Source organism: Fistularia commersonii, chromosome 6, assembly GCF_037954325.1.
Source record: "Fistularia commersonii isolate RoL2024-O1a breed Wild chromosome 6, RoL_Fcom_v1.0, whole genome shotgun sequence".
Classification (NCBI taxonomy): Eukaryota; Metazoa; Chordata; class Actinopteri; order Syngnathiformes; family Fistulariidae; genus Fistularia; species Fistularia commersonii.
This window is the reverse complement of record NC_141289.1, coordinates 9,735,418-9,879,596: the sequence shown is the minus strand read 5'-3', so window position 1 is coordinate 9,879,596 and position 144,179 is coordinate 9,735,418. Positions and strand designations below refer to the sequence as shown.

Sequence of the window (144,179 nt, the reverse complement as noted above, 5' to 3'; positions counted from 1 at the left end):
ATGCCATGAGCAAAAGCAAAGAGAGAAATGGTCTCAACTTATATATACACCATTCACCCATTCAAACACACTCACACATCGATGGCAGCAGGGCTGTCATGCAAGGCACTTACCAGGCCATCGAGAGCAACATGGGGCTCAGTGAGCCTGAGGTCACTTCAGCTTGTAGACAGGAGGATCTGGGAATCAAACTACCAATCTTACCATTGGAGAGTCATCCTCTCCACCAACTGAACCACAGCCGCCCCAATGACAGAAAGCAGGATAAAGCAGCAGCAATGAATGACTAAAATCAATTGGTTGTTTGGTTGTTTTTTTCAAAAACTGCACATCAGAACAAAATTCTGTCGCTTTGGCTCAGTGCAGTGATGAATATGAATATGAAAATTAAATAAAGAGTAATCAGGCAAGGACTGCTACATAAACTGTATCTGATAATGTACAAAAATGTACAGTTTAGCTACGTGGTATATAAAGGCAAGATATTTAAATATATTGCACATATTTTCTATTGCAGAGCAAGTGAACAGTATTATATTTCACAATCCAATATTTTGAGTTAGATAGTGTTACTCATGGTGAGTAGCCTTCCCATCTCACAGCAAGGAGGACCCTGGTTCCATATCTGCACTTCTCCGCATGCTTATGTGGGTTTCCTCCGGGTTCTCCAGTTTCCTCCCGCAATCCAAAAATGTACATGTAGGTTCATTGGAGCTCCAAAATTGCATGGACGTGTGACTAAAATGTTGATTGCTTGCATGTCTCGAAATGACATAAAAATTAGAGTGAATAGATTTATGTCTCTTTTTTTTGATTTGTGAATGGATGAATGTCTCTAAATGATGTGTGAAAGTGAATGGATGAATGTCTCTATATGATGTAAATAAGAGAGTAACTGGATGAATACCTCTGTATGACCTGAGAATGTGAGTGGTTGTATGTCTATACGTGGCCATGCAATTGACTGGGAACCGATTCAAGGTGAGCCCTGCCCCTTGCCCAGTGACGGCTGTGATAGGCCCCACAATCCCTGTGATTCTAAGTACAAGATAAGCTGTACAGACATGAATAAAGGAACGAAGCGTAATTTTTTTTTTTTTTTTTTTTTTTTTTTAATCTAATTTCCATGGAACATAGCATAATATAGCAGCGTCCCCGGAATAGAAGCTATAGGTTGTGTTGGCCTGTCACTCTCTGGCCCTTGGCTAATCAGTTATTTGTCAAGCAGGATGCGGACCAGTGATTGGTGGGAGACAGTGTGTGTCTGTGTGTGTGTGTGTGTGTGTGTGTGTGTGTTGAGGGGGGATCCGAGGATGAAGAATTAGTGAAGCACGGAGTCTAGCATGGTTGTATCGAGAGAAGTTGTTGGAAATGGAGTGAAAGTGTTGTTGCAGGCATCTTCTTTGAAATGTTAAATGCAGCCTCCTGTGTCTTACTGAGCTGGTCCCAAGCCCAGATAAATGCAGTGGGTTGCATCAGGAAGGGCAAGGGCCAAAACCAAAATATGAGAATCAAACCTTAACAATCTCATACCAGATCGATAGAGGCCTGGGTTGACCGCCACTGGTGCAGATGACCTAAAGGGTACAAATGAAAATTGGGCTACTGTGGGTCAAAGGAGGAGGAAGGCGTGTTCTGAAGCTGAGACAAGAGAGTTGGTTGACATGATATAGAGAAGGAAGGTGGATTCACTGTGTGTCCAGGAGACCAGGTTGAAAGTTAGTAAGGCCAGAAGCTTAGGAGCAGGTTGTACTATTTTGGTACTGGGAAATGGAGTAGGAGTTATCTTGAAGGAGGAGTTTGTTAGGAATGTTCTGGAGGTGAAAAGAATGTCTGAAACTGTAAATTGAAGGTGTCATGCTCAATGTCGTTAGTGACTATGCCCCGCAGGTGGGATGTGATTTAGAGGAGAAGGAGAAGTTCTGGAATGACATAGATGAAGTGATGCAGAATTTGATTTAAGAGAGTGGTAATTGGTGCAGACCTATGGACATGTTGGTCCAGGCAATAGAGGTGATGAAGAAGTGATGGGATTTGGTATCCAGGATAGGAACGCAGTGGGACTGATGGTGGTAGATTTTTGCAAGAAGGCTGGAAATGGCTGTAAGTTTGTCTAGAAAAGACAGGAACATAGGGTCAATTATAAGAGCGGAGGTGGGAACATGCAGGTAGCTAACATCTTACAAACAAGGTAACCTAAAAGAGATCGGTAATTGCAAAGTAGTGGTAAGGGAGAGTGTAGTGACTGTGGTGACAAGGAAGATCAAGAGGACAAAGGCAGAGCAAAGGACAAAGTGGTGGAAGCTGAAAAGGGAGGAGTGGTTGTCAGAGAGGAGTTGAGAAAGGCTCTGGGTGGTCAAGGAGAGCTTCCAGATGATTGGACAACAGCTAATGTTATCAGGTAGACAGGTAGGAGAGTACGTGGTGTGCCATATGGAAGGAAAGTAAATAAGGAGACTTGGTGGTGGAGGAAGTGCAGGAGTATATACAGAGAAAGCGGTTAGCAAAGAAGAAATGGGACACTGAGAGGACTGAAGAGAACAGACAGGAGTACAGGGGGATACAACGTAAGGTAAAGATACATGAAACAATACATGGAGGCAAAACAAAGGGCGCGCAGTGACTTGTATGCTTGGTTGGAGCATAAAGAGGAGTAAGGTGTAAAGAGGGAGAGAATGATTTATACAGGTTGGCAAAACAGAGATAGAGGATGTACAGCAGGTCTGGGTGATTAAGGATAATGGTGGAAATGTATATACAGATTTGAGAAGAATGATGGGAGGATGGAAAGAGTACTTTGAAGTGCTAATGAATGAGGAAAATAAAAGAGAGGGAAGGGTACAAGAAGTGACTTTTGTTGACCAAAAAAATAGCAGAGGTTAGTAAAAGTGAGGTGAGGAAAGCACTGAAGAGGATGAAGAGTGGAAAGGCAGTTGGTCATGATGATATACCTGTGGACGTGTGTCTAGGAGAACCAGAGGTAGAGTTTCTGGCTAGATTATTCAACAGGATCTTAGAATGAGAAAATGCCTGAAGAATGGAGACGAAGTGTGATGGTTCCCATTTTTAAGAATAAGGGGGTGGGCAGAATCGGGGTAACTAAAAAGGTATAAAGTTGATGAGCCATACAATGAAGTTATGAGAGAGCGGAAACTAGACTGAGAGCAGAAGTCAGCATTTGTGAGCAGCAGTATGGCTTCATGCTTAGGAAGAGTACTCCAAATGCAGTATTTGCTTTGAGAATAGTAATAGAGAAGACCAAAGAAGGCCAGAGGGAGCTCCATTGTGTTTTTGTAGACCTCAAAAAAGCATATGACCATAAGAGAGGAACTCCGATATTGTATGAGGAAATCTGGAGTGGCAGGGAAGTATGTTAGACTGGTGCAGGACATGTATGCTAGCTGTGAGACAGTGGTGCGGTGTGCTGTAGGGGTAATATAGAAGTTCAAGGTGGAGGTGGGAATCCATCAGGGATCAGCTCTGAGCCCCTTCTTGTTTGCAGTGGTGATGGTAAGGCTGACAGATGACGTTAGACAGGAATCTCCATGGACCATGATGTTTGCAGATGACATCGTGATCTGTAGTGAAAGCAGAGAACAGGTTGAGGAAAAGCTAGAGAGGTGGAGGTATGAGCTGAAATGGAGAGGAATGAAGATTAGTCGCAGGACGACAGAGTACATGTGTGTGAGGAACACGGATGGAATGGTTAGGCTACATGGAATGGGGATCAAGAAGTTGGAGGATTTCAGGTACTTTGTGTCAACAGTCCAGAGCAGTGAAGAGTGTGGAAAAGAGGTGAAGAGTCAGGTTCAAGCAGGTTGGATGGAGAAAAGTGTCTGGGGTACAATGCGATAGAAGACTATCAGCCATAATGAAAGGAAAGGTGTACAAGACAGTGGTGAGACCAGCAATGTTGTATGAACTAGAAACAGTTACAATGACGAAAGGACAGGAAGCAGAGCTAGAGGTCGCACAGAAGAAGATGCTAAGGTTTTTTTTGGGATAGACCAGGATGGATAGGATCAGGAATGAGTCTATCAGAGGAACAGCACATGTTAGATGTGTGGGAGAGAAGATCAGAGAAGCCAGGCTGAGCTGGTTCCGTCATGTACAGAGGGATAGTGAATATATTGGTAGATGCTGGAATTGGAGGAATTGGAGCTGGAATTAGAGCTGCCAGGCAGGAGGTCTAGAGGAAGACCAAAGAGAAGATTTATAGACGTAGTGAGAGAGAATATGAAGGTAGTTTGTGTGAGAGAGTAGGATACAGAGAATATATATACATACATACATACATACATACATACATACATACATACATACATACATATATATATGTATATATACATATATATATATATGCAACCGTGAGCAGCCCCAAAAGCGGGCGCAAGAAAAAGTGCAACCAAGACTTTGTCTCCACCGGCTGTGTATTTGGTTCCGGCCTGGATGTGAATGGCCGCTCACAGGCAGCCAATGGCAGAGCACCGGATGCGAGATATCCGCTGCAACAACAAGCGCTCTGTTCGCCCCCCCAACCCCTCCCTCCCCCTCCTCCTCAGTTTGACGCCATTTACAGCCCCAAATGCAGACCTCCTCTCCGGAAAGAGGAGAAAAAACAGAAAAGTACCTTCACAACCTAGTGTGGATACACAAGCCGACTCAAAGCTTCTCCTGGGCTGGACTTTTGTCGCCCCTTTCTTTTTTTCCCTCTTTTTTTTGTTGACACAATAAAGTGGAGGGAAGTTAGTTTCCCCCCTTTTAGCCGCATAGATACTGAAGTGCCCTCAACTCACGCCTCGTGTTTTCCTTCTTTTTTGCGCAAACAAACGGGGATATACGTCCGTCGGAGAGTCGCACTGAACCCGAAGAAATGCCCGCCTACTGGAAACTTTCCCGATGGATTTAAACGACGTCTGGAGTTCTCCGCGAAAACTCTCGGATTGGATTTATTTCACCTAAACTGGGGGCTAAAGGGTCGGAAGGACGGTAAGTAGCGTCTCCCTCCCGTTTAGCACCAACTAGCGAAGTGTTCCAAAACCTTTTGCTAGCTGACTCTCAGGGCTACGCCGTGTCAATAAACTTTTTCCCCTTCTTTCCCTGAGTTTTACTCAGTTTTTAGAACTTCCCAAAGCCTCTATTTGTTTGTACGAGGGGACTCACCCGTATCCAGACTCTACCCCCTCTCCTTTTAGCCGCTGGTTCTCCCCCGGTTCTCCTCTGTTGGGACAGGTGTTTTAAATTAGCAACTTAGATCCACTCAGGTCGTTCATGCTGTTGCTAATGTTCTATATGTGCTGTTCGAAAGCACTCTTATTCCCGTTTATCATATACTTTAATGCGGTTTTAGTGGTGGCCCAAGCTACTTTCAAAGTGCGTGGTAAGGTCAGCTGCTATCGTGATATGCACATCGAGAAAGAAAAAGAAAGAAGGCCCATTTATTTTGTGACATTCTGTTATACATGTGGCACAACATTGGTTTAACCCATCATGGGTGAACTGTGAGCATCAAGGGGTTTAGTGTCTTGCTCAATGACACTTCTTCAGGGGAGGGAATTGAACAGACAATGTTTGGTTAACCTACTTTGAGGGCACCAGGTTTGTTCCAGCCTCTCTTCTGTCAGTCCCTGCACTTAAACCACCCATCTTGGCCCTGCTCATGGGCCCGATGAAAAATTGATGTGTGGCTGCCCCCTCAACCCTGCTCCCCCAGTATAAAATTTGAGTGTGCCTGTAATCCCATCGGTTGGAGTGAAGGAGCTCGTAAATCCTATAGGAGCCCCTTATGTATGGTCGCTGACGGAGTGGTCTCACTCCCTCCCTTTCCCCTGAACGCATCACTCACACCTTACATGGGTTCTTTCATACTTTAAACTTTTATCTTGTCACTCATCTTCTTTTCAAGAGTGTCACAAGGGGGCTAGAATGGGAAAGGTTGCTGCTTGCCATTTGTCTTGCAACAAACAAAAGCCCTTCCTGTATTGTCATTGAAAGAGGGCAAACTGCACCCCCCATCCAAAACATGGCATTTGAAAGCTAATTAGCGCAAGGAAGGAGAATTAAGGCCACTTCTGTCAGTTTCTTTGCTTTCATGTGAAATGTTGATGAAAACAAGGTTGTGCGTTTGAATACATCGGATTAATGCAGAGTGACAGCGCAATATGCAAATGCCCATGTCTTGCAACGAATCAAGATTTTAACAGCTCTGATTACTCATAGATCAGAATTAATAGTCAATGATGTTTAAGAAAAAAGCCAATTCGAAGAACTCATCAGGAGAATATCCTGAAGCGATATGAAGTAAAGTATGTTTGTTTCTCTTAATACTTTCCCACCAAATTCACTTTGTATGCCTATGTTATCAGTGTGCACTACGTCTCAGTCTCAGATACCCTCATTCCTCAATAAACCCCCAGAAGAAAACCTGGACTTTAATCATCTGCACACAAAGCCTCTGAATAGTGAAATATTGATTCCCTGTAGGGAAACCTGTTAGGTTTCCTGCATTTTCCAAAATGTAGTTACACATTTAGTGCAAAGAGGGAATGTGAATCCAATAACTTTACTTTTGAAGTGATGCCCGGTCTTCTATTTCCATTAAGTGTGAGACTAAAATAAATAAGATATGCTCAAATACATTTTCCAACTATTTAACATTTTAGAATATACTAGAAAATAATAAGATGTTTGTTAGTTATCCACTCAAAATCATTCAAGAGCAGAGAATTAAGAATGTATTTGAAAGAGACAGTAGAAGAAACAGAAGCCAAATACTCTTTATGTATATTCACAACTCAATAAAAACAAAATGAAACATCAATTAAAGGTCAGTCTCAGCAAGCAGGTCTTGAACAAATGAAGTGTCCACAATGCCTGTGTCCAGAGGGGGACAGTTTCAAAGGAAAATCAATAATTGCCTCCGAGCCAGAGTTGCAGCAGATTCATTTTTCTTAAGTTTCTCTTTTTTTTTTTTTGTTTGTTTCTGTGGCTGCAAAGGAAGCAATATTTAAGCAGCGAGCAAGGTGGCATCAGGATTGAATTCAGTCTAGAAGATTAAGAATATAAAGATGTTACAGGCGAAAAGACAAATGACAAACAGTGCAACTTAGTTGACTGGGCAAAAAGTACAAAAATATGAATGCATATAGTGTGATTCCAGGTATCAGTATGACTGAGTACTCATTTTTAAATTTGGTCATATTTGCATGAAATCGATGTCAACCAGTCAGCACTGCTTGCTCCTTACTTTCCGTTGTCAATACAATCAACTCCAGTTTTGACCTGACTGTTTATCGCCATATTTGTATCCATCAGAAAATTTGGTATAATTTGCACTTGCATCATTTGCATGCCTTATCACACCTCACAGTCATAAACGGTATCTGTTGGTCCCACAGGACTTCAGATGTGTCCCATGCTAGCCAGAGTGGCCCTTCAGTCCCAAGATGGATTCCAGACGACAGAGCGACAGCGATGGGGGAGGAGGACACCATGGGTCGTCACTGCCATCCACTGGCCTTCCCGGCACACAGCATGACGAAGGGAGACCACAATCCCGGCTTTTGCTTAACCATAACAGTCCATCAGATCCTTGGTTTTCTCTGCAAGTGCTGGCATTGGATCAGATCAGGATAACTGGGAGTAGTAATGAGTATACAGAGGGGCCAACAGTTGCCCCAGCCTTACAGCATAGGCAACAGAAAAATGACTTGGTTTTGTCAAGTCCCAGGACCAGCATTCAGCAGGGAACATGGGAGGAAAGTTCAAATAATTTCCACAACATGCTTGGAAACACAAATACTTCCAACTCTTCCACTGAGGGCATGTTACACTCCCCCAGCGTAGAGGACTCACAGAGCAGCACCAGGACCTGTGTGGGGAGTACTTTGTCGGGCCCAAGGCTCCTCGGCACCCCTTTAAGTGCTGACCAGATAATCAGAATGCAGCCAAAACGGGCCAAGCTCAATTCAGAAGAGCTCAAACCACTTACTGAAGAACCAAGGGTGGTGGCGGCTATCCCTGGCAGTGGAAGTTGTAGGAATGGCGACATACACTCAAAGTGTGAGGACTGTGGCCGATGCCGGTGCTCAGAGTGTAATCGCACACGGGTGCTTCCCTCCTGTTGGATGTGTGGTCGGCGGTGTGTGTGCTCAGTGCAAAATACAGTAGAGTATGGCACGTGTGTGTGCTGTGTCAAGGGGCTTTTCTACCATTGCTCCAGTGACGACGAAGACACGTGCACCGACAAACCTTTCTCATGCACGCAAGCATACTGCTGCATGCGCTGGACCACTGTCTCTCTCCTCTCCATGCTCTTGCCCTGTCTCCTCTGCTACCTCCCCGCTAAAGGATGTGTTGCTGTGTGCCAGAGCTGCTATGACCGAGTCTCGCGACCCGGCTGTCGGTGCAAGAACACAAACCCAATCCACTGTGAGGCTGTTGGCAAGCCAACTTAGGCAAAACTGTTGTGAGAGTTTGTGTGAGTGTCTGTTAAAATGTAAAAAGACAGAAGGACTCCATCATGACTGAAAGTGTCTTGTGTTTGTAGAAAGCTGGAGTTTTTGTGTTTTTTAACTTCATGTCTGCCAGAGCTCAGCAAAGATGCCTTAACTTGTCTTCTTTTAAAAAGAGCTGATATTTGAATCTACTAAAGGCACTGGAGTTGCATTCTCTCACCATAGCATTATGAGTTTTACTTGAAAGGTAAACCAAAATAAGTGCTCCACATTTGTTCAAGGTATGAAGATACATTCTACTACTGTTTTTATCCAGGAAAATTATATATATAGTTCTGTTTTTTGTTCCCACGCAAGTGCCCTGCTTTTGTGTTAATGCTACAAGAATCCAAACGGAAACCCTTTTGTCTAACATTTAATACAACTTATATGCTAAGAACAGGCTCCTATTACTAACTGTAAAGTAGTAAATACAAAGGTTATGTAGTTTTGTTTGTACATATAATACTTCAACTGTGAAAAACATTTCTGCCATTCCTGAGACATTGATAGATCAACATTTTGATGAATCAGTAACCTTCATTTGTACAATGTTTTTACATTCACACGAATGTATATCAATCATTTTATGTAATTTACAAAGGAAAGATCTTACCCTTCTACTTGTAAATTGTACAGTGACATTATATAAAAAATATTTTCTAATTCCAACATTGCTTAGTGTAAAGTTAAAATATATATTTATTTGAAGGTTTTATTATTTTATAATGAAAAATATTTATTTTGTGAAAATATTGTTACAATGTCACCATTCCAAGATTATGTAGTCACTGCAGATCAGATGAGTGGTGACCTGTAGGAGTGTCAAAGCTGGATGAATAGATTACTATGAATAGAAGACAAATATATTAACGTTTGAAATTAAACAACCTTGAAGTTCAACAGAGTATGTTTGTTTTTGTGTCTTAACACGTTTCCATCAGCTGTAAAGTGTATCAGAAACCTATAACTTTTTTTTATTTTGGGGTTGGCAGCTTTTATCAACATCAAAACATACCAAATCAAGTTTGATATGTATGAATTCTCCAGTAACCTTCAGTTACACGTTAGACAAGCAAAGAGCAGGTAATTGTCCGTTTGTGTGATTGAAGTCCTGAAAGGGCGAACATTTAGCCAGTGGAAATTATCCTTTTTTCCAGCCAGTCCAAGGTGAAAGGTACTACACTGTAGTCACAGGGCTCCTGATTACTCACTTGCTAGCATGTTCTCTGTCACATACTGATGATATTCTACACTGATATTTGTTGTCTTGTCCCCACTCTCTAATGGTTTAATGTGTAATACAATCAGGGCAGATTGGTATTGTGTTTGCCGTGACAGTTAGCTTCAGCATAAAAAAATGGATGCCAATATCACCATCGCAGTAGAGGTTTTTTGAGGAGGTCACGGTCATTATTTGTATAAAATGTTTCCTTAGAGATAAATAATTAGAAATCGGTATGATAATGTTTTGTTTTCTGCAAAAATCTGTTTTATCTCTAGGCTGCTCAACATGTAAACATGCGAACACGTTTTTTTAAATAAGCATTAGTGTTATGATATGATTACTCTCAGGTGTGGCTTCAAGTTGAATTCATACATTCTCCTTTGGATCCTGCAGGTACCGGTCCCTGTTTTTCCATGCTTTTCTTTGTTTTTAATCAAAGGTTTGTTCGGGAATTCCTGGGTTTCAAATGTCCCTGCAGGCGAAACATAAGCCCCAGACACTTGTTGACAGCATACGGACGTGTTTGCGGCACGGTATGCATTCAGTGCTGTGATTGACAAGCTGGGGCCGGCCTGCGCTCACTTGTTTGTTATTCATCCCTGGTCTTTTGATTGACGGGGGTTTGCTTTACATAATTATCAACTTTCACCTATTTTACATTGGTGTAGGAGATGGAAACGTAACAGGCAGAATCCCATTAAGGGGAGAAAGGGGGAGAGTTGTTCTTGTGTTTAGTCTTTATCTTTGTGGTCGCAGGCCTCCTCTCTCTCGCCATTGTCTCAGCTGTGAATGAAGAGGGGAAGGCTGGTGTGGAGGAGGGGGGTGGGTTGTTAGGAAGAGGGACCGCAAAGGGTTAAAAGCATCAGTTTGAATGACAAAGACCTAACAGTTTACCCCTGTATTCAACTCGGCATGCATTCATCCTGTTTTCAATAGTCGGGAGGGTTATTTTGGCTCCCCAACGCTCCTCTCAGCTACCTGCTCCTACTTGGTATTCCCATAGGGAGGTGGTTGTCTTGTTGGGGTGTGGGAAGGGCAGTCACATGGATCGGCCCAAGACTTGTATGGCTATATGTAATACAGAAAATAGTATGGTCTGTCACAAGGTGAGTGCTGATGATAGAGGTCCAATCCCCTCTCATATCAGCATTTTCTCTGTCAATTGATAATATTCCATCTATTCAGCATAAATAAACTGATCTATGTCTTCATCTTGGATAAGACCAAATCTTGCCCAACATATCCAAGAACTTGTTTGGTCAGTTTAATTTTTCTGTGAACCTAAATATTTAATTGGAGAACTTCAAATTGATATTGAAACATGACATTTGGGAAGACTTCAATGTTCTTTTTAATCTTCAGCATTTCAGTGTTTTATCAACAGGTACATTTAAATCCCTGCTGTTAGATCCTTTTCAGGCACTTCCACATTTTAAAATGCATCGCTCAGATTTATTTGGCCAAAAATGAGATTTGGGGAAGGAATGGCATGAAAACAAGAAACACAAGAGCGGAGAAAGAGTGGGTGTTTATCCGGCTGTCCCAGTTATTTGGCAGCGGAGAGTATCAGAAGAAGGAGGAGGGGTGTGAATTGGGGGGAAAAAAGGCCCCAGAACAGCTCTCTTTGTTGGTTTTAGCCACAGTGGCCCCTGCGGTTCATGGCGGCTGTGGGGCAGAGCGGCCTATTCACCCTGCTCACCAAGGCAGAACGCAGCACAGGAAGACAGGAAGGAAGCAAGGCTATTCTTCATGGACGCATTGTCTGTCTGTCTGACGGCCAGGCTTAAGCAATCAAACAGCACTGTGAGAGAAAGAGGAAAGACGGGAATTGCTTGGCGGTGAGGGCAATGTGCGCTGCTCTGTGAAAGCACCGTTCTTACAAATAAATATAAAAAACTTTTCACGCATCCAATAGAGAGCCTTTATTTGCAACCTTATTTTTCAAGGTGTGCTCTGCTCTAATAGGCAGAAGTTAATGCAAAAGAAATATTTGTAAAGGGACATAAAACATATAACCTAAAGTTTTCCACTATGTGGTCTTGAAAACCTTGTTTATGGTATACACAAATTGAAGTTCTCTGACTGGAATGGCAGCACTGTGGATGGCAGATTTTAAAGTAGAGCTGAAACTGACAAATGCAGTATTACTATGTATGAACATATATTCTTGGTAATAATTTATTTAGATTTCTAATTTCTGGAGAGCATGCAATCTGTTATTAGCACAGAATGTATAGAACATTACTGATTTGTTTCAAAATCTGTGTTAACAAGGATTTAAAATGCGCCTTGATGCGTCACCTCAATTGCAACTTTAACGGACATTTGAATATTTTAGCTGCCAGTAACTGGTAGTAACCGGCAAATGAAAAATAAAGAATGTATCTCTGCTTGACGTGTGAGCATGTATGCCAGAGTAAATATACAATCTACCCATGCAAACACCATCAGAATTAAAATTTCAATTTGGCTCTCCAGTCAATTAATCAACTTATGCATAGCATGATGTGAAATATAGTGGAAAAAATGTGTGATGCCGAATAATAACTAAAACATTGATATTCAGTTGTAAACATTGCTGACTTCACATCACCTTTTAAGTGCATACTTTTTATTTCTTTTAAATGTTTGTGTATTTTTATGCACAAAAAAGCAAATTCACATTTCATTGATTTCTTTGATGCCATTGAAGAGTTTGTGTGCATGTGTGTGTGTGAGAGAGAGGATGAGGGGATGAATGGGGATTGGGAGGCTGTGATTACATAAAATAAGATAGTACTTTATTGATCCCACTAGGGGAAATTCATTTGTCATACCAGCACAACAATAACAATATAATTAAATATGGATATAGATATAAATAGAAGAGACATATAAGTAGAAGAGACAAGTAACAACAGCTAGGATAGAAACAGAAAACAGAATGACAACAAGGATAACAATTATCCTGAATGTATGAGTCTAACTGCCTGGAGGCATAATTGTCCTTACCTAACTGAGACAATTCATTTGTGCTCTGAGAGAAAAGTATGGGTTAAAGTACATTTACAGCATCTGTATAGCGATCGATCAATCATGCAAGCCAAAATGGCATATTGGTCCTGGCTTATTGATGTCTGTATCAAGAGGAAACAGTGCTTGAAACAACAGGTTGTTGAGTGTGCGTGCACTTTGTAGCTTTCGTTTCTATCAGCAAGAGATTTTTCTCAGAAGTGTCTCCTAATTTTCCGATGTGGGCAACAGAGACACACATATCTAGAGATCAGAGTGCAACCGCATATCTGATGTTGGTTTTGTCAGTTCCGTTGTTTTCATTGTGTCGCACTCTATCGAGAGCTGGGGCACGAAAAATAGATTCAAAGCAAAGTATGTTTTGACCATTTTAAATCTCATTTTGCACAAGTCATGTTTTTTTCACATACATTCTTGACTGTTGCAACTTTCATAACGGAACATGTCTAATACATGTTCACTTCTGTCAAATTGAGTGAGCATTCTAGCAAGGTCAATTATGAGGCACACCTGCAGGTAAGAGAGAAAAAAAAATCTTATGCAATCCCGTTTTATGCTGGTGACAGCTGAATTACTGTCATGCCGAGAGGAGGAAGATTACAGGAAAGCAGAGAGTAAATAATGGAAGAAAGAAACACTGGAGAAAATATTTCTGTCACAAAAGTTTAGTGTTTGCAGTGAACATAATGTGTGTGTGAGTATGCAAAAGCAGATACAGTGCAGGCGCTGAAAGCTGCAGATAAGTAGTCACACATGTTGAAAAAAGTGGACCTGAGCGCCAGTGTCTGTGTATGTGTGTGTATTTCTTGTACACGTGTGTGTGTGAGTGTATCTGTCGGCATGATCTAGTCTTTTCCCCCCAGACAATGAAGCCCGACTGGAGGCCTAAGTCTAATAGCAGCAGTTAACTTCTATCAACCACAGGAAGTTGGCTCATCTGCACGTGTACACACACACACACACAAACACACACACACAGAGTCAGTTCGTTGCTGACAGCCAGTGGATATTTGTTGGCGACACCATGGCTGTAAGGCTCTTGACAGCTTAGCAGACAATTGTTGTTCAGATACTCGCATGCACTCACACATCCACACACACACACATCGAGAGCTTAGAGCCTCAGTTGTTATCCTGAAAGGCGAACCTGATCCCTCTGCGACACAGTAGGACAGACACACATAAAAAGAGGAATTAGTGCGGTCTGACAGCTCACTATACCACATTGCCATTACTGTGTATGCATGCAATGATGACAATTATGTGTGTGTGCTTTAGGAGGGTGCATGCACATGTGGATGCTTGTGTATAATCACTAACAGACCAGGTCGTACAGTAAGGATTTTTATATATAAAATAATAGATGTTCACTCTATATGCAAACCATAACACTATATGCAGTCATAAAAGAAGAAAAATAGCTCACATTAAAGTGAGTGCAAAGATTCCCTTAGTAGGACACAATGTAAATTATTAGAAAAAATGGTTGGAAACATCTTAAGAAATGTTATGACTTCATTTTTTTCAGGATTTTTTTTTTATTTTAATTCATCGTTAAAACATGATTAACTTCTACTCCCAATGCAAGGTTAAGGGATACAAATTACATAATATAATGTATTTATCTGAAGAGGATTTTGCAGAAAAGATGTCAGTTTTAGTTTCTTATTCCCTCTCATAAGAAAGGCAATGGAATATATAAATATTTATTTTTATTTTCTACTTTTTAAGAGTAAGTGCTTCATTTGTAGAAGTAGAACATGTACAGAATTGTATAGGAGTTTAACATCATCCTGTCAAATAAGCATGACCTCAATATCATAATTTTTCACCGAGTGATGGACCAATGCATAATATGAGTGTTATATGCCATAAAATGAACTTGGCTTTATGGCTTTATTCCATCCTGACTTTGGGGGCACAAGGGGCATTTTACATTGACATTTCTGATCCATTTGACAGTTTTTTATAAAGGATCAAATTATTATTGGTTTCATAGGCACATTTCTGACAGTTAAATGTGTTTTGCACATATATAGGACTGCAGGCATCAAGGAAAGTTAGTTTTTTTTTCTTTCTTCCTCTCTTTTATCCCAGCTCTTCCACACAGTTCAATGCAGAAGTGCTATGACATGCTTAAATTGTAGGAGTGGATTTAGAAAACCAGGCATGTATTAACTAAGACTTAATACACCACAACCACCTCCCTTATCCTAAGCCAGGATTTAGTACCATGTAAACAACTTCAAAACTGTTAAATCCTTCTCAAAACAATTGTCTCACATGCGATGTACTTCAACATTAACTATTCTCCTGTGGAAGTTCATGACCAGCTTTGGCTCTACGGAATCCAAGCATATTCTGCTAGTCAGGAGGTCAGAAACAATTTGATGTATTATTCCTCCCGTACCATTGCATGCAAAAATAAATGCTTTTGCGGTATTTATAGCTGTTCAGTAAATGTTTTAAATGGTTATATAACCCCAAGTTATGAGCTGTTGGAGAGAAAAGGGTCCCATCTTCAGAAGTAATAAGTGATCCAATCAGACTGGTTGGTAGTGTTTGGCTACAAGTTCCCACAGGACATAAATGTCACAAGAACGTCATCAAAGAACATCTTCAGTCAGTAATACTGAATTCAGTGCAACCTCACAGCTTTGTGTAATTATGGCATATTTGATCAGTCGCAGGTGTTTTGTCAGTCGTAACATTTCTCCACATGAGTAACTGAGCCATCTTCAGCACTGAATTACACAAACATACCTGAGCCACAAGGAATTGAGTGACTCTTCATGTGATTATACTGATGTGTTGTTGTTTTTCTCCGTTTCGCCTCAGTCATACAGACAAACAAATCCAAAAGGTAGTATTTGTAGTCAGAATTTGCAATCATTTTTGTGGGCAAGATTTTTGTAAATGTGTTCAGCAAAATTAGTTTGAGTGTCTGCAGCAATTCCAGTAAAAGCAAGCTAAAAAAAATTATAGATGAATTAAAATCCCCTTTCATAATTTCTTTCCTCATGCTCAAACGATTCCCTTCCTGTGGTTCCAGCTGACTTGCTTTGGTTTTCCATCCGTATGTTCCCGTTTCCGTGCATGTCTTGAAACAAGAGCTTCAATGGGAAATGTCTTTCCTTGAAAATGCTTGTTTTTTCAGGATTTTTTAGATGGACAACTGAACACATTTTTGGTTCTTGTGTCATTGAGGTTCTAAACTGCTCTAAATATAAAAGAGGGGAAGGGTGGTTGAGGACACTTTTCTTCTTCTTCTCCTTTCAGCTTTTCCCTTCAGAGGTTGCCGCAGCGAATCAACCTTTTCCATCTTACCCTATTCTCTGTATCCTCCTCTTTCACACCAACTACCTTCATATCCTCTCTCACAACATCCATAAATCTTCTCTTTGGTCTTCCTCAAGACCTCCTGCCTGGCAGCTCCAATTCAAGCATCCGTCTACCAATATATTCACCATCTGTCCTTTGTACATGACCGAGCCATCTGAGTCTGGCTTCTCTGACCTTCTCTCCAAAACATCTAACATGTGCTGTTCCTCTGATAGACTCATTCCTGATCCTGTCCATCCTGGTCACTCCCAAAGAGAACCTTAGCATCTTCATCTGTGCGACCTCTAGCTCTGAAACCTCTAGTACCTGAAATCCTCCAACTTCTTGATCTCCACTCCCTGTAGCCTAACCATTCCACCCAGGTTCCTCTTACACACAAACAGATACTCTGCCTTGCTTTGACTAACCGTCGTTCCTCTCCTTTTCAGCTCGTACCTCCACCTCTCCAGCTTTTCCTCAACCTGTTCCCTGCTTTCACTACAGATCACGTCATCTGCAAACATCATGGTCCATGGAGATTCCTGTCTAACCTCATCTGTCAGCTTGTCCATCACCACTGCAAACAAGAAGGGGCTCAGAGCTGATCCCTGATGGATTCCCACCTCCACCTTGAACTTCTCTGTTACCCCTACAGCACACCGCATCACTGTCTCACAGCTAGCATACATGTCCTGCACCAGTCTAACTTCTTGCTCTCCACTCCCTGGAGCCTCACCGTTTCACCCGGTATTCAAAGTCCCTACTCTGTCCCAGACTCTTGCCTTTCCTCTTCTCTCTCTGCTTCCGAACACACCTTCCTCCTCTCCTTCTTTGACGTTGAGTAGCCCAGTTTTCAGTGGTACCCTGTAGGTCATCGTCACCAATGGCAGTCGTTGCTAACCTGGACCTCGACCTATCTGGTATGATCTTGTTATTAGGTTTGATTCGCATGTTTGGTTTTGGCAAAAATCTTACAATGGATGCCCTTCCTGACACAACACAATGCATTTTTCTGGGCTTGGGAAAAAGAAAAAAAAAAGAGTATTGCTCTCCTTGGTTTTGCTGTAATGTACAATGCAAAATCTCCTGCCACAAAGACACCATTCACAGTAGTGACACAAGATAACCACTCAGGGTGAACATTCAAATAACAGCACAATGAAAGGAGGTGAGGACATTTGCAAGTGAAATATACTCAAATATAACTGGCGTCAGTGATAGACATGCAAGATAGCACGCCACACACACTCAGCTGTGAAGGAAATGGTTTTTGGAGAATTACTGTGGAATATTCTTATATATATCCCCATTGTCATCTTCCTGAGCTGGAGATTATGTGAAGTTAGAAAGAAATCATGTGGAATAGATTCAGGGGGGAAAAAAGACATGATCAACCCCTCAGCCATACGGCTTCATTAAAAACAGATTTCCTATTTCTATGACTCAGACGTAATGATTTGGAGGTTAAAGACACTGTAACTAAGACAGACTTCACCAAACTAAAATGTGCCATTAAGTGTGAAATACAAACTGAGGGGTTTCAGTTTGCTTGTATCTAATTGCGTCTTGCAGTTAGTCAGTTCGAGGCAGTGGAATACACGCAGCATAATTTCCTCTTCAGATGGGTTTGTTTTGCCAGGAGTCATGTGGGTAAATCCTTAATGAGGAGACTGAGTTTAGTTCTTAAAAGAATTAATGAATATCATGCAATAAAATGCCTTGCAATGCATTTGTAATGCGCCTTACGACCCACCATTATGGTAGACATAACTTTACTGGGTCTTTTACATCAATGGATATAAAGTATGGTGCCACTTCTAATTTCTCTCTCTTTATTGAATTTTATTTACCTTATGGTCTGGCTTTATCTCTTGTTTTATCTTCACCTCTCAACCACGCTGAGCCATGTTGAGCTGTCAACACTGGCTTATTGGAGAAAAGTTGTCTCAAAACATGTGAACTAGTAAAGATTTCAGAGTGTACATTTACACCGCTCCTGCAAGGTGTTGAGCCAAAATGAAAATGATCCATGTTGCTCTAAAAATTGTCTAACTCTGGTATCTTACTTCCATTTTAAAAATTTTGATATATACCGAAAATGATCCATGTTCAGCCTAACAAGCTCTCCATTGGTTTGTTTTGTGAAATTTTGCAAGACATACAAAATCAATTTTATGAGATAGGAAAAGTCGGATGGTTCAGTGAGACTTGACTAGAAAATGTGTTTATCATCCAAAATGGTTCCAACATATGAATACATGGCTGTATTGCTGTTTTGGTTTGTTTTTTGAATGAATAATGAATGAATAATATACAGTATAATTTTTTAACATAAAAACACCACTTAGTCATGGTGCTATGACAATGGAGAACACCCAAAGGATTTTAAATCATTAATACTCAAAGATGTATATACGTGTTTCTTTTGTTTGTGTGTGTGTGTGTGTGTGTGTGTGTTTGTGTGTGTACATGTGTGTTTGATGTATGTATGTATGTATGCATGCATGTAATCATGCATTATGCATGTACTTATTTATTTATGTGTGTCATTTTGTTTTTGTTGTTGTAGATAAAACTGAGACAAATCATGTTCTGTCGCCATTCGCTCTCCAGGAGGAAATTGATCTTTTGAATCTGCCAGGCAGCTATGAGAGCTCAATGAGCCATTGAGTCACGTTGCTACTCACACATGCTCCATGTTGACATGTTGATGATGATGATATGATGATGATAATAGTTTGTGTTTTTGTATGTGTGTGTGTGTGTGTGTGTGTGTGTGTGTGTGTGTGTGTGTGTGTGTGTGTGTGTGTGTGTGTGTGTGTGTGTGCATGCGGCTACACGAAGGCTAGTATGTGTGTTTTCCCCAGCCTGAAGACAGAAATTTGTCAATGGCGAGAAGGATTGTCTGCATACTTAGGATTCCTTCAGATTCCAAACAAACAGTGACAAGACACAAGAGAGAGCCTTTCTGTAAAACTTATTTTCTTCATGTCGAGTGCAGGTGCAATATTTCGCAAGACAAAAGGCTCCTGTGTTAAGAGAAACATGCCTCTTTGGAGCTGTGATGCAATGAAAATGTTATGAAGCAGCAGAGACACACAAAGTAATTCAGTGCAGTAACACTTAGGGTACAAACATGTCGAAGATCACATCTGGTTACATTGCCTTGTGTGAGTGTAGGAGACATCCATCAGCACTTTCTATCACATGATGAAATCTGCATTTCTTTTTGTGACAGATGAACTTTGAAGAAAGTGAATGGTTTATGCAATATTCATCAAATCTTATGGCAACCTTAAATGAATTTTGCTATGAAATCATATTTGAATACCTAGCAACGGTGGAAATCAACATCACATCCTTATTACACACCTTCAGGTAATGCAGTGATTATGACTTGATATTATAAGTGTAATTCAGCAAGGTTGCTTTATTGCACTCTATGAACTTTGCACTCTGTCAAATTATTTTTGTTGAAGGTGATGGAAACAACATGACAAACTGAGTCGTATCCAGAATTTGCAGGTTGACTTAGACTCAATGCACTCTCTGCTCTTGGTATATTTGTATTCAAACCATTTCAGGTTTTCTTTTCCAATACTTTTCCAATTGTTTACTGAAAGTTATTTTCCCATTCATATCCCAACTAAAAGATATAAGAATTATCTCCCAGCTGGGCAGTTAAAGTTCCAAGTGACCCAACCGCCACTGAAACCACCTTTGCCTTTACATCCCACAACTTCCACACATCTCCACCTTTAGGCCCTTGTATTTGTCCAGCCTCTCGTGCTCTTTTCTCTTGCTGTTATCATCACATTGCTACATCGCAAGCTACATCCACCATTTTGGATCTTTGGTTTTCCACCATCATTATGTGCAATTGGCTCCAAATCACATGTTAGTCCATCTGGAACTGGGAGTCCCACAAGATCTTGGCATGGTCATTCTGGATTGAGATGTCTTCTATTTTGATCCTGGGACCTCCAGCACAAACTTGGCACAAACTTGGCACAGATTCCTTTGTATTCCTTTGTATGATACTAACCACCTGGTTATGGCACTCCATGTATGCCTTTTCAGCCAGCCTCTTACACCCTGCTGTTATGTGCTGAATTGTCTCTTTGGCATCTTTGGACAACCTACACCAAGAGTCTTGTCTGGTGTGGTAAAGTCGAGCCTCAATCGATCTTGTGTTCAAGGCTTGCTCTTGGGGACCCATGATCAATGCCTAGATGCTGTCTTTCAGTCAGCCCTTTCCAGTCACCAGTATGTTTTTGCAATCTCAGCCACTCCTTCAAGCTGTCAACGGTACATGCCATGCAGGAGCTTGTCTGTCCATGACAGCCCTTCTGGCCCCTTCTTACTGGGCCTCTGCTGCATTAGGCCTTCACTCAGCAAATCATCATTGGGGGCCACCCTCCTAATGTGCTCCTGGAGGCTTGCTGTTTCTTCTTGGATAGTGACTCTGTCACCCACTAGGCTTTGGCTTCCTGTTTTCTGCTTAGTGTATAGCTTCAAGATGCTTGATCTGAATGAAACCCTCCATGAAACCCTCCATTTTCCCTAATTGCCTCCTGGTGACAAATACATTTTTTTCTGATTCTGAATTCTAAGGACTTTCCTTGTCTTGATATTTACCTGTCCTGGAAGGGGGATGCTCACATCTGCAATTGGCGTAGTTGGCTTCCAAAATCATCATCCGAAGTGACCTTTAAGTGTCTTGTTGATCTTAGAACACTTTAGGCACGACAGCATCCGTGTGTGTAGCATTGAGCCACACGCCTTCATGTAATCAAGCTGATGCTTGGCTCCTCTGCTATTGTTGCCAATCCCCTCATCATTCTCCATGTGTGGTGTGTATAAGTGCACAACTTCCCGTCAGGATATCCTGAACCCCCATCACCCTATGCTGACCATGTTGCACTGGGGGGTGTCGAGAATCTCTTTTTCACTTTCACTCATCCTTAGATATATGCTGGCATGTCAAACCCCCCAGCCTTGGGTATTAAAGTAAGCAACTTAACCTAGTGAGCTATCCGGCGGATGTCTATTAATGTGTTAGTGCGTGTGTGTGCATGTGCGTGTATCACATATCAATGCAAACTGTATGTGTTGATTTGCTATAGGCAACCATACAGTGATTGCCTCATTGCTGGGACCCCAAAGGTACAGAAAACAAGCCACACACTTAACATGTCATTTCAGTGTGAGGTGTTTTAAGAAGTAGCACTGCAACTGGCCAGAGGCCAAAGGCAACAAAATTCCTTCAGCTTGGAACGTCTGCTTGATTAATACAGAAAACAGCTTTGCTTGAGTTCATTTGCTGCAGAAGTGTGGCACTTGACTGCTAGTTACGTTGCCTATCAAAATACAGAAGCTTGTCAGGCATGATGAGGGAAGGACTGACCATGTAAGTCCTGAGTGCTCAAAGGCTACATTCACGGCTGACACGCTTGTGCATCTTGGGTGATCCGATTACAGGTGGACAAGTCCAAGTACAGGTGTGAACACACCCAGGACGCATGGAAGACACACTGAGAGCCTATCAGTCAGAATGCATTCAAAGGTGGTCTTCGCCAGATGCAGCTGTGGCAAAGGGTTGCTGACTTAACTGAAATATTTTGAGCACTAAGAAGAAGCTGACAGTGGTTTTATTTAAATCCGGGAAACAAATCAATAATTTATTCACATTATCTCTGCATTTTATGTATTTGTCTGCAACTCAAGACAGTTTCCAATCATTTAAAACTAGATTTTTTTTAATAATTTGTTATTTATTTTAGAAAATGCTATTTACCATGAAAGCGAAATGTTATCAATCAAACCTTCATGATTGTTTATCAATTAACAAATGAAAAGGTCCCATGAGATGTTTGTTGTTTTAGTTTGGTTTGCTTGAAAATTCCCCCAAAGAAAAATATAACTTATTCACTGACTCAGACCAAAGTTTGTGAGCTGTGGTTGTAAAGAGGTTCTTGATACCTGGTGCAACCAGGGATAAAATCATGATGATCCCTAATATGCGGATGATTTTATGAACATTCCACTCTGATATGGAAAAGCAGATGAAAATTGTATCCCAAAAATGATTCTGTACATAAGTAAAGACTATTTGTCAAAACAAGGTTTGTATAAACTTACTTCATGGCATGACATTACGTGAGCCTGAGAAAAATCAACTTGAAAATGGAGAGCAAAATATGCACAGTAGGCATATGCTGCTGCAGTGAATGGACAATGTCTGATTCATTCAACTTCTTCATGACAAGTACAAAAACATGAGTTCACATTTTCAGGAAATATTTTCTGCTCACTACTTGATTTGCAAATTTCTCCGTCAAAAACTGTGTTCATTTGCATTGCAGTTATGATGAGAACATAAACTTTGCCATTAGTTAACGAAAGTCAGCATTTTTGATGAGTTTATTAAGTGTGCAGGGCTTGAAATAAGTACCAATAAAAATAAAATAAAAAACAATGTAGTTATTATGATGACTTTCTATAACAGCCATCTATTGACATGTTAATCAAAGCCCAAGTCATACATCAACTCTAAAGTCTCATGAACACACCACCATTCAGATAAATTATATGAATAACACACATCCTTGTCCTTCAGGAATGTGATCTGTGTGAAATGGACTGTATAAGCATGTATGTGGAAATCTGTGTTTGTGTGTGTGTGTGCTAGCGCTCCAAAGAGGAAGTTCCTGTGGTGAGACAGCACCAAGTAGAGCACACACACACCCACAGAAAAGCCTTGGAAAACAACTTCCTGAGGGCACCTGTGCTCAGTGACCCTGCAGAAAATGACACTTACAAACCAAAGCAATCTCTCATGTAAACTTACTCCCTCACACACACACACGCACACACACACGCATACATGGAGCGGACAATCTAGGCTGTGGATATGGTTGTAGCAAGGCCTTGGCTGTGACTGACTGAAAAAATAGAATGAATGGCTCTTTTGGAGAGAATATGCTTGCAATATGTGAAAGAGGAATTAGGCTGCAAAAAATATCTAAAAACATTTTTTTTTCTTTTTTTTTCTAAATCCTTGACATTGCAAAAGTGCAAAATACACATTGCATATATACAGGACATGACTTTGGTGTGATTTTGCAAATTCTTGCCAACCACAAGTGACAATGGGGTAATTCATGCAACCAACTGACTGGAAAATCTGCTTGAAATTAATCCTGACAGGCGGGTCTAATTACATAAATTTCCCTTTTTGGTAATAGCCAATAATCATCATGCCCAATCGAGTTTTGCTTATTTAACACTGTCATTTGGACTTTTGGGTGTCCACACCTTAAAGTACAGTAGGCTAAGGGACTCCACATGAGGAAGTTTCATAGGCCTGCTGAAAGAAACTTCATACTCTAAGCAATTTCTTGTCTGTGTTAATTTAATCAAACCGTAAATAAAAAGAAAATAAAAAAGCCCCTGTGTGCAAGTTGGGTCCCAATTCCCCCAAACTTAATATGCCACAGACTTTAACTTTAACTAAAGTGTAATTTTAAGCAGTACTCTTCTAACAAAATGACAAAATGGACTGAAGCAAAATAAATAAAATCAATGCAGTCACCAGGCCCTTTTAATCCACAATTTCCCAGGAGTGAAATTCCACAAAGTGGTGTTCGACCATATTTACAGTATTTATCCATTATGTAGCTATTTTATTGATGACTTGCAGGGAAATTATGGTCGAATAGTCTCTTGTTATTATTGCTTGCAGGTCTGATATATGCACACAAGCAAAAACAGAGCATGTCCAGAGCTCCTCTTATAGGAGCCAAAGATCAGGGTAAGGGTTCAGTGCCTGTGTCAATGGCTGCAGTGCTCCAGAGGTGAGTCGACAACTATCCAGCCACCGTTCTAGTGTGCGTTTGTGTGTGTGTGTGTGTGTGTGTGTACAGTGGTCTTCGCAGTTTCTAACCCTGGCAGTTATATTCAGAAACTCCCCATAAGTCATTAGAAATGAAGGAGCCTCTTGGATGAGGGATGAAATGTCTTCATGTGAAGAAACTAGATAACTTTTGAGTGGACATTTATAATTTTGTCATATTTATTATTGAACAATTGCAAGCAATATTCAGTCTGCCCTACAAATTTATTTAGAGTATCCATCTGTTATTGTTTAATAGTCTGCTATCCATTTTTAGAGAAAACCCATTATTGTTTAACATCCACCTAAAATAATAATGGAGACTCTCAGAGTGCAGGCTTGCTTCAGGCCCCGTTGTCTCTGTTACATAATTGCATTTTCCATTTATAAGATGCATAAACACTAACAGATACAAGTGTAGTTTGGCTGTTCAGACAACCTGCATGTCCGTCAAGTGTGGGTCAGCAGTCCTTGGCTACTGCGGGTGTGCGACTGGGTCGATCTTTGGCACTGTAGCATCTCGAGGGAGCGCAAAATGAAAAGGTCACATCGAAGGCTTTCGTAATGGTGTGCAGGTATGCTTGTGTTGACAGCAGTGTATCTCTTAGGTGTGAAAAACGATGCTAAGACACTGGCACTGTCATCATCATTTGTGGAATCCTAAATATTTTATTGACTTGTATCAAACACATAAATGATGCATCAGGTATCATGTACTTTTTGCAACTTTCCCCCATTCTGCAAAGCAAACTCATCATACATGTATTCTGCTCTAAAGTAGTGATGAAAGTAGTGATGTCAAGTAGACAGAATATTCGGAAAACAACTTTTGGAAAACAAACCCTTTGCATATGTCCTGCATGCCTTTAACCTCTGGCCTTAACCATCATGTCCAATTGTTTATAGCTGTGAAAAGTCTTATTTCTCTTGGCATCAATGTCCGTCTGCAAAAGAGGAAGTTGCTTATCTAGTCACCCTGTGCCAAGATAACCTCCATGCAACTAAGCCAATATCCTGCGAGTGTGTTTTCCATGTTTCTTGGAAGGAGGCAGAAAGCTCCTTCTTGTTTAGACACATGAACACGCGCGCACACGTACACTTGCACACACACACACACACACACACACACACACACACACAAACTGTTGGTCTTTGAGACCGGGGAGTGAGAGCAGCAAATGATTGCTGTAAAGTTTGCTGTTGCTATCAACAAAGCAGCCCCTGTTCTTCATTTTGTGCCCCCCCTCTCCCCTTCCACCCGCAATGCCACCACAGACACCCCCTTCTCACCCTTCCCCCTTGCCCCTTCTCCTCCCACACATTTCATGCCTTCTCTCCATATATCGCTCTCTTGCCTCTTTGCCCCCCTCCTTCCAGCCTGTTTTCTGTTTGTATGTCACTTTGTTGCCCCTTTCCAACTGCGCCCTGTACTTCCCTATCAGCCTTCCCCCTTTCTCACTCCTCTCTTTTAATTCCATGCACTCCTCTCCTTTCTGAGCCAAGCTCTATTTGGCAGTGGAAGAGCCGGGGCAGGGACTGCGGCAAAATTCAAATTGTGAGCGCGTGCGCATGTAAAAGTGAAGAACAAGGAGAATAGAGGAAGATAAAGGGAACTCTTACCCCAAAAAAACAAATTACGAAAAATGTGATTTCAAGATTAAAAGGATTTTTGCCTTCTCCATCAGATAACTAATATGCTAAACCTGTGTCATCCTTTTATACGCAGCTGACACAACACTTAATGACTAAGTTTAACAGGTCAAGAGTGTTATTTCTAAATTTTCACCCGCTCACACTGTTTGATTTTCATGAGGAAAACACGAATGGTTTAATTCCTGTTCAAATGGTGCAATTCTTTAATTCCAGTAGATGATGACGTGTTCATTAATAAATTATTGGCTCTACAACTCCACACAATAGTCTTAATACAACTGCTACATGTCTGCTACAGCAAGTTTTGGAATAAAAGTGTAATCCTTCTGATGGAAGGAAAATCTAATTGATTTCCTGTCAGTAAACTGAATGGGAGTGATTATAAACTTAAAAGTTAAGCTCCTATGAGTTTATTTCATCTTTTTTGAAATTGGTTTTGTATCCATATTGAGATCAAGTCATCACCACTCTACAAATCAATAAGGGCAAATGTTTGATAAATGCCTTTAACCAGATTACCAGTATGGATCAACGCAGGATAAACAGGCTTATCTTGTCGTGAAAACTTTCTTCTGAGCTCAATAATTTCTTATATTCCTGTGTAGCCCATTCCAATGTTTCAAGAAGTGGTTTCATTGTTTGTTTTCTTTGGTTTTTGTTTTTTTTAATCCCAAATGAGAGAGGTAAAGGAATAAAGCCAGAGGGTGAAGTCAGCTGGCTGAATGAAATATCTGATGCTTCCAGAGGAAAACAGAGGATGAACAGGGGGAGATTGTAGGTCAGAATGTAAGTTGGAATTAATTAGAGCCCTTTGCAGGGCAAATGAATGGCTCATTGTTATCATGGACAGACAGAAAGGAGGAACAAGCTAGACGTTGTGCTCCAATTCACCTCTCTCTTCCCCCTTTTTCTCACTGAGTCCACATATATCATTTTTTTTTAATATTATTTATTCATTATTTCATCATGTATTAAAAATGAACAATATGTTTTTTATATGTGTGGGTCATGAATGATTTTAAGGAGGTAATGGGTCGTCTACCTCATCCTTCTGTCTTGCAGAAGCTAGAATATGTTAATTTCTGTGTAGTTATGTTAAATACTTTCAAACACAGTCTATAAAAGGAATTTGGCACGGCTTACAAATATGCTTCATATATATGAGACTAACTACACCCACTCAGAGGAGGGGGATGGGACAGGCAGGTGGCTCTTATCTCCGGCAGACCACAGCACAGGGACACTCAAGGCATTGTATTCTCACTCTCTCACTCACACACACATTCACGGATACACTCGAGTGCAGGCTGGCTGGCTCGGTACCAACCATCTGCTGCTGAGGACAGGAGCCCTCCACTCTTCAGTAGTGATGTATGGTGTCTGGCCACTACTTGCCACCTCATGCCACAGTCACAAGTTCAGCACTTCATCATATAAAGCGGGTGCTGGGTCAAACTGTTGCTCTGATTGCTCCGAAGACTTTGAGGCCTTGACTGCACAATGCTGTAAGCCTGCTTAGAACGCCCGCCTCTCTTGTTTACATATTCAAAAAACAAATCCATATTTTTTTTTGTGCTATTGCTGTCCTTAGACTGCCAGTCATAGAATTAAAATTAAAATCTATCCTCAAAGAGCATAAAAAAGTGGCTTGCTCCTGATTGAGAAAACCCAATCCCCACATTTAATTCTCTGTTAGGGTTCCCGTCTAAAGAAATCATAGATGTGCATTGCCAGGAGAGGTTGTTGAGGTTGCAGACCAGCTAACCAGTATAGAAACTAGTATAGTAACATCTACATTGCCCTTACTTCAATAGTAATGTGCGATCAACAGTTTTTGCAATCCACTCGTCCACACATTTAGTTACTCAATTTGATGTGTGACTAAACAGTTATAACCTCCTAGATGCCCAGACACAGTGCACTGTCTAAAGTCCATTTAAAATATGCAGTGACATTCCAGCACCAGTCACAGAAACGAACTGCACAGAATGAAACAGATGAGAACGATGCAAACTAATGGTGACAGTTCAGTCATGGGGAAGCCAGATTGGATTTTGCAAGAAAACATCTAGATAAGAGTTTGTTCGGTTCCAAAGTTAAAAAAACAAACAAATGAAACAGATTTCAAAATGGCAAAAAAGTGAAAATGAAGGAAATGATGATAAAATAAATGTGAAACGACACATATCAACCATCAAACATGGTGGAAGAGGTGTAATACACGTACATGCATGACTTTCATGATATGCATAGCCTCTGTTAGGATTCAGCAATAAACTGCAGAACTTCTCACAGCGATATAGGGCCATCGGGCAGAGCTGAAGGCAAGTACTGAGGAAATAGTCGCTGAAATTTACATGAAACTATCGGAATCAGTGCTTTTTTTTTTTCCTTTTTTTTACATTTAGATTTATGTCATCCGGGCTTTAAAGGATTGGTCCTTTCAACTTCAGTCCCTCATTCCTTATTTCTTTTAACTCCACAGATCCATGCATCAAAAAGATTTTTAGGCAACCTCTCGTCCTCATTGACATCTTGATAAGTGGAAAATTGGGCCCGGAAATGGAGTCTCTCCACCCTGCATAATTGCAGCCTCCAAGCAGGGCATAATTAATCTTTGAGAAAACTTGTCAAATTATTAATAGGGCCCTTAAGTGATGTCCCTGAAAGGAGGCCACTGTTCGTAGATGGAGGGAAAGGGAGCGCGAGTTTTGCAGGGGCTGTTTACTGTGAAAATATGAAGAGGTCCCTCTCTAGGAGTTCCACAACTCCACATGTCAAGGCTCTCCACACACGAAGGAGTTAAAAGGAATGTATGTCTCTCCCGAAACCAGAAGGCCTAGACTTTCAAACTTGAAATATCATCAGATCTAAAGTGAGCTGTTTTGCAGGCACTAAATTGAAGGCAGATTTTTTTGCACAAAAACTCAGAGACATCCTGCACCAGAAGGAAGGAGTTCTGCTTGACTGCAAGGTTTGCTGTGTTCTAGCTGTTTTCACACCTATATAAATTACATTATTCTTTTATCCTCTGTCTAGTGTGTGTTGAAATAATTTATTTCAACATTTATTTCAATCGCGGGATGATTGAGCCTCAGAAAAGTAAATAAGGATGTGAATGACCCCGCGATATCCTCCCTGTTGTTTGAAAAATAAGCACATATCAGATGAAGTTGATGTCACCCCACAAATAATATTCATCATCAGCAGTCTCTTGGATGAATAGTTAGATTTTTTTGAATTTTTTTCTCAATCACCCCCTTTCAACAAGCATTTTTGTCAACTGTTGCAAATCAGGGCATCAGTGCAATGGTCGAGAACCGAGGATGTCTAATATCTGTGATCAAAGTGGCATTAATCATTTCAACCAGAAAAATAATCAATAAAAGTAAACCTGGAAGGCAAGTGGAAGGACAAACGGACAGATTCTGAATCAACACCGTAATAACACAGGAACTGATATAGGAATGAAATATCCTCAGCTTGACCAGATGACACAATAAGCTTGTTTGGACATACTGTATATTCATTCAGTCATTCATCAATTCATTCAATATCTATGCAGCTTATACTGAACTCGGGGTCGGGGGTTTGGGTTAGAGACTATCCCAGCAGCCATTTGGTGAGAGGTTAGATCTACAACCAAACGTAGGGCCACGTATAAGGACACAACAGTCACTCTCTCATTGACACGTCATATAGAGACATATAATTACGGTTACAATTACACTCGTAATTGAACCAATGCAGCCGCGGGGGGGGGGGGGTGTTCTCTCCAAGCCGGTCCCAAGGCTGGATGAATGCAGAGGGTTGCATCAAGAAGGGTGTCAAGAGTAAAACTTGTGCCAAAACCGAATTTGTGAATTGTACCTAAGAATCTCATATAGGATCGGTCGAGGCCCGGGTGGGTCGAAGACGGAGAGGAGGAAAACGTGTTTGGAAGCAGAGAGAGAAGAAGAAAGGCAAGAGCCTGGGATTGAAAGAAGGGACTTTGAATTTCGGGATGATGACAGGAAAAGGTCGAGAGTTGGTCAACATGATGCAGAGAAGGAAGGTGGATATACTGTGTGTCCAGGAGACCAGGCGGTAAGGTAGAAAGGCAAGAAGCTTAGGAGCAGGTTTTAAGTTGTACAATCATGGCACGGAGAAATGGAGTAGGAGTTATCTTGAAGGAGGAGTTTGTGAGGAACGTTCTGAAGGTGAAATAAATGTCAAATAGACTTATGAGTGTGAAATTGGAAATTGAAGGTGTGAGCTCAGTGTTGTTAGTGGCTTTGCCCCGCAGGTGGGATGTGAGTGAGAGAAGAGGACGTTCTGGAACGACTGAGACAAAGTGATGAGGAATTTACCTGCAGATGAGAGAGAATGTTATTCAGTGCAGACTTCAATGGACTTGTTGGCAACAGAGGTGATGAAGAAGTGATGGGCAGGTTTGGTATCCAGGATAGGAACGCAGAGGGACAGATGGTGGTAGATTTTGTAGTAGTAGTGAATAGCGACAGGAACATAGGGTAACTTATAGGAACGGAAGTATGAGAACGCAGGTAGGCTACATCCTGTATAAGCAAGATAATCTGAAAGAGATCAGTGACTGCAAAGTAATGGTAGGTAAGAGTGTAGCCAGACGGTATAAGATGGTGGTTTCTTGGATGACTCTGGTGACAAGGAAGATCAAGAGGACAAAGGGAGAACAGAGGACAAAGTGGTGGAGGCTGAAAAGGGAGGATTGTTGTATGGTTTTCAGGGAGGAGTTGAGGAAGACTGTGGGTGGTCAAGGAGAGCTCCCAGATGACTGGACAACTACAGCTAATGTGATCACGGAGACAGGTAGGAGAGTACTTAGTGTGTCGTCTGGAAGGAAAGTAGTTAAGGAGACCTAATCGTGGAATAAGGAAGTGCACGAGTATAAACAGAGTGGTTAGTAAAGAAGAAGTGGGATACTGAGGGGACTGAAGAGTACAGGGGGATACAGCATAAGGCAAAGATAGAGGTAGCAAAAGCAAAACAAATGTTGGACAGTAAGGAGGGAGAGAAAAATTCTTGTCAAAAATCTTCTTGTCTTGGCAACTGGACTTGAATTTCTTCACTTGAAGATGTTTCACCCTTCATCTGAGAGGCTTCCTCAGTTCTAAGTACCTATGGGGAGTTTCTGAATAGAACTACCAGGGTTTTGGACGTGTCTGGGTTATGGTGACTTGTTTTCTAAATGGAAGAGTTGATATGTAGAAGCTAGGTATAAGGGGGATTATGCTAATGGTGGTGTCTTTTAATTGAGCAAAAATCCAATTTATTGGATTACCTGAACTGGAATGTGAATAGGTGAAGCTAAACAACTATTGGATCACATGAACTGAGCCTCATGTGGCCCGTTCATATGTTTGTGTGTCCACATTCTGGCCAGAGAAGATCGATGGTTCGAGAGAGAGAAAAGAAGCCATCTCTGTCAAAACAGAAAAAAATTATCTGAACAGAAGAGGGGGGGCACAGATACAACCTTTCACAAATGTAAAACTCTGGGGTCAATACCAAGACAGATTCGTCCACACGGACAAGGCCATCTACACCCTCCAAACAACCAGGAAAGACCCACCACCAGAATCAGCCATCGGTAACATCCTCATGAGCCTCAGTTCATGTGATCCAACAGGTTTCACTCCTTTGTTTAGCTTTACCTTTTCACATTCCGATCCAGGTAATCCCACTAAATTGCTCTTTTGTTTTCATCGAACGACACCTCCATTAGCTTCTTCATTTACACAAGTCGCCATAATCTAGACCCGCCCAAAACGCTCGCAGTTTCATCCGGAAACTACCAATTGATCCTTAGAACTGAAGAAGTCTCTCAGATGAGGGGTGAAACGAGACAAGAAGATTTTGACAAGAATTCATCATGACCTGGACGACTGAGAGCCTCCAAAGACAAGGAGAGAATAACTTATCAAAGTTGGCAAAACAGAGAGATCGAGATGGAAAGGATGTACAGCAGGTCCAGGTGATGAACAGAGCGGGGAAATGTATTGACAGATGCAAGAAGTTAGCTGGAGTGAGAAAGGAGGATACAGAGAAAAGGGTTAGGTGAAGAAGTTTGTGGCCATCCCTGAAGGGATGAGTCAAAAGAAGACAGTCGTAATTGAACCAAGAACCTTCTTATTGTGAAGCACTAACCACTATGTTGCCCAATACATATACATATACATATACATATACATATACATATACATATGCATATACATAAACATACATATGAGAGATGAGATGAGATGAGATGAGATGAGATGAGATGAGATGAGAACAACTTTATTTATCCCGAAGGAAATTGTTGTGCCAGAGTTTCAAGTAAAAAACATAACAGTAATAGATAATAGTAGAAAGGAGGAAGAATAAGAAATACAATGAAATATGAATTGTCTTAACTGTCAACTGTAACTACAAAGATTGAAGATTCCCTGCAGCTGAGGGAAGAGGAATTAAAATGAAAAAATATGAAAAAATATGTATATACATATACACATATAAATAATCTACAAAATTGTAACACATGCAGTGACATCCATGCTCATGTTTTGGGGGCATACCTTTAACCAATTTAGCATGTTTGCATTCATTATTGTGGGAACACAACTTTGTTTTAGTGGATACATTTGCAGATTTTGGTCACTGGTTATTGAAGGAGCTGTTTTGACAGGCGTGAATGCCTTGATTTAATTTAGTATTAAACTGAACATGAAATATTGAGATGTTTCTGGAGATTGCTAATTTTTCAGCCTCACTAACCAATATTTGCATCCATTAAGCGAGGCTGTTAAAAAAAAAGAATCTTTGTTTGTCTGCTATTGACATCGATTGCAAAGAAGCCACTGCATTGACAAATCTTTCCAAACACAAACATCTTTTTGTTCTTGTATGTACATCCCAACTACCCATTATATTCCAAGTAGTCATCCTCGCCCTCATTATCATTCACTGCATGAATGCTAATTAAACGCCTGAGCACAGCTGACAACTTCTGTTTATCGACAAAATACAAGCAAAATATCCAACGAAGTTAGAAGTGGGTCGAAAAAGCCTTCAGTATTCTGCAGCTGAAGAGAAAACACACTCGCTTGTCAGTTCATATAGGAACCTCCAGGAGAGTCAGTAAAGGCATTCAAATGAAGCGAGAATCAACAAATGAAAAGTATTTCTTGTGCCCTAAATAAAGTTGTTGTTTTTTTTTAATTCAATGAATTCTGCGCGCCTTATTCTGCCAGCATGACTTTTGAAATAAATGAGAGAGTGTTGTCACTTTATTACTCCTCACCTGGCAGACCAGGTGACACGCACAGGAAAATGTCAATATTTGCCACTTTGGAGCTCGTACCAGTGTGTGCATGCATGTGTGTGTGTGTGTGTGTGTGTGTGTGTGTGTGTGTGTGTATGCTATATGATCATGCAAACATTCAAGAGCAGTTCCAGAGACACGGCACTGCGTGCAAACAAAGAACAAACAGTGCAGAAGTCAAACCAAACCTTTAAAAAGTTTATACACCCCCAATACCTGAGATTCTGCAGAGTTGACCATTTTGGAAATTTGCTTCAATGCCTGTCACTGTTCCTGTTTGTACTTCTTTATATAACTTCCCTGGGACCAGGTGCGTTTTGCACATTAGGATGTTGCTAGAATTGAAACAGTAAGAACCTTCGCCCCCATGTTGAGGAGCATAATTTGAACCTGAAAGAGAAAGCGCATCTTGCTGTGCAGTATTTATAATTTTATCTCTCCAGAATTTAAACCTTTTTTGTCATGTCATTTCTGCTTTGTGAATGATTTGGCGTTTTTCCTTTAGTTTTCTTTTGCTAAAAACTTAATGTATAAATGGTTAACTGCTTCAGCCTCACAAATCCATCAACTGATAGTTGGCAAAGTAAACACATTCTCCAAAACAGTCAATGTAGGGCAGTGCCATCAAACACAATTTAATTGTGCAAGCTTTTCTCTTGGCTTATATGACTTTGGGTACAATTTACACCATTTTGACAAATTCCTCATCCACTTTGTGGGATAACCCTTGCAAACCACAGTGATGGTGGTGTGCAGTCTTACATATATCACGTTCATGGGAAATGCCCTAAAAACCTCAGCGTATGTGCAGATGCCTGTTGGGAGAAGTGCATCTTGTGAAATATCGCAGTTCCGTGTTTGACGTTCAACAACAGACAGGTATGTGTCCTGAAAACCAAACCATTTTTTCCTGTGTGTATGAAAGTTGCCCCAAGGCCCTGCTGTTTGTAGTGACTCCTGAATGAAAGGGCGTGTGTGTACATGTGAATGCCAAAAGTGGAACACAGTTATTCTGTTCTCCCACAACACCATGTTTCATGTCCACGGGAAAGCTGCACCACATGCCCGAAGAGATTACATATTTCTTCACTTTGTGCCATGATGTTAAAAAGCTTGAGGTTGCTGATTTTAAGGAATGGAGGGTTTGGTAACAACAATGAAAACAACAACGACAACAGACACACATGTATGGACACAATTATAAAAAACATAAAGATTTAAACACATACAACAGTGGTGATAAAGGAGGAAATGGCCCGAAATTCAACTTTGGACGTTACGTTAGAGATGGATGGAAGCCTGCAAGGCTTGACAGAGAGCCAATATTTAGTTAGATAGTTTTTGCTAAAACATGCTGGCAGAAGTCACATTTTGAAGAGTTTTTAAACAGACTCAAGGGATTCGCACGGCAGATTCTACATCTATGAAGGGATTTGAGCATCCTTTTTGTCCCTCTGGGTTCACTTCCATCATGGTGTGATCCTAACCCGTGGTTCCTTTCCACAGGGTCATTGCATTTGACCGCTGGGTGCCAAAAAACACATTCAGGTCCCATAAAAAGCTTGACTTGTCATTTTTCCAGTGTTGTTTTTTTTTCTTTGCCCGGATTATACAAACAAGATATAAAGTGTTAATTAGTGGGCTCCGGAGGTGTTACTTGAGAATGTTGGAACAAGCTGGGCAAGCTGTTTCCCACAGACCCCATTGTTTAGCCTACCCTTATTGACTCCTATCGGATGAGAGCGCCGTCTACCTTTTCATTAGGCATTCTGCAAGAAACAGCCACATAAATCCAATTCATTAAAACATTAAAGCATTTCCTATTAATGCCCTTTAAAGTGTGATCATGCAAAAGCAAACGCAATGAAAAATTTGAATGACTGAATGTGAAAACCTCAACTTGTTGAAATTATCATTTTGTTTTGTTTTGCTTCCATCGCTCAGTGTGTGTTATTTGTTTCGAATCATGTTTTACACCCTGCTTAATTAACGTATTTGAGCGTGACACGTCAGAAAAAGGTGCCGATTGAGCAAATGGTGATACGGGTTAAACCCCCCCCTCCATTTAGTCCACAAATGCATAAGATGTACTCAACCAGGCTGTATGAGCAGCTGATGCCCTTTGTAATATTTTTTGGCCATCCTTCAATCCCCGACTGACAGTTGACTGTCACTGCTAACTGGACCTGACTAAGACCTGATCAGAAACAAGCAGATAGCCACGCAAGGAAATGAGGACAACGAGTTCACAGGGAGGAAAGAGCCTCATAAAGGGAAACATTTGCAACCCGGAAAGGAGTCATGTAAATGGGTTAGTCATTAAGACTTTCTAAAAGAGAGGAGGCCAGATGGGCCAGGAGCAAGCGGGGTGGCAAGTTGGGAATATAAAGCTGTTATGTGAACAGGCACGATAACAGGGGTGTTTATGTCTTGCAGGCACACCCATAGGACATCATGTTCGTCTCTACATGCATGTTTAATTCAAAAGCATTAACTCGCTTGTACGGACAATTGGCAGACATTGTTAATGTTGCCATTGGTATCAGTTGACAAAGTGTGTTAGTACATGGCACTGAGCCCAGTTTAATAGAAAACACAATTTTACATAACATATATGTAGTAGAGAGTCCCTGCTCCATCTCTCCATCAGCATGGGGGCTCTTGGCTTTAAAGAGCTTCAGAAAAGCTTTAATATGCTCATTTCAAAACATCCATTTCATACACACAGCTTTTCACCGGGTGTGATGTATCTGTGGGAGCTGCAAGAATTCACTGGAGCGCAATAACCTGAAGCAGGTGCAACTTTTTGCAATTATAATGGTCAGTGGTGCACAGGCTTTGCGCTGCATTAGGATGAGATATGCACAAAATGTTCACTACAGGTTGGTTCAATGCAAACACACTTCTTTGACTTTATATCTACGTAACACGGTCTCGTTGAGAGGAAAAGAAATCCGGAGTGAGCAGAAATGTTGTTTTTATTTTTTTAAGATGCTTTGCTAATTGTCATAATAATTCCCTACTACAAAGCTTGTACGACCCGTACAGGATTCACTGAAGACATTCTTCTGTTTTGTGGGAACACTATCTTGGCCAATCTAATCCTTCAAAATATCCCAAATAACCTTCATGAATCACTGTTTTGAGACCTTGATTTCTTAAACAGGGTATTGCTCTCATAAAAGAAAGAAGGAAACAGTAACAAAAACAGCTTCCTGTGTCAGATTTGAGTCCAGTGTATCATTTTGAATAGAAAGAGGAGCGTGGTACCGCAGGTCTGTGTGTCAAGCGGAAAATAAATCGGTTTGGGAAATCCAGAGTACACAAACGTGTGGTTTTAGACACACTGAGAACAGGCAGTATCGTTTTGAATCAGGTGGAAATCTAGTTTCTTTTTCTTGAGCAACACACATGAATGATATGAATGACTGAAAGTAATTACATTTCTGAGGCTCTGTTCAGAACGTTTCCATCCATTCTTTTTTCGGAATCTCTTTGAGATTAAGCATGTCTTTTACAAGAGTGTCCTGGTTGAGACAGGAAGGCAGCAGCACAACCCACACGCCTGCACCATCAAAAAATAATGTCACAATCACCACACGTGTAAAGGATCAAGAGATGGTAAATAAACAGAGTTGAAGTGCTCATTAAATGCAAACATAGGGACTTTAAAACCAGTTGAAAATATCTGCAGCCTGATGTCTGTGCCCCCAAGGCATTCAGTCACCCTTTAAAAGTGTCCAGTGAGAGTTCAGTTTTAGGTCATTTTTGCAGAACGTCCCACTGAAAGGGAGCAGCCAACTTAACTGCATTCTTTATCACTTTACCATGTCAACTGACAATAAAAACAAATACCACAACGTAAGTGACAGGAGGGTGCAGGACCGTGGTCACTGTCGCTTCTAGCAGAGACTCAGTTCACCTGCAAGCCTCCCAGCTCCCATGTAATGATAATGTTTGAAACTAGTGGATGATATTTGGATCCTGTGACTCTCAGACCTGGTCGGTCGGACCTCTTGGCAGAATGAGGCAAATTCATCTCCAAGTTTCTCTGTGTTTTTGGCTGGGTCTGGGAGGTGGGCAGTTGCGGCCTCGATTTCCTCATTGGTCCAGGCGCGCAGGCTGAGTGCAACTTCTATCATTGATGCTGTGACGTGGACCTCTCCTGGTTAGCCAGGATCTTCTTCAGGCTTGGTCTTGGACATTTGTCTGGTATAATAGTCGTGGAATCTGTGAGCAGCACTGAGACATGGAGACTTTTGTCCTTTAACTTCAGAGGTGGTTTGTTTTCTTCTGATTGGATGATGTATTATCCTTAAGCTTTTCTTCTAGGCAGTGCTCACTTTTGCTCTCTAAAGCATTGTCTATGCCTCCTGCTACACTTCCTGACTCTACTGACGTCTTTCAGTCTGGACGGTGACATAATACAATCAACAGTGATCATCGATGAAAATGATGCATTTAATATAAAAGGAAGACATTACACTGTAAATCATTTATTTAGGGTTATTTCACTTCGAGATTTCGTGGTAGTCAGCACCTCTACCTCACAGCAAGAAGGTTCCTGGTTCTATTCTGGGGTGCCTTTCTGGTTGGAAATTCCTCCCACAGTCCAAAAAACACCCTAAATCGCCATGTGAATAAAAAAATCTGTGAAAAGGCATGAATTGTTCTATGTGTCCCTGTGATCGATTCAAAGGTCAACCCTGCCTCTCGCCCAATGGTACTAATGGCAGCGATGGCAATGGAATGGGGTCCAGCACCACTGAAACCCTGAGTGCAGAAAAATAAGTACAGATAATCAATGAATAGTCTCTAAGAAGCCATCTGTGTACACAGCCAATACAGAAGACAAAACCACCAAGGGCACATACACACAGGTCTTTACAGTGACTCATTGATAACAAAGAGCCAAGCCAAGGTATCCTCTTCCTGGATACTGCTTCCTTCATGCCGAGAGCTCTGAGTGAGGTTTTCTGTAGGAAGTTATTTCTATTTGTGAAGGAAGTACATGACTCCATCTAGTGGACTAGACCAAAACAACTAGATGGAACCAGGGAATGTCCCTTTCACTGCAGTACTGCAACATTTGATGTTTAAGGAATTTGATTGCTTTGGAAGTATGAACAATTGTCTTACCATAACAAGAGAATAGGTTATTGGTCATGGATATATTTTTTTTACTCTTTAACAGTGTCTTTCTTGGTCTAGACCCCGGCATCACTATCCTTGCTTAAAGGACTTTTACTATTTAAGACTTGTATCTGGCTTCATTTAGATGTAGATGACATTTTGTCTCATAATTTCTTTCTCATTTCTTCAGTGTTATATGTCAATAACAAATTTTTTGAAGACCTCTTCAAGTTTAAGTATCAGGCAAAATCACCTGGACAGGCAAGCATCAGTCTCCCATTATAGAACAATAATACCTTGCTCCTCAAGACTGTTGTGCTAAGGAGAATCTCTCACTACTATACCTCAGTTGTTCATGGAAAACAAGATAAAACTGAGCACTCCACGGTTTGTGCGCAACTGCAGGAAGCAAATAGTTTGGCAGTCAGAATCAAAATGTAGAATTATTCTTTTGAAGCCTTTATTGTTTTTTTTTTTTGTTTTTTTTTGCAAGACATCATGTCATTTTAATTCCAGTTACAATAAATGCATAACAACCCTCAAAGAGAATGTTAACAATGATTATCTTGGACAAAAATAGTTTGGCTGCCATCTTATTTTTTTTTTCATTATTGTTTTATTTACAAACAAAGCAATGTATCTGTAAGTTGTGTGATCCTAATATTATACTGTCATCCAGATGGAACAATCATGCAGCGAAATTTTATTAATAAAAGATATTGATAATGCTGGAAGAGACGTAGGTGGGATGTGACTATGGCGCCCAGAAAAAGCTTCAAAACAAGTTTGGCAAAACTTAAGCTGTCACAGTTCAGGCTACATGCAATGAAAGAAGACACAAAATAACATCAATTTGAAAAGTAAAAAGTGCAAAAAAGGCAAATTATCCATTTGGGATGATCAAGAATTCCAGTTTACAAACTTGGATGGCTATTGTTTTCTCAACCCCCACACATCACAAGTTATACTGTACAGAAGTTCTTCAAAGTGCAAATATTATGAATTGGCATAAGCTGGTATATAAATTTTTCATTTTCTGGTTGAAAGAAAAAAAAATCAAAAAACAGAAACAAAAAGCCTTTTCTTTTCTTTGTCCAGTCAGGCTCCATTTTTCGTAACACACCATCACTCGTGCTGGACACAAGTCGCTGAACGACCCGAAATAATTTCTGATCGGTTGATATTGTTCATCACATAATGAAGAGAAAAAAAGGTGTTCATCCACACATCTGCCGCCCTTCCACCTTCACACCAGGAGCTACATCACACCACTGCTACCACGGAAAGAAAAAGGAAGGGTATCTAATTATGAACTCTCAGAGAGAGATCAGTGTCAGGTTTCTCTACATCATGCAGGACATGCAGAGCCAGTCACATTTTAACTACTTGTATTGCTTATTTTCTTTTATCTCTTGTTTAATAGAAAACATTGTTGCTCATACTTGTTTTGGTCTCTGTGATCCCAACTCTGGACAGAACCTGATGTCGAAAAGTAATCGGTTTCCGATGTGCTCGGCTAAAACTACTGCCCTACTGCTATTTTATTATTACAGGACATTACATTGACAATTATCGTAGGTAATTACAAATTACTGTTTGCATAAGACTCATCATGAGTACAATTTCAAGTGTGTAAAATGCTTATCAATTCTTTCACAACAGCACCAAAGCAGGAGTCCCACACTTGTTTCAGGGCCACTTTGAACTGGGCTTGCGAGTTGGGCCAACATTGATTTCCAGCTCCACTGACTGGATCTGCTTACATATACTGTTTAGGTGGACGTGGAAGTCGATCTGTGTGCATTTTAAAATGAAGTTTTCACAGCTAAATATAAACAGCTGAGCCAAAGGAGATGCTATAAAAATGTTTGGGGTGAATGAGTGGATGTTCCTCAACATACTGGTGACATTCTTTTCATTTTACTTAGATATAAGACACCAGCCATGAAACAACTTTATTGCAGTCAACCAAACCTATTTCGGAATCCTGAACAGAAACACATATAAAGATAGCGGGTGCACTTTCCCTCCCGAGCAGCCACATTTGCCAAGCCAAAAAACACCACTGTCACAGCACTGTTTTCAGGTGCTGCAGGAAGGGGTGTATAGCTTGATAAAATGTAGGGTAGGTTAGGAGAGGATGGATAGGATAGAACTTGATATATCGAGTATTAATTATTATTAAACTGGTGGATTAACATTTTTTCATTCTGAACAAAGTCCTAAGACTTTTCAATTATATCTCAAAATATTCTTTTGACATCCCTGCTACCACTGTGGTTAGACACAGAATGAATTTGAAGCCATCAATGCCTGGTTAAAAACAGTGTCTCTCCTTTTAAAATGACAACTCTTTTATTAAAATTTTCAGGTTCATTCGAAACCTCTGAGATAATGAAAAGTATAATTTCCTTTTCATCAAAATCCTCTTTTCAGGTCCTGCTTCAATTGGTTGGTGTGTGTTCATACTCGGTCCTGTATCACATGATGTCAATTGAGTGGCTACATGAAGCACAGGAACAAACTGTGATATGTTGTTTGATCAATGCATATTTTCCATCAAACATGCACATTTGCAAGTCAGAGAGACCAAGATGTTAATCAGGTCGCAGTCATACTTGCTGTCGCTTACAGTAAAATGTATGAGGTTTTAAAAATGCCATTGTGATTGAAGTTACCGGGTCATTTACCATGTTAAAAGTTCTTCACATTCCAAACGTGTTGTTTTCCGAAAAGATTTTAAACCTTAGCTTTTGTGTTTCTGTGTTAATTCTAGTGTGTGACTGGTGTTTCACTGTAATTGACTGTGTGAAAATGGCCGAGATATTTGAATCAAAGGAAAATAAGAAGAAAAGCTAGGAAGAGATATGCTCTTTAGAGGTGTATGTGGACTTGGCTCAGAAGTGGAGTCTTCCTTTCAGTGAAATGGATGATACTTTCTCCCTACTTCTTTCCTTCCCTTTCTCCTCTTCTTGCAGCTCTTCAAGTCAGGTCATTTGAAATGGGGGGTTGGGGGAGGACTTCACATTGGAACGGAATGGTGATGGTGTGGAAACCTGCTGGAAGATACAAAAATGATTATGCTGGCAAGCAGCCATTTAGCGATTTGTCTAATTTTTTAAGAGTCAACTTTCGTTTACCTTTTTAATAGAGGAAGAAGAGGCGTGCTCTGTGTGAAGTAGCCATGTTTTCTGACATGTTGCGAACCTTAAGGTAGTTGACAAAGCCCCTGAAGAACAGTAGGAGACCTGCGGAGGGACAGGACACACATTTAACTCTATCAAATAATCATCTGTTCAATTCTTATTGAATTAAAAAGTTCAATGTGTCAATAAAGTGAGCCAAATATCAAGCACACACACACACACACACATATATATATGTATATATATAGTGTATATAACATATAGTGATTCCATAATCTTTCATTTTTATATTATCAAATCTATTTTTTCTTTATTATAAGTCTTATAATGATTAACATCAACTCACAAGGTGTGAAAACTAAACAATGTCACCTTCTAGAGTGCCAAGTAAATACTCACCGAGCAACAGGAAGATCCACCAGAGCCAATATTGACCATTAAAATAACCAGTGAAGTAGTCAGAGAACTGGATGGGGGAAAAAAAGAAGATTTTTCTTCAGGCAAGAAAAAAAAACCTAATAGATTTTTATCAAGACATGATGTTCATCAACTGAGTTTCTTTCCGGCATACAAATATACCCTGACAATGAGAATCCATTTGATAAGGGAAAGGCCAAAACCACAGATTGCTCCATAGCGTCCTGCAATGGTATTGGTCAGACAGAAGGACAGGCAGAACCCGATCCAGTTGAAGAGGAAGGCCACTGAGGGGGAATACAAAAGGACGTTTACACAGAGCTCCCCCTTTCTAATGCCCCCCATACAAAAGAGTCTTGATTATTAAACTAACAATTTTATGCAAGTTGCAAACATTTCTCTTTAGCTGTGCTGAACAGCTCTTAATGGCAAGGTTGCCATTAAGTTTTCACATGACAGGACCAAGTGAATTGGTTTGTGGAAATGGATATTTCAATGATTTTTTCTTTAAGTCAGCAACTTTTAAAATGTAAATGTTGAGAAATTAGTAAAGCAAAAATAGCCAAGTCTTGTGGCCCTGATGTACAGAACAAATCAGAGGCTTCTGTTTTAGAATATAATAGCAATCAGGTTAAACTATTCTTTGAAAATGGAGAGATTTTTGGGAAATTAGCAGCCCATAGATGCTTTTATTCTGATATGAAGTGACTTGTTATAGAAACAAAATATGCAAATAAGGCTCACATCTGCTCCATTCAGGTTATTTTACTGGGTTAGGGCTTCTTAATCTCGCAGATAATGTCCAATCTGCTCATGTAATGACAACATATTGAAGGTGAACTCACTGAAAAAGGCCAACATGAAGATTCCATCATTTCCAACTCGCAGCTGGTCGGCATCACTGAAGTCGTCTCTGGGAGGGAACTCATCATCCTGTGTAGACAAAAACAAGTACGGCAAAAGAAAAATGTGGTGAAATCTGACAGTGACTATGGTGTTGAATCTTACAAACATTAAATGTTTGAGATGTTGCTTTAAGTTGGAGAAAAATAGAAACAAAAATAGACCAAAGGAGAGTTTGTGAGCACATCCTCACCCTTGGCATCACCTCCACAGAGGAGGCAGCCATAGCTGCTGCTTTGGCCTTTTCTGCTTCATCGTACGTGGGCAGTGAAGTGGCGACGCTGTAGGGTGGAGGCACTGGAAAGTCACCTTGGAAACTAGTCTCTGTGGGAAAGACACAGGAGACAGGCTTAGGGGCAGATAGAAACGGGACAGGATCCTGCAAAGTGGAGCTTATTTAACTGCCAATGATGTGGCGATGCTGTCATGGAAATCAAAAACTGACTCATGAGGAGCTGCCGCCACAAAACTGCCATGAGCTATAATCTTGTTACCATTTTTGGAAGCAGACAACCACATTCTGGAAAAATATTCTTCAAGGACATGTTCCAGTTTAGAAGACCAATCAGGTAGAGGAACTGTTAGAAAAGCTCACTTGTGATAGGGGTTCTCGAACTTATCAGGTCCCCAGAATCAAAATCAGATCAAAATCTTGCTGAATCAGTAGTCTTTTCAAAAGCTTTTAAGTAATTTCTTACAAGTGATTTTGCTGTTAAGTTTCAATGTAGTTGCTTCTTCATGTTTTTTCGGCTATTTGAATTGCTATGTGTTAGCTTTCTTGCAAATTTAAGTGATTCGATCATAGTTTTTGGTTGAGATCATTTTAAAAAAATAATTCTAATCACTTTTTACAAACTTTTCCCAATGGGGCTCCTGAAATGTCCTTACTTTTGAAGAAAATAAATATAATCATTCAGATTAGCTGAGATGATGCATTTAATACATACCAGGTGCAGCTGCACCGGCTCCCAGGTCAATGGATGCATAAGGTGGCGGAGGGGCCTCTGCCTCCTCTTGAGTCCTTGATCCCGAAGCCTCCCCTAATGCACACGCCGAGGCCGAGCAGGCCTGTGACTGGCTCCTCTCCTGGGATATTCCAGCCTGGGCTGTGGCAGATGTGCATGGCTGCTGCTCATTGACGGAGCTCTCTGAAGAGTCATCTTCATTGTGCAGCTGAAAGTGAAGATGGCATGAGGGGTTAAAAGAGCAAGCTATTAATGAATGTATATTATTAATAGATCACAACACCACGGATTTAACAAAACCTTTTATTCTGGCATGACCCCTAACATCTTGAGGGAGTTGCACAGATGCATCCTAATTATTTATTTAGCGTAAGTCATATAGCATCTTTCAATCACAGAACACATTTCCTCAAAAAAATGCTGAAATTTAAAGTATTAGGTTATTTCAAGTAACCACACCACTGCCTATTGTTTTTGTCTTTTCTCTGCAACATAGATAAAGACATTCAGTTCCATTGCATTAGAAAGAAGACAGATGGTTCTATGGCCAACATCTGCATAGAGTCAGCAGTTCTAACCAAGCTAAAGTCGGTGATAAATAGAGTTGGAAAAAAAAATAACAGCAGTGTCTTTCAGTAGCAAACAACAAAGGATAAAGTTGGCAAGGAAATATTTAGCCAAATTGAAAATAATTGCCTGGCCTACATAGTTTATCTTCAATGTATATTACTTTCTTTCTTCCATGTATCTCACACATTCTGTAGCATGACATAATCAGAGTTTTTCATCAGGTTTATTGGTGTAAAAACATAAAAAGTCTTAGAATATTTAGAGGAGAAATCATGTTGTATAACACATAACAATTTCGAATAATCCTGTACATGACTAAATCTGTATCTCATAAGAAATCACCTATTCATGCTTTATTTGGCAAAGAATACTATTTTATCATTATATAATAGAATAAAGTGTTTGGCCACGACCATTGGCAAAAGGGCAAGCCTAATTTTGTATGTCAACATTAGATAGCCTCTGGAAAAGGGACACGTGCTATCAGTTGATAAGTGGCCCTAACACAGCTGACACAGTCATTTAAAGATTTAAGAGCAATCATGTTCCTCTGAGCAAAGAGCCAAATGCCTTCTGAAATTACAAATGAGCAATGAGAACATAATCATTAGCAGCAGCTCAGAGGGAATTCCAATAGAATTCCAACTCTGACCGGCCTGAGGTGCATCTGTGCTACCACAACCTCATTACCTCACCCTTTCACTTGTCATGCCCTAACTGCTGTCTTTTTTATCCTTGTTGGTCCCAGCCCACATACATCCTGCCTATCTTAAGGTTTCTTATTTTATTCTTGTCATTGCTATTGTCACTCTATTTATATTGTTGTTTAGTTATGGTTTTCTATTTTTTACCCTTACTGTTCCATTCTGTTGTTCATTGTTATCCCTGATATTGTTGCTGTTGTTCTCCCTGCTGTCCATGTAATCGTGGATGTCTTTGCTATATTTTGTCTTCTGCTATATTTTGTCTTCTAACTGTCTCTCTATTTATAATTATATTTATATTTGACACTATAACTGTTATGTTGCTATGAAAAAAGAATTTCCACTATGTGGATCAATCAAGTTTATCTAATAGGCAAAGCCATCAAGGTGTCCTTGAGGATTTTATATCTTCCTCCTTAGCTTATAAAAGGGTCACATAAGGGGTGTTCTTCTTTTTATTAACACCCAGCCAATGAAATGATGCTGATAACGAGGAATGCCTGATTATCAACAACAACTGATAATCCCTTCTCCTGTAGCTAATACTCCATTAGACACACTTGCCAGGTTTTTATCTACAGACTAATCATGCATTTTACTTTCTAAACAATTTTGCTGCACCACCACAAATTTGCAGTTGAAATAAAGAGCAAATTACTACTCTGTCTGATAAACAGTGACGTGGAACGTTGTAGTGCACAAGACAATAACTTCAGTCTGTAGCTGAAAATGTTAATATATCATTTTTTAAAACATCCTTTGATTATGATTCATGTTATAGTTGTATGTTTGAAACAGATATTAAAACATTTTGCAGAGGGCAATGCCAACTTCCCAACTGTGAAAACCACCACCTAAGGCCAAAAAAGGCCCTCTTCATCATCTGTCTTGAAACTTATGACAAATAAGCCAAAGGTGTGTAACTAAACTTATGTGAGCTCAATCAGTCACTGCTTATGAAATATCATAATCATGTTTATGTGTCTTCAGGCAAAGAGCCACCTAAAAATCTCGAACAATCTAACGCTGCATTGATGTGCAAAGCTTTGAGCGGGTGAATGAGAAGCTGACAACTGGCTCTAAATCAAGGACAAAGCATAGCTCACCCCCACGCTCAGCAGATTACATAAGATCTTAATAACATAGCCACAAGCCTCCTCCTGAGTTCATATATACCCAAAACTCATGCAGGCCTGCACATGGAGGCATTGTATGATACGTGCAGACAACTAACCATTTTTTGAGAAAACATAGAAACAAAGAACAAATGGGCGAGAAAAAAATAGCAGTGTATTGAATAGAGAACCCTTACGATGAATAACTGTATTTAGGGCTTTACTCATTGATTTCGAAGACCTGCCCCTTTTTGAGAATAACTCCATTTTAATCAGCTTTGTCTCAAGAATTTGTAATGTCTGACAGTTTAGAAGGTTCAGTATGTGAAAAAAAATCTTATATGTAATTATTCAACTTCAAGTTGCATATTGAAAATGTCATGTAAGTGATCTAACAACTTACATTCCAGTTATTTCTGACTGTGGCAATAACTGGGTGTAAATACCTGAATTGTGTTCTAATAACTATACTCTGCAAGGGATGACCGAACAATGGGCACATTGGACACTTTGAGACAAATATCGACACATCAAAGAACATGTTTTTAACTAGTCCACTCACAACGTTGCTTGGCATTTTCATTGTGAATTTGGGCGGAAGACTGTTATATTTACGATGACGAAGTGCTTGTTAAGCTTCACACAAAAAGATAAATAAGGAACTGACAGTGGGATAAACTCTTTATTATACTGGTGTCTGTACATTGGAATAGCACTCCATCACTTTTAAATTTCCAGATGCTAATTTAAGTATATCTGAATATTTTAAAAATGATATAAAAAAAGGAAAAGAATCTTTCATTTCCCTATCAGTATGACTGCACACTGACTACATTCACCACGATATACAGTACAAACTGGGAGAAGTGCAGTAACCTTGTAGTAACTGTTCTTTCGCGCATTCCGTGCTATGAGAAGAATTTGATACAACGCAACAACAACGACGTCAAAGGAAGTGTCATGGTTTTTGAAGTACGGCTGCCTGATACGGGTAGAGTCTGATAAATTTGATCCGAACAGATATGAATGATTTGACTGACAAGCTGAAAAATCTAAACATATACTGTATATAATTCATTGAAGTAAAGCAAAAATACGTGTCAGTCTAAAATCGAGTGTTGAACTCCTTATGCTTCAAGAGCTATTTGAGAGGTCAAAGTTTACTTGTACTGAAGCCAAATCTGCAATGGTCATGAGTAGTATACACTTTTAAATACATTACTTACAGCATTTAAACAAATGCAATAACCATTTTTACATATAAATATTTCACCAGAGTTTGTTTCTTTCGAAGATCATTAGATAACGTTATGATAATAAATCTGAGCTAACAGTGACAGCCAAGCTGACTGAAAGAAACGGAACGACTATTATGAAATAAAACCAACGCATACACGTTCAAATATTTTTCATACATTATAAATGTATTTTGTGAGTGTTCAATGCGAGTATATTGCTAGACAGATCTGCGACTGTCGTAACTTCTATGGCCTTCAACAGAAAACAGCTAGCGTGCTAGTTGGCGTTAGCGTAGTACAACACGGAAGTGTTAAATGCTTAGCTTAAGAAACAAAATTACTTCGTACAAAAAGGCCCCAAACTGTAACGTTGGTTCATTAGACGCTAAAAATAATATTTTACACCACGTATTTTTTGTCTTATGCGAATGAACGAGCGCTAGCAAGGCCGCGCTTCCTGTCAAAAACAGGCCCTGCTAACTATCAGATGGTGTTTTGATATCGACCTCACTCACCACTTGGTATCGGCTCGCTGGGTCCATCCCGAGAAGCTTTAGCTGGCAAGAGAGCCAGCCAGGAAAACCAGGGAGATCTAACTTCTGTGTTATCAGAAGTTTTTTTCTTTTGTTCAAATTATGGTTAGCTAGTTCGTTGCGTTTATGACGGAATCGAGACTCCCCTCCCAAACAGCGACGAAGACGGAGCTATGAGAGAAATGGCTGCAGTACACAATGAAAGTAGAGCACTCCCTTCGAAAAACACTGTTGTTGCTCAAAGCAACAGGATCAAGCGATTTGTGAAATGTGACTGTTCCGACAGGAGGTTTCAAAATAAAATGTACCACTGTGCCTCCCCAGTACTAGGTAGAAATGAGTAATAAACACTGAATTACATCGTTAACTAGTAACATGTTTTTAGAGTAACATTTTTCATACATCATTATCATAATTTTCCCGACCCCAGACATCAAATAATATCAATAATAATAACTATAATAATAATAATAATAATAATAATAATAATAACGATTATTATTATTAGTGCGATTATGATTGTGATTGCGATTGTGGGTAAGAATATGAATATTGTATTATTATTGTTATTGTTATTATTTTATTATAATTATTATCATTATTATTATCAACATCATCATCATTTACGTCATCACCATCACCATCCCCCACACAATACTACTCTAGTTTATAGATACTAGGTAGCTACTGTATGTATTTATTTATGTACTATTAAAATCCATTTCAACTGTATTTTTGTATGGCATAACTCATCACCTGTACATTTCTATTTTTAATTATGGCCATAGTTCCTGTCTATAGTCTACAGCCTACAGCATTTAATGTACATACCCATCTGTGTTATAGGTTAATAGTACCCAATCTGTAAATTTTTATCTCTGCACCTGCTGCTCTTTTGCACTTCAGGTTGGATGCTAAACTGCATTTTGCTGCCCTGTGCTTGTACATACTGTATATAATGTAATATAATAATGTAAATCAAATCTACTTCTTCTTTCCCTTTCGGCTTTTCCCTTCAGGGGTCCCCACAGTGAATAAACTTTCTACATCTAACCCTATTCTCTGTATCCTCCTCTCTCACACCAACTACCTTCATATCGTCTCTCACTAAATCCATAAATCCTCTCTTTGGTCTTCCTCGAGACTTCTTGCCTGGCAGCTCCAATTCCACCATCCATCGACCAATATATTCACGATCGCCTCCTCTGTACATGACCGAACCATCTCAGTCTGGCTTCTCTTCCCTTCTCTCCAAAACATCTAACATGTGCTGTTCCTCCGATAGACTCATTCCTGATTCTATCCATCCTTGTCGCTCCCAAAGAGAACCTCAACATCTCCATCTCTGCTACCACTAGCTCTGCCTCCTGTCTTTTGATCACTGTAACTGTAATAATATAAATCTAATCTAACCAAAAAAAAAAAAAAAAAAAAGCAAAAAGATAATTTTATTGTACTTTATTTAATTCTACTATTTATTTATTTTAATTGTTCTTTATTTATTTCCACTTTAAATATATATTTACTGATACAGATGCAGTGGGGTTATTGTACAAAAAATATAGCCATATGTATGGTGTCAAAGTAACAGATTCTGTCAAAGCAAAGAACTGCATAGTGATATGTAAGCTTCGTAAATGATTTGTGGTCATAGACAGTAGTCAAAGTTTCCTTTTATATACATATGTCATTTGCTATTTCGTGTTAAGGTTCTTTTTTGTCTTTTTCTTAAGTAACTAATCCTAATCCTTTTCTTCTGGATTTTGATTTTTGAAAACAAATTTTACAATAAATATAGCTATAGTTTTTTTTTTTTTTTCTTTTGATAGGTTTAAGTTGTTAAGGGACGTTTTCTTTCATATCTGTATTTTTTTTTGGAGGTTTAAAGTACCAATTTCCGCTGTCGCTTTCTTTACGTCTGCTTTGACGCGGAATAGGGAGGGCAAGGATTTCCAGCCGGAAGCCAGATGACGCAAAGGCCCAGAAAATAGTGAAGGGTATTACCGCTAGATGGCACCAAACACCACTCATAGCTGACGTCCAACCCAACATGCCTGGCATGTTAAGGGAATGCAATGTGATCATCTCTAGTTCCAGAACTTTAGACTTGGATTCCTCAAGTATAGTTTCTTGTAATTGATCTTACAAAAAAATCAAGGCCTCCATATTATCAAGGTCTCAGAATCTTGCAGTTTGAAAGTATCCCTTTGTATGTGTAGGCATTGTGCTTTCCTAACAGTAGCTAGAAATTCAACCTGCGAGATTCTTGCAGCATACGTGTGTGTGTGTGTGTGTGTGTGTGTATGTATGTGTGTGTTATATTTTATCATGAAAGCCAATAATATCATTGGTATTATTATTCTGTTGTTTCAACTTCAGTGTTGCTGATTATTTTAACAGCTTTGTTAGCAGCTTTTTTAGCAGCTTTCTGAATTCAAAGTAATTTACAGCTCAGCAGCATAGTTCACTATAATGAAAGTGGTTCAGTACTTTCATTTATTAATTTACTTATTTATTGAACTATCCAGCACTATCCATAGTGGCATAGAAAAATGAGCTGTTCTGTATGAGAAGTCTTGGAATGTGACTTTGATTTAGGATGGTGTTATCATGCTTCCCTAGTTTCCTAAGAAAGAATGTTGACTCTTCAGATTTAGCACGATTCTCACTTATAGCCATGAGTCTTAACTTTGACCTACATGAAATGTAAAGATGGGATCCCTGGTGAATTATGTCTAAATAATCACTTTGGAATTCATAAGCCATTGCTAATCAGCAATTTACTTGTTTATCATTTGCAAAGCACAAAGCATGTAGTTGACACAAGATGTGGCTTTTTGCATATTTATCAAGAGAAAAAAGTTGTACCTTAATTTCATAAGGCTGCTTTTCAGAACATTTGAAGGGCTGCACTTTAAAATATATTCTGAATAGTCTCAAGTCAAAAGTATTTGTTTTTCAGGCAGAGCTATATTTCATGAAATGATTCTGACTTGTTTGGATTCACATCCTCGAGCAAAAACCTGACCTAGAAGCATCAGATACTGCTGGACGAATGTGAAAGTTTTTCTGCAAAGCCGCTGCACACATTCAAAATCGCTTCGCTCCGATGTCTTCTTTCATCTCTCCATACAAATTATACATAATTCATCTAGCATTTTTTCATTATTTATCGATTAACACACATCAACCACCATTACTAAGCTGCGGAGAATTCCATGTGAGGCAGAGCGAAGCAGGTTTGTGTCTCTCTCCCTTCCCAAGTTTACCCCATCATGTGCTCCCTCTCCTTTGGGGTAATCTTGGATCAGTATTGGAGTGGATCAGCACATAATGGGCTCCTGGTACTTTTATAATGCAAGAGCAAGAAAAAAAAGCAATCGGATTTGGGGATAATTATGGATTAGTTTTTAAAGGGAAAGTCTGAAGCTATTTTTTTGCTGTCTAACAAGAAAACATTTGAACTTACATCTTCATTTGATTTTGGATAAAATATATTCGTCAAAGAATTGAAGGTTGAATGTGGGTTTTAGTGTTTTGGGATATTTATAAAAGCAGTTGAAGTTATTAAAGTGCTATCTTCCATTTACCAGTCCAGGGGAAATTCTGAAATAAGGATATATCCAAGCATTGCTTTTTGAGAGCTTCATCAGCAGTGCAAAAATAACAAATTTTGCACTTTGGGAACAGGACACAGAATGACATAAAACTGCTCTGATAACACAATGCCATTAAAGAGTGTCTCCTGTAGTCACAAAGGGTCACAAGGATCTTTGGTCGAATAGTCTTGGAGTGGCGTGCAGTAAGATGAAATAACTGCTTGTTTATGGTATGATGGTCTGAATGTAGACATAACTGAGTCTTTGGCACTGCAGTGATTCGCATTACTCATTGAGACTTAAAGTGTCTAAAAGTTCAGCTCAGTGGTTGAACTCCACACCTACACTTAGTTTCCACTTTAGTTACTTATAATATATTTCACAAAGAAGGTATAGTATAATGAGGTGCCTAATTCTGTACTTAACGTAGCGCAAATAACAAATGAATTGGAGCTGTCAGGTCAATTGAGTGAAGGAAGCAATGTTACTGCTGCTGGTTCATTTCTATCTGAAAGATTTACAGAGACAGACTCAATGCAAATAGCTGGAATTTGATGAAGCCTATAAATGAAAGTGAGCAAAACCTAGATGTAAATGTCATCATAAGATAATATTTTTACCTATTATTCTCATGTGTTTATTTGATACCCAGGTGGGATAATGCAGATCTTGCGTCCTAAGGAAAGGCACTGTTAAGAGTAATTTTGAACCTCTTTGTCTTGAATCAGATGTGGGTAAATTCTCCCAGTGATACTTCACTGCGCTTGCATCAACAACGTTTTTTGCCGCTGTGAAGGACCTCCCTCACAACCCCATCTCTCCAATTTGTCAATTGAATGTGCTACATTTTCCTTCTCTTGCGAAAAGCTGGCTAAAGCCTGAGGGAACAATGAGCACACGGCAAAGTATTGATAAAAGGCTCGACTTGAATTAAATAATAATCCCAGTTGTTAAGAAGGGATTACTGTTGAACATGTATCAGTTAAGCAGCTCATACTGGCTAGTGCAGGGAAGGAGAGGTTAGGAATTGGGAAGTTATGAAATGTAGTCTGACAGAAGGCCACCAAACTATTTCCTCTTTTTGCTGTTTCCTGCATTTGAGAGTATTTTCCTGTTGAAACCAGTTTAAATGAGTTAACTGATGTTTTTGTGATGTATGAGTCTCCGCCTGCACTTCTCAGCGCCCTGCAAGACAGTTAAAAAAGATTTGGCATCATTCGCCTGGCAGTTATTAAAGACCCACTTTTAGAGTCCATGCTGGCAACCGTCCCTGCAAACATATACCTTCGAGAAGATAAACGAACAGAGCCGCTCACACACTCATACACACACACTTGGCCACACACACACAGGCAAACAGATACACACAGGCACAATTAAGACGATACTTGGCAATATCATCCCAAGGTAAATAGGTGCTATAAGAGTGGGCGTCTGTCTGAAGCTCATCAGCAAACCCATTCTTCTGTCGTGGAAGCTTTCCTATTGGACTGGAGGTGAGTATTTTGACACAAGCAGATAGGAGTGTGTGAAACAAGAGGAGACATCTCGGCAAGCAGCAATTTAATTGCCCATCTGCAGCAAATTTTTTGTGAATGATATTTCATGTTAGGAAAGTCACACTGATATACTTTCTATTTGCAAAGTATTCTGGGTTTGGTACCTAGGGGCTTAAAACAAAAATATTATGGATTTATGTAAGATGGGAACTGTCCTGAGTTGCTGGATAATTAAAAAATAACAAAAAAAAATTCTCATATAATTTGCACATGGGCAGCAGGTAAAATTAAGAATCATTTAATCAGCAGAACACAGAAGAGTTTAGCTCCTAACTGAAATATTGTCATATTTAACTGCTTTTTATAGACCTTGTGCAATATGAAGGTCCCACTATTCTCACATCCTTAATAATGTGGACATTCAAAGTCATTCAATACACATCTACTAACATGTTTAGTGATACGGTTAACAAGCCCTCTTAGAAAATTTAGATGATATGATGATGTAAATTGCCCCCCAAGGACCTTGTAGCTGTTTAGACACAGTATAATTTTCACTTCACCCACCCTACCATTCCCCCGGAGGTAATTAAGGCATTAAAATATTGCTTGCACGGACACCTGCGTGCTTGATTTAAAGACAACAAATCATGGCTGGATTTGCACAGGGCAGACCCAGACAAGCTGGAGACACTATGTCTCTAGGTTGGCCAGGGAACACCTTGGGATCCCCCAGAAGAGCTGGACCATGTGGCTGGGGAGGGGGAACTCTGGGCCTCTCCGTTCCTGGCGCTGCCCCCACAACCCGATTGCAGATAAGTGGAAAAAGATGGATGGATCGATCAATCAATGGGTCACTGGAAGATGGTATGAACCGAGGAGATGCGCTGTATCCCCTGCAGTTCTGCAGTCCTGTAATCCCCCGGCCAAATGGTCACCACGAGTGGCTTTGGATACTGTTTCTGAAGTGGGTGATATATATATATATACATGTATTTTTGATATATAAAGATCAACCTAAAAATTAACAACAATCGCCTTAGAAAAAAGCATGAAATATATATATATATATATGTCGTGTGTAACTGAATCTACCTGGAAGCTGCAGAGGCCAGGTTTCTTGTCCATCTGTTCATCAGTTTCAAGCCGTTTGAACCAAGCATTTAATCAGCTGCAATGGTTACAATGCACGCTCATTTGGAGCTGACGTTATATTTGCTTCTAACGTGAGCCAATCAGGTGGATAATTAATAACTGAAAAATGCACAAATTTCCCTTTTTTTGCCGCATATTGTCATATAAAGTAACATGTATCACAAATAGCAAATAATCATCTTCAGATTACATTTATTTATATTCACTCAAAAAAAAAAAGTTTATTATATATAATGTTAGAATATCAAAAAGAATTGTTTTTATTTGGTTTAATTGACTTGAAAACAGGCTCTGTTATACATTGGAGTGGGGCTAGAGGGGAGTTGCATCTGGAGCATGCAGAAACAAAGCACAGATTTGAAGCACCTAAACAGTTGTAGTTACTATGTGTATGCACACTAAATACACACTACAAATAAACATTATTTAATTGCCTTTTAAATACCTGTCAGCATGAATAGCCAGCAGCTGCTAATTTACATGAAACATGAAAACGAGAAACACACGTGTCTTGATGAGTGTGTGAGAATGTTTCTTGCATGGACAAAATGCATCCAGCAGAGAGCAGTAAAACCAAGATAATCTAACTTGATGCCATAATTATTGCATTCCAGTTTCCAGTTTCTTGGTATGGTAAACTGTCTTTGAAATAAATACATAAATCATATATATATATATATATATATATATATATATATATGTGTGTGTGTGTGTGTGTGTGTGTGTGTGTGTGTTTTTTTCTGATGTTCTTATCAATAGGATTTTTAAGTGCAAGGAGGTTGATACATTTATTTAAGTTGCTACATTTATTTAAAATGTATTAAAGCTATTCCAAAACATCTTGCCATGCTAAATTAAAGACTCAAGATAGCCACATTTGGTAGGGTCGTAATGATCGCAAATAAAAATTTAGTAACTGCGGTTCATGATTAAATTCAGAGTTGGAGAATTCCCCTTGGGTCGAAGTTGGACTTGTATATGTGTAATAAATTATGCTAGGTGAAGCAGAGGTTGACTATTCAATCCTGAATTCAGGAATTTTTCCGCATGTGCAACCTGCACATTTGTCTCATCGTATGACAACAACCCAATGTTCTCTCGGGACCCTTAGTTGGACAGACTGGTGCAAATAAATCTTGCTATTTATAATCAGGTGTCAGCTATATAGTACTTTAGTCCTCAATGGGTATTTTTCCAGAAGAAATCAGCTTATGAGCAGATGTAGGTGATCGACACCAGATGCAATTGGAAAGGAAATCATTTACCTGGTAAATATCAGCTACCAAGTCCCCAAATACAAGCCATGAACCACTACCAACAGAAACAGAAACTCCACAGAAGTTTGTCTTAATTCAATAAAACAACTCAACACCAACAATGAGTGACCTTTACAGCACAAAGGAAAGCAAGGCACAAATTAAAAAGGGACAGCATTGTTTTTTTAATATCACATGGAAATTTTATTTCAAAATTCAAAATAAGAATTTGCCAGGAAAAATCAGGAAATATTGACTTCAAGAAAAGAGGGATATAAACATAAAAGTGTAATCAAAATATGAAATTGAAAAGATAAATTGATTACTTAAAATCTGAAAAAACACATTACATTAAAAAATACATTAGTTCAAAGAAAATTAACAAAACACACACAAAAAAAAACATTAAAATTAGGGACAAATAAAAGAAAATGTTTCCAACCCCTGAAAATTCAAAGTCGAAAGATTAGATAAGGGATTATATTAATGAATTCTGAGATGCAAATGTGACACAATGCATTGCATGTGTCTGTGCTGGTTTCCTCTGGGTTCTAAAGTTTCTTCTCACAGGCCAAAAACATGCATTGGAGAACCTAAAATGCCCAATGTGTGAATTACAGATAATGGCTGTATTTCTTTTTATGACGTGTGAATGCGGACCTGCCCCACCTCCTACCCGATGACATCGGGATACCCTTAAGCCCTAAACTTCCCTGAATGCAGCATAAGAATGAATGAACAATTTGAACTTGTGGTGTTTCGCAGAGGAACGATGACGGAGACATGGAGGAGTTTAATACTTTAATACAGAATCACCAACAATCAATAATAACCTTAACCCTCATATTATGTTGAGAGTCAATTTGACCCATTTCACCCATTAACCCAATGGGTCAAATTGACCCTTAACATAATATGAGGGTTAAATATCTGGGATTGCCCATTTATACTATGCCCCCCTGCCCTTAGTCCCGTGGGGGTGAGAAGCTTCACACCCTTTAGTGTCCGCCACACAGCCCCCCCAAACACCCAGAGGGGATCCTGGCACAGGGCATTGGCTCTGCAGAGGTGCTGCTGGACGCCTGGATGGAGGGCGACCACAACGCAGCCCCAGCATGAACCACAGCAAACAGTCTACCCAGTTGCACCCAAGAACCTGGCCCACAACGCTGTCTAGAGGGACTGGTGGAACCGCTCGCAAAAGCCTTTAGCCTGAGGGTGTTACGCTGTCATTAAGTGCAGCATCGTCCCCAAAGACACGACCAGCACTGACCAGAGCGCGGACACAAACTGCGGATCCCTGTCTGAAGTAATGTGGGACAGGGTGCCGAAACAGGCGATCCAAGGAGACAGAAAAGCCAGAGACATGTCCATGGGAGTCATGGAGGACAATGTGACCACCTCCGGCCACCTGGTGGTTCGATTGACCATGGTGAGCAGGTGCGTCAAGCCGTGGAAAGGGGGTAGGGGGCCCACCAGGTCAACATGGATGTGATGGAAACACTCGGCCGGAATTGGAAACGGCACAAGGGCTGCCCTAACATGCCGGTGAACCACGCCACACAAACAGCTGCCTACTCCTTGCAACTGGTTTGGCCTTCCCAGCCACATCCCTGATGTCTGTGGGAACTCAGAAAAAGCCGCAAGGTGTCGCTGCTGGCAGGCGGACCGCAGCTCAGCCACTCTTGACATGGTGAAAGTCAACAGTTTGTGGTCCACAGTGAAAGAGCAGCCCTCCCCAGAAGAAAATGGAAGTGCCGTGTTGCCAGATGCAGGGCCAACAACTCCCTGTCGAACGTGCTGTATTTGCGTTCACTGTCCCGCAATTTACATCTAAAGAACGAGAGGGACTGCCAGGCATTCACCGCCGGCTGTTCAACCACAGCCCCCACGGCAGCATCGGACGCATCAGTCATCAACGCTATGGGATCTGTGGGTGCGGAATGGGCGTGGAGAGGCGCGTTAGCAAGGGCCCGCTTGGCCCTGTCAAAAGCCCGAACCCGCTCCGGAGTCCAGATAACCGCATCCTTAGCCCCATTGGGATCGTAAAACCCCATAAAGCGTCAGAAGGAGGTGGGCAGAATGAGGGAGGAATGATTGTAAAAACTGACAACGCCCAAGAACTCTTGCAAAGCTTTGACTGATGCCGGGCGAGGGAAATAAGACACCGCCTGCACGTTCGACAGCAAATGGAACTGCACCCTGCGGTGAAATGTGGTGCCCCAAGAAATCAATCAATGGCAGACCAAACTGGCACTTAGCCAGGTTGATAATGAAGCCAAGCTCGTCCAAACAGCGAGAGGAAAACCTGAGTTAGGTGCTCCAGGTGCACATCAGTCAACAGGCAAGCCACCAGAATGTCATCAAAATGAACAAAGATGAACAGGAGGTCATGCAAGACTGAGTCCATGAGCCTTTGGAACGTCTGGGGAGCTCCCTTTAGGTCCGAAAGGCATACGCAGAAACTCGAATAGGCCAAATGGGGCACGTTCTGGTGGCACCTGGTGATAACCACGCACCAGATCCACCTTAGAAAAGATGGTGGTGGCCAAACAGCAGGATTTCCAGAGAAATCCTGGATGTGTGGGATCGGGTAATGTCCGTTCGCATCCACGGTGTTCAACCTGCGAAAATCGCCACACGGACACCATGACCCATTGGCCTTGCGCACCACATGAATCGGGGAGGCCCACGAGCTGTTAGACCGTCTCATAATCCCCAGATACTCCATGGCGCCTCGCCTGCGTGAAAACAGGTGGCCCCACCATGGGGATGAAATTCTTCACGTCATGTCTTGTAGACGCAGTGGAAAATGCACGCATCGTCAGTGACGGAAAATTCGCCGACAAACGTTGGTAAACATCCCCCGAAACCAAAATACTGGCGTGTGTACGCAGCCCAAACTCTTTCGTCTCACATGGATAGGTGGCAAAAGACACTCCATCAATAAGACAACGGTTCCTGATGCCCACCAACAGGCTGTTGGCGCACAGAAAATCTGCACCGATGATGGGGACTGTAACTGCGGCGATTACAAACACCCACCCAAAATGGTATCTGTCAAAGCAAACAGACACTGATCGTGAACCAAAAGTATCCATGACTGACCCGTTTGCGGCACTCAATTGCTGGCCGTTGTCCGAATGTCTGCCGGCTCAGACAGAAGCAGGCTCTTCTGCGAGCTAGAGTCAACCAGAAACCTGAATCCATACCGTGAGTCCCTGACAAACAGCTGAGTGCTTCCTGCGGCACCCACAGCAGCCGTTGAGCGCTTCCTCTGTTGCTTCCCGGCCCCCGAACGAGCAGGGGGAAACATAGCGCCCAGCTCTGCTGTGGACACCTCGGCCAAAAACGAGTCTCATCCGAGTCTACTGGCGCTGTCCGCGGGGGCTCCGGTGCCACACTTTGGATGACAAACTGCCTGGTCGTCACCAAGATGTGGTCGGCCTCCTCAGTGACACCGCGGTAGTCACCAGTGACCAAACACTGGGAGTTTGCCAGGGGGAGAAGCTGACACAGAAAAACATGTTGAAACAGGAACCTGCCGTCCTCAGATCCAAGCAGTGACAACACGTTCTCCATAAGATGCGTGGCAGACCCTTCTCCCAGACTGGACATGGAAAGCTCACTCCGTAGCAGACAGACTGTACCTCCGGAGCAGGAAATCCTTTAACACAGTATATCTATTCTGCACCGAAATTCCAAGCAGGTGGAAAATCGCCTCCGGAACCAAGTGGCTGGGTCACTCTGCCAAAACTCCAGCAGCCGGACGGCCGTGACCAGCGGGGCCGTCTGAGTGAGATGGGGGAAAGTGGCCGAGGAAGACTCACACATTTCCTCTGAGTCTGACATGCTCAATTCGGGGTCACCAATGTGGTGTGTCGCCAAGGAGAGATGGTGGGGACGTGGAGGAATTTAATTCTTTAATACAGAAACACCAACAAACAATAACCTTGAACATCCGGGATGCCCGGATGAGAGGCCACACCCTTTGGTGACGGCCACAAACTACAATTTCTTCAATGAAAGCCATTATTGGATATTTTCATGATGTGGTCTCAAACTCATTCGTACATGGAGTCACAAGGGCCTTACCAACTGTCCTACAAATAGATCTGCTCTTACTATGAATTGCAAAGTTGCATTTGTAATAAAAAAAAACACATTTACTAGAAAGACCTGAGTTAATCATTTTCAAATAATAATAGTTGATTGTGTGATTTCCATTTGCAGTAAGTATTCTGACTTCAAGTCACATCACTGTTTATAGTCTCATGTGACATTCAATCAAAATAGATGGCCCGATAGCCGAGGTTGTCCTGAAAAGAAAGAGGTCTTTTACTTGATTTTTCATTACAGAATAGAGGTTTCATGTGAATTATTTATTACACTGGGACACCAGCTGAACCACAACTTGAAAAAAAAAGGTTCCTAGAGGGATTAAAAAGTATTACTTTTCACTTTACACTTCCAACTCCTGCCATGTTTACTCCACATCCTACTCGGTCATTTGTTTATGACGTCCTAACCTCTAAAAATCTCTTTCATTCACAATTTTCCAATTGCCTCATCGTGTCATATCTGGGCCTGTCTATTCGCTCACTCCGATCCACCGCCATCTGTTATCTACTCCTAAAGACAAATCTTCATTTACTGACTCTTCTCCTCCCCTATATCTACTATTTTAGTTATTACCCATTCCAACAGCCCCGATTAGTCTCTGACTGTAAAATATTCACGTATGCTTTGCAGCTGATTTAGGAAAAACGGATATTTCCCTTTTGAATTAATTTATTAAATGCTAGTTCACATGACACTAAGGGGTAATTACACGTAAAGTGCTGATTTCTGCCATGCAAAAAAAATGTGAACTGTTGGTGCAGCACAGTCATATTCAAAACAGACCTTCAACAGTTGCATAGCAACAGCAGCTGGTTCTTCCCACCGAGGGTAAAAGTGTTCAACGTTTGCTTGTTTAAAAACAACACACAACACGGACACAGAAGCAGTGCTGTTCAGATTGTCATGTAGCAGCTTATCCCATTTTTGTTATTGTCTGTGCTTACCCGAGTTTAAAAATGCTGAGCGAACAGAACCGCGATCCCCGGCCTAATAACTGACCCAAATAACAGCCTGCAAGGCCCCCAACTCAAAATGCAGCACGGATTCGGTCCGTGTTGAGAAAACTCACTGAATGAATTCTTTCTAATGTCTTGTTTCTTTCTCCCTACCCTGCCTGCCAGCTGACATACTTTCTTTTAATTCATCAGCAGCACAGCAAGCGATGGAGGGAGCGTGGGAGAGAGTAGGAGGGATAGAGAGAGAAAGAGTTTCATCAAAAGACTGTCTTGGATACTTGGGGGAATATATTGACTCTTCAATGTGCTTTTTGATGATGCCTTTCTGTGTTATGAACTCCACGATACACAAGAGCAGCAACAGCAGGATGATATTAGGGCCATTTTTCCCTCCGCTGTCTACCCTCTGTCTCATTATTCCCTCTCTGTCTTGGTTATATCGTGTCTCTTATTTTTGGGCGATATGCTCACTGCCATCAACTGGTTGTCAGTGCATTTCAGAAAACCTTTTGAGGCCCTTGAGAATAAACTTTCCGTGAAGAAGCAACCATACGGTCCTAAATCATTAATCATTGAGAGGGTTATTCCCCAAGTATTCAATAAACAGGGTGTAACGTGGCCCATTATAAATAACCCAGAAACAACTTGCGAATGTCACATCTGCTCGCTGCAATTATCATGAAACGCACACTTGGAGAGACATTAAAGAGAATACTGACCATTCTCTCTTCAAACTGTGACACTTTAAATCAGATTCACAAATCCTGGCTCAAACTAAACAAAAACAAAAGCAGGTACCAATACAGAGAAAATAAATCAGTTAAAATGTTCTCCGAACAAATATTGGACGTATTAAATTAACAGTAATAATAATAACAATAATAACAATTATCATTAGAGTTTTTATTGCTGTTGATAACGACACGATGACAGTTATACCAAAAACCACCATGACGATAATGCTAATAATGCTCATAATAATAATGCTAATAATAATAATAATAATAACAAAGATATGGTAGTTGTTATTGTTGTTGTTAAAATGACATGACAACAGTAAAAACAATAATCGTGGTCAAGGAACAATTATTATTATTATTATTATTATTTTATTTATTCATGCAAATGGTTCCCCTTTTTTTTGTGTGAAGGAAACCAAGACTTATTTAATGCGTTGTTAAGCCTTGTGAGACAACTGCAAGTGAGGAAAAAGAAATCCCTTGATTATGACAGGTGATGAAATAATGTGGTCCGTTCGCCAGCTGTCAATATCTGCATCCATTGCGTTGCATCTTTATGACAGAACTAAGGGACTGTCCTGCGTCAGACTACGAAGGACGGTAGGAAAGATGTTCCTTGGGGCAAAAAAATGGAACCTAGCAATTTGGATCATTTAGAGTGCACGTGTATGGTGTGTCTACGGAGCATATTTGCATCTCACTGTTTTCAAAGACCGTAGCGTGGTGATATTTCCTAAATTCCTTTGGGTAACCATAAATTCTAAATTAATTGAACAATGATTGTGTTGAGCCTTCACTATTATATTAAACCTGTCAATGCATAATGTGTTTGTTAAACAGATACCCGACTCACCAGATGACATTAACAAATGACAGGTAACAGAAATAGCTTCTGAAAGCAACACACGGTTGCACGGCAACTGCTGTCTGTCAGGACTGATTAAATTGAACATGTTTTATCACCCGAAGCCAGATAGCTTGACATATCTGAGAGACATGTTTCTTTTAGATAGTATTTGATCCCAATCTGTTATTATGGTCATCATGTTTGAACCTTTATCCAACCAATAAAATTTCAACTTATCTCAACAACTTAGGAACAATTTATTCATTTATTTATTTACACATTTTAGATTGATATATACTTTAATTTCTAAAATGGTAGTGGCCCTTTTCAGTCTTGGGGCCTATTATTCTATTCTATTCTATTCTATTCTATTCTATTCTATTCTATTCTATTCTATTCTGACAATATATATTCCTCAGGACAAACTTTGAATACCATACAGCCAATATTTTCATACTGTTTTTCTTCAAAATATTGCCATAATATCGATATTACTTTCAGTCCATGGTTACATTCTTATCAGGCATTCTGCAAGAAACTCTCTGTCATGGTGAGTGGATCTAATGATCCCGTTTTCTCAGATCTGGAACAAAGCTGATGTAAACCAAATTATCAACTGCACAATTATGCAGTAATGTAGGCTTTGGATGTTCTTTGCAAAATGTATATCATGCAGTGGGAATGAAGGCCCCGTGCAGCTGAACACACAGCTGAGAAGCAGATGCCGCCCTGCCTTCCTCCATGCTCACGTCAAACAGACGGAGACTCGCGTCCCAGTGGGTGAACGGCGTGTAACGGAGTACGCTAGGGATACTGCCGTCTACAAGAAGCACAGATTCCGTGTCACTCTCCGTTGGGATTCAGATTCCTTCCGGAATCAGAAAATAAAACAGATGTGAGTGGCCAAAAATCTGTAGCGCATATACCTTCTCCGAATGCACCAGGAGGACAGGTAAGGTGTGCAAGATAGTGGTGAGACCAGTGATGTTGTTTGAAGATGTTGTTTCTCATTGGACGTGAGGAGGATACATAGGATCAGGAATGAGTCCATCAGTGGGACAGCATGTTAGATGTTATGGAGATCAAGTCAGACCGAATTGCTTTGGACATGGATAGAGGAGGGATGGGGAATTCTGAGGCTTGAACTGCCAGGTGGTTTTCCTGGAGAAACACCAGAGAGGAGATTTATGGATGGAGTGAAAGAGGAAAGAAAGTTTGCTGTTGTAGAGGAGAGGATGCAGAGGAGTGGGTGAGATGGAGGCAAGATGATCTTCCTTGATGACCCATGAAGGAGAGCTTTAACTTGAAAGATAAATGCAACTTTTGAAAAGCAACTCTTACACAGCAAACACATTTGGTATGTTGTTATTTTCTTTCACTTGTCAGTTTTATGAAAACCCAATTTCCCAATCAGAATGACAAAAACAGAATCCTATCTTTACTTAATTCCCATGATCCAAGTGGTTTTGTTAGAGTCTGTTGCCAGATCTACGACAAATGGATCAAAATTAGTCGATGGCACCTTATGGATAATGATACGCAATAATCTATACAACCTAAACAAAATAAGATAAATATATCTGATAGTTTTTATTTGTCTGGAATATTAAGCAGCAGCTCTGGCAGTCACAGACATTGAACTTAAACACTAAATCTTTGTTCATGCAATGATGACTTGACATCTTTTTCAAGAGAGAGAGAGAGAGAGAGAGAGAGAGAGAGATGAAATGCTGGATTTCTTCATCTAAGATAACCTTTGGATGACTTTTGTTTTATGACCCTCTGGAGTGTTTTTTATTAGTTGCTTGGCATCTTGTTTGCTGGAGGTTATCTATCACATTCTCTCCAAAGACCACCTTCCTGCAGCTGGGACCGCATGTTCTGATATCTACTTAGACCTGTTTGTTTGTTTGCTTGTTTGTTTGTTTGTTTGTTTGTTTGAAATTAACAACTGCAGGGTGGTTCTTTCGGAAAATGTAAATTTAGCCAACAAAAATGAAGAATATGAAGTGGGGGGGTCTGATGTGCTAAGCGGGTTTGACAGCAGTTGACATTTTCTTGCAAATCTGTATTTTAGTGTCTTTGATTTTTACGTAGCCAATAGCTCTCTTTGTCTCTCTCTCTCTCTCTCTCTCTGTCTTTGTGTATGTGTTTGCACGTGTGTGTGCAGGTGCAGGATAACAAAACTATTTTAAACCTCTTGGAAAACATCTGACAACTTTCTGCAACACAGCACTTCTTACCCTCTTTCTGCAATCAACCATTTTGTCAAACTGATCCTTCAACTTGCCAAATTCCCTACATTCGGCTTCATGGCCCTCTCTTAAATTCAAATGACGGATCAAGGCTCATTGTAAGATAATCCATCCATCAAAAAAAGTCATCTCTTTCTGTGGAATGTATCCTGCCCTAAAGACAAAATGAATCCCGTTATCAACAACAGCACAACCTTCTCTTAGTCTGCTGAACAATGATATTCTTTAATAATTAGTTTAATGATAAACTGTGCAATATACCTAGTGGTTAGTGCCCCTATATACATTATAAAAGAAGGGAAGATTAAAATTCTTTCATTAGTGGCCCGGGGGACTCATATGCTGTGGTGAGACAGGGGGAATTGAAAACATCGGGCTCAGCATTTTCTAATCATTATGCATAAATAGCGTGATATAGTTTATATTTCCCCTATCCGATATGTACGGGAGGTGATCGGGCTCCATACGGGATTCTATCAGGAACTTTCCTAAGGGACACTGTGCCAAGGACTTTCCATTTTAATGATGAATTTTATGAAAGATTAATACTTCCCCTGAAACTGACACAGCGCATTTCAAACACAACAGTATATTTTAGGCCGGTGGGATTTGTTGACACCCCGCTACGGTTATTGCGTGTCCACATCGCATGGCAATCAATCCTCACATGTGATTAATGATCTTAAGAATGCAAATAGAGGTGCCTCATTGTCACTATTGACATCTCAAAGCCAGTCCCGCTGGATATTCTCTCTTGATCGAATGTGATGAGCTTGTGACTTATCATCCCTTAAGTTCCCATACCTCAACTGAATGACACCTTTCAATGGAGGCTCGCTGACCTTTGCACCTAACATAATATCATATGAATCATATTTATTACCAGCTAAGTGTTAATGTTTTTATTTATTAATTCAAGTGTTTGTCTATCTATTTATTTACCTATTTATCATGCATCATAACCTAATGTTGAAGCCAAAAGCAAATGTATACAAAAGTGAGTATTGAATTTCCTGTGGCAATGAACCTGACTAAATAGATAAATTATAAGAAAAATACATTACTGTTTTCATAGAATAATAGTGTCACTTAACCTGCCCTCCTATGGTTATATCGAAAAATAACAATGCTATGACAATATTTTTTTGATAGAACAACAGAAAAAGCAGATACTCGGGGCAAACAGAGATTCACGGTGCTTGTCTTCACTTAGCTGAGTTGACAAAAGCAAGTGACAAAAGTAAATGAGTGCTGGAAACTGGCTGCACAATACATAAATCCCAAGACGGGCTCTGAGCAGGACTGATACGGTGGACTATGGTTTGATATGGCGCAGAACTCACAAGAATGTACACAGGTGCAGGACATACTGGCAGGAAGGGAGGTGATCGAATAGAAGCACCGTGACAGGCAACACTGATGAGACCTGATTAACTGTCAGGATTTATTAGACGATGTCTGGGAACCATTACATAGTAGCGTAATATGGAATGGGGATTTGAGCTCACATTACAGAAGAAGCAATAACACAGTTGGCTATGTTGGATTTTATGGATAATCAAAGAAGAACAAACCAAAAAGATTTCCGAGGGATCGTTAATATACATTTTTCACAATACATGTTTTGACTTGATTCTGATGTGGTCGATGCCATTAAGGTGTCTTGCTTGTATTGAATGAGCCAGGAAGCCATTTTACGGCGAAAAGACAGGCGAAGCTGTGCTACCCGGACCCAATGTCCTTTCTCGGGCGATCACATGTAAAAATGTCTGTTGGAAACGTTGCGGCTGACAGTGACAATTTATACTTTGATACATCACCTCCACTTTCAGCTTCTTTCTCAGGAGAGATACAAACCTATTTAGCTTGTGTCAGCAACCTTCAAAGCAAAAAAAAAAAAAAAGTAAAAACAGCTGATACCCTGCTGCACAACTGCTTCCACCTTATCATCATGAATGACAAGATCAACTTCCATGATGTGAATAATTTACATGTATGCAGCTGGTACGCTAAGTTAACTCAATGCAAATTATGAGTGCTTCAGGCGTGACATGTTGTGCATTAATCTGAATGCTGACTCACAAAATCATGAGAACACCTTATTTTACTTTTCTCAATCCTGTGCAAATGCACTGTTGCATTTAAGAATTCAGAAATATTTCTCTCTTTAGTGCATTTGACCCCATTTACAGCCCAGTGCGATTCATTAGCTAGAAAAAAGTAAGGGGAAACTTTACAAATATATATTTAGTTCTAAAACATCTATCCATTTTTAATCAGTGTTTAGTGATGTTTTTAAGCGTCTCAGTCTGAATATTGGCACATAGTGATGAGGCATTTTAAACAACGTTAAATGTTTATATTATAGAGCAGAACCTTATAGATTTTTGAAACGGGCTTCAAGGCCCCAGATGCCTGTATTAAACGGATTCTTGAAGCCAGGTAGAATTCATCCTATTGACATTAATGATATGTATTTATACTGTACAAATCTGAGATTCAACCCTGATTGTTTGTCAGTACCAGTTGTGATATTTGTAAAGCCACAGGCTTCAGTGTTTGCACTGAAGGTTTACCAGAGGAACTATTTGTTTAGTTTCTGCAAGTAAACCTCAGTGGCAAAAGTGGAGGAAACAGAGGTTGGCTGTTGACTTGAAGACACTGTCTTGCATTAAGTACATGCCTGCTGAAACTGGGGTTTTTAACAAGCAACCAGCTCAGCTCCACTTAATAACTATGACATCTGACATTTTAAAAAGCTTACACTGAACTGTCAGAAAATTGCAAGCAACTAAGGTACAACAAAAATCTTCTGCAATGAAAATTTCTTTAGTGCATGTTGATAAAAATCATTCAAAGGACAAGGTTCCTACTTCTTTGAGAAATACTTATCCAGACATTAAAATTGAATAAAACTGGAGGGGGCAGTGGTTCACACTTCTGCATCACAGCAAGAAGGTCCCTGGTTGAATTGCAAGAGTGGGCCTTTCTGAGAAGAGTTTGCTTGTTCCCTCTGTGTCTGGTCTGGGTTCTCCAGTAAAAAGACAGTGGGTTTATTGGAGACCCAGAAATCCCTAGATGAGAGAATGAGAGAGCGATTGGTTGCATTTTTCTATATGCGACATGCTTGTTTTTATATTTGGCCCTGTAATCGATGGGCGACTGGTCAAGGCTGAACACCACCTTTTGCCCAATGACAGCTGGGATAAGTTCTAGTCCCCTTGCGACCCTGAGTGCAGGATAAACAGTTTCGCTATTGAATGAATGAATGAATAAATAAAACCGGATTGAGGCCCTATGTACAAATGTTCCATACTTTATCTTACTGCAGTATAAATTTTGAAGCTAAAACAAGTGACTTGAATTTTGACCACCTTCAGAACACAAGACGGCTCAGTCAAGAATTAGTATTGCAGAAAAATGAGTTATTATTAAACTAACCTACTAACTAACTAAATAAATAAATGAATAAAAATATTGTTGTATAATAAGGAAGAAAAAATCTCAATTTTTTTTTTAAAGCCTCTTCCAGGGATGAAACAGAATAAATGAAAACAATATGATCTTTGTTGATCCCTGGTGCAGATCCCCTTAGACTCACAATGAATTATTTAACTGAAGCCCTGTCAAGATGTTACCAAGGCCAAGTGAAAAAAAAAATCTTCTTCTCGGACAACCTGCTGAAAGAATCATGAACTTAGGCGCAAGTGAAAAGCTTGGAAAATCGACAATATACAACATCCAATAACAGCCTCCACCTCAAGTGTCTTTTTTTCTTTTTTTTTAATCAGTCTTTATTTTTCCAGGATTCTAACTGTTGTCTTATTCCACAACACTCGGGCACACACTCAGAAGGTTTACTTCATACATGTAAGATACTGGGAGTTGCCAAGTACAACAAAACACTGAGTAGCTGCAGTGGAACAGATAGAGATGAAGTGACTTGTACCAGGGCGGTTAAAAGATAAGATACTTATATTCAGGCAACCTTTTTGGCTATAAAAGTCTCTTTTTTTTAATATATATACTGTTTTACTCAACATTGGATGCTTGTTTTGCTGTATGGCTATACATGTACAGTATAAGTGTGTCATGCACGCTTGCAATATCAAATACACATGTACAATGTATATCATTTATTTGATGTTTAACATGATCGTCTATTGAAAAAAGGAAGAGAAACATACAGATATACAATATAAATCTAAGCCTAGATACATTTTTTGTGGCAGCACAGAACATTTCACATTCCATTATGGGACCAAGGCCATACAACACCTGGAGTCTCTGATAGCTTTTTTTCTTTTTTTTTTTATTTAAAACTAGGCTCACATGGCATATTGTAACCTCTAAAATGAGCAATGGGCTGCTCTTTTTATGTCAGTTTGGACATTTGTTTGCTTCCCCCCCCAAATAACTTCCCAAAATAAGTTGCATGCATGATAAACAAGTATCTATAGAATATGTTGCTTTGTTTTTTTTATGAAGTAGTTAGTTTACTTCTTGGCTTGGAAGTAAAAACAAATGCATTTATTAAATTGTAACCCTTTACCAAGAAGGAGATTCAACAAGGTGAAACCTTTCCCCACGCAGAAACAACTTTTCAAGTTATCCTCCTCAGAGCAGCGTGAAACATCTTTGGACTGGCTTGCTCAGTTTAATATTACTTTCCCAACTCATAGGATCATTAAACTTTCTGCCAAAGACCAATGCTGACAGATCTTCTTTTAGCAAGATGTCTAAACTCACCATTTCATATCGGTGATAACTAGTTACTCGACCATTATTTTTATTTTAGCCCCGTCTACACGGCAGAAAACGGGAAAGGACTTGAAGCGGGCCACTTGTTGGATACTGATCAGGGTTGAGGTCAATTCTGAAAGAAAACAGCAGCTGAACAGCAGCATTCATAGTACAATACATTCAGTTCATCTTTTAAACAAACTTTAACATTGAATTGATCCCAACTCTGAATAAAAGGGACTCTCTCTTCTGAAATGTTTATGCACGTACAGTAGGTCAATCTCCTGTCAGTTGCAAGTCATTGATTACACTCTGACCTTTGCTGGAAGTCTATCACAGGTGTTCAGGAAAAAGAAATATATTTTTTATCCACGCAAGTCTTCAGATCTGTCCACCGTCCAGAAGATAAATGGCCTCCGTGGGTCCATTCCCATCCCTCGTATCTCTCACGCACACATGCACATGCACACTGTTGAACCTTTTCCTCTTTCATCATTTCACTTGTTACATTCTGATGGAGAAATGATGACCATGGCTCATTATCCTCTCCCTGAAGAATGGATCTGATACATTCAGTGCTTGTATGTGCTTAGTAATCGTGCTCCACCTGCAAAAATCAAAGGAATCTGTTCGATAGCGGCTCGAGTCTGGAACGTTGAGATGATCACGTTATGTTCTGAGGTGTATTCAGAGTGCCCCACCGATGGTTGTACGGCTGCGTCGACCGATGGTCGGTTAATTTGTGTAATCCTATCTTTGCGCTAAATAGACTGACGTTGAAAAGCCAGCATGACAATCACAAAATGCTCAATGTTTGACCATTTTTCATCTCATTTTGGGTCGTACACACCGTATATTTAATATATATACATAGATGTATATACACACTTATGTACTTATATACAGAGATTTTTTTTTTTTTTTCTTAATAGAGCATCCCACTCTATAAATGTGGACATTTTGACAACATGACGGGCCCATAAACCAAATTAACAACTGGACACACAGTAGAAATAATACTTCACAGGTTGCATGATCATGTTGCCTGAAAGGCCCTTGGCAGTTAATTTGAGAGTAAATAAGGTATTCGGACGAAGTTGGATAAATTCAAGTGCAAATCTGTCATGCTATCATTTGAAGTACTGTTGTAAACGGTAGAAGTGGAAGAAAAAACTGGCAGTTTTATTTATACTTGTGCTTATTTTGTTTCTCTCTCTCTCTCTCCTTTTAAAATGACCAGAGAAAAAAAGATTTTCTTTGTCAAGGATATAGCAAAACTTCAGAACCTGAGTGGCAGTCATCCTGAACAGAGGACAAAAATCCTCAACTTTGAATTATCATGGTTGGATAAAAGTTTCCCAGATCGGTGCCTTATACAGTTAGTGAGAGTGCTGTATATTAGTGAAAAATAGATACACATCATCTGCAAAGTGACACAACTCCAAGGCGAACAGGAATCATTCTACAATGGCTGATCATTACATGCAATAACAGTGCATAGGGTTTCAGTCAAATATATACGTTTGTTAAATGGTTAATCGCCTGCATTTATCTGATCACCGGTAAAACTGTATAAAGATTTATTTTGTTCTGGATATGAAAAAAAAAGTTGTCGCTTTTGTGTTTAATTCGGTCTTTCTTTTTTTTTTTTTTTTTTGCAAATGTTGTACTTATTTCATTGCTGGCATTGTATCTCTCTATTTACACACTACTGAGAGGGCTAATATTGGGAAATGACCATCCCAATTACAGTACATACTATAGAAAAAAAAGGATTCAAAGACTGCAAATATAAAAACAATTTTGATGAGAACTTGGTCCAAAACTAAGTCTTTCTCAGTCTTTTTTTTTGTCATGTTGTTGTTGCAGCCTTTAACTCGATGCGTTTCATTATGTATAAAAGCAAAAGAAAACAGGAAAAAAGAAACAAAATGGAAACAAAAAACAAAAAAATCAAACAACAACAAACACCTCAACAAAACAGTCCAATCAGACATAATAGAGCCAATAGACAAGGTTAAAAAGTGAGAAAACAGAGGGGAAAATGATCCGTGACCAGCGGTCGATGGCGTTCACATCCGTCAGATCAGGGATTTTGATTTTGAGCTGGGAGGATCGCCTCCGCAGGCGGCTGCGTTTCATCTGGGCGGACCGGTCCAGAGAGTGGCGGCTGGCGGAGCGTGGGCCGATCCCGCCACTCTGCTTGCGGTACTGGATGTGCGATGAGGCCGTGCTGTCCAACTGCACCATAGACTGAGAGTTTCTAATGTCTGCCACGCTGGTGGTGATCTCACCTCCCGCCACTTCATTATGGATCTCCAGGGTGGTTAGCAGGATGTTCCCGTGTCCATGTGGTTCTGCCTGCATGAGTAAGGGGATGAGAAAGAAATGATTGTCATTCAGCTCAGAAATGGAAAACTTCTGTTTTGATTATTGGTATATCTCAAACTCCCATCTCTGACAAAGCTCAAGATATTTCTGTAGCTCGTGGATTTTGGATCCCTCACATCGAAACCTTGTTACATTTCAATAGAAGAGCCTGTCATATGAACTTGTTAGCTTACAGTGTTATCTTCTAAAAAAAAAAAAGAAAAGAAAACACAAGAATTCCTTAATGGTTTGTTACATCATCTCAATCAATAAACTCAATAAGTGTATCACCTCATTTGTCACCTTTCAACCTCGTCCAGTTTAGCATATGTCTACAAATACAAATGAACTAAATGCACTCGGCACAAGTGAAAAAAAAGTCCTTAAAGCTATAGCCCTCAGTAACTATAAAGTGTTAGGTTAACCGCAATAAACACACAGCAGTTTGCACTCTCAGCTCTTTAACAGCCCATATACCATTGGACACACCATTTTGGTGCCACATTAGCTCCTTGGGTCCTTAGGGAAAAACAAATAAAAGCTATCACCCAATGGTATTTCCGGCTAGAATGTCACAATTAAGTTTGCATGCTTAGCGTCATTTGCAGCACATCTTACTACCACAACGCTAGTATTCTGCATGCATCTGTGACTTGTAAAAGCATCATATTCATTACTCCTTACAACAAATAAGAAATCTCAGTACTCTGAACTGAACTGACTCCTTAACTCACACATTTATTCATTTGTGTCTGACGAATGCCATGTTTGCAATTCCAGCACTTGAACGGCAGATAGTCTGGTCCATGAGACTCCTATGTCTCAGAAATCCATCAATAACTGTGATTGATGTAGCATGCTTGTCTGACATTGCAACAAAACAGCATCAAACTCTCTCATTTACGCCACTTGCAACACAGAGAAGTGAGTTAGGAGATCTAAAGCGTGACTCCATTTCATGGGGACGGATTACAGCACTGCTAATTTTACCTCTGGCAAACAAATAAGTTCGGAGCTTGGTTAATTTCTGTAGAAAAATAAAATATTATTCCATCACCAAAAAATATTTGGGGATTAAATAATCCCAACGAAATTGATGGAATGTTGTAAAAATGTGATTTCATTATTTTGTAATTTCCCAAGTATCATTTTGATGTAACACATTGTAGTTTGCAGAGCAGACATGCTTAAAAAGTCTCATCCTCTGATTTCTGAGTCATGGTGTAGTGTGAAACCTGCATACAATTGACAGCCGAAATGTCTACGATTACATTCTGTCATTGAATGTTCTTAATGGCTCATGATCTAACTAAATATAAAACCCAGAATATTGAAATAGGAACTGCATCAATCCAAGATATTCAAAATACTTTGACTGTTCAGAACGAAAAAAAACCCAAAGTTGCATAATCCCTCAACGCAGTGATCAAAAACAGGACACACGGCATGCCGGTCATGTGAGTATGTGAGTGTGTGTGTGTGTGTGTGTGTGTGTGTGTGTGTGTGTGTGTGTGTGTGTGTGTGTGTGTGTGTGTGTGTGTGTGTGTGTGTGTGTGTGTGTGTGTGTGATATACACATATATCAAAATACATCACTAATGGACAATGGTGAGAGTTCATGCAAATGTAGCAACAGTTGACATCCCGTGAAGTCCCATGCTTTGTTTTTGATTTATGCAAAGACAGAGAAAGACAGAGTAATTTGGCTAACTAATCTAACTAGGATAACAGCAGCTTAGCTAGGTTACCAGGTAATATCTTAAGCATCATTAATTTGCATGTCTTTCACAGTTTACCTTCTCCCCAACAGAGCTTTACAGAAAAGTTAGCATACTGCAACATCTTTTTTTCAAAAATAAAATTAAAAAAACAACAAAAACAAAAATCAAACATGACCTCTAAAATTGTAAAAAAAACAACATTATTTGTACTTCCATCAATTTTTTATTCAAGGGCTGTGTCTGTGACATTAATCCAATTTTCACTCAGTTGAGCCAGTGATTTTCATCAATAATGGCATTTTCACATAAGCAAAATACAGTTCATAAGACAATAACTTTGAAATGCGAGATCAAGCATGAGCATTATTTCAAGGTTGAAAAACAACGCTGCAATGGGGAGGGTCAAAATGAATGTTTCCGAGAATATGTCATGATGAGAATGTCTTGAATCATTCCATGGATGGAGGCATGTCGAGTTGACACTGGTGTGGATATTGACGGGTCTCACTTGACATACAACTCACCGAACGTGAGTGGCGAAGACCTTTAACCTGATTGGACCGTTTAAGGGACGCAGTCCTACTACCTGCCTCCTGAGAAGATGAAGATATTCAGCCGCATGTGGGAGACAAGTACCTGCAATGTCTTTGCTTTTCAAGATGATGATAAAGCTCAGTTCAGTCATGCGGAATATTTTGCCTATGCTGCAAGTAAACTGTAGAAGAGTTGCTGTGTCTATTTGTCATTCATGTTCTTATAAATGAATCATCTCTTTAGCGGTTTACTGCGATCATTTCTAGTGAAAACAACAAATATTCACAGCAATTCAATCCCACAGAAGGCCTGTTTCATTCCAAAACAATATTGAAGCAACAGAAATTAAATATTGGTGTTCTTATTGTCACGTAATTTACGTCTCTCGAAGTGCGAACCGCCAAACCTACCCTTGCAGCATCGTACTTGGCTGCCCTCTCATTGTTCGCCTTCTCTGCCTTCTCTGCCAGTTTCTTTTGCATCTGAGGACCTCTCCCGAAGAAGATGTAGTTGACAAAGGCGTACTCCAGCAGGGCAAGGAACACCATGACGAAGCAGCCCATCAGGTACATGTCGATAGCCTTTACGTAGGGGATCTTCGGCAATGTCTCCCTCAAGTGGGTGTTGATGGTGGTCATGGTCAGGACAGTGGTGATCCCTTTTGAGAGAAGGAAATAGATTATAGAATCAGTACTACAATACATGCAATGCAATTGGATCCGCATTTTAAATAGCTGAGGCATGCCAGCGATGACAGTGGTTCTGAGGTGTTTAGCTTTGTCAAATCTTTGTACCTAAGACTTTAAAACACTTTATAGCCTTGACTTTGACACTTTATAGTTTTATTTGTATTTCTTACCCCCCCCTTTTTTTTTACTCTTTATACAATTTCCGACTATTATTTATTATTGTTATGTTTTACTTGAAACTCTGGCACAACAATTTCCTTCGGGATAAATAAAGTCGTTCTTATTCTTATTCTTCTATATGTATATGTATATGTATATATATATCTATATGTATATATAAAACACCTTGTTTGAACCGCCTATGCTTTCTGTCACACACATTTTTGTTTTCTCAATTTTCATTAATTCATTCATTCATTCTCAAGGTAAAAAACAGAAAATACACTGTAAATGCTGATTGAAATAAACATTGATTTATTCATTACTTTTCTGTACCTCTTATCCTGCACTCAGGGTAGCAGGGTGTGCCAGAGCCTATCCCAGCAGGGGGAGACAGGTTTCACGCCCTTATTCCCACGTCTTGAAAAGACATATAGCCGTTCACTCTCTCATTGACATGTCTGGGCAATTTTAGAGTCTCCAATAAATCCCATGTAAGTTTTTGGACTGCGGGCAGAAAACAGAGACCCCAGAGGAAACCCATGCAGAAGCATTAACCGCTGCACCCCTGTGGAGCCCTCATTACAATAACAAACAACAAAAATAAAAAAAAAAAAAATCTCAAAAACATGCTAGGCTACTGCGAAGTTAGTTGCTATAGATTTCGGCATCTATAGTATGATAATGTGACAATAAATTGCATTCCAATCTCTTGCATTTTTGCCCTCTTTCTCAAATCAGATTTAGAAACAACACATGAAACAATTATTTTAAACAAAAATATTCTCGTTTTGCCCCTTTAAAACCTACCAATCCTTGTTATCATACTTGTTGAATTTGACACTTAATTAGTCTTCAGTTGTCATTACATCAGCTCGTCTCTAACGGAGAGATTCACTGCGCTAAACAGATGCTGCTGTCTTGCCCATAACCTTCGGGTCACTTTGCAAGATCCTCCAACTAACAGATGTCTAAGGTAAAAAGCAGATTCTCCTTGCAAGAAACCGTTCATGATTACGCTGCCCTTGATTGCAGTGAGAAGGGAACAATGAAACAATAGGAGAAATTAAATAGCATGTATTTTACTTTAGCCGACTTAGAAAATAAATAAATTGAGAAATAAATTACTGACGGCTTTCATGTCCGTGATCCAATTTCGCTTTTGTGAATCACACATCCTGCTAGGTGAGTGCATAACCTCTGCCTCATTGAAATTCAAAGGTCTGCATTCAAACCCCGACTGCCCTTTGGTCATCAAGCGGAAATAACTCATTAGAATAGTGCTGCATGTATCTCGCTCAAAGCGCTCAGTAACCTTAACCACCCGGGATACCAAATAGCCTGTATGTCATTCCGTAAAGGCACCTACGCACCAAACGCACAAACAGATGAGGTGAAATTGAGTGTGTGTGTTGGGGGGGTTACATTTCAAATGATGTTAAGAGAGCAGCCCATTTCCATGCAAACCCCGACCTCCAGCAGCACAATAACGCTACATCTTATCTCATTATAGATATACGGCTGATATATCTCCCTTGCTCTATCTGCCCTGGCTTGAAATAAATGGAGCCTATCAGTAGCTGCTCTACTGGGGGGGGGGGCGTACACGTGTGTGTGTGTGTGTGTGTGTCATAAAATACATTGAGGAGACACAGAGCAGCCAGTGGATTGGGAGGAGCAAGCAGGATAACTAAGGTCAATCTAGCCCTTAGCCTGATTTATTGGTGCATTACAAGGTTGGCACAGTACGTGTGTGTGTGTGTATGTGTGTGTGCTTTGTCAGACATCCTGAGAATAAGATGTGAGTGCACACATACCCGCTTGCACATACCCCGTGTTGTACCACTTTTGGCTTGTGACTGGATTGGAACATCATCTTTTTTTTTGTGCTGAGCGATAGTCATACTCTTTATAGGTGTTCTTTCAGTGGCACCATTACTCTCAGTCCTTCTTTTCTGCCGTCTCTCCCTCTTTTTTTTGCCCTCCCTCGCTCCCAGTTTGGACAATTTAATCAAGAGGCGATGCGCCCATGGCCCTCCCCTCCTTTTTCATCACACTGTTACAGTCTCTGGGGAGAAATACAGTTTTATAGGGCTTCTCTTGCTCTGTTTCTCTGTCTCCCTCATCCCCTCCCTGTCTGATCCCATTGTGTGCCCCCTCCCTCTTACTCTATCTCTTTGTATCTAACACCCTGTCTCATTCTCTCACTCTTCATTTCTCTGTTATCTCTATTTTATTTTGCACAAAATCTTTGCCCTACCCCCCCCCCCCCCCGTTCTGTGTCCAGGAGTCTGGCTTCCACCTTAACAGCCGGAACAAAGGTGCACAGCAATCAAATCTTCTCAAATCACAAGCCGACGGGCCTTTAGCAACACAGCTTTGCATTAGAAAGGGGGGGGGGGACATCATGTGGGATGGAATAAAACAGCAATGAATGTTAACTGTGAGAATAGATGCATGGGCGGTAAATCAAAGCAGTGCTAATTGAACATATCCATTCATTCCTACAAGACAGCGGAAACTGTCAAGTCTTTCCAAAGAACATGGTTTCATGTTCAGGAGTCTAAGTGAACAAAGATGTTTGTGTCTACAACTAAAGTTACGTGTTCCTCCACTGATTGCAGCCAATGCCCAGACTTTAACTTTTAATGTTTTTTTTTTATGTGAAATTGTTTTCAACGAGATTAAAGTACCATCAGGTCATTTGGAAGTTTGCAATCCCTCAAAATTGCTTGGGAAATTAGACTCCCCTTTCAAACAATTAAATTTCTGCCTTTGTGGATTGATTTCATCCTGACTATTACCCTGCTCTTACAGGCAGGTACGTGCAAAGGGAACAGACTTACACGCGCATCCTTTTCCCCATCGAGGTAACATGATGAGAGCTTCTAATCCATCAACGTTGGACTTTGCAGTTGTACACCGGATACTGCATCAAGCAGGACTTCACACTTTCCGTTGCAAACACACACTTGTGTTTCAACGACTGGATAATGCATGCATGCCCAGACAGGGAAAAGCCGACCAGCTCAGGAAGGTACGTAACTGTATCTTTCACCCATCTCTAATAATATGATCTATGCAAGTGTGAGTATGCATGTAGTTGGGTGTGAGTGGGCAAGAGATAGATATCACATGTTTTCTAAATGGCTTATTGCTCAGCCTCTGTCAACCCAAAGAAAGAAAAAGAAAGAAATCAGTCTGTGGGCAAATGAAACTGTATGGACACCCATGAGCTCTATTCTCTCCTCCAAGCTGCAAATACTGCCCACACAGGAGACCATGAGGCGACGCTGCAAGGACTTGCGGTTAATTTATGGTAAAAACCAAACATCTTTAAACATAGCATTTCAAATTTCAGTCTTTGAATAATTTGTATAAAACGCAAAAAAAAAATTTACGCCCAGTTACAATCATCTTTGGAGCCAAACATTCCCGGTTTTATTCACAGCTCCTCCTAGTGTGTGGAAGTGTTGAGCAAGACGCTGAACCCCTAACTGCTCCCCTGGCGCTGGTGAACGGCAGCTCATGGTTCATCCATGATGCGTTAATTTCATAAAACAAATTTCCCGATGAAGGATTAATAAAGGATAAGATATTGATAAGTTCAGGGAAATTGGTGACAAAGAGTTAAATAAGACAGAACACTAACAAAAACAAGAAAACATGATCAAAAGTGCTCTTCCTGAACATCCAATAATAGCAAATAAAAATGACAATCAAATATAGTTGGATCTCCCAAAGACTCAACTGATATTTGTTATTTATATCAGTATTGTTTAGTTACTATAAAACTAATTTAACAGGTAATAATTAATAGTACTCTTGTGTAACTCCTGTTTCTTTCCCCCATTATATTATTGCATGTCCTGTACCTTTAAGGAGCCTTCGCGAACTGTGCAATTGTGTGAAAGTGAACAGGTGGTCAGGAAGTAATTCAGGTTTGCCAGGTGTGTGAAACTGAAATTAATCAGGAACCTCACATCCAACTGCTCTTCATTTTTATATCTGCCAAAGCGAAAATGGTGAGTCTACTTCATTATGATTTATGCATAGATATATATTTTTGTAATATTAAAGGGTTCATTTTAAATTATTGAAAATGTGAGTTTGTTTATTTGCATTCTGCTTTTCGGTTTCACAAGACTTTCAGAACACTTTCTGAAAACTAGTTAATTTGCAGGAGCAATTCCTATTATTGGATTGTTTGTGCACTGAGCTAAAAAGGCCAATTCAACAGATCCGTGTGAAAAACGCATCTGTTGCTGCCATCAATTCATTGTAAAGTGACAAATCTGTATTAATTATTCTGTATTGATTATTATTGGACTGTAACATGAGATGAATTCCTCAGACATTTTCCCACCTGAGAAGAAACTGTCTCCCTTTATGCTGAGGCACACTATGCATTTTCTCTGAAACTACAGACGACCTTTATTCCTTTGTCAGATTTGTGCAAAGATAAACAAAACACTATGTATTCCAAAGGACACAAAAAAAGAGTTACAAAGCATATGTTTCAAATGTTCCTTGATATGTATTTTTCAAATTAAGGAATATGACAAATATTGTCCAGTATGTAAGATTGTGACCTCACCTACCCATCCTTCACCTTATGTGTACATTTATGTATTTGAAATGCCATTTGCATCAGAATCATTGCATCAGTTTCTAAAATTCAGCTGTCTTTTACTGAATAAATACCTTAATCTTAAACTAAATGGGTGACAAAGGCAGTGGTACTGGTAAATGTGGTGGATTTCAAACTGGAAAATATGTGATAATGATTATGTACAATAAACATCCTGCTATTACTTTTCTCTGGACTGTTTACATCTGGCTATAACAGTATGTTTGTTATTTATGCTACCTATACCTTCACTGAGGACTGCAAAATAAGAATTGAAGAATTTCATCGTACAATGAAACATGTTTCCAGACTGTACATATTGCAATAAACTCTTTAAATCTTGAATAAAGAATGCAACAACATGGGCGACCGTGGGTAATTTACATTCAATTCACCTCCAATTTTGCTTTTGTTAATTAAGCTTGATGTGCATTTTAAATAACTAAAAGCCAACTGAAAACAGCATGTGGGCTTGTATATCCTGTAGGGGACTTGCCCCCCCATCACAGGCAAATTGCCTTGTTTGAAATTCAGTCATGTCAGGCATGAATTGCTTTCACATTGACAGTGAAACTCTGAGGGTATCTGCACATATCATGAGGAATATGAAGATTTTCAGTAGGCAGTGTAGCAAAAAAAGGGGGGATTCTACACATTCATGAGGTTGATGTGCATCAATATGGTGTACCCTAGTGTCCTAAGAAGTCTGGCATTTGTTGCTAGACATTTATGGATAACCGCTATCTTGCCATTGAAAAAATAGCCATATTCTTGAAAATCTGACAAAAGTGCTTAGGTTTGCAAATACAATGATACTCTTTATTTGTCCCCTTTTATAAACACCACTTTTGTATGGAAATAACTTATGGAAGTTGACGTCTGCCCACAGGATAAAGTGAGGGTATTGGATGGAGTCAAGCAGATGGTGACACCTGGCTAGCAGAACTAGCGGGAATGGAGGTCATTAAAGAAGAGGAGGACTGAGGAGGCTGGAATCAGACCTTGGACCTGAGGTGGGACTCTGTATGCTTCATCTTTTGTGGAGGCTTATCGCCATCACAGCGTCCATTTGGGGGTCTTTTCTCAGTCTCTCTCTCTCCTTTGAGACCAAGAAACCATGAGGTTCTGATGGGGCGAGGGGAAGGGGGAGAGCAAACTGTATATCTAGGTGTGATGTCCATATTATCGTCACAGAGAACTCTCAAACTGTCTTGTGCTATTTACATTCCTCCAGATACAAATTGAGGTCATCAGCAGTCACATTCTGTATAGAAACAGAAATTGAAATGGGATGTGTACTGCACAGGGCAGGGAATCTCCTCTGCAAGTGATTAAGACCTTCCAGAGCATAATTAGTGTCAATCTATTGAGCATCAGTGATATCCCTGATGTAAGATGCTCACATGGAGCCAAAAGGGAAGATAGAAAATAGCTCCAACATGGCCATGCCTTGTTTTACCCTGCTGCTATGTGGCGTGGCCTTCAGGTGCTGCTGGATTCCACCAGATAATGCAGCAACTCATTTTACCTAAACCTCTAAATAGCATTACTCATCAGCCACACAATGACTAAAGCTACTTGTTCAGTAAAACATTGATCGATTCATGGTCAGAATCACTGCACAAGATATCCTTCCCTCATTAAAGTCTTTGTTTTAAAGATTTTAACACGTATTCAATTATAATTGCAGCTTATTGCATCAACATGCGTTTCAAACTGCAATATAAATAAATACCTTTAAGCTGCTATTGAGTGATTGCTATTGCAATCTTATGGAAGTGTTAGAACAAATTTACTTTATACATTTTGAATCTCTATTTACACATGTGACTGCTGTAGATAGTAGTTTTGAGTTTGCTTGTGGTGTTTATACACACACACATTGGTACAAACATGAATTATGTTGCCACTTCATGTGAGTAGCCTGCAACTTCAATCTCTCAGAAGCCCCACAGTGGGTGGGCCGTTGTAGCCAAACAAGCTCTCCTTAATAAAAACTGATATCTTGCTCATTTTAGATGAGGTGTTTATTGCCTCGGAGGCCCGTCTGACCTCATCAGCAGCAGTGCAATGGTTTGACCTAGTTGCTATGAGCTAAGATTTGGACCCCCCTCCCAAATATGTTTCCATGTTGGCCATTATTTTCCAAACCAATGCCTCAAGCATTTTGAATAACATGACTCCGAGAGAAGCTTAATACATCACTTTGAGACATGCATCAGCAGGGAGGTGAGATTGTGGTTAGAAATAGTTCCCAAGCTTGTCAGATAGGGTGCTAAGATTTGCCTAACATCAAGTGCTCCTTACCTAGAGCCACTCTGGCTGCCGACGCATCATAGTTTATCCAGAAGGAGACCCAGGAGAGTATGGTAATCAGGATCGATGGCATGTACGTTTGCAGGATGAAGTAGCCGATGTTTCTTTTTAGCTTAAAGCTCAGAGAGAGTCGAGGGTAGGCACCTGAGGGGAGAGCGGACAGACATAAAAGCAGTGCAGTTAAAATCGGTTGATCTCAGATATATGCAAAGTAGCAAGTTGTGCAGAAGTGAATTTATTTAAAAATAATTAAGCCATTACTCTTTGAAGCCATGTGCCATTATTGAAAATCCAGGGGCACGCTCTGTTTTTTGTTTCGGTTTCCATGACAAAGGTTGGATTTATTGCCATGGTAACAAGTATCCCCTATTACTAGTGTAAGCAACTGTATCGCACCAAAACACACTGCTATGACTCTATGAGATGTGGCCCAGTCTCAAGGACAGCGACAACATTTCAGGCACATTTTAATTCGTCAGTACTCAGCGATTCATCCCCTTACATTATTCATGATTCTGTGCGACTTAGTGTAGCTGTGAGAATGAAGGGTTTTTCCATGCTACATGTCTGATTCTGTATTAGTTTGACCTGAAATAATATTTCCCAACAACGTTTGCCATGAGCGAGCACTTTCATTATTCTTCATTAGCTGAAATCAAAAAGTGTGTGTGCGTGCACACGTGCATGAAACCTGCACTGTGGTACGAGGGTGATGCATGATTTCTCATCAATCTCGCGGCATATGTCTCTTTATAGATTGATTCTATGGCTCGTTACTTCCCCTATTCTTAGCTAGCCTTCAATTTTTCATTTCACATGGGAGAAGTTGGGGCCATTACGCCGATATCTCCAATCCGTGGGCTTCAGCTAAATTTACTAGTGGCAAGGATACGTTGAACAAACTAGACACTTTTTCATGGCACGTAGAGACGGAAAGACAATCCCACCATGTCATTAAGATACCGTGCCTTGTGCAGGAATAAAACAAATCCTCAATGGTAATTAAAGCTCTGCAATTATTGTAATATTTGGCATTTCAGACGCTCACTTGATGCTATTTATCCTCCAAAGTATGCAGAGAGGAAAAGAGAAAAGGTATGGCAGTGACATTTACATTACATAAAAGGTTGTTACCATTATCAATATCTCAGGTTTTTTGTAGCCTTTCATATGCGTCTCTTTAAGGATTATCACCACTGTATGTCTTTTTCTATTCAGTCTCTTTCCTTCCATTTTCCAAAACCACAGACTTCTCTTTGTTTTATGTCTCCTTTCATGGCTTCGATTTTGTTATTATTACAAGCAAGTAGAAGTATTAGGTATGGTGTCATCTGTCCCTGATTACAAAATTGTTTATATATATGTTTGACCTGTTGAAGTTTCTTCACTGGAACACATCAATCTCATCAATCTAGTTCACACACATAGTCATAGATGTACAATATGGAGCAAGCATGATGTAAGAGCAGCTGGGAGAGCAACTGCATGGTGTGGAAAAGAATCACATTGCTGAAGCAAAACATAACCAGAAGGGAGAAAAAAATAACAATACAAAATGTTCATGGTTTTATATTTGAAAAAAAAACCTCAATTACTGACCTAAGGAAATAAGTAAAATACATCCAAAGCTGTTTTATTGTGTTGTTTTGTTTTTTGTTTTTTTACACTAAATTATGTGTGGCTCCACTAGTATGTAGAGGTTTAAAGTTGATTTGAAATTCAACAACTCCTGACAAAAGAAGGCAGAAACGGTGAAACGTTGCATTTTTTTTTTTTTCTTCTCACTGATTAAATAAAAGTCAGACGTATCAGCATGTTGGGTGGCAGCGAGGCACATAAGACGATCTCCCTATATTTGGCTGGTGGAGTCTGTGACAGCAGTGAGTGAACTCAGCGCTGTACGCTCACTTGATCATGTACAAAAAGAAAAAAAAGGAAACCGACTGCCACCGCTCTTAAAATATCTCATTCATTCCTTTTAACATAGCCTTAATGTCAGCTCCCCTCCAGCTCGAACACCATGTCTCTTCAGTAACGGATGCAGAGGTGGTTGAAGGCATTTGGTGCTGTGTGTGTGTGTGGGTGTGTGTGAGCGAGCTTGCGGTGGTTGAATGTGGGTGTAGAACTGTACTGGTTGTAACTGCTATAACAAACATCTCTTAGTAGGAGGAGTGGCACGTGTCACGCCAAACCGTGAGCAGTGGACAGCTGGAGATTTCGGTGTCTCGCTCAGCACCTCCTCTGCAGGCAGGGTAGAGCTTGGGAATCAAGTTAGGAACTTTCGGTTGCATGACGACAGCTATTGCCACCAGTGCCACGCTGTCTTTTCACCTTTTTAATTTCTCTTTGCGCTTATTGGGACCTGATAAGCAAGATCTTTTAACAGGATGTTGTTATGGAGACAAATGTTCACATACGGGGGCTTTTAGGCCGAACTGCCATATAACAAAAAGTCCACCCAAAAATGCAATTTCAGGTCTTCGGCGGTTATTAATCTATTTGATTTTGTTGTGCAGCAGTTTTTAGTCTCCATCTCAGGGATCCCACACGTGCAATTAGAATGATGTCCCTCTAAATCATTTTATCTTAATATTGCTAATTTCCTTGGAACTTAGCCAAAGATTTTTTTGATTTTTATTTTAGCATACTTTATGAAAGTCTGAAAGACTGAGCCAGCATATACTGGCTTAACTGGGATAAACACTCATCCCATTTTTCCAGCGTCACCAAAGAACTGTGAACACCAACTCAAACTGTGACCCCCAACCATAATCCTGTCAACAGGATATATCATTGATAATGAATTGATTTCATTATTCAGTCTATATTTGAATGTTACAATCCTTGTTATAGATATTGCTTTGATATTTTCACGTGAGCCTCTTTTCGAGTCTGAATGGTAATTCATTCATCACATGATGATATGCGTGCACATATGTTGAGTGCGAACCGCTTCGCCTGTTGAATCTTACAGCAAACCAATGGTAATGGCAGCACTCACATCACTCATTTATCCATTAAAATTTGAAAATGAGATGCATTTTTCAAGAGACGAGTTTGGCTATGTATCGGACCTAATTAAAAACTCAACATTTTAGGGCTATCAAAAAATAAATGCAGATGAATAGACAGTGTGCATGGAGAATAACTGATCTTGATCCACAAGAATCCTGGGCTGTTTTTCTGTCAGAGGTAATTGGAATCCGACCATACTTCTTGCAAGGGAGACAACATAGAGGGAAGCATGTTTTAAATCCAAGGATGGCACATTGAAGAAATAAGGAGAAGGCAAGGTAGAAAGACGGTGCAGGGAAGAATTAAATGCTGGTCGATGGAACATGGAATGGAGGAAACATGGCCATTAGCCAGCCCTTTCGAGTGGGGTGGGTTTGTTGTTGTTCACACTTCCTTCCAGGAGCACAGGAGCAGACTGCTGGACACTAAACTTTAATAGTTGCCACCCACAGGGGACACACTGCTCCTCACATTCAAGTGCTGCGCTCGCTTCGGTGCATTCACATATAACAATCAAACAGGAGCGGTGATATGTTGTTCCGGGAACGATGGCTAGTGCAGCGAAGCACATGTGCAACATTGTTAGTGCAGAGATAAAGACATAGGCAGACGGCGAGAACAAGTGCAAAAGAAAAGAACACAGCATGGAGAAGAGTCAGTGGGAAATACTGCAACGGGAATCATAGAAACACCCAAACAAAAGGGTGATTTGCTGCGCCTCCTCTGCTTTGGGTGGGGCACCCCTGGGGACAAATCCATGACAAATGTTCATACTAAATATCATGGAGCTTTTATTTTCCAACCATAACTGTGAGAGAAGCTGCCAAATATGTGCCTGCTGACCAGATTATATAGCATTCTCTTAGACGGCGCCTCTGCATCTTGGTTTAATTGATAATGATACTTGACACGTTAGAAAACACATATAATACCATCCAAAATACAACACTGCAAGTATTTCCCAATTGCCTTGAAGTGTCACCCTGCCTCTTAATTAACCAACCCTCAAAATGAAATGGTGAAGAGAGAATGGCAATCACGGACCTATAAATAACACTTGATTGATGTGTTTCACAACAGCAGCTAATGACAGAACCCACCATCTTGATTTACAAGACACACACACACACACACACACACACACACACACACACACACACACACACACACACACACACACACACACCACTCTTTTCCATTTCCATCCATATTTTTTCCATGCTTCATGCTTAATCAATAAATATTCATTAGTGGTTTGGGGGGGAAATTCAGCCAATGCCAGTGAAACTCTGAACAATGACGTATTAGTATGTGAAAGTGATTTATGGTGCTGTATTTTTTTTTTCTTAGAAACATGATTTAAACACACTTGCTAGTGATTAGCTACAACTTTGTTCTGTAAGAGATGCCCTGCTGTCAAATGATAGTAACAAAAAATATTTTAGCAAACCCCAATCAAATAATTGCAGTCAGATTTCATTGAGAGAGAAATGACCTCTGCCATGTATTTGACCACTTTTCATCATTATTGTCACCGACATTTTTCGGGTCAAAGACAACCTGGTGTGAACTCGTGTTTGCTCTGGGATCCGAGCATTTACGGTGTGTTTTGGTTCAGCACTTCTCTGCCATCACTGTGGACGCCACCGCCGCTGTTGCTTGAGGGATACTTCAAAAGGCTTCACAGTTTCCCACTCCAACCCAATTAGAAGTACTGACTAACACAACCTTGACTCTGTGGATTTAAGATAAACAGTCCAAGCTTTGGCACTGATTTGTTTGTGATTACGAATTGATTAGTTAGCTTTAAGCCAGGCCAATGCTTGATGTCAACGACATTGTCTTATACATGACGTGCATGATTCCCAATTGAATCTGAAGAGCCTGCATTTTAGAACAATGTATATTTTTAATTGGACACCTTCTAACCTTTGGTTTCCAACATGCCGAGGCATAATTTGCCTGCATCCAGGTTGAAAATATTTTTCAATAAAATCTCAATATTACATCCATAAAGTGCTTTTCATGAGCTGTATGAACGAGTAGAAGTAGAGGTATTTTCCAATCTCATTGTGCGCTGCGATGACATAGGCTATTCTGATTCTGACGACAACGAAAAAGAAAATCGATTAGTTCGTTCATTTCTGGTCAATTCTGCCAAGCATGTAAGCAGGGACGCAGTGGGGATGGGGATTTCCAAATTTATTAGACTGTGGGAGGAATCCGGAGGAAACCTGCGCAGTCACAGAGAGAACACGCAAATTCCAAATTGAACCAGGGACCTTCTTGCTGTGAGGCACAAGTGGTGGTACTATGGCGGCCATAATAGCTAAGCATCCAACACTAGTGAAGACACCACTGTAAGCACCGAGCACTTTAAAAAATATGCAGAAACCACACAAACATGAACTAAGAGCTGCAACCATCTTGAAAATACCAGCTCCCTTGGTATATGTAAAAATCATTGTACGTTCCACCAGAAACTTTGCAATCCCCTCCCAGTTTTCCAAGAAATCACGTAGACACGCCCCCCCACAGGAAATCACATAAATATAAACAAGAATGTTCAAAAAATTAACAGAAATATGGAAATAAAATCAGAAAGAAATCACTTGAAAAGAAAGACTTAAAAGTTTTGAAGAAAGAAAAGTGCAGGATATAAAAATCAGAAAAAAAAATTTCTGTACATCTACATTACATACTAGTAGGTACTTGAGAAATCTTGTTTTTCTTACATCTCAGTGCCATGTTGAGACCAATGGTCAAACTACTTACCTGTGGAAAAGACTACATTTCTGGAAACCAACTTGTAATCAACAATGGAGAACTGAGGCAGCTCGATGCGTGTCACCCCCGTCACAGCTGACTCCCCTCCTTTCCAGTAGAACTCGATGTCGTCCGTGGTGTAGCCATCTGCATGAGAAGACACACAGCGAGGTGTAACCATCTGTCTAACCATCGATGGAGACCAAGATATCCAGCATGTGTTATTAACCAACCGGGCTGTCATTTGGGGTGGAAAAAAAAGAAAACTGTTTGAAGTTGTCTCTGAGAACCAGACGTGGCTTTGAAAGACGCGAGTCAGTTAATAGGTTCAGATAAGTTCACTCAAATGTCAAAAGTGATCCGAGGATATCGGCTCTAATTAGCGAAACGCTGCTTGATAAATAAGGAACTCCAAATGCCATTAACTTAAAGCTGCTCTAAATCCCATGAAGTCAAGTATCCCCTAATTATGTTTATAACACGAGTACATTTTAGGATAGGAAAAAAGTACAATGCGAGTCTGACGCATCAATGAGGCCCTACTTTGTAAATGAATTTTGTTGCTCTTTCCAGTAGATGCCTCGGACCAAGGTGCTATGCACATGCACGTAGACTACAGCCCTGATATATTTGTTTGCTTTGAGTTTACACATAAGATGAAGAAATATGAGTGACAAATGGAAGAATTTCAAGCAGAGTTTTTATCAGACAATGGAAAAAACAAAGTCCTGTGTTTTGGACAACATAAATCCTTCCAGTTCTTTTTCAATTACAAGCCATTTTTAATGGTCAACATTTGGCAAACAATATATATATATATTTGATACGAAACGTGAGATCTGTAACTTCAGAAGAAGAAAAACAATCTCATTTTGATATTGTTTCATTTCAACTGATATTTTCCATGTGAGAATGCGTCAGTTATTTTTTTTCTTTCTCAGAAGCAGCGTAGTTGGTCCTGAATACCATCAGGTCTCTTTACTCACAGCTCTCTATCTCCAGAGTGCAGTTCTGCTCATCAAGGGGATACCTCCTGAGATCCATCATGCATGCCGCAGTTGTAGTTATCCTGCAAAAGGAAGATGGGGACGGTGGGGGGATGTGGCCACGGGAAGATGGATAGGGGGCGAACAAATGAGAAACAGTTTGGTGATTTTTTTCAGGCTTATTTGAATTGTTAAAAAAAAATCTTGTGAAAATGTATTTATGTAATGAGGGAGGTGGAGATAAAGGAAACAAATTAAAATTTCAAAGGTAAGGGCTTTATCAGAGTGATGTTTAGATGAAAATGAAAGTTTCATAATTGGCATTGTCTTCTAATTATGAGGTCAAGACTCCTCCTCTGGGCTAAAATTACAATACATAATGGCGTAAGCAGCGAAGCATTCATGCATCTGTTCCCATCCATCTCAATTCAACAAATCTTGCAACCATTTGCCTGGTAATTCTATGACAAATGGTAAAGGAGAAACGCAGGTTGGTGGAGTTCTCTGCCTGTGTCAATTGGGTCACACACGGCGTGTCTGCACTTCTACGACGTGAGATTTTGCTCAGCTGACGATCAGACAGTCAAAACAAGCAGCGGAGTGAAATGCATATTCAGAACGATTTGGGATAAGTCTGCCCTGATTAAAAGCACATCGCTTGGCAGTTTGCCACCGCGCATCTTTATTTAGTTAAGGCTGAGATGAGGCTACGGGAAACCTATTGTGCGAAGATATTACACGGCAAGAAATGACAAAACATTCCTTCCTCAAGATGGGGACATTTACTGTTCATCTTTAATCGATAGCTTATCGTAAGATCTTTGTCAGTATCGTTATCTATAAACTCGAAAGTCTGTCCCCACTTTGATCGAAATGCCCCTAAAAATAGGCCTTTACATAAATATATACAAACCAAAAGCATGAACAATTTGATATTTATTTATTCTTTTGTTCATTAGCTATACTGCTTATCATAGGCTAGAGCCTATCCCAGCTGTCACTGAATGAGAGGCGGGGTTACCTGGGACTGGTCGACCGTAGATTGCAGGGCCGCATACAGAGGTGCACAACTATTGAAGTCCTCATTCACACCTCATTTGGACACACAACCATTTATTCCATCATTCACAAGTTATCGAGACATACAATCATACAACCTATCATTCACACGACTGGGCAATTAAGGTTCCCCTATCAAACTACGGCATGATTTTGGACTGTGGGACAAAAGTGGAGAACCCAGAGGAACCACAGACACTTCACACAGAAAGGCCCCCTGTGCGAATTGAGCCAGGGAGCTTCTTGCTGTGACGCAGACGCGCTAACAACTGCTACCATTCATAATATACAGAAACCAACTATGTAAACAATGTATTACATGACAAGGCATTTCCCAGATGACACATTCACTTCCTGATACTTCTTCAATTTTACATATTTGATCAAAATATCACTGTGACGTGATCAGCATCCTTCGCTTGTGTTTAACAACTGCAGGCTTGCACCCCTTTCAGCCCCTGTCCGCAACTACTCCAAAAGTGATCCCCGATGACTTGAATCCACAAAAGGCTGCCAAAGTAAATGACCTCAGGGAAAAGGAACTGTAACTAAATCCTGCAGTCTGTTCAAAGTCCAGCAACTACACAACATCAAAATGAAATGGAGCAGGTCAGTGGTAAATTGTATTCTCGGCTTTGCTAAAATAGCTGTGCTTTTTCAGTGCAGGATATATAGATTGTACATGGACCTTTAGTGAGGCGGAAAGACAGGGCTGCTGTAAACTCTGGGTTTGTGTTTCTGTGGGTTGAAAGGGGGGCTCAGTAACAGTTTGAACTGGGGGCTATGTTGAGCAAATATAGTATGCGTATTCTTTAACGCCCCAATAAGAAGACGCTATATTCAGAATGTTACTCAACACCAACATACCTGACACATTTATGTAACAGCTCCCAATTCCACCTCACCCATTCTCCCTTTCATCTCTTGAAAGCGTTGAGAGGTCTATAAGTAGCCCACGAGGCTAAGTACTATGAACTGTACTTGCATAATCAAGCGTTGCTGCATGACTGTAACGTAAACACTGACAGATGCGAACATACACACAAGAATGCAAGTATGCGTACGCACGCACACACACACACACAATTTATTTTTTCATTTGTACTCTAATAATTCAAAGCACACATCCATATTCATAGGTCACGCAAACTCTTGTGAACCTGCCCGTTCGAGAAGATCAATGGAAATTCAAAACAAGGGCTTTATGAAACAAATATCAAACAGCCGCCAACATAACATTGCATTAATGCACCTTCTCACCTTTTTTTTTCATAGTTCTGTTTCATGGATTATCTCACTGAGCGTCCTTTTTCCTTACAAAAAAAATCAAATCACTCATAATCCTTTGTTGCTTGGCGGCCAGCAACGGATGAACTGCCAAATTCACACATTGGGGAAAAGGGTGTTGCTGCGGTACAGTTTCAGACAGTTGGAATAGTTTGAAAATGTTTTTCACTCTTTTGATCAATTTGTTGCCTGCTGGTAGAAGTATTAGTATTTTTTTAACATGAGAATAAAAACATAATTCAAAAAACATCTCTATATATGATGCCGTATGATTCGGTGGAACACGGAACTTACCTGAGACCATAGAGAACGGTTCCATCCGGATGTAGTCGGATCATGCGGTTTTTGACAGTGACGCCGTGGACAAAAGACTTCTTATCATTAAGGAAATAGGTATCTGGCACCCAGAGCTGGTCAGCCACCCTGTTATCCAGGGTCAGGTTAAGGGGGATTCCTAAGTAGGCTAGTCGCTTGTCTCTCCAATACTGCTGAAAATACATGGTCAAGGTGTAGTCCTGCGGAGAGAATAAGATAGACCAAATTAGAGAAGACCACGAGATACTTGTCTTCAGAGCCGTAACATTTCAACAAACAGATAATCAGATACCAGTATCAGAACTGCCATGGTTACTGCCATAATATTCAAAATGTGCAGATGGAATGTCAAAACATTGATTAGACACCCACTAAATCAACATCCATGACCTTCTATCCCTCAGTTGACCCCCCACCCCCTGCCTCCCCACTGACAACCAGTTCTGACAGGGAATTAAGAACAGCAACAAAATGAGAGATTTAAGGAATGCAAAATTAGCTGGGACATTCTCTCTAAATTTTAATGTGGCAGTAATTTACACAGGATGGCAAAGTGTTTAGGGCCTCTGCCTCCAGAGTTTCCACCAGGTTCCTCATTTTCCTGTCACAGCCTAAAAGCATGCAAGAAGAGGGTAGTAGGAGACCCTAAAAACTAAAAGACCATATAAGTGAGTGTGTGAATGTTTCTAAGTCTCTATGTGGCCCCGTGATCAACTTGCAACTGGCCCAGGGTGAACCCTGCCTCTTGTCGCCTGATAGATGGAATAGGCTCCAGAACCCCGGGACCTTGACTGGGTTACAAGTGTTAGAGATAATGAATGAGTGCTTTAAACAGGAAAATTCCAGAGCTGAAATAGGGTTGTTTACATACTATCGGTAAACCAGAACAGAATCATGCAATACTGTCACATGCAAGCAGGGTTGGCAGTACACATATTAAAAGCTCTGTTCGCGTGTGTGTTTGTGTATTTGACCGGGACTTGGAACCATCTTAATTCAAAAATAATGGCATGGGACTATAGGCTCAGATGTTAGAGCTGGAGCTACAGTTGGTAGTGGAAATTTGGAGACATGACACAGCAATCTATCCTACAGCAATCTGTCACACCTCCCCTCTGATATCTAGTAACCATAGCAGGTATGTTTCATCATACAACAGTGTGTGGGCAGACTGACTCATGAGCCGCAGCTTCAGCAAAGCATGTCATTTGACAACTTCATTTAATATACCAACGGTTTGCTCTCACTCTGCCACTACAGTGGCACAGTGACTCACAAAGGCTCGAAGTTTAGGCTTAATGGGTCTAAAAAGAATTCTGGGACATACGTTAGCTTTTCAACAGCATTTACTTTGTCTCTGTAGACAACTGAAAGAGAAATATGTGCCTGCAGTGATAACTGTGCGATCCCCGGGGGTCATACTCTTCTTTTTTAAATACATGGCCATTTTGAATTGCGCAAACATCTCAATCAAGCAACTTGAGAATCCAATGACTTCTTTAAATGATACATGGCAGCACACATTAAGGTGATCTGCTAAGTGCTATATATGTTATAGCTGTTCAACCTTCATGTTTATTTACTGTATCAATTTTCTGGGGGTTGAGTAACGATTATTTTATTATTGATTAATCCGACAACAATACAGCCTCTCATCAAGTGTGGCTCGAGGGATTGCAGTGTCTACTGGTTGATTCTGGATAACGAATTATTTTCAACCTGAGTTGATTTCCTTTTTTTTCCATATTTGGTGCTAATTTGTATAATGTGAGTATGTTAACAGCCTAAACAAAAATGGCATGTTTGTCAATTGCCCTTTAACATGATGCCTGCCATAAGAGATGAAGTTGGAGCAATTAGCTTCAATCCTGTGTTTTGGATTATTTACTGCATGATTAGTAGTTGTTTTTTTTTTCTTTTTAATATGAGCCACTGAGCAGAAATGATTTATACTTCTTTAAAAAGGAGGGTGTTCCAACTCTGAGACTAGTTCCCCTATGGCTATCGGAGAGGCACATAGTCTTAGACAGCAGAAACTGGCATGATCCTTGTCCGTGACCTCATTCATCTCTAATCATTTTGCATTAATTAAACAAATCACATCAGTATTTTGCATTAACTGATTTAAATGTGTGTGATATTTGCATCACAGCATTCTTGATGGCATGGGGTCTGTTAAAGTGAGATACAAACATGTAATGTAGTGCGTTACTGACAAAGAATGATTTCCACCCACAAACCCATTGGAATTCAAACGGGAATATCAATGGAGGAAAGCACACTGCTACTACTACCACTACTACTAAGTGCTTTGTATTGGCTAAAACCCCATGAGTGCACACTGGCTGGTAAGGACTTAAGATGTATGATTTGGTTTTGTGAGAAAGCCCATAAGAAGATGAGTGTTTGCCGGTACCGGAATGTTGGACGGGACAACAGCAGCAGTGGGTAGGAAGGACGAAGCTCCGTCTTTTCTGCCTTTCACAGCAAGCAAACCCCACTTGACCTCCTTCCAAGTTTCTGTCTGCCTGCACCCCATCTTTCTTTTGCTTTCCCTTTTACACTGCGGGCAATTCCACGAGTGACCCTCTGCCCGCTGTGGCACTAAAATGGAACACAACCGCACCAAGCTGGCGATGATAAAGCGCATGGATCTGTCTGCACTGCAGTTTTTGCTTTTCACACAAAACAAAGACAAATAATAAAAAAGGGGGAAAAAAAAAGCATGACTTCCCCCAAAATACTCAAGCGTGCTGTAGCTGTTACATAACCGTAGTTGTTTCTTTTGGCACATCCCTCATGCACATAACTCTTTTCCCCCCTTAAATGCCTACAAAACACTTGCATTTTCATGAGAAAACTTAAAAATAGAATGGAACAAAATCACGCAGGGCTCGTAACATGTTCTTCATCGCAGGTCTGATCTAGGTAATTAGTCACTCCTTTACTGCTACTAATACAGCCAGCTTGGTGAACCAGGTCATAGGCATGGTATATGAACAGGGATCTTAGTCAGCACAGGATACAGATTGGTCCCACAGCATGAAAAGGAAATCACATTGGCAGTGCGCCATGAAAATACAGTGATGGTGGAACCACATTTTAGGTTGCCTGCACGCCCCAAAAGGTTGGAGCTGATCTGGTTCTAGGGCGAGGTAGTATTACTATGTGAGAAGGAAGTTAATTGAGTAGTTATATTCGCATGGTTCATGGGATAATTTCTTAAAAATATCCAAAGAAATTCTGGACATTGCCAGAAATAATAAAAGAAATGAAAATGAACAATGCAGTCGGCTTGGGATTTCACATTGGCAGATACACTTTTCACAAGGCATCACAAATCTAAGGATGACCTTTTGTTTCTTTTCCTATTAGGCTTCACTATGCAGCGAGCGCGCAATCAGTCCCATAAGGAAAGAGAAATGGAATTTGAAAGCCCAGCATTCGGGGGTTGAACCATCAAGACTAATGATTCCACAAGATAACAGATCATCTGCCATTGATTGCACAAGGTTGGCCTGTAAGTGAAAGAAAAATAAATTCTTTCAGATTCCAGGGTTTTCTGGCATGTAGTGCAATATGTGTTATCAGTCATACTCCTATTAGGGGTCAGTGTGAATTGATAGCAGTATGTGGTGGAAATTAGATTTGCCGTAGGACTGTAGACTCTCTTCTACCAACACCAATGTAACCTTATCCTCAGTCACTCCTGACAAATGGCTGTTCTGTTTTTTAATGCAGCCTCACATCGAGCCACCCACCCCTCCTTCTTTGGTATGATATCCCATCTCCTGTCAGAGCATCAGCAGGTGGGCAGCCAGGGACGTGAATATACTCTGAATTGACCTTATAACCTGTAAAACAGATGAGCAAAGAATCCGACCAAACTTACACAGAGGCAAAAAAAAAAAAATTGGAGATGAGGACAAGCGCTGCTATACAGAATATGTTTCTACAATTTATTTTTAATCTGATTTGCCACGACTTATGCAGATAATGAATTATTGAAAACTTTTCCTGCAGGGACAAAATGACACTGACCAGTGGAGATGATTGCCAGAAAGCCTCAATTATTTAATTAACTCAACTGGATAATCACTTTCATTCGGGCCATTTGAGAATTCAGATAAGTGGAGTTTTGGCTGTGAACTGACCCATATTCAATTTAATCTCCCCCTCTGCAGTGCCACCATCCTGACTGCTATGTTGTGATACCACTAAAATCTAGGAAATACCCTACTAGCATTGTGTGCTGTATGGCATATGCTGGTTGTTTATAAAATATCAGCGGCGCCTCATCTTCATCAGACTGCAGTGCAATAGTAAAGGGGGGGATGGAGGTGTCATACATGGCGCCATTACATCTGACATGCATCAAAGCTGCTTCGCTCAACAGAAACATGAAAAATAAACGAGCACAGCTCTAATATATATATTTTCCTGGTTTGACTCCCCTGTTTTTTTCCCCAGCCAAAGAAAAAACAATTATATGATATGTAGTCACCACATACTCTATGTGAACCTCTGTGCTGCAAAGCAGTTTGAATCACTTCAGTGTAATTTTGGAGCATTCTCCCAGGATGTCCCTGAGGCTGTATATCACCGCAGTGCAGGGGAATCCCTCTGTGATCTCCTTAAACCCCCCCATCTCTCCATCCGCTATAGAATGGTAAAAATAGCAATGTTGTTTATTGAGAGTAAACAGCAGTAAGGTGATTGAACTGTCCTTTTTCTCGAAATGACAGTACTGGCCTTCGGTATGTTGGATAGTTTGCTCGGTGTTTAATATCTTGTGATGTATCTCCTCATGAAATGGAAATAGGGGTGACCATATGGAATTTAGACACATAATTTCTATCTTATGCGCAAAGTACTGGAATTCACGAGACCAATGTTCTTTAAATTACTGGCTTATCACTTTTTCTCCCTGAAGGTGTGATAGATTTTTTTTAATAGTTTCACCCGATCAACAGTATGCAGGGTTTCTGGTTTGGCCATTATGTTACTTGGGGGCAAATCATGTTTACAGATGTTTTCTTTGCGAGGATCTCAATGGGAATCTGTGATCCCAATTGAGATTTTATTTCTGGAGGATCCACTGCAATTGAGCTTCAGTAATGTTTAATTAATTATAACAGCAATGCTGCCAAAATGCTTCTGATGAGTGCATTGACGCTAGCACCACTGCTACCATCTGTGTGCTAATTATGGTTTTAATACAGGCACAAACATGAGTGCATTTTATCTATTTGACACACGTTGCAGCAACTACAGACATTTTAATTATCCGATCATCAACCTGTCTTGTTATTGATCAGGTAATTTTTATTATCATCACAGCGATTTTTAGTTGTACATCACATCTTTCCAGCGGGAATAGAGTTGTTCCTGTCATTTCTGTTAATATCTACATTGTCTGGGGCCACCCCTTCTAATGTAATACAAGTGTTTGCTCCTGTTTAGTAACATCCTGGATTCACTGAATATAGGATTTGATGTCAATTATATTGGCTGTTTTATTATATAAAATATTAGAATGTTAATGATCCAATTATACACCCTCCTCTTTGCTTATCCAATTTACTTAATTTAAATGTAATTACTTTGTGAATTGTTTTTTGGGGGTGACACAGTGGCCCATGAGTAATTCCCTGCACGAAAGACCCTGGTTCTATTTCGACAGGGGGACCTTTATTGTGTGGAGTTTGCATGTTTTCCCTTTTCCTGCATGGGTTTCCTCCGGGTTCTACAGTTTCCTCCCACAGTCCAAAAACATGCAGCAGCTTAATTGGAAAGATTTGGAAAATTGCCCAGATGTGAATAATTGTCTGTCTGTAAATGGGATTGACCAGTCCAGTTTAACACACGGCAGCTAAGACAGGCTCCAGAACCCCCTGGGACTCTGAGTAGAATAAGCTGTAGACGATGGCTGGATTTATTTGGAATATTTGACCAGTGCTTACAATAATAACTACTGGCAAAAAGCTGACTGGTTTGTATGACAGTTTGAATATGATTATTTCCTGATGGCTAGCGTGGCAGCCATTTTGAGGCAAGTCAAGGCGGGGTGACCAACGGTGTAACCAGCAGAAGGGTAAATATCGATTACATTTGCATTAAATAAAATGTTGAAATAGAAGGTCATGAAAGTGAGCTGTGATAAACTGTTTAGATGTTTGTTGTGAAAAGGCATGTTTGGGTGTTTTTTAGACCATTTTTTCATTAGCCCCAGGATCCTTCTAGAAACTGCTGTTAGGGAAAGGATCCTCTTTTATAGCACCTGACAATGTCATATCACCAGTATTATTACCCCTGGATTATGTGGTTTGTTACAACACCATATTTTATGGATAGAATAACATTTTTTTTAATACTGTAATCGCATACACGCGTACACACACACACACACACACACACACACACACACTCTTTATAATAAATGCAGTGGTTCATTTAATTGCTATAATTTGCTTGTTAATTTTAATGAGCATAATTGAGAATTGAGCACCAAAAAGAGATATGTATTTTCAATAGATGTATTTTTTTATTTTTGGAATACATAACCTCAAAGGTAAAAACCCAATGGGTTGGTGCTTGGATATAAGGGAACACACAGGTGCACATTTAGTCCTGCCCAAGGACACTTTGGCATGCAGGCGGGAGGAGTTGGTCGAACTGTTGACCCTCCAATCAGAACCTTTCAACATTTTTGAAAATCTTACCTTCAAATGCACATTTTCAAACTTCGACAAAGTAAATTCTGTAAGTAATTTAGACTAAAAGCCTGCTCTTTAAACCTCATATATCTGCTTGTGTCCGTTAAATTAAGTAAGTCGACTGATGACCCTCGCAGTAACACTCATCATAAATCCATTCAAACTTAACCTGCCCCTAATTATTAAAATCAGTCGTTTGAGTGACAAGAGGTTAGAATGAGTTCGGTGCCTGTCAATTTTGGATTTCCCTGGCCAACGCCCACAGTGTCTTTGAGATGGTTGCATTTCTTTCTCGGGAACAAGGCACAATAAGAGGGTGAGTGCAAAGTACAATCAGCAGAAAAGGCATTTTCCCTCTTAAATCATGAGTCCTTTCAGCAAGGTTGACACTGCAAACAGGAGGTTCCCACTCAGCTTATTCTAAATTATCACTTCATCCTACAGTGTGCTCTCTCCTGAGGCCAATTACATTCCATCAGTCAGGAAGCCGGATACTGGATAAAAGAAATGTGGGTATATTAAGCCACACTCCAAGCACAGAGAAAAGAGGCACTCTTTTTACACTGCTGGAAGACCTATATACAGATAATTAGGGTGCATTGGCAACATCTGATTCAAAGATGGTTTTATGCAGGAGGGCATACTGTCTATTAGAGCTGCAGAATTTTCTGAACATTAATTAGGTTCACCAGACTTGTAATTCTCATGTTTTCTTTTTTTTTTTTTTTTAAATACAAAACAATTTCTGAATATTTCCCTACAAAAAAACATGAACGCGTATTTTCCCAGGCCGCAAATTAAAACCGCTTATTAATGAGTTTTGTATAATGTTTTCTGCAAAGGCATCAAATTGCATCACATGAGTAAGATGGTGATTGGACACAGATGATTGAAAATTATTATCCATCCATCCATCTATCTTTTGCCGCTTATCCTGCACTCCGTGTTGCAAGGGATGCTGGAGCCTGAAACTTAAATTATTTATTTTTAAACATAGCTGTATCATTTTCTTTTGGTGTGGTATCACCACAGGTTTCAACAGGTTTCTAAATGATTTTCTTCCCTGACTGCATTCTGTGCAGGACGTGTACAGGTGCACCTTTCTGTCTTGGTCTGTCCCGACTCCCCTGCACACCTAACGGACTTGTACTTATAATATGTCAACCCCGTTACATTCACAGAATATACATCCTTTCAACTTTTAATCATGTAATTGGCATTTTGGATATGTTTTCTTGGATTTTTGAGCATCACAAACCAACTTATCTCAAACAGCATAACTTTATTTATTCTGAAAATAGACATATTTTGACCCCGCCACCTCAGGATTAGCAGCATAGATAATAAAAATGAAAAGAATATTTTGATGCAAAAATTGAATGTCGGGTATTGTACTGTGATCAAGGTTTAATTTACATTTATAACAATGTTGTTAATTTCTCTTATTCTTGGTTCTTCTTAGATATATATTTAAGTTGATGCAATTGTCTAATTGTGATATTTTTTTATGTATCCCAATGTTTATACAATATGCACTTGTACAATTAGTACAATGTTTATTTTCTGAATTCAAACCGGTTTTGACAAATCATATTCTCGAGCACCATATCCAGATTCCTTCAGGTGACCAGAGTTGCAATGGAGACAGGTTTTAGGTTTGACATCGACTCGTGACCTTCCGCAGAGATAACAAGGGCAATAAGAGACAGTAGATAAGAGCAGCTAGTTTGGGGGCTTGTTGTGTTCCTGGTTCAGAGCGAAAAAGTAAAACAATGATGGCAATAGGAACATTGAGGAAAAAAAGAGAAATCTTTTCACCTCTCTTTAATGACAGATTTTTGTTTTCTCTTCTACACTTACACACAGCCGTGGGTGTATCGATGACTAGCTTGTTCAGCCTGTTACTGCAACTCCATCCTCAGTGCAGTTTCTGGCCAGATCCCTGTGTGTGGAGCTAAACCTTCATCATGCTGTGATTCAATTTCTCTCCAAATTAGCAAGACCTTCTTTCAGAAAGGAATGCATTGCATTCATAGCTTTTAAGAATTTTTAACCCACTTCTGCAAGAGAAAGAAAGGGCCATTTTGGCTAATGAGCTTTTATGCATAAAGATTTTCTCCAATACAGAAGTTTACAACATGATGACTAAAATGACCTCGCTGTAATGGCTGGAGTTTTAGCTTACGGTATTATAAAAAAAAAACTTGCCCGACGGGGGAGGAGGGAAAGGGGGGTGAGGGACTAACAAGTTGACAAATGCAGGGTAAACCATTTCTAAATTAACAACAACTCCGCGCACATACACACGCGCATAATCCGTTTCGCCTTGCTCTGATCTTGTCCTAGCAGGTCTTCCTCATCAGCAGATGCCAGAGGCACACCGCAAATAAACCTCTGAGGTAATTAGTGCGCCTCTCTCCGACGCTCAAGCATCTGCTTGCTCAGGAGCCCACGGCATCGGGAGTAACAGAAGTTCTCATGGTTGACCTACACTCACAGGCGGACTCTTGAACAAATCAAATGATTTATTCAGTCACTACACAGGAAGTTCGTGTGGTATTTTGGTTAGCTATGTCTTTCAGCAAGAATGAAAGGTAAAAGTGTACGAGACGGTCGTGAAACCAGCAATGCTGATTGAGATAAAATGGCGCTGAGTAGAAGACGGGAGGCAACGCTAGATGCTAGATGTTCCGGAGATAAAGTCAGACTGAGATGGTTTGGGTATGTACAGAGGAGAGACAGTGAAGATCTGGGTAGAAGGATGCTGGATTTTGAATTGCCAGGCAGAGGGTCTAGAGGAGGACCAGAGACGATGCAGAGGAGAGGCCCCATTCACTTTCCTTTCGAAGATTTTGTTCAACAGCTTCTGTGTACTTTTTCTCCATTTATTTCCAATGCTATCATTTGCTGAGGGCATTGAGAGTTGACACAGGCTCAGTGATCGTTCCTGTGTTTACAGGACGATGTCACTGTTCCTATTTCACACAGGCAATATTCCAGGAAGGATCCCCGTTGTTTGCTCACTACTGTAAGTGTGACAGACTGTGTATGCACGGGATGCTCAGATCAATATTTTAGCCCCATAAGGAAGACATGAGTAGGTTTACATAAGTGAAGTTTACTATCAAATATCAAAATTAAATAAAAAAAAAGCAAAACAAACAAACAAAAACCAAACAAAACACAATATTCATTTTGATGCTGAAAGAGCTCACTGAGTCAAGCGAACTGAATTATCCCCAGGACACAAGAGGGAGCTGTTGGTTTCTCAGCTGTGCTAGTGTGGCTTGTATTTGACCCTTGTTTTTCACTTGTTTGCATCAAAAACATAAAAAAAACAAGAATAACCATTTTGAAAACTTGTAGGACAAAATGTGTGTTAATAGTTAATATGTTCAATGTATATTGTGAAACCAATTTGGAGGACGTTAAAACAGTCAGCTTGGGGGTAGGTCAAACACAGCCATTGTGTAAAATGCGCAATTCCTTTTTCTGTATACACAGTAGTACCTTATCAATAATTTAATATAATCACCATATAATCACCATGATACCTCAGTTAATGAGGCTAAAATAAAAATTCATGAACCCACTAATATACCTTTAACTGTATTTATTCACTGTAATGAAGTGTTGCTTTCCTATAACTCGACACAGCTTCTGCCTCTTTAACGCGCACTTTGTGTGTGAGGCAAATGCATAGGATTGGGAAGGAGTCCATCAGAGGGACTTAAACAGTGCAACTAATGGGTGCATTCCATCATTTTATGTTTGCACTCTTAAATTAAAACAATTGTTCTACTTAAAATCTCCAAATAGACATATGTTAATCAAGAGAGCGTTGTGCTTCGAAACAAATGTTCAGCATGGACCTTGGCATAGCTTACCGATTGATATATTATCTATTGATGCTCGGCCATTTCACCACATCGCAGGAATTACTATTTCATCCCATTCCTATTTATATTCAAGAAGCTGATCAAACTGCTGTGATTTTAAGACTGCGTCGTCTGAAGTGAAACTTAAGATATTAATAGAATCATACCCCCTGCCCTGCACAGCAGATGCTTTTGACAAGTTGTCAAATGTGACAAAATGATGAATATTCCCACCTGCCCCCGTTTCTGAACAGAGACCTGAAATACTGGTGCTGTCAGCTGGGGGAGTAAAGTGGGAAAAATCAAATCATGTGACGTACAATCAAGGATACTTTGACACAGCATTTTATTTTTAACATGCATAAAGTGAGACAATCCCTTCTCCACCTAAGAACTTAACACTTGGGCTTTACGCTGACTTTTTTGCACTCTGGAGTACAGATTTGCACTTTCCCCACCGAAGCACATATGCATAAGAGCTTTGAGAATGATATTGACTCATTGGTTGCTCCATCCACTTGACATAAGTCCCACAGTCAAGGCCTCACCTGGATCCTTTCTACTGAATAATCGTCCACATTGTTAACCTTAAACTCTCTGACTTCAACTTAAACCTCGCTGCAGCCACCAAGAGATGCTTCTCTTTAATGGCCCTTTCAGGTGTTTCAATCTGTCATGCCGTTGGTCATTTCTCACACAAGTGCTAAAAAACTTTTTTGTAAACAAAATCCACTCTAAGGCGACATGTTGTTGGATATTTTCTCTGAGAGAAGGTGAGAAAAAAATTGGCAGTTTTTTTTTTCCCTACTTCATCTGCCAAATATCTGTTCCTTGTGAAACATGCTGAGCAAGATAAAGGCTTCATTTTAGCACAGTGAGCACTACTTGTTTAAACAAACCTTAAACTATTAAAACTGGTTATGCCTTGGGTCGCTCTGTGGCTGATGAACTGACAGCAGCTACTTGATATTTATTGAAACGAATGTGAGATGAAGCGCTAATGACCTGGAATTAGTTTTCTTTGTAGCAAATCAATGGTTAGAGCTCTGCACCATGTGGGATAAAGCATGGCACTGTCACTTTCGGTATGAAAACATTCATTATCCATCTCCCCCTGGCAAACCCTCCACACTAAACTTGCATACAGTCCCAGTGCTTTAGCTTCTGCTGATGAAAGCGCCCCCCCTTTCGCCCCCAATGTTAAACACTGGTGGTAAAAACATAGCAAACAGCTTGATCAGTCTTGTTTTGGCATCAAGGTTGGATAAGAGCCAGCCATTTGTCCATGTACTGTAGCAAGCACAGATGCACATGCGGGGTCCCTCTGTGATTTGGTAATATTTAAAATGTGCTATCGACTGCCTTCCCTTGCTTTGGTGAGAAAAGCTGTGTTAGCCTTCAAGTTAATGTTAGTAATCTTTCTCTTGGTAAACAATTTAGTATGTCCCAATATTAAAGCAACCATGAATAAATGAGTAAGGGGATAAATCCATAGAATGCAATGTGTATCAACTTGGATGGCCACATCTTACATGTAGTGTGTACGTGTAACTGTAGGGTGCCACATTTATGAGGCGCTTAATGATAGTATTTGCTGTATTTGTGTTGGATTGGCAGAATCCATCGTATATAGGTGTCACATATTGAACTCAGAATGCATAATTTGTAGCTGAAAGAATGAATAAAATTCAATATATTCCTTTTTGGACAAATCTAATTACATAGTATTAACCATGTCATCATTACAGCATTTTTCTATAGAGCTGTCTGAACAATTTGTAGTAGCTTTGCTCTTGTAATAATTAAAGCCAAGTCAACAACATGGCCATGCATTTCACATCAATGTCAAGACAATAAATCATCGTTTGACTTATTGACAGTGTTAACAAGATAATTAATATCCCTCTAATTTCCCCTTTGCAGTAGATGGAAATAAACATTTATTTTTAATCTATAAGCCACAGTGAAGGGGGCACTCAAAGCAAAATTCTCTGGTGAGATACTAACCCCCATAGTTGCTCCAAATGGCCTGGTTAGCACCTTGCATAGCAGCTCTGCCGCCATCGGTGTGTGAATGGGTGAATGGGTAAATGTTATCTAGTGTGAAGTGCTCTGAAATTGCAAAGCGTGAAAGCGTTCTGGAAGTTGAGAATATTTCCCATTTAACCAACAAATGGATCAGACTCCTCGCTGAGTGCCGTACAAACCTCCAGAATAAAAACACAACAAGACTAAACAATCTAACCAGCAGTTCAACAGGCATAGACATGTTGACATGGGACATATTCCCCGGCCCACAACGGATTATTATGAACACACTGAATGAAAAGTGTAGTAGTTAAACAACTTACCTTTGTTGGCCATGCATCTTAAAAAGCTGGCAGAGCTGTCTATAATTGATCTGCCTTCATTCTCTCAAATTCTCAAACACTGTGCTAGTGGTCAGATATTTAAATGCATTTAAAATTGTTTTTACATGTGTCCCATACATGCATAAATATAAGTCAATAATGTGATTGAGAAACTTTACTGATGCCAATCTACAATGGAACATATTCCTTTTTTTAATCTATTATTGCATTTCTAAGAAACTGAAATGGAAAACTGCATTTCATCATAGTGGTGAAAATGAGGTCAATTATTCATGCAAAGGCGAGAATCATCATTCTGAATAAAGAAAAATTGATGTGTGCATGTATGCTATTGTGGATCCTAGGAAGACTCGCTGTTGCCTTGGTCACACATAAAAGGGGATGCAAATTAAACTATTGCATGTGTGCGACAAATATATGCATACGCTGTGTTGTAATGTTGCCATAGTTGAGGTAATGTATATGTGATATTGTCAAATATTCTCTTTCAAATACCTGCAAAGTCAATATCATTGGGTCACTGTCACAGAAAACAAATCAAGCAAAATAAACCAAAACTTTCAGATAAGAATTGGACCAGGGTTGCATTCGGTTCGCTCTGTAAATCCCCACATAGCATCAGGAGACCCTGAGTTAATGTAATTTCTGGGTTTGCTTTGAGAGTGTAGAGTCAAAGCCAACAATCACCTAGAGAAGTATTCATTGGGTCATTAGTATCGATCAATATCCCCCAACCCCCTCCACACACACACGAACAGATATAGAGATTGTTTTTCTAATTCCATGCTTAAATTGACCCTTTCTGGTCAATAAAGCTCAGCTACATCATGCACAAAGTCATTTTGAACAATAATCTTCTCGGATATATATTGTACTCTCTCTCCCACAAAAAACACACAAACAGAGAGGAGTGGGGGTGACGTGTTAACAGCTGCAACCATAACCTAACTTTGACTCCACAGAACACCATGGCTTTACAGTCTTTAATAAAAAAAAAAAAAAAGTTGAAAAACAAAAAACACCAAGAAAAACAGGCCCACCAACCGTTGTCTCAAACATCCACCATGATGGCTCAAAATAAATGTTCAGTGGCTCTTTGAAATGCGCTGAGGTTGAGTCAGCTGGTGGCTTTGAAAGCCCGGGAGATCTGAGCCTACAAGAAACACCTGAGCACGAGAATTCTTTTTTTGGCTCTGAGAACTCTTAAAAATATTTCTCCTTTCCAAAAATGATGCAGGATGTGTTGTCACCAATTTCCTGTGCAATTTGGGTCACTGTCTGTGGATATTTTAAGAGCAGCCAGATATAAAAAGAAAACTTTCAGTTGTTCCGCTGTGTGTGGGTACATGTGTCAACACAGACGAGTCGCTTGGATATTAACCAATCCAATCACGGCTCTCTGATAGCTGTCAGCTCAGCGCGCCTCCTGGGAGGACACATCTGAAAACCGTTAACTCTGGCTCAAGAGGGTAACAAACAGACTGGAGCGTGGTCTGAGGTCTCCTGCGGCGGCTGATTGCCAAACCAACACCATCTAATTAGCCTAAATATGACGTCATATTTTAAAATCCAAAACAAATAGCCACAATTAAGAATTCATCCGTAGCCTGATAATAAATGGTCATGCTTATTAACTAGCTTTTATTCTATTTTTTTCATGAGGGTTGTGTTTCAAAATATGACTTAAAATCCATTCTGGATCAAGAACACAGTGAGATTGTATGGAAAATAATGTTAATATCACTGCATTTCAGTAGTGACACAATTACACCATACACCATAATGCTATCTTGGTCACCTGCTGTCTCTTTCACCTTCAGGCCAAGGTATCCTAAACTTTCCGTCCCCACCCCTTAATGCGACCATCCTTGTATCTCATCTAATGCGAGGCTCTCCTGTACAATTGTATTATTATAAAAGCCGCTCCCTGTACATGTCTTCAAGGTTCTTTTAGACAGATCTAGCAAACTTTCAGTATCAGCCACTGTCGCATACGTGTCATTTCATTCTTTTTTTGGTTGGGATGAGCTCTGTCCCCTGATACAAACTCCACTGAGCATCTCATGTCTGACAATATGTTTTTCTTATGCACTGACTAAAACTCATACACGTTGCAAAATGCGTATACCGGCATGTCTTTTCCTTATTGTTTAGCTGCTTTTTTGGCTTGTGTGCATGCATTGCTTACATGCTTTTCGTAAATGCATGAAGCACTGTGATTTGTAAAAAGTAGCTTTGCTCTATTCGTTCAGTCACTGGCTGCAGCAATTCCATATATTTCCACTCAGGTGTTTTTAACACTTAAATTAAATACTGTGCACGTATGGCAACACTTTACAAGCCAGTCTGCATGATTAAAAAAAGAAATACACGTTTTGCTGCTTTCAGGAAACCTAACCCTTTCCATTTCACCATCACAAAATGGCCTGAAAGGAAAACACTGGATTTACATCAGCACTTCCTACTCCAAGTGTATTGGCAGCAATGCCAATTGCATGTGATAGAGAGGGAGCACTGCCGCTGGGGAAAACACATGAAACAGCGTTTGTGTGTTGATGCAAGTTCACTCACCATGTTGACTTCTGACACCATGTCTATGCTGGCTACGTCTATACTCATCCCGACTGCAACAGGGGCCCCTGAAAGAGGTTAAACAGTGGGAAATTTACACTGCCCTCCAACACACACACCACACACACACACACACACATACACAAACACACGCACACATACACAACTGATCGCATGGCAGTGAAAGACGCCAAAAACAAATAGGATTTATAATATGGGGATGAATAAAAACATACCTCCAAAGTCTGGCCTCAGTCGTATATCGTACCCCTTCAGTAGTTTATCTACCGTCTCCTTCACAAACGACATATTGCCCGGTTCATTGACGCTGGAATGACAAAGAAACACAAAAAACGGACAACATCACCTTGACCGCCGTCCCAATGAAACCCAGTAACCTTGACTTGTCTGAAGGAGAGACAGGAGGCGCTCACCTTTTGGCGCAACACACAATCGAACCGACAATCACTGCGGACAAGACGCGAAACTGGCGAACCCTGTGCAAAGTCAACATCCCCCCTTTTCTTCCCTTTCTTGGATTTCTTTTTTTTTCTCCTCCGTGTTTACAATCGCAACAAAAAAAAAGCAGGAAGAGCAACCACCACTACCCCAAAACAGTCGGATCAACAGTGGTTACGGACGCTCTCCAAATCAGAGTAAATCCATTGACTGACCAAGGGGAGAAAGTCGGCTGCAAAGGAGGAGGGTGAGAGTCAGAGGCTTGCAGTGGTTGGAGTTAGATACGAGACATTGGCTCCCTGCTCCAAACACGGGCATCTGTTTGCTCGCCGTCTCTGACTGTGCGTGAACATTCAGGAGCCGAAGCGAATATTGATGAGGAGGGTGGACGAGGATGCTGCTATTGCTGCTGGTGGCGGTGAAGGCACTCGGCTTGTTCAAGTGAGAGATGAAACCAACACTTGTGCACTGTAAAAAGTGTGCACCAGTCGCTAGAGGATGTATTTATTTATTTATTTTATCTATTTATGCATCTACCCATCCATCCCAATGAATGCCATGATGACAATCTCCCTAACAGTCCTCCCGAAAGGATGGTTTTTAACGATTATCTTCAATTCGGATGCAAATAACTCTTCTGTCCATTTTCTGGTAACTGGCGTTGAGTTTAATTGGGGGCTCAATTGGATGCACATACTGCATATTTGGCCAAGTTTGCTATTAGAGGTGATTTTAACCCTCGCCAAATCATCTGTAATGTCACATCCTGTAGAGACTTCCATAGAAGATTAAAAGACAATTCTGTTTCTGCATTGTGATCAGGTTGATGCTAATAAAAATTCACTGGGATTCCAAATCAATTGTATGCTGAAATCACATGATTGCGTTCTTGTGTTGCACAATGAAGGTCAAGAACATGATTTTATTCCAAATTAACGTTTCTGCATGAAACCATAACATTAGTTACTGTGACATTAAGCATTGGTCAACATTCATTAATCTCAAATATCTATATTTAAAAAGCATCCTTGGGTTGCTGGTTGTGTGCCAACAAAGTGTGTGTGCTGTGTGTGTGTTTAGCTGCAGAACGTATCATATGCATCCCTAAGACAAATGTAAATCCGTTGACATCACCAGGCATAATTGATTACTTTCTGTATTCACCTTGGTTAATTGCTCTTTGATTTTTTTTTTTTAATAATTCAGTCCGGATCGACACTTTTTACAGTGCACTTCACGCCGTCTGCGCCAATCCCCTTCCCCGTTCTCTGTAAAAATGGCGGGACCAGAACAGTATGGAGGAGGAGGGTGCGTGTGTATGTGTGTGTGTGTATGGGGGGGGGGGGGTTATCAACCCAATTAATCGATGGCTTTGATAGATCGTTCATCTAATTACGTATAACAACCCCTTCTCTTTATCCACATAATAGCGCTTTTGCAATGAATGATTTAGATTAAGAAACGTCGTCTTCAGGGGTTGGGAATTTCCGTGTATAATTATGGTGGTGCTTCTGCATGTCGACACTCTTTTTATTTAATGAGGACTGAAGGGAGTCGCTTTCCTACCTTGTTTCATAGATGGCGAACAACTTCTTGTTTCCGTCAACCGCGTTCCTGTAAGAGAAAAGCAATTAATGACGTCGACTGTGTGAAAATATGTTGCCATTAAATAAACAATCATGCTCAGATCACATCTTTTATGCTCTATTTTTTTAATCACTTTTCGTTTTCCAAGTGAGGACCATGAAGCTGTTTCTATTTTTTTTCTTTTTTTAATACTGGTTTCTGAATTGATCAGTGAGGTCTGATTAGATCCTGTGTTTTTGCCTGCAGGTTGGGGGGACGCAGTGCATCTGAAACCATGAAACGCCTGCAGCGCTGATATTGAAAGTCATTTTTTTTCCACTGGGAAACTCCTACCCTCTAACCCCCACAAACAACTCCTCATTTACACACACGGATTCCCCGCTTGGCCACAATCGCCCTAAGTACCCCAGTCGCTCTGCAGGAGCGCTCCGCGCCACGCTTATTCCTGAATGAGTGTTTCCCCGCAGCCTTCACTCAAATCCAAGGGAGTTGGGGCGAGGTTAAAAAAATGTGGATTGTAATTACCTTGGTCTAAACATGGAACTCGGCTACCCTCTCATGGCAAACAACAGTTTAGTTTGGGACTTCATTCATTAAGAGGGCATACTTAATAAGGATGATGCATGCAGCATGATAATGAGTGTGCGTGATAATAATGCTGTAAAATCGTTTTGAAGCAACATGACTACTGAGTAACAGACACACACTGACATAAGTAGTCTCGAGACTTGGGATCCCGTTTAGTTTTATGTTTTGTTTGTCTTTTATTTCTATTGGTTCATAAAAAAATGTAATCTTCAGGACATGTGAGAAAGAAATATTATGTTTTATTTTGGGGGTTGCAAATTGAATGTTGAGAGACGGGAGACTTCGATTAGTGTTCGATGGGGCACAAAGTTAGGAAAGAAACAGTCCAAATGTTGGCTACTCATTCAAGTCTCATACAATGTGCCTTTCAAACAAAATGAGACAAAGTGAAGAAATACGATAGAGTTGAGTGATAAGAAACCAAAATCGCTAAGACCTTTGAATTGACTTTTTTTTTTTAAATTACTTTACCAGTGGAAGGTTGGAATTTCTTAGTTACAAACAAACACATCAACATCCCTTTGCTATTAGAGAGCCGCCATCTTGGCTATGTTTGGTGTAATCGCCTTAATTGGAAGGTAATTATATATAGCTGGAAATGGTAAATACTTAGCTATTTGCTACAAACAGGTAAATAGCTGAACTGTAACATATACACAGGTAGAAATATATACATTCTTGCACCAGTAAATGGTTGTGTTTTTAAAAAGGCAAAGGAAACTGGCCCAAAGTTGAAGATAATTATTTACATTAAAGTATAAGTGGCTAGTTGGTGGTTAGCCTAGCCAGTAATAATCGACGACCAGCAATTCAAGGTAGAACAAGTTAACATGGTTTTAACATAACTTTAAGTGTTTCTCTAAAAAACAAAGTGCAGTGGTGAGATTTCAAACGTTTTGTTAGAGGGACTACAAACCTCGTTTAAAAACAACACAAACTTTCAGCTAGTTGGCACAAACGCATTAGCTGAACATGAAATCAACTTATGTGAGGCTTCAAATGACTGTCGTGAAAACAATGTCGGTGAACGGTGTTGCGATATCGCTCTTTCATCAAATATGCAGCTGTGAGCATTTGGGATTAAAAACCATAATTGATGTTAACAGTTGCCTCCCCCATACGTACGACTGTGCACCTCCTCCTCTCATCCCACCAATGGGGAGCACCTATTATAAAAAATATTTGCCCCCATTGCACCACTGTATTATCGCGTACCGGCAGTAGGCGTTAAAGCAAAAGAGACCGGGGGAAAATGTGGAGCGACTCCAGTTTTCTGCGGGACTGCCGGACAGGACGTGATGCTGCCGCCGCTGCTGCGGCACTTATAGAGCCGATGCGGGAGGAGACGCTGTTCGGCGGCCAGTGAAGGAGGAAAGCGTCGTAGCCGATAGCATTGGGAAGGGGGGAAGGGGGGCAGACAGGCATCACCACAGCCTGATGGGGAGCCGGTGAGAGAGGGCGCAGGAGCAACCCAAGGCAGAGAGGCTGAGCTGGAGGTGATACAACCCGGCAAGCGGCGGGGGTGGGTGGAGGGTGGGGGTGATTGCTCTCTTCTCTCTGTCCTCAGTAGCTGTATAACTGGAGGGAAGCCAAAATAATAATAAAAAAAAAAGAAAAATCGACGGACATGACCAACTTGAATTCAGGTACCTTTTTTTTTTTAAATGTCATTTTAGGAAATTATTATGTTGTGCATGTGGAAATGGCGTAAAATTGGATTCGGATGGAGATGGAGAGAGTTGGTGGAAAGGTGAAGGAAATGCGGGAAGGGGGGGGGCAGCCTGAGTGAACTGAAGCGTTGAACGCGAATTTAACAGCAGTGGATGATTTACACAAAAGGACATTACCGTAGGGGACATAAAAGGGGGTTCTTTAGTTTTTCCTGTGCTCTCTTCCTTGCTGTGCTCCTGACCGACGAACAGTTAGGAGAGGAGTGAGTTGCAGATTGCAGCCTCATTGACATCAGCCCGCCGTCTGATTTAGTGATTCTCGTAATCTACCTCTGGACACAGCGGGTTGAAGAGTTTCTTTGTGTGAGTTGGTGTTTCTTACATTGCCTTTGCCATTAAACAAATTATATTTTATCTATATATATGCACACGCCATTTGTAGATCATTTCAGATATGATATGTTCAAGGTTTATTCATTTTTTTGTGGATGTGTTACAGCCCCAAGTAACAAAGTCAGAAGGATATCAACCATGGCATGGCTCCTTCTTTTCCTCCTGCTGGTTGGATGCCAATTTAGGTAAATTTACTGTAATGTGTTGCTGAAGTGTTACAAAGCGTGAAGTTTATCATGTTAATGTATCAACTTTTAAGAAAGAAATGCAGCAAAACTATGGCTTGTCTTCTTCTCTAATTTTCATTTTGCCTCACGGCTATCATTCCCCACTGCTTGCTTTTTCTGCAGTTTTGTTAATGAAACTCAGAGACTTTATTGCTCATGAGTCTTGCCAGCACTGCCTCCTCTGATTGATCGCATATTTGAGCTGCACTTTGCTACATCACTGCCTAAGTGGCTATTCTGCACCAAAGAAAAATACACTCTTTGCCAATGGTATTGAAGAATCTCTGGACGAGTCTTATTTTGTAGATCAGCAGGTTTGCAGTCAGAGTCAAATGTAGCTTTGTAAAATTCTTACATCCTTTAAGTCCTTTGGTATGTTGTCATTCTCATGTGGCCCCATGATGACACATTCTTCTTGCAATATTTGTTTGTATCCTAATTTTATTCACATTTGGATCACAAGTCCTAATTATCAATATATTGTTGTAGCTGAGCTTTTGTTCAATAATTCATCATAACAAGCCTGTTCAGTAATGTTGCAAGCTTGTGAAAAATATTGAGCAAGTCTTGTTTGATGCTATGCATTTCATACTAACACAAGTATGTTGTTTCTCTCTTTGATGCCTTGTTTCCTCTACAATACCAGTACAAGTCTATCGTCCTCTGAAGCTAAAAAGGAGACAGCTGCCAATGACAACAGTACAGTTTTCACCAGGATCCTGGATGGTCTCCTTGATGGTTATGACAATAGGCTCCGTCCAGGGCTTGGAGGTATGTTGGTTGTGAAGTTTTTTTATACTGTAAAAAGGTAAAACTGAACAAAGGAGTGAAACCTGTTGGATCACATGAACTGAGGCTCATGTGGACATTACAGGGGGCTGGTTCTGGTGGTGGTCAGGTGGTCTTTCCTGATTGTTCGGGGGATGCAGATGGGCCTGGCCTGTGTGTGTAAATCCGTCTTGATGTTGATCCCAGTATGGCATTGTATGTATGTGAAAGGTTGTGTCTGAGACCCCCTCCTCTGTTCAGCGATAGTTTTTCTGTTTTGGCAAAGATGGCTTCTTTGATTCCTCTCTCGAACCATTCATCTTCTCTGGCCAGAGTACGGACATTGCTGTCTTCAATCGAATGGCCCTAGTCCTTCAGGTGTAGGTGGACCATGGAGTCCTGTCCTGAAGTGATGGCTCTCCTGTGTTAGGTCATCCGTATGTGCAGAGGTTGTTTGGTCTCCAATGTAGATGTCATCACAATCCACAGTGCAAGTGACAGCATACACCAAATTCTCTATCTTGTGCCTGGGTGTTTCGTCCTTGGGATGCAACAAGTTTTGCCTCAGGGTACTGTGGTGTTTGAAATGTACCGGTAATTGGTTGTTTGTTAAACACCCTCCAATTTCTCCAAAATTCCAGCAACGCACTGTATGACAATGTTCTTTCCTTTGTTCATTTGTTATTGTCTTCCTCGACCCAACCTTTCATACACATACAACGCCGTACTGGGATCAATCCCAAGACAGATTTCCAGCCACGGACCAGACCCATCTGCACCCTCCAAACAATCGGGGGAGACACAACACCAGAATCAGCCCCCAGTAACATCCACATGAGCCTCAGTTCATGTGATCCAACAGGTTTCACTCCTGATTTTGACAAGAACTCTCCATAACCTGGATGACTGAGAACCACCACAGACAATACCTTGCACTGATTCATCTAAAAATTGTGGGAGACTGGCAGATATGGAGACCCAAACTCTGTGAGCAGATGTGGAATTTGCTTCTGCATCAGCAAAGATGAATGCATGCATATGCAGTACATGTCAGATGCAGTTCTTTCTGAACCCCCATAGCAGAGAGAGTAAATCAATCGAGCCATCTTTAGCACTGCCTGAATTCCGAGGTGTTTTATTCACACTCTTCACCCTGGCAACAGGAGAGAACCTTGAGAGCCAACACGTTGCCATTCAAAGATTTTTTTTTTTCTCTCTGAGTGGCTATTGAAAATTAACCTTCTGATTTTTCATTTTCACAAGCCCTGACTCCATCTATGCCTCAATCTTTAATGCTGTGGCATGTAATGCCTTTATTCCCCTGATTTCCTTTCAATTCTTTATTTTCAACTCATGATATTTCGTCTTGTTTCATTTGGTCCCACACATGCAACCTACATCTGTCCCATAAAAAGAAGAACCAAGGCTATCATGCCAAATGCCTGATGTGATGCAAAAGCCTGCTCTTACATCCTGGTAACCGTTGCTAGGGTTGACAAGAGGGCCTATAAATACATACCAGCAAAACATTTGGACCTCACATTCGGCATTCAACAATTTGCTCTCCACAACACAACCTGCCAGCCTGCCAGGACCAAATGTGTATACATAGCTGAGGTTTTGTTGGTGTTTCTTGCAGCAATAACTGATATAACATTCTGCTTTTTTATATCATCCTCCACATCCAAGGAAAAAAATTGGAAATAAAAAAAGATTCAGGGGAACTCTGTCGATCTATTTCACAGGAAAAAAACATTAATGTTGATATTGATGTTGAACACTCATTGGTCGGGAACTTCTAACCAACATGTGTGCTACAAATGTTGAAGCAACTAATTTATTTTATGTATTCCAGTATTATCCCCTGAACCCACAAGTTAATCAGTAAACATAGTCTATTACTGATAGGTGATACAAGCATTGCTTTGATGAAGTAGCCTCGGAAAATAAGTGATATTATGTAGATAGATGGATACATAAATAGATAGATACTTCATTCATCACCCAGGGGAGTCCAGAAATACTTGAGATAACTTAAGATAGAAGTCATGCAATAAATATTAATAAACACAGTAAATAAATGAATGAACGAATAAATGAAATAAAAGTAAAGTGCAAAGCAAAATGTATGCATTAGGTTGCATTGTGTGCAGTACAGAACATTGAGGAATGATGACTTTCTCCTTAAAGAGTTATTACTTATTAATTGGACATAACTGTTATGTAAAAGTTCTGTCCTTTGGTTTTTTGCATACATTTACACCCAAATCTTTAAACAACAGATTCAAGTATTCTCATAGGTGCTTAAAAAATGTGAATTTTACATATTAAATAATTGACCTAGAAAAAAGCTATCTGTTGATAATTGGGAAACATAGGAATTGAGCTTTACTCATAAGATCGTGAGGGTTAGAATAAGGTCTCATCCCAATAATTGATTTGAAAAAAGAACAATTATGATTAGGATATGAATTTATAATAGAATTTAAAGACAACCTTTGCTATGAGTGACAAACAGGTCCAAAAGATTCCCTAAGTAGCTTCATAAAAGTTATTACCCTAAGTTATTACCCTAAGAGTAATAGATGCCCCTGTCTTTACGCTGCTTTAGAAAGATCCCCTTTCATTATACAAGCAAATATTTGCTTTTCTTGGTTGTCCTTACCAACTAGATCCAGTCTACATCTACTGTTTGTTTAAAATATGTTTTGCTCTGTTTGCAAATAGCCTTGATAAACATCTTCAAATGTGAGGCTTTAAAATAAGCCTGGAGAACACCAGGTCAGTGTATTCATTACAAACTCCATGGCTGATATTTTGCATTACCCCAAAATGAATTGTGAAATCTGAACCTGCCAAAAAATGGGCTGCCAGGGTTATGTGAAAATTTTCTGGAAGTTCTTTTCCATTGTTAATAATAGTGAGCTTTTTTCCGGGAAAAAAAAAAGGATCTCGACTAACGGTTGAATTTGATTTGTTATGAAGTGTTTCAATCTCCTTGTGACAACATCCTATACGTTCTCTGCTATGCTCTCTCAACAGAGAATGTCACAGAGATTAAGACGAATATTTTTGTCACAAGCTTTGGCCCGGTGTCTGACACAGAGATGGTGAGTTCATCTGCAGCAACCACCAAAGACACACAGACAGATCAGATTCAATAAAGTGGACAAACATGTCTCCAGTGCCTCTCCAGTTGACTGTAGGTAATTTTAGATAGCGGTATATATTCATGTTTAATGACAGGTGCTAATCCAATATCAAGGTTATGCATCACCTTCTTTCTGGGTTCCATTTAAATGTAACACAAGTGTTGCTAATTTGACATTTTTAGGTGAACAGTCGTATTTTGATTCCAACTTGTTCTAAATGATTAATTCCCATAACAATCCAATGAAATTAAATGCTGTACCTTGACAAGAAAATAAAACACACCGAATTCCCTCTTCCTTTACATCTTCCTTCAGACCCCTCTGTATCGCTTGCACATTTTAACAAAGCATTAAAGAAAATGCTACTTTTCTAGTAAGTGACTTGAAAATGTGTTGCTGGGGAAATGTGACTGAATGATAAAATGCAACAACAAAATTTGAAAGGTATTCCTTCAAAAATATTTGGAAGCCAGGATACCATGAACTGCTTTGTTCTTTGAAATATTTGTTTCTTCTCCTCTACTTTTTTTGCTTGATGTAATTCAGTATTTTTGGCGCAGCCAAACTTACAGCAGGAATTTTACATTGCAATGAAGCTCCATTATGAAACACAAAGTAAATGACTCATTTCATTTCATTTTTGAAACAAGGATACAACTTGAAAATATATCATTCTTAAAATCTTGAGAAAATTAATTACATTTACTCATAACTAGGTAACATTATGGAAAATGTATGTATGTATGAGCTCAGTAAATGAGACTGCAAATGTAATATCTATCGAAAAACAGACAAACAACATTTTATTGTTCACACCTGTTCAGCTGAAACTTGACACAGACCTTCAGTATTTTCACACTACACTGACACAATGGAAATATGAGGCTGGGGTAGACTAGTGGCACATTCAATAATTTTTAGTCCTTGCAGTGAAGCCTGACAACCACTCTGGGGAAAATTGCAATACTTTTTTGCCTCTTTCAGAAGAATGCTTTCCTGAAATACCTTTTCACTTTGTCTCAGGAATACACCATAGATGTGTTCTTCCGTCAGAGCTGGAAGGATGAGCGCTTGTGCTTCAAAGGGCCCATGAAGAGACTGTCATTAAATAACTTGCTGGCCAGTAACATCTGGACTCCGGACACCTTCTTTCTTAATGGCAAAAAGTCCATTGCCCACAACATGACCACACCAAATAAGCTTTTGAGGCTTCAGGATGACGGCACTCTTCTTTATACTATGAGGTAGGTTAAAGTTCTTTTTTTGGTGAGACCATCAAAATACCGGCGCCGCAGTGTTGTGATCATTGCAATGTTCAACGATCGTTGAAGCACCTGCGTTATAAACTGTATTCCCTCTATTGTCTACTGTATAGTAAAAAATGCATACAATACCCCGTGAAGATAACGTCTTAATTTTCCACAAATCTGCAAATTAACAAGTCATAGATCTTCTCTGCAGCTCTTAACACAGAACTGAGCTTCAACATACAGTATGTCTGATGTCTTAAAAATTCAAATAATAATGGGGGGAGGAGAGAGGCGGGGTGGGGGTGGGATGTAAACGTAAATCCTGAAGTAGGCCACATTTTTGCAGAAATCCACAGAATGTCTGCTTGAAAGTGGAGAACAACAGTGTCACTCTGTGGCCGTTAAGAGTATTTTTCCTTGTCATTTTATTTGTCCATTGAGCACCCTGGAGGGTGCATGAATCACATTCATTTGAAAAAAAAAACCAAAACAAAACAAAACAGTGATATCTCGGTGTGTTAACTTATTTATTTAGTCAACATATATAAAGAAGCACTAAATTCTAAATATTTTGCTATGTCTCCTTTCATCAAGGGAGAAAAACTAGGGGATCATCTATAATGAAGAGCAGCCTCATTGCGGATTATAGTTTTTGGCAGAAAAAGAGAGAGAAATAGGTCAGTAAGAAACTCCAGATGGTGATTATGAGTTAAGCCACCAATATTTAGACAGAAACGTTAAAAAAACTAGGAAAGGGTGATAGTTAATGTGGCTAAACTTACACTCTGACCTGAAAATTATTTCTGAAGTGAAAAGCTTCACTTTGACCTTTGGACCAGAGCATTAGAATAATTCTTTGGTTAGTATTTATCCTCAGGAGTTACTGTAGCTGTAAGGCTTAAGAGTGACTGTGTCACGGATGAGAGCACTCTATCCGATACCAGTACCCCTTAGGGTGAGTTGTTCTGGATGGAAGACAGATTATCCATATGCATCCATCCTGACATATTTACATATTTACATGAACAAAGAGGGATACACACACACACACACATACACACGCACACACACATATATGTATATGTATTTGACACTTGGACCAAATGCTCTAGGTACATAAAAAAGTGTTTTCTAGTCTTTTCAAGCCAATTGCATGTGTGACTGTGTGTTAAGTCAACATCTAAGTCAACATGTTTAATTATATGGAGATTTATTCATTTATATATATATATATATTTGTGTGCAAAAAAGCAGATGTGTCATCTTTGGAACCGAAAATTCCTGGTTCAATTCACAGCTCCTCCTAGTATGTTTAAGTTGAAGTTGAGCAAGACACTGAACCCCGAACTGCTCCCCCTGTCCCGATGGACAGCTGCCTTCTGCTCATGGTTTATCCATGGCGGGAACAAATTTACACATGGGGATTAATAAAGGACAACTATTTATTATTATTTGCTGATAATTTTGTATAACAAGAATTGTGGCTACAGTTACAGCTTAGCAAACCAAAGGCTCCACTTAATTATTTTCCCTACACATACACAATAAACACAACAAACATACATAGGATTCATTATCTTCAAACTTGTATGTTTTTTTTTTTTTGTTTTTTTTTTGTCATCATATAGGAAGTATTTGCATGATTCACGACAGATGTTTTGCATTTAGCTTTCAACACAGGTTCTTATTTAACCCAACAATATTTGGTATGAGTGATAAAGTTATAAATCTGTGTTTGGTGGAGATATGTACAAAAATATGTAGTTCTATGGAGCGATGTAAGATGTTTTTCATATGCACTCGTCACTGTATGTAACTTGACTGGATCCAGGAGGATAATACTCAATTGCACCGTGACATTGTTAAACATACACTCTCATAACACATCCCATATTGAAGCAGTGTCTTTTAAAGCATGTTCCACACAAGTAAACAGCCATCTAGCTCAGTGCAGACAGCAAACATTACACCATTCTCCCACAATCCTCCACTCACATTTGCACTCATTTTGCACGGATCTCAATGAAAATGTCCTCTCTCCCTTGTTGATATGCTTCTTTGCCACCACCGTCTCATTCGTAAACTATTACCCAGAGAACAAGTGGCTGGTTTTATAGAGCAAATTTCCATATATTGGTTTCCATGGATAATTCATAAAAAGGTGCCATTTGCTCTGCAGACTTAGTAAGCATGGGTTTGATGGGACCCCATTATAGCCAAATATCAAACAAAAGCCTTCAACATATATGGCTTTATCTTTTTGTATATCACCTTTGTTAGACTGAGAAAATTTCACAAACCATTATCAGTAGACAAAGCTGAGTGACTCTTGTAAGACCTAATTCCTTTTTCAATTTCCTTTTACAATTTTTTTCACCTGAAATTATCAAACATAACACAAGCATGGCAGTTAAAATATAGCCTAAAATGTTAATTTCTCCCTTAACATTTCCAATGGTTATGCTGTTGTTTGTTTTGTTTTTACCCTAAATCACTTATGTAATCCCAAATCCCAAGGAACCAGCAGTGTGTAGTACTAGTTGGGTGATTTTAAAAATGTGCTTGTTAGTGTGAAAAGACAGATGGTGTGGCATGGTGGCTGAGTGGTTAAAACAGCGTAAACCAGCACTCTCTGTTGATGTTGTTGACTTCTATGTAAGGTCAGGTGTACTGAATCTCCAAGTTGTGTAAGGATCTCTATAATGGTCTGTTCCTGTAAAGCGCTAATTATTTCAAATTTACTCAGGCAGTGTCTGTATATTTACTCAGGAGGTGTACATTTTACTTCTGATGTACTTGACTTGAGTTTTGCCATTTGATGCCTCTCATTCAAAAATGTATGTAAAACAAGTTTTAGTATTCTGTTTGAGTGTGGAAGAGCACAGTACTGTAACATATGAAAAAATAAGGTACAGGTATCTGACTCACTTGCAATATATACAACAACATTTCAAGCAGTACTGTTACTATTAATGTATCTAAATTAGATTTAATTTGCTCCATATTGATAAACTAATTTTTTTTTGGCATACTAAAATGTATGTAGGTGTATGTATAATAATATATATGTATATATATATATACAGTATATGTATATCTGTTATGCTGTGGGACAATAGGTCTGTATTTGACAATGGCATTTTCAGTTCCTAATTTTTTTACTTTTTTGAGTTTTTAGATAACAGTGTATGTAAAGTATTTATTCTTAATTTATAACTGGAAGAGATTTTCAAGGTTTTGGGTTTTAAAGGGAATGATTCATGAACATGTCAAAACCTTGAATCAAAACAAAACTCAAAGCAAAACTAGTCTTAAAGTTGTCATCACTAATGAACCAAGGCTATATGAATAATCAGAACAGTATAGTAGCCAACAGCCACATTCTGATTTATTTATTTATCTGAACACTATCTCCTCTGTACAAAAATCCTCCAGCTGTCACCACCATAATAATACAATTGGGTAATCCTGCAATGATGTGGAAAGCAAGCTGAGGCCCAAAACAGTCGTCTCTATAGGGACCTGAGGTGGCCTCTCATGTCACTTATTTCCACTTCATTCACTTTCTCAAAGGTTTTTTTAGTGTAAAGAAGGAAAAAAAAAAACAAGAGGATTTTCCCCCCATCTTGATGACCTGTTTTCATTGAGATAATAAATCTTAACCAATAATATCATGTTGATGTTACTACTCTGAATGGCTTGGCGAGATAAACCCTTAATATACTAAAGACTTGTTTTGTGTGAAGACTTCTTCCTCATTTTACATTCTTTCAACAGGACCATTAAGTTCACTGCACCCACATCAACGGATCACAGTATTACTATCATCTTTTGAGGCATGATTTACCTTGAGGGATTTCACTCAGTTTTTGCCAAATGCATAAAATGATAATTATAGCATTGCAAGCTTGCTTTTTCTGCTTGATTTAACTTCATTTTGAGATTCTTTCGGGAACCTGAGAGGAACTGCGGCACGCTGTTGCCGTGGCAACCAAAATGACTTAAACACGGTAGTTACACATGGACAGATTGATGGCACTGCTTTATTTTAAAAGGAAGAATAGCTCTTGCTAGGATTCCTAGCAATATAAATAGGAATGATCTACCTTGAAATGGGAAGCCATATTAAAGGAGCTCATACATGACGCCTGTTGCAGAGGAGACCCAACATTATTGTTGTCTTTGAGGGAGAAACCACATAAAATTATAATCGGTAACCACTAGATGGTAGTGTTGTCTCTGCAATATTACTCACCCTGAAAGGCACTGCTGTTGTGACTCATGACATTGTTCCTTTGTTTACAGCTATGAGAGAAATACAATCATGAATATTCTTTGACATTTTAGTTAGGAGCACCAGTTGTTTTATACAGATACTAATAAGATTGTTTTGATATTATTATTATATTTTTTAGATTCCAAATAGTGTTCATTATTCCTTCTTTAAAATTCTAATACTTTCAACTTATGAAAGGTTTCAGGTATTATTTAGCTTTTTCAAACAAAATTATGTTTCATTTTAATAGAGAGAAGCTTCTTAGTGTGCGTTCTCTATGGGACATCATAGTTTTCTGTTTTACAGTGCGTCCTTTCAACTTTATTGTTGTATTATGTTTTCTTCATTCTATTCTGTTCTGGTTTCTTCAGCTTCAGCCTACAATTTATTTCACTTTATTTTAGTACCGATTTTGCCTTTTAACTTATTGTTTTCAAATAACTTTTTTCTGCTAGAATTGACATTTTACCTTTCTTATTCTTTAACAGATTGTTCAATGATTATTATTGTACATATATTACATCAACATCTCATAGTAGCTTTTGCCGCCCAACCCAAATAATTGTAGTTTTCGGGGCGCTGAATCTAACCCTGTAGGAGATAAAACAGCCAAAATTGTATACCTTGGATGATCAATTGACTCATATTGATGAATATTGAATGACAATATACAAGATGTATAATGGACTGATTGCATGTGTTTAGACTGACCATATCAGCAGAATGCCCGATGCAGCTGGAGGATTTCCCCATGGACGCGCATGCCTGTCCTCTCAAGTTTGGCAGCTGTGAGTAAAATAATTTTTTTACTTTGATTTCTTTTTTGTTGATGGGACATTCTCTCCATTAGAGGGTGTTGAACAAAAAGTCCAATGTACATTTATAGAACAGTAAGGGATTATTTTATGGGCAAGGCTGAGTAATTAATTCTTTGCTTATTTGACACATGAGGAGTTGAGAAGTGATTGTCTGGTTTGCTGAGTTTGCTTTCCTTTTTTTAAATTCATGATTGCCTCTTTTAACATCAGGTTGTGTCAGATAAGGTGACACTGACGATTGTGCTAAATGTTCAGTGTTAAGCAAAATTAAGAAATCTTGCAGTCAGCTAAAACAATTAGCAGACTAAAAACTGGCTGATATGAGTTGATGGGTGGCACAAGGAGCCTTTAGATTAGTGAGTCAGTGATGTATGTTTTAGAGAGATATATTTTCAGTTTTCTCACATTAGTGAACACTCACCAATCTAAGTAGTATATATATACACTATATATATACACACTATGTATATGAAAACACTATACCTGCTAACTATACCCGCTACCCCGTTAACTATTACACTACAAGGAAACACTATCATTATTGTTGCCTTCAATTTTGAGACTCCATTATGTGTCTGCGGTATGCCTGCTCACAGACTTGTCTCCCAAAAGTCGACTTTCAAATTCAACAGTAATCAAGTACGGTAAAATTGCCTTTTTTACAATTTCATAGACTCAAGACTCAACCATATAAAACCATGGAAAACAAAAATACCCATTTTACCAGAAGGTGATTTAAATAGATTTTATATAAACAAACATGTATAAGTTCTGCTAAATTATAATACAATATAGCCTGCAAAAAATACTATCATGTATATATTGAGCAATGGAGAACATTAACAAACTCACATTGCATAATGACTGGAAATTACTAGCAACAGTTTGACACAGGCATTAACAAAATAAATTAATCCAAGAGTGGGGGCATAACCCAATAAATACCCGGCTATCTGTGATGTTACTGGATAATTTGTAGCTTCTTTTAAGCTCCCACATTATTTGCTTCTCAATATCAATATTGTTATGTAAATTGCCTTATGCATGGATCTCAAACCTTACTGTTCCCCAAACTCCAAAATTTAAGGTGCCAGAAACTGTTAACTGTCATTATCTTAGGAGGCAGTTGGAGCTTACTGATCCTGGATGAGCACACACAAATAGCCTGATCCATATTCAAAATATGATGATAATATCATGCACATTTCAACATAATTACATTTTTTGTATGTATTCATTCAATTATTTATTTTTCAGAGTGAACAGAAAACTGAAGTTTTCTGTATGTTCTCCCATGTGAAATAGATAACTGATTAGAAGTGTTTTTCCGATATCTTCTTTACAGGACGTTTTGTCTGTCCTAGTAGTGAGAGCATGTATAGAAACTTGAGTGACCCAGAGGATATTTAAAGACTGATCTGGCCAAGGTCCACACCTTGGGAGCCTCTGGGGCTAAATGGATGAGGCTCTTATCTGCAGATTTCTGTGAGACGCAGTCCACCCACCATCACTATGTAAAGGAAGCACATTTGATGGCAATCCAATTACAGTGTAAGAAGATGCTTGGCCTTTCCATGGCAAACTCCAACCTAATCGCCTCACTGCAATGCCCTGCAGGTGAGAGGTGTAAGTGTATAATAGGAATAATGTGCTGATTGCAACACTGTAGAATATTTTATAAAGTAAAGCCTGACTTTGGAATGAATTTTTACTCATGCGTCCATCTGTGCTATTCTATTCCATGACCTCTCAGCCTGACGTGATTTGTCCTTAAATGCTCTGCATAAACCCGTCATATTATTTTGCTGCAAATGTCCCTGACATTGTTCAAAATAGTAAAGTCCCTTATCTTGAAGTTCACAAAATGGCTGAAATATCCCTGACAGCACACAGCACTCACTATTTACTGTTATCTGTGGAGATGAAAGACGACACTATGTGGTGTAATGAAAAATGGGTAAGATTAATCTCCACCAAATCTGTCTATGTACTCTGCATTTATCCAAATGTTACAATTTGATAATTCAGAATGAAAATACAAAGGGAGGAAAAAGGTAGTGAAGTTTAAGGTTATGGCCTGAGCCTCAAGAAGCTTTCGCAGATAATTTAATGGTGATATTGTCTTCATTTTTAGGCTGATTTATGGCCTTAGCAATTATTGAAGCCTCACCTATTATATCCACTAAAGCATTATTTAATTCAGAGACAGGTTCTTAACAGTTTCGAAAAGCACAGCATTGATTTAGGGAACAGGATTCAGTAGTTTGAATTTTAATAATTGAAAATTTGTAGGACTGTTATCTCAAGCTACTTTACCAATAATTCCTTTGCTTAATTTTAGGTTACTTATACCTAAGGTTCATACAGATGCATTCACATATCAATTATCTTTATATCTGAATATCCAACATTGGTGAAGAGTCCTGAATTAATGTGCAATTAAAGCATGAGTTCCTGCTTTAAGGTTGGTAAAGGTAAATGCCATCTAATCCCTTTTTCTGGCATTCCATAGCGATAGCCCAGTTTAGCTGCTAGCATCCAGTAATAAAAATATACACCAAGGAGTTAGAGTAATGCTAATGTAATCTAATTAAGTAATAGCAAGCTTGTCAATATGTAGAATTTCTTCACATGCAACTTTTTCCTTTCAATGTATAGAATGGCATGGGAGGAAATTATATATTTGCATTTTATACCAGGGATCAGACGGTTGAACTTGTGTCACATGAATGAAAGAATGTGTCACATTTACCAGTCAAATTAAAACATGACAGGATTAACATTACATGCAGGAATCAGTTGGATATTAAAAATCTTCACGGACACTTGTTTTTGTCTGAAACACATTTCTACATATTTGTGCAAATTCTTCCTCTAAACACTTTTGATCTGTGGAATAAAAAGATTAAAAACCTATTTTCTAGTTGATTTGAACACTTGTCAAAAAAAAAAAAACGTCTCGACAATATGAATTGTAAATGGGTAAATTAGATGATTAAAGTGATAAACAACGCACATGCCTATTCTAAAAACTGCACATTGAAATTAAACAAATGAACATTCCCGGCAGTGAAGCACTGTCTTTTGTAATTACAGTACAATCATTGAAACTTGAACTTTAAAAAGGCAAGGTTGATGGCAAAGAGGGAATTTAGAAATAGTTTGTTCCCTTAGCCAGCACAAAAAGATGCATTTAACGCCATAAGTATAATATGGTCCACTGGGTCATATGACTGGACCAAGTGGGCTTCAAATCATAATATTATACTCATATGAGGAAACTGCAGGATAACTGTCAATAATATGGCTTTATACTCAGTTCCAGGAGAGTGACATGTAGTCAATAGATATTAAGCAAGGATCCTCTTGTTATAGTAAACAGGCAAAATTATTCAATTTTCAAAAGAGCTAAGCTATATTTTTTTCCATCTACAACAGCTATAAGTGATTTTGAAAAGCACCATGATTTTTAAGAGCTGTGAAATGCAGTGGTTTGCAGTGTGAAATGTGCTCAAATTAGACTCAAACACATCCAAAGTGATTATTTGCCAGAAAAAGAAAAGTCTTGTAGTTGAGATAAAAGGAACAGGGTTTATAATGTACTTTAAAAAGTGTTATTACAGAGATTCAATGGCCATTTTCCTGCTGAAAAGGCTGTCACTTCAAGGTACCAACCACATTGCACCTTATATTTGGCAAGCGCCTTTCTTGTGAAAGAAAAATTCTATTAGCTGCCAATCACCCAAAACTGCTGACCCAGGCAGGCTGTATGTTAGTTACAAATAATAGCTTCACTTGTTTTTTTCTGTAATTTGCATGCATTACACAATACCACCAGGAAATGCAGGTTCAAGAGAGTGCGTTCTTTTTTTTTTTCCTCAGAGATTTCCCTGGTATGTTTATATGAATTTGCTCATAACGTATAACATCCTCATTGTATTAGTCTGAAGTGACCCAATCCCCTCTCATTCCAAGTAGTTTGGGCCAGTTCAGGCCAATGGCCTTGCGTCTTCTTCCCAAACGTGTTTACATTGTTAGATAACTATAAATGTGTAGTATAGGCTTGCTTATCCCCCATAAAAGTCCACAGTGATAATGCCCTTTATATCTTGACACCATATGCGAATGACCAAATTGAAGTACATTTGCATCTAACAACATTCTCCACAGTCCAAGTCAGAGTGCACCTATCTATAGTAAGATTGCTAAATATTTGCTGCATTTTCCTCACACACAAGGCTGAGAACAGCAAAGCATTAAATGTGAACTACTGAAAGGTTGGCACAGGTACAACATCTTGCCTGCCAAAGTCTTTAGTTCCTCTTCTGCATAATGAAGTTCACCAATAATCCCTTGTCCATTCTAACTATCCTCCAATTTAGGTCCCGGCCTTTGTCCTGACAGTGCCCAATTTAAACACTAGACATTCTACACCAGTCTAGCTGCCAAGTGAGCACCCTGAATGGAGACACTCAAGCTAAGGTGTTCACACCCCAATAATCCTTGTCATCCATTGCAGATAGAGGACTTTCTTTTGAAGAAACACACTGTTTTGTTTTTTTTTTAAATACCAATATTTCTTTAAACATCAGGCAAACTGAATGCAACTAGCTCTGTTCTGCTCTCTCTTATTATTGCTGTTTTTTTTTTTTCCATCCAACCATTGTCTGCCGCTTATCCTGCACTCGCGGGGATGCTGGAGCCTAACCCAGCTGTCATCGGGTGAGAGGCGGGGTACACATATAGGACCACATATATAGACCGATAACCATTCACTTACTCACTAATTCGGGGCAATTTTTCTAATTAGCCTGATGCATGTTTTTGGACTGCGGGAGGAAACCTGAGAAACCAGAGGAAACCCACGCAGACACAGGGAGAACATGCAAACTGCCTTGTTGGAATTTTCCTCCCTTAAATTCAACAGTGGAAGACCAATGCAGCAAACATTCTGGATATGAGAGAATTAAGAGTCAGACTTTCAGTTTCATCCCCTGCAAGGGACACAAATCAACTTTAGTGTGATGGAAAAAAAATAGGCTGAAAATGAATGAAATAGCAGGGCAGAGAGTTTGTTTTTCATCACAAGTGTGATGCAACACATTATGGTTAATCTGAAGTTGTCTGGCTCCTGCTGACACACTGTCACCTCTGACCCAGGAGTGTGGCTTTCATAAAAATATACTCAAATATTCAGCCATCCAAACACTCGTGTTTACACACGTGTTTACATTACAGTAAAAAGATGACAAATAAACATCAACACTCATCAAATACTTATAATAGAAATTAGGACAAAGAATTCTTACTCTGTAGAAATAATTATGCCAATGTGGTAAAACATTTCAGTGATTAGGGATAATTTTTTTTTTGTAGTAACGTGTAGTTTGCAGTTCTAATGTTGTTATAGTGAAAGCAGATGATTATGATCCATCTCATCTCCCTACCAATCAGATGCCTATCCAGTATCAGAGGTTGTCTACACATGGACCACAGGACCCGCTAAATCAGTGGTGGTGGCAGAGGAGGGGTCCCGACTCAACCAGTACCTTCTTGTTGGTCAAACAGCTGGGACAGAGGACATACGCACAAGCAGAGGTAACTGTGTATATGATGATGTTTTGAGACAGGACATGTAAATGCAATTTGAATTTTTCAATGATAGATGTGATAGAGGTCATGTTGGTAGTTGCAGATGTGGCAGCAAGATGCACTACATCTTGTGATGAATTCCAAAGCAAAAATAAAGCAAAGGAATAAAAGTAGAAGAAGTAGAATATCAACGGATAGCTTCTGTGTCACATGGACTTGCAAAAAAAGAGATGGGTGTTGCCAATCTTATTTGTGAAATAAGGACACAGTAAACAGCATTACAAAACACTCTTAAGATCAGAGAAAATGCCTAAAATACAGTTTTGTAGTGAGTGGATCTGCTTACTATCAGCTTGAACTGTTCAATGTTTGATTTAAAATGCCACAGGTATTGTAAATAAACATACTTATTGTGAAATGTAAAGGGCATGGGTTGACTTTAAATCCACACAGTAAGACAATTTGGTCCAACAATAAGCGAAAATAATATATAATTAAAGTGATGTAATTTTATTCTTCATCCTTATCAATCACAGTACAAGAAATTTCCTTTTTATTTTGTTTAGCTTTAGTTTTGGGGACACAAGAAACTGTTCCGCTTGTATAACCAAATATCTCAGGAGCACCTTTAGGGAATTTCCTTGCCCCAGGAACAGACATTCATTTGAACTGAAGACTGAAAGGATTACATTTTGATAGTCAAAGGTCAATGTGACATGACAAAATGCCTTTGGCCAGAGCTCATCCACGGATTATAAAGACATTTCATACAAACATGAAAAAATGATAAAGTGATGGCATTTTGTATTAAAAAAATACATAGGTCAAGTTTGTTGTAGGATCATAGACAGTAGAAAGATATGCTTTTGTATTTAATCATTCCTTTAGATCATAATGATGAGCAGATCATTTAATGGATTTCACTGAACTCATAGTCATCTTGTTGTAAATTGGAGAAATACAACCACAAAGTACTACCTGTCCATTTGTGAGAGACATTAAAACTGTGGCGAGGCAGTTCATTGTTAAAGCCACCTCCAATCTCCAGGTTGTGCATAATTTGCCATTGGAAGGTAGTTTTCACATTAATTGATCAAAGTACAGTTTACTCTGGGCTTATTGAAAGTCACATTTTGATGTGCCTAGGAATGTAATTTAGAGTTTCACAAACATATTGAATTTCACTCTTGTCCCTTAAATAGATATAGACATACTGCCAATACATGAAGCATCCATGTCACCAGCGCTGATAATTGGGAGGGCATCTTGCATTCTATGGTAAAATAATTAATACTCATTAATACTACTGTTCCGAACATTACTGTCATATATCTTGTTTTTTTTATTGAGGCAGAGGAAATGTGTAGCATGTTGAGCATGTTAATATGATAATTGTCTCTACAGTGCAAAACCATAGTAGGCACACATTGTAGAGTTTATGACTGGAGCGTCATTGTATGTAATTGGACATATTGACCTATAAAATATCTTCTAATTCATTTTTATGTCTAAAACAAATCATTTCAAGTTGTATGTAATGTATATGAGTTATAAGGGTGAACTCAAATGAGCAGTTTGGTCCTTTTAATGCCATACGTTATCACCCATACATTATCTAATGACGGATTTACTATGGCTAATTGCTATAAAACATTCCCATCACTGATTTCATTAGCTCATTCTATTGTGTTCGCCATCATTGTTCTAAGTACCAACAGCTATAAATAGCTTTTTCACTGAAAGTATTGGCTTTACAAGGTAAAGATGGAGACTCATCACAGCCCTGTTGTTTTAAAAATGCAAGCTCAGCTGCTCTGTAAGAGTTGCTTTTGTTAATTGAAAATATTTTACAGACAATCTTTTTTTATTCAAAAGATCTTCTGTCTTTTCCATGGTACCACATTAGACCTCACCAATTTTTGATTTTTTGCCCATAAGGCAAATAAATTCATTCTCCACACAGCATACCATAAGTAATAAGTAATACTAAATAATGTGATGTAACTAATTCTAGATTAGAAAAAAGATAAATGCTGTAGCGAGATGGGTATGCAGTGGGGAGTATATGTGGAAAACATTATCAAGAGATCAGAGTCAATGAGCAGAAGCTAGAGGAGGAGAGTAGCCTATCCCCCACAAAACCAGCTGTCTACAGGCCTGGACAGCCCTGTAAAATAACACTTATCCCTGCATGAGCCCAGGCATGTGCACACACAACTCACACACATACATGTGCACTTAGAGCTAGAGAGACCTGAGACCTCGGGTTAATCCACCCCGCCTTCCCCATCCCCATTCAACCAGCCCATCAGCTTTTGCATAAGATGATGACATCACAGATTGCTAGGGATTGGTTGGTTGGCTGTTGCACTGTGTATGTGTATTTGTGTTTGTTGGGTGGGTGGATTTATCTTAATGAGTTACAAAGGTCCTCACAATGCTGTCAACTGTCAGACCAAAGGGAGGGTGTTTCAGCAGTGTGAATGTCGAATTTAATAATTTAGGTTTGTCACTAGACACTGGCTATTATTTGGCGTCTTATCAAGGTTTGACAGTAAATAAGAGTGGTTTAACCAAAAACAAATAATTCCAAATGCACCGGCTATTTAATTTAAATCTGAAGTTAGGTCCTCACAAAAATAGAAGAAGACAGGCGTGTGAGTCTGTTTGTATGTTGGGATTGGACATTCCAGCTGTGACACATGAGGGGGTGGGGTGGTTGAAAGGCATCTGCTTAATACTCTTATGTAAAATCAAACTGTAATACACTTCCCTCCAGTTTCTAGTAGAATTATTATTAAAAGTCTGGATTTCCCCTGCTTTTATTTATTTATCTATTTGTGCACGATGACTGAACCTTCTCTTTGCTGATTTAAACATAAGGAACAGGGGTTAAAGGGTTCATTGGTAGGGATTGCATCCCTACATGGAGACAGATGACTTGTTAGTTCAGTGGTTGGCTGACCCTTGTGGTAGTTTGAAAGCAGACCGCCAGCTTAATGACCCCTCCGGTATGAACTACAATATAAATGTTGATTATGGCAGTCTATTTTTTGACTTGCGCATGGCAGATATCTTAGGTCAGTTTAGGAGTCTGTAATGAAAACCATTTATATGGCAAACATTGAATAAAACATGAAGTGACTGCACATTTTCTTTGGTAGATAAGTTTTTTTCCGTTATATGTGGGAATGCATTTTAGATTTTTGTGGCACATGAACCTTCTGCAGATTGGGGGAAAAAAAGGGCTTAGTTTGTGTGGGGAGAGGAAAAACAAATTCCATTGAGCGAGCAATGACTCACATGTGACATGGCCTTCTGGCACCAAACCAAAGCGATCCATTAGTCTATGGATTAATATTGTTGTAATTTATCAGGGTAACTCTATTCAACATGACATTTGTCGAATGACATTTTTTGCCAAGGGTGAATTGTTTTACTTTGAGAAAATACTGTACAATGTCCTAAAAATATACAATTCCAGTTGAAAACCTATAACTGACTGAGCTTGGTGACAAAATAAAAATTAAATAAATAAATAAATAAATATTTTTTTGTTTCTAATAAATAAAAAAATAATGGTTTGCTCATTTTGTCAGCCCATTTATTTGTCTGTACCTGCTATACTTGATTTTCCCACTTATTATATATATGTGTGTGTATATATATATATATATATATATAAATGTTTGTTGCATTTTCATTTTGTATATAAATGTAATATAACAAAGATTGCTACCAAACATGTGATTTTGTCTGAAATGAAGTGAAAGACAGAAGCTTAGCATAGAGGCTGAAAGAAGCTACAAGCTAGAGTTAACCTGTTTCTTTCGAAAGGTATGACCAAGGATCAAGAAGTCAACACACTCCCTTTAAGGTTCATGAAAAAAATGCCTAGGTTCATCCAAGGTTGCTTGGACATCCATACTTATAAACACTGACCAAAATGCAATACATCAGCATTAGTTCAACATTCAGCAAGAATCCCTTTAATTTACAATCATCACTTTGGAAAGCAGTTAATACTTTGTTCTTCTTTTGGGTCTTAACTATGTTGCCATCATTTTGTAATTATTTATTGCAGCTCAGTGCTATAGATTGGAAACTATCCAAAGCAGTTATGGAGACTGCTGATGAGTTTCATGCCGTTGGAAACATTCAGACCAGTAGGTTAATAACATTCTGCCAGTGTTTGACTCTCTTGCAGATAGTTTCGCAGGCCAAATATGACATTTCAAGCACTGCCATTCAAGATTACCACTTTACTGTTTCCATAGTTTCCTCAAGTTCTGCTTTTTCTCAGCACATTTACCATCATTACAATTCATGTCATTTTGGGCAATGTTGCAATTCCAGACATTGATTGGCAGCATAGAACACCCTGTCAGTACGCCTTCAAAATCCCTTTGCCTTTGTGATATCAAGCATGACACAAAAGATTAAGTCTTTCATTGGTAATGGGCTATCGGCAAAATCACAGTCAATCCCTTTTGGGGGCTTTTGATAGACCTGTGAGATTTACGGCAAAGTGGTCGACGATTGCAAGGCCAGAATCTTAAGGGGAATATGTAATCTCATTGCCGATATTTGCATTTCCAACAAAAGTTAATAATTTTGTTATGCTTTTAATGCGTCTACTGCAACTAATTTGTCTTGTGATGTACCAAGTACCATGGTGTTTCTGTTTACTGTCTTAGGTAGCTTAATGCACAGTCGTATAGAGAAACTTGCAATTGCATAATGTTTCGGGTCACAAACAACATGCAGCAGTTTGGTTAATTGGAAAAATTGGGAAAATTGCCGTGAGTGAGTGAGTGAGTGAGTGAGTGAGTGAGTGAGTGAGTGAGTGAGTGAGTGAGTGAGTGAGTGAGTGAGTGAGTGAGTGAGTGATTTTCTGTCTGTATATGTGGCCCTGGATTGACTGGCGACCAGTCCAGGGTATACCCTGCCTCTCGCCTGATGACAGCTGGGATAGACTCCAGCATACCCTGAAACCCTGAGTGCAGGACAAGTGGCAGACGATGGATGGATGGATAGGTACAAACAAGCTATAGATGACTCGTTAACTGAATTCTTAGTCATGGAGTAACTAACTGAAATCACAAAAGCTCAGCTTTTTGTCTCCTAGCTTAAAAACCTCCTGTCTTCTGATGTTACATGTTCTATGATGGTTTAACCGTAAAGAAGACTCCACAAAAACTACCTTTGTCCATTGAAGTTCTACATTAAGAGCAAAGACAAACCCAGAATAGGTGTGTTGGTCGTGTAAGCATGTAGATTTCTCTCTCCTCTACTTAATGAGACAGACTGTCACCTGGTGTTAACTATTATTTCTCTCCTTGATTACAAACAGTCTGACAGCCTCCTGCTGCTTTATTGGGTCTAGACAAAGTAATGAAGCACTTATGTTTCAAACAGCAGTCAATTAATGATGGTCTGGCCCTTCTTGTTGTGCTATTCTCACTCAGTAATAATTCTTTTCCTGGCTGTAGATGCATTGCCTCTGCTGAAGTGAAACCCTTTTATTTCTGAAATTAGTCCTATGACTTTGAAGTACTGTTATGGGAAATCTGAGCGGTGACAGAGACATATTGAATGGATCTAGAATATTCGGTGCTTCAGCTTCACCTTTAACTCAGACAGTGCCACAGCTTGTGCCAGGCAGCATTTACAGTATTAGCATTCGATGCTTTGAAATAGTCGCCTCTGGAATTGCAGGGTAGCGTTTTGACAATATCTTAAAATGGCACATCGTCATTTTAGCTTGAACATATAGATGGACTGAATCCTCAAGCATGGAGGTTTCCAAAACCATATAGATGTAACAGTCTTTGCCATCCTTTAGGTCTTTTAATCTTAGACAGTATTACCACGTGAGCACATGAAGGAGATTAGTTCACAACTTTCTTGGGAGCATCTTTAAGGACATGACTTCCTGCGTCTCAGACGTTTCCTAAAATAACTCCTTGTGTCTAAAAGTAGATAAGACATGCGTGCAGCAAATGCATCTACTGTTAGAAGTTGCAGAGATTGTATGGTTTGGGTTTTGATTTCTTAATTTGAATATTATTGTTAAAAGCAAAAAGTGTGCTTCTCCTACTTACCAGTTGACCAACATGGCAGCATTGTTCCCAGACATGAAGGGAAGTTCCCCTTGGACGTTGTGCAATACAAATCCTTGGGAGAAAAGCAGTGAAATCCACCAGTGGAACATGTTCTTTCTCATTCCTCTGCCCCAAGTTCTTTCGGGTTCCATGCATCAAGAGCAAAGGTAATCCCGGGGTGTCCCAGTTCGGCCGGTGTCTGATTGTTCCCAACAGCTGAAGACGGTGTAGCTGAGAACCAGGTGGCCTGGAGTCATGAGGGCATCAGAGGGCCCAGAGGATGGGGTCGATGTCCGGACTAATGGCGCTCAGGATCCCCAGATGGAGGCATTGCAGCATCAGGGATCGGGAAAAGTGCGACTTGGTCCAAAACACACAAATGTCCCTCACTGTCTGGCTGTTGTCATATGGTGATGAGATGTTTAATTTCTTCTTCTTCCTCCTCCAAGTCAGCCAGACCCATCAAGAGACTTTGACCATTATTCCACAGGCAAGGTCCAAATAACCACGGAAAAAAAACTGCATTAAAAAGAAAGAACTGAAGACAGACAATACCCACACAGTCAGCCCCCCTCCATCCCACCAGTGATTAAGCCAGTGGGACACCCGGCCGCTTGTCTGTGTATGTGTGTGTGTGTGTGTGTGTGTGTGTGTGTGTGTATGTGTGTGGTGGTGGGTGGGTGTGTGTGTGTGTGTGTGTGTGTGTGTGTGTGTTTGCGTGTGTGTATGCAGTGGTCAGGAGTGAGAAATTGTGCTTTGTGTGTTTCAATGTGTGTATGTGTACATGTCAGTCCCTGGATTGGCAGGGGCGGAGGAGGCGGGGCTAAGAGCTCTGCGAGGATCCCGGGACAGGAAGGCTCTCTCCACCCCTTCCTCCCTCCCTTGCCTTCACTCGCTCCCTTCCTCTCATGATGGCAGGATGCAGATTGTAACCAGGGATTAGGGAGGTTCAAAAATCCGATTTTGCCTGGAGAAAGCCTTGCGTATTACTGTGTGGTTGAGTGTGTGTGTGACTGTGTGTGTGTGTTTTTGTGTGCGTGCGCGTGTGTGTGCGTGAAGGAAAGAGATAGAGGGTGAGAGACCAGCACATGTGCCTTAGTTTGTGGAATATAGTCTTTGGATTTTCCATAGTTTACCAGAGCCTGTCGTTTGAAACTGCTGCTATTGAGAGGATTTTTTTTAAAGCCTCAAATGCAATCTTCGGTTGTTTAACTGAATATTGTGTCCCCATCCCCCACCTGCGTGCCCTTTGCTCACCACTCTTCACCCTCCCTTTTACCTTATTTTTCACATGTCCAATACCACATATTAACGTTGTTAGAATCAGTTATCATGGTCTCTTTATAAATAAGTCATATTGTCATGACTTGAATAGTCATTCAAAAGTGAGGTTGTATTAAAACCATGTATTTTTGGTGTTAGACATGAAAAAATATATCTGAGTCAGTTCTATAATGTCTACTTTCCTTTTCTTAACATTCTGCTCTTTTTATTTGTTTTTGTCCCTTTAGGCCAGTACACAGTGATGATGGCTCACTTCTACCTGAAAAGGAAGATTGGATATTTTGTCATTCAGACATATATGCCCTGTTTCATGACTGTAATCCTGTCCCAGGTGTCATTCTGGTTAAATAGAGAATCTGTACCTGCGAGGACTGTTTTTGGTGAGTGACCCCACTCTTTCCCATTACCTTGTGTTCTTTTAACATTCTTACATTAGATACAAGGACATGCTGCTGTCATGCACATTCCCTTCAGAGAGAATAATAACAGGTGGCTGCTGTGCAGCTGTGCCATAGTCGCTTGCAATTACAAAGTATTAAACTGTCCACCCTTGGGTTTGGGGAGACTGTTGTGTATTTCCAAACAGCATATTAAAATCTAATTTAAACTTGATGTGACCTTTGTTTTCACCCAGGGGTGACAACTGTGCTGACCATGACCACCCTAAGCATCAGTGCCAGGAACTCTCTACCCAAAGTGGCCTATGCTACAGCCATGGACTGGTTCATTGCTGTCTGCTATGCTTTTGTCTTTTCTGCCCTTATTGAGTTTGCCACAGTTAACTACTTCACCAAAAGGAGCTGGGCCTGGGATGGAAAGAAAGCACTTGAAGCGCAGCACCCTAAGGTAAAGCTTTTGGTCTCTAAAATACCTCTTTAAAAGTTTTAAAATACATGTCAGAGTATGACAAGCATGTATGTCATACATAGAAGTAAGTCAGATGCTTTGTCTTACTGGAGAAAATGCACTCGATAAAGCCCAGAAACTTAGTAAAGGTTGTCATTATTGATTTTTTTAAATTTCGTTGGTATTAGCATAAGAAGTGTTTTCCTACTCTTCAAGTCAAAATTGTTGGCATTTGCTTGTGGTCAAAGAACAACATATTTTTAAAGTTCAGACATCTTATTGTAATGGGTCTTTCAAGACATCTTTTTAAGTCTAAAGGGCCAATGTTGATGGACTATCTCGAATAAGCAAACACTTATTTCTTAGTCATGACATTTCTTTTAAGGCTTTTTTGGAGGGGCGATAAGAAAATATTGATTACCCATGAGATGGTACATTTTCATTAGTACCATCTTTGCCCATGGATGCTCTGTTGTCCTGGAGAAGCTGAAATATAAGCGCCACAAACCCGCCTAACTGATCAGACTCTTAACCTTAAAGATAAGTAATGTGCTATTCCAAATACTTTTACAGGCATTTGCATGATGGAATACATTTTTCGCCTCACAACTGACATGATTGTATTTGGATAATAGCAAGGGTTGCCGCTGATATGACATGATTTGATATGATTTTTGTTATGACAATATGACAAATAATATTTAACAATATGTATGTGAGCCATCTACCACAGGCATCTCACATTCATGACATTGCCATGTCTGTTGATTGCCAAGTTGGCAATTTAAAATCGCTAAAATATAGTGGGAAGAAACTATGTTTTTTAGTCAACCAACCAAGGCTTCAAAACAAACTGATAAAGGTAATAATCGTAATATATATATTTATATTGCTTTTTTTCTCATTTTGAATCCACATATCCACATATCTTAAGAGTATAAGAATATGATCCAGAATGTCAGAAAATTGAACAGTGTATGTTAGCAGCTATTCTCAAACACATAGTGAATGTTGCACTTATGATGAATAGAAATCATCAGACTGACAGAGCAGCCAGTGAATTATCTTCACTTGTACAGCACAGAAATGTTTGCCAGAAATGTTCTTTCTCAGTGAGATCACTAATCATTTCAGACAGAGGGGCCCGGGATAATCAATGGGTTTCAAACAATGGTAATAGCTGAGTAAATGGCATCTGCAGAGGGTTTTTCCAAAACAAATCCATTCCTCTCTGTTGTCTTTCCAACCACAGAAACGAGACCCCATGGTTCTCTCGAAGAAATCCAACAACGTTTGCTCGGCAGGTGTCAACTACACGCCGAACATCACCAAAGACATCACCATCTCCACCATCTCAAACACTGCATCAGTGCAGCTCCGCTCCTCTGATGCTAAGACGAATGACCCCAAGAAGACATACAACAGCGTCAGCAAGATTGACAAAATGTCCAGAATTGTTTTTCCCGTCCTCTTTGGAACCTTCAACCTTGTCTACTGGGCCACATACCTCAACAGAGAACCAGTGGTAAAAGGTGTCACTTCAACATAATACTCCCCTAGCTCATCTTTTTCTCTTATTCTGGGACAGAAAATCTAGTTTGGATGGGGTTTGATTCTATTTGGATCGAGCGGTTGTACTCGGATTAGTAGAAGTTCTGCCTTTGACAAAAAAAACAAAAAAAAACAACAAACAAAAAACGTATATCAAAAACCAAACCTCTGCGCCTGAAGAACAAAAAAAAAAAAAGAATATTTATCTTTATAATTCAAGAATTTCGGAGTGGATGCAAGGCTGTGAAAGAATCCCTTCCCCGCTTTTTTATCAGCCTGGAAAGCTACTTGATAAGTGAGAAACTGCTTCAGAGACTTTGTTATTGAGAGCGCATGTTTTGCTTCTTTCGTGTCTACCCTGCTGCAGTTTGCATGTCGCTCTCATGAAGGAATCATGGACTTTTCTGTCTTGAATACTGACCATGTAGAGGTCAACCACTGCTTACTGCACTGGAGATCTCCACTGCTACTACTTGAAAACTGTTTTTTGAATTAATCTGTTGTAAATATTCTCACCTTTGCTTGATCTTCTTATAGAGACAAAGGCCTAATGTTCAATAGCTTATCCTAGTGGGAGAAAACCACCATGTAACATGCATTTGTGTTTGAAACAATCCCTCCCCCCCGGTGTCTGAAAGAAAAACATTTTGAGATCAATCATTGAAATGCAAAAATAATTTTATTTGTGTCATAAAAAAATCTTATTTTTTTCCTTAGCTGATGTTCCTTTTTATTTTGGACAGCTTTACTTGAAGATTCAAGCCCTCCTGCTGCAGGCCTGATTTCCCAAATGCCTCAATAAGGCATGCTGTAGAAAAAGTAAAAACAAACAAACATGGAATACAACTTAAGAAAGACAGGGAGGAAACAAAAAATGTAGAAATGTCAGTACAAGGCTTTTTGAATTTTTAAAGCAAACTCATGGAAAATGAAGAGACTCCATTCATAAAAAATTGAAAACATGGCATCAGGCCAACAAGACTATTAGAAAAATGTCTTTGGCCCAATTATGCTGGATGTCATGGACAGCAGCGAGTGATGCGCTCAGCACAAATTTGGGGATATGGGCTTTAAATGGGTTTCGAGCCTGGATCACTCAAGTAGGAAACAAATATTCACAGTTCAGTGGCCTCTGCTTGATACCCAGAGTTGGTAGGAGCCAGCAAGTTGAGTGTCAGGAGTGAATTTTTAGCCCAAAAATGTAATCGCCAGAGACTCTTACACAGGACATTGCTATATGAAAAGAGAGAGAAAAATTGTCATTTTAATGACAATAATTTTGATTCTTTTCAATAATGTAACACAGCTGGCTTCAGTTATCAGGGACCTTTCCCTGAAAGACAATTAGATCTGTGTAACATATTTGGCTCTTAAAAAAAAGGTCGCTTTTCAGTGACCATCATGTGCTTTTCGCCGTGTCTTTGAAAGTAGTTATGAAAGTCGGAAAATTTCAAATTAATGCTTTTAATGTAAGGGAAACACTTGAATGCTGATAGTAGGAAGTATTGCACTGAGATTAGGTTTTTGCAGAACCCTACATATATTCTCACTCTCATTTGTCATTGTTTGCTGTTATTTAATGGGCATACCCTGCCTGTTTTGTGATTTTTAGAAAAAGAAAATATATTTACTGATCAGACTATTTCACACCACATGCTTCTTGAAGGCAAATTTTCTGCTGAATAATAATATTTTATGGTTCTCATGCAAGATCACATATGGTTGAAGCACATACAATGCCAATGCCATGATTGTTAGAGGTAACAACTGCACTTGCGATGACATCCATAAAATACGTGAATTTATCTGCCAATCACAAAAAACCTGACTCATTTAAAATGAAGTTATATTTTTGGTACTGACATTTAATTTAAACATTATGAGCCACCGTGATGAAATGCCAGATATATACAAGTGATGCTTTCATTATAATGTCTGTTAGATTCCCTGGGGTTGAGTCTTGCCGGGTGGAATGTGAGTATGCAGACTCGCTCCTCCAGGTCCAAAGAAGATTACCGCAGTATTTGCTATTAGCTAAGTCATGTATCATTCAAGTTTAGCACTTTTTCATTTGTTTAATTGATTCAAAATACATTCACGATAGATCAACTCTTTGATGTCCATAAAAAAATTGATCAAATAAATGATGAAATACATTGATTGCGGTGTGTATCACATATGGCACTTCAGATGTGATGGGAAAGCTTGAGTTTCTGGATATTAAGGTGCTCGGAAAGTGCTTAAATATTACTTGCAAAATCTATATAAATGCAGTTGGTCCTCTGTGGTCCTGACATGACAATATGCTGAGATGAATAATGAAGTAATGTTTCTGTGACTTTTTTTTTCAATTCAGACTTCCAAAAATGACAGAAAAGTCTGTTTGCATGAGCAAATGTTCAACAGCACATTGAAGCATGGGAGATTTGGGAAATGAGGCCGAGGCTCATGAGAACAGTGTAAATATATTTTCCTGACAATTAACTGGTTCCTTTGTCACAAAAAATATACATGAGATTTCGATCCCTGGAAAAGAAAAAGATCTTAGGCCTGAAGTCGACTTCCAATTTGTAAATCTCGGTGATTGGTCTTTTTTTCTTTCATTTCAACCAGTATGCGTAAGCTTACATTTTCCCAATATTGCTTTTTAGCCTTGGACTGGTTCATATTTTCATTATGCACCGTTTCAAATGTGAAGCAAAGAGCACATGGTGAAAGCCCACAGCAGCGCGGCAGATGTGAACAAAGTTGTGATGTACTCAGGAACAGAACCATGCCCTCCAGCAAAACAGTTGATTCCGAGCCACTGCCTTAATCTCCTGGATGGAGACAGTGGTGTTCACAGTCAGCTGCTGCCGGAAGCATCATCCCAAATAACTTTTTTGGAGAGCACTGAATAGATGGTGGTTTGTACTGACATGTAAATAAAGATTAGGTGCTTTGCTTTGTGAAATTGGAACCTCCGCCGAATGTCTTTTCGATAGCCGTTTCCAAAACTCTTTTATATGATTTTTTTGCCAATTTTTCCCGTTGTGGTTGTGCTGGCTTTGGTTAATGGTTACTCTGCCTTCTCTGTAAATACAAGGTGTCTGTTTACTCTAAGCTTTGTGGTTGTCTATCAGTCAGACTGCAGCAACAGCGGAAAATTGGAATTCAATTAAATGCAGTTGATCTGTGGTTCCACATTAGGTTTCCATGGCAGCAGGTCCAGACAAATCAATCACACATTTTCTTTTTTTTTTTCCCCATAATCACCTCCTGTGACCACATGTCTTTCTTATGTCTGTTTGGGACTGTGCTGTGACATGTTATCAAGTGAAAAACACATGTGAATTTGTTATTTCACAAAGTTCAGGATCCTTTGGGCGGTGCTGCGGGAATGATATATTGGATGCCAATGCTGCAAACCCTTGCAAGTTTGGAGTTGCTATTTCTTCCTTGATATCCAATTGTGCTTCAGTCATCAAGTGAGTCTTGCATTGTGTTTTATATCTAAATAGTAAATGTTTTATTTTGACTTGGAGGGGAAAAAAAGGGACATCTTTTTTGTCCATCCACATCACCTGACCTCAGGAGTATATTGACATGCTATACAAAGGTCAAGTGAATAATAATGGAATATATAATGGAATCCTATATTCACTTTCTTAAGACTCAAGAATGCTCCCTTTTCATATAAAAGCATACAAATCCCGTTTTGGCACTGTCACAACCCAAATACTCTGGTGTTGATTGAAAGTGGTGTCTCTCCTCAAAAGGATATCATAGTCAAAAGTGCCAAAACAACAATGGCGATACATCTATGTAAAAAAGGCAAAATGTGAGGAGGGGTTCTTTAATCTGTGAGGACATTAAATGAAAGTTGTGAACAAAGAATCATCTTCCCAAAATGTTATCAAAGTGAGTAGTACAGTCTTTTTTGTGTTTGTGATTTGTCTCGCAAGATTTATTGGCTACACCGCCTGATACAGCTCCCAATGCTGGACCGCAGTACTGCTCTGTTTTTCATCTGTAGCCACTCACTTCAATCATATTTACACAAATACCCAATACAAAAGTACATGTCAGTGTTTTAAAACAAAAATGATTTCCTCTGTTATGGAGCACAGGACACAGGGGGAAGGGAGTAGAGGTAAGAGACATCTTTATTGACTAGTGACTAGACATAACAGGTCATAACTATCCACAGATCATCAATTATGGGAAAAAATAAACAGCTGTGATAAACTTTCAAATATTGTTCAAACAAAAAGAATTGGAGGGGAAAGAAAAAAAAAATGGCAGGCAGAAAGGTTGTTACAGGATGTTTTGCAAAACAAACCAAATGAGGTATAAATATGTGAAAAGGTAATTCTGCAATGATGTCCCGACCGTCACGTTGACTAACTGGAGATACAATTCCCCAGTAAAATGGTTCATAATGTAGAATGTTGTTTTTTATGACTTCTGGTTAATTTTTCATGCCAGCTAAGTCTGAATGAGAGCTGCTCGTTCTAACGACAGAGCTATTTTTTTTTCTCTGTCATGTAGCAACTTTCTCTCCTAATCATCTTTCTAATCTTTTTTTTCCTCTCACTTCTGTGTCTCCTCCTTGGAGACATGGTTTGGGTCTTGATTTCATTACTGACCATGAAAACCTTTCATCACTAACCTGATAGAGACAACATCACACGTCTCCCACACGGACAGTCAAGATTAGGAATATGATGGCTGCTCATCGACTTTTGATTTAAAAAAAAAAAATGAAATTATATGCTCAAGGCAGCTCGTCCGGGGCAATGCAAATTTTTTAGCTTGACGAACGCTGGATTTACAGTAGAATGCCTGGAGCTTGTCAAACTTGACTTTGTGTCTTGTACTAAAAATAAATAAATATTATTAACCATGCTAGCTCCTCATTATTCACTGACTTCCATTCTAGTTGCGCTTGCAACAAAAACCTAAATTAATGTAGTGAACACGGGTGGGGGGGGAAAGGGCATTGTGATTTGATTTTTGAATATGTGAATTTTGTGGAAATAGCAGAAAAAGAGAAAAATATGTCTGTACGACATCCATCATTTGACTGCAGGTCAGAGAATCTTTTCCGTGTACACTTCTGTCTGCACACACTATAGATTTGCATGGTTTTCTTCAAAAATACAAAGTGAAACTCCTCGCATCTCTCAATCAATGATCTAAGATCCATGTCTCACCCCTGTATTGTGAGCCAAGATCTGATAGACCACCCCCTGTTTCTTCCCTCAGCTACTGTGGCAGACTCATCTGCCATACATCTGTTAGAAAAAGGATTTAGTTCCGCTTAAGTTCCTTTGGCCCATTCAGGGCAGCCCCCTTTAGCAAAGCACTTCACTCCAATTTAAAACCCGACTGGCCGGCGGATGACAAACGCTTGTTTTTCTATGTACTGTCTGGACAGCTGTGGTTGGTGCGTGTCAGACGTAAATTTAGGATTGATTATATGTACTTTATCCAAAGCTAGCTCGTGGGCAGTGGAGTAGACTGAAATTTGAATGTTGGTCACTCAACTGGGGGCTTCTAATACACATCCGGCAGCTGTCCTGAGGATACACATGCACGGCGGTATAGCAACCTTCACACATGCATGTGACCCATTCACTTTGGACCATCAATGAGACTTTTCCTGACGGTTTTATATTCTGACATTCTACAGCGTCCGGTTTTGACCGTCTGCGCGCTATGTATCTTTGCTATTTTACATGCTGTATTTGTTTCATTTGTTCTAAATGAAATAACATAATTCAATAAAATAACAGAAAGGAAAAGATGAAACACTGAATACAGACTAATGACTTTCTTCAAAGTAAGAGGTGTCCACCAATGGAAACGTCAGCATGAATTATTTCAGCATAACACTCGTCCTCCAAATTTTGCTTCTGGAGTTCATGCCTGTAAAGCCGTGAGGGTGTTTTTTTTTTTTTTTTTTGTTGTAATTATCAGCATTTCTATTTTCCCTAATCTGTATATTCGCAGGTCAATAGGTTAATTTGCTGGTTTTCCGGGATGATGTGAAAACACATGCATGGCTGTTATTTTTTTCCTCCTGTGTTTTTGTCCTCTAGGGGGCAATGACGCTTCTTGACTTGCTGTGTGGACGAGGGAGGCAAGGATGGGCTGAACAAGGGACTGCCCCACTGAGTTTCGTGTCAGTTCAGACTTTATTTGGTGAATTGACAAGGGCTTGCTGTGACTCAGTGGTAAAGGGTAATGCCCGGCTTCCATCGGTGAGCACCATCGCACATCAGTGTCGACAAAGACAGCTATTTTATGACTTAATGCTCATATTCTATGATCTTTTACACCCTGAGTGTTAGCCGTGCCATGGAATTTAGAGAATAACTCAGCAGCGATATGGATCCCATTTACTCAGTGGAAGAATTGATATTTGATGTCATCCATCAAAATATAATTTAAAAGAAATAAATATCCTAGTAACGGGCGGTGCGTTGGGGTTTTTCCGGTTTCCTTCCACAGTCCAAAAACATGCTGCAGGTTCCAGGGAGACCCTGAATTTGCAAGATATGTGAATCAGGGCGAATTCTTCTGTCTCCTTATGACTTGTGAATGAGAGAATAAGCAATACATATAATGAATGAATGAATAAAACACAGAGTTATTTCTATAATGAGAGTCTAACGGCTGTCTGGGGAAAAACAAAACAAAACATAATAGCTACACTTAAATCTGTGAAATGCCACTTACAGCCCATTCAACCCATGGGACATTTAACGGTGTGGTTTGCACTTTGGCCTCACAGCACAATGGACCCGGGTTTGATTCCTTTCTGCGTGGATTTAACACAAGACAAACTTTATCTCCATAGGGGAAATTCCTTTGTCAAAGCAGCAGATCAGTTATAATGTCAAAAAAGTAAAATAAATATGAATATAAATACAAGACATCACTGAATAAATAGACAGGAGACTTGCATATGGTGGGTTAATTGAGAAAATTGCCCAGATGTACTAATGGTGGTTGATGAACTGATGTCATGTATTCTCTATTAATTGCTTATGAATTCAATCGATTTCTTTGTTTTCTCAGAGTACTCAACAAGGTGAGTGTACCGAATGGAGACAGCGGTTTTCACCACGTAAAAATAAACGCAAAAAACAACCTCGTATGCCAAGTAAAGCGCCTTAAAGAAAGTGTATTATTACATAAAAAAACAACAGGGTTTTCTGCTCGTTTGTGACGTCACATATTCTACTTGAAGCCCCGCCCATTTAAAACTGACTTTTGATTATAACTTTGAAAAAAAAAAAACTTTTCAATTAATTAATTATTCAATTCATCAATGCCATTATTTTGACTTCTTTCTTTCTGTCTCTGATTATTTTAAACATTTTAATGAGAATAATTGTCTTTCAGGTACAGAAGGGGCATGAGT

General features: G+C 39.7%; 4 protein-coding genes and 1 pseudogene across 7 annotated transcripts; 2 read left to right on the top strand and 3 right to left on the bottom strand.

Annotated features, from left to right (window-relative positions):
- The first annotated feature begins 4,602 nt into the window (after positions 1 to 4,602).
- On the top strand, positions 4,603 to 9,398 carry spry2 (sprouty RTK signaling antagonist 2). Its single transcript, XM_086148049.1, has 2 exons — positions 4,603 to 4,989; positions 7,398 to 9,398. Exon 2 carries the CDS (start codon positions 7,446 to 7,448, stop codon positions 8,454 to 8,456), a length of 1,011 nt encoding a protein of 336 aa, XP_086004175.1. The 5' UTR covers positions 4,603 to 4,989; positions 7,398 to 7,445; the 3' UTR covers positions 8,457 to 9,398.
- A 10,384-nt stretch (positions 9,399 to 19,782) lies between these two features.
- Positions 19,783 to 21,018, bottom strand: LOC147233349 (uncharacterized; annotated as a pseudogene).
- Positions 21,019 to 38,503: 17,485 nt separating this feature from the next.
- Positions 38,504 to 47,888, bottom strand: ndfip2 (Nedd4 family interacting protein 2). Of its 2 annotated transcripts, none has more exons than XM_086148048.1 (8): positions 47,631 to 47,888; positions 43,471 to 43,696; positions 42,717 to 42,847; positions 42,466 to 42,553; positions 41,783 to 41,907; positions 41,603 to 41,669; positions 41,198 to 41,305; positions 38,504 to 41,116 (listed from the first exon to the last, which is right to left on the bottom strand). In XM_086148048.1, the coding sequence occupies exons 1-7, from the start codon at positions 47,655 to 47,657 to the stop codon at positions 41,202 to 41,204; spliced, it is 768 nt and encodes a 255-aa protein (XP_086004174.1). In that variant the 5' UTR covers positions 47,658 to 47,888; the 3' UTR covers positions 38,504 to 41,116; positions 41,198 to 41,201. The 2 variants fall into 2 exon arrangements, with proteins under 2 accessions (XP_086004174.1, XP_086004173.1); XM_086148047.1 differs by having other exon boundaries at positions 38,504 to 41,113.
- Positions 47,889 to 68,198: 20,310 nt separating this feature from the next.
- Positions 68,199 to 133,649, bottom strand: LOC147233347 (gamma-aminobutyric acid receptor subunit beta-3-like). 3 transcript variants are annotated; one of them, XM_086148041.1, is made up of 11 exons: positions 133,088 to 133,649; positions 108,229 to 108,276; positions 106,440 to 106,531; positions 106,204 to 106,271; positions 90,646 to 90,866; positions 88,006 to 88,088; positions 87,029 to 87,166; positions 81,230 to 81,382; positions 73,855 to 74,102; positions 73,435 to 73,503; positions 68,199 to 71,181 (listed from the first exon to the last, which is right to left on the bottom strand). In XM_086148041.1, the coding sequence occupies exons 1-11, from the start codon at positions 133,237 to 133,239 to the stop codon at positions 70,810 to 70,812; spliced, it is 1,644 nt and encodes a 547-aa protein (XP_086004167.1). In that variant the 5' UTR covers positions 133,240 to 133,649; the 3' UTR covers positions 68,199 to 70,809. The 3 variants fall into 3 exon arrangements, with proteins under 3 accessions (XP_086004167.1, XP_086004168.1, XP_086004170.1); XM_086148042.1 differs by lacking the exon at positions 73,435 to 73,503; XM_086148044.1 differs by lacking the exons at positions 108,229 to 108,276; positions 133,088 to 133,649 and adding an exon at positions 106,638 to 107,092.
- Positions 110,388 to 142,560, top strand: LOC147233346 (gamma-aminobutyric acid receptor subunit alpha-5-like). Its single transcript, XM_086148046.1, has 11 exons — positions 110,388 to 110,483; positions 110,760 to 110,870; positions 111,007 to 111,085; positions 111,774 to 111,898; positions 114,938 to 115,005; positions 116,071 to 116,291; positions 121,279 to 121,361; positions 126,846 to 126,989; positions 134,599 to 134,751; positions 135,006 to 135,217; positions 136,470 to 142,560. Exons 3-11 carry the CDS (start codon positions 111,039 to 111,041, stop codon positions 136,764 to 136,766), a joined length of 1,350 nt encoding a protein of 449 aa, XP_086004172.1. The 5' UTR covers positions 110,388 to 110,483; positions 110,760 to 110,870; positions 111,007 to 111,038; the 3' UTR covers positions 136,767 to 142,560.
- Positions 142,561 to 144,179: the final 1,619 nt, after the last annotated feature.

What these genes read in the sequence shown, in the direction of transcription:
- spry2 (XM_086148049.1), top strand. Translation starts at nt 7,446, where the DNA reads ATGGATTCCAGACGACAGAGCGACAGCGATGGGGGAGGAGGACACCAT.
- ndfip2 (XM_086148048.1), bottom strand. Translation starts at nt 47,657, where the DNA reads ATGGACCCAGCGAGCCGATACCAAGTG. An exon ending in CAGCGAGCCGATACCAAGTG is followed by an intron (nt 43,697 to 47,630) that starts GTGAGTGAGGTC and finishes CTTCACTTTCAG; the next exon opens with CTGCACAATGAAGATGACTC. An exon ending in AATGGATTCTCATTGTCAGG is followed by an intron (nt 41,670 to 41,782) that starts GTATATTTGTAT and finishes TCCCCCATCCAG; the next exon opens with TTCTCTGACTACTTCACTGG.
- LOC147233347 (XM_086148041.1), bottom strand. Translation starts at nt 133,239, where the DNA reads ATGGAACCCGAAAGAACTTGGGGCAGAGGAATGAGAAAGAACATGTTC. An exon ending in GCTGCCATGTTGGTCAACTG is followed by an intron (nt 108,277 to 133,087) that starts GTAAGTAGGAGA and finishes TTTCTCTTACAG; the next exon opens with GAACGCGGTTGACGGAAACA. An exon ending in TGGTGTCAGAAGTCAACATG is followed by an intron (nt 90,867 to 106,203) that starts GTGAGTGAACTT and finishes TTCTCTCCGCAG; the next exon opens with GACTACACCTTGACCATGTA.
- LOC147233346 (XM_086148046.1), top strand. Translation starts at nt 111,039, where the DNA reads ATGGCATGGCTCCTTCTTTTCCTCCTGCTGGTTGGATGCCAATTTAG. An exon ending in CGGTGTCTGACACAGAGATG is followed by an intron (nt 115,006 to 116,070) that starts GTGAGTTCATCT and finishes ACTTTGTCTCAG; the next exon opens with GAATACACCATAGATGTGTT. An exon ending in ACTCTTCTTTATACTATGAG is followed by an intron (nt 116,292 to 121,278) that starts GTAGGTTAAAGT and finishes GCATGTGTTTAG; the next exon opens with ACTGACCATATCAGCAGAAT.